Here is a 119,270-nt window from a genome sequence, read left to right on the forward strand (position 1 = left end):
TGGGGTATGAATTTGGCGAAAAGGGAAGCTAGAATAGCTTTTAAAATCATCCATCTGAGCCAACAAGGTGTCATTAAATCAGACATTAATCACTAGAAGTCTGTGCGGAAAGAGAAGAGTCGTGGGATTTGAGGGCGCGCCAGTGCTATTTTATGGTTTTTGCTATGCTGACAACACTGGTCAAGTGATTATAGTACGACACTAAAGGTCATGATACTTGAATCCCTTTTGTTCCGGTTTTTTACCACGGCTTATTAAACGGAGCCTGGTGGTGGTGCCGGCTCGTCAACTCAATCCTCTGATTTAGTGCAGGCACTAGTGTTTTCTTTTTAAAACACACTCTTGTTTTTATGTCTCAGATACTAAAAAGTGACAGTGCGATTGACAAAACTGCTAAAACTAGTTAAGAGAATCTGCCCAATACAACTGTAACTGTGCATACGTAGGTAGGCCTCTAGGCCTTATTGGGATATGTGCGGTTCTCTTATCTCACGATATTTTACTTCGCCGAAAAGTCACTGCTAAATATGAAATATAATTTCGTAACTAACACAACCTAGTAAACGAACTTACAAATAAAGAAATGTTTTATTAGAAAAAGTTTTATTCAGAACCTAGTAAACGAACTTACAAATAAAGAAATATTTTATTAGAAAAAGTTTTATTCTTTGTAATCGAAGTCTGAATTAAAATATCCAATGTCACTTATGTTTGAGCTAGCTTCAGAACAACCAGGGACACTCATAAATCTATCTTCATCTGAACTGGATGTGCTTGAATCCGGCACGTAGATTACGAATTCTTGCATATCACCTACTTAGCGGTTTTTTATTCGAGATACCGTAGGTACTTTTACACAATCCTGAAAATAAATTTACATATAAATATGCACACAATGGCAAGTATCAAGACTAATTGTCAGTTATTTTAAAGATCATGAATGACCTGCATATTTATGAAAATTAATATATTTTGAATGAATATACTTACCGATTATGTACCGGAGACAAGTTACTTAGGGGGCTTATTAAATAGGTAATTATTTAATATTAAATACAACATCAATACCCGTGAATAGCGGAAACACGTTCCGCGACTTTTTGTAAGTCGATAGTCGGCTTTTAGCCGTTTTCTTCCCGCTGACAAAACCGAACAATGTTAAATATAATTTTCCTTGTGGTTTTATGTACGGTTTTATCGTGTTTTGATAATATTGTATACATAAAACTTGCGGTTTTTGTTAATAAAAATATACAATGACAGAAGTTTGTTTACTTTTTACAAGACAGTTGTCAAAGGTTTGATTGCCATATAAAATTTAAAATTTTAGTTCCCGTTTCTGCCACGACTCTTCTCTTTCCGCACAGACTCTATTTCGATTGACAGTGGTAATAAAATAGTTACCTCAACTCACAAAATTAAATATTGGGAAAGATGTAGAAGTGCTACTTAGCCACTACCACTACTATAGGACTCTATCGCGAAGTGGGTACCTATTAGAGTCTGTTCGGAAAGAGAAGAGTCGTGGAATGTATTGGGCAGTAGGCACCCATACATTTCACGACTCTTCGCACAGACTCTACGCAATTTAAGGGGTTTAAGACCACGTGATTGTACTTGTTGACGAGTGGCAACCCTATAGGTATATTGAAGGCACTGTGAAGGTTGGGTACAATACATTACACAAATAAACAATCACCACCAATCCTCTCATAAATCTTCACGCAGCGCATTATAAAGATAAGCGGAATAGGGACGCCGAAATATGAATAGGACGCCACGGCCAGTGTCGTAGGAATAACGACGCACAGAAATAGCGCGGCTCAGCCGCAACACTATCTCGTGCTGTGTCTAGACGATTAACACGTAAAAGAATGCTTTTATCACTGCCATTGCTACGACAGTTGCCAGAGTGAGTGACAAAAAACGTCTTGAGCGACGACCGTGAATGAGGACACACTTAGGTATATAGAAGGCTCACAACAAGGTGAATTGACCATATCGTCTAATAAATGGCAAACTTGCGTAGGTATATGTAATTTTGGTGAAGTGAAAATTTAAACCTGGATGTCTCCAGTCAAGCTTTCAAATCAATCAAAATGGCAGAACGGTGTGTGGACAGCAGGGAACCTAAGCAGTCGCGTAGCTTGACGTGGCCTCGCACTTAGGGACGCCTCGCAAGCCAACCTTTTTATTACGTTGGGAATACACACTGAAAAGGGCCTCGTGATGTGGTTTCGCCCACGGCTAGATTAGTTCACGTTACGCCACTGCCTAAGCTGAAGGCTTTCTAAGTAACGCACACGCACAGTCGTGTAAATCCTGAGGGCGGACATACATATCCAGCCATAGACGTCTTTCAGCTGATATATAAACACCTACGATTCTATTGATTACATATGATTAGCAAAATATGAGACTTGAAATGTATCTATGAAGTAGAGAATGTACACAGTGGCTCGCCATCGCGATCTATCCCGTGCGGCGTGAATTTTATAGTCAAGCGATAGCTTAATAATTGGTTGCCAGACAAGTGTCACTGAGCGCCATAAAGACTGCTTTCCTTCGGGTGCGCTTTCTTGCTTTTCGGATCCTCTTGGACTCGCGTTGAGATGTTATCAATCGTTTGGTGTGAGAAACCTCAAATTCTTTGGTATCTTAAATGATATCTTAAACTTAGCTCTGTATGTCAAAGGCCTCAAATGAAAGCACATTGTCGAGGTATGGGAACTTGAAATCTCGCGCTCCCATGAATCGAGCACAGAAACGGGCACAGGTGACACAGCCGGCAGCTGGAAAGCAGTGTCGAAATAACGCCGCCAACGCTCGCCCGTTGGAATGGTGCCGCTCGGTGAATCGCCGGTATAAATAGCGGCGGGTAGGGTGCGGCCGCTTGATCGCGGAAACTTGCTACACGGCTGTCAGGACCTGAGGCCTACCGCGAACCACGTTGGACGTGTTGCCTCTCTGTCGCACTTATCGTACGTAAGCCCTCAGAAGGCCTACCGCGAAAAACGAAATATCGTTAGTCAGACCAAGGTAACTCGGCAGCGATTTTGATAGCACACTGTGCAAGTGTTATTTTAAACGTCAAACGTCTATGAAATTATGTAGCTTAAAATAACACTCGCACAGTCTGTGCTATCAAAATCGCTGCCGAGTTAGCTTGGTCAGACTCTATCTGCCTCTCAATCGCTTCCGCACAAGCAAGCCATACTGTCTTTTGAAAAGAGTTCATCGCAGTAGAAATCAGCAGTTTCGGAAATCTAATGTTGTTCTGATCTTCTGATTAGAGGGATCAGAAGATCAGAACAGTACGATTTTTTCAAAGACTGGAAGAGCCACAATACCGCGATTTGCCGATGCCGTCCCCTGCTCTACTAACTAGACCGCTGATGGTACAATGTTTCCCGAAGAAACTTGTAAATTGTACCTCTAAGATTTTATCATACTTATTTAAGTATCCCATTATCAACACAAATAAATGCCCTTACCGGGATTCAAACCCAGGACCTCCAGCTTCTTTGACCGGGTCACTAACGATTGGCCTAGGAGTCCGTAAAACCTACTGGTCGCATGTTGACAAAATGCTATTAGATAACATATAAAACCTTTGAAGCCATTCCAAATATGTTGTTTTTAGAGTACATACATACATAATGTTCAAAATAGTATTGTTATTCATCCCACGTTGGCAGCTGGTTCGACCGCTTGCATAAGGACAACACCCGAATACATAACGCATTTTCTTCGCAGCATTAGATATCTAATAAAGAAATAAATAATACTATATATTCTTGAACCCGTAACTACCTGTAAACTCACGCCATACTACGAAATCATCCGTTGTTTTTTTTTCGTTTATGAATAGTTTCTCATATGAGAACAAGTTCTGTGAAAGAACTCGTGATTCAGTAACATAAAATTATTCAAATAACAAAAATGTTTGTTAATAAAAATGGTCCAGTTTCCCTCAGTTACATGGCACAGGCAACCGTATTGTTTAATGTTTCTTTTGGCAACTTAACTTTTCACTATTTACCGCTAGATGGCGGTGTTACATGCGCAAACTAGGTAACGGTAGGCAACATAGGTTTATTTTGGGTACCAACTAAGATTAAATGGCGGTTTTTATGTAATCTTAATGATTACGTCTGATTTTTTGCAAGCTCTTGCCAGAATATTCTGAATTGAAGAGCATAATATGAAAACTGTATGAACTGTAAAAATATAAGTATTTATAAACATTTTTGTCCAGACGGGGATCCGGAAATCCCTTTATTCGATTATTTTTTCGATAGGGTATCAAATGGCTAACCAAAATAACCACATGATATGGTTACCCTATCATTGTGTAAGCCTATGGATATGGAAACACCTATGATGTGGTTTCCGTGTCGAATAGGGTATATTATACGTAGCTTTAAGATTTATCAATTACCCTTTTCTCGTCTCTTTTTCACGCAATAAATATCTTCAGTCTAAAATAAGTTTATTGCATTCTAGAAACGCTTGATAGTTTCCCTATTAAGGGTTGATATGGTGGCTTACCCAAAATTACAGTTCGAGTTCTTTTCTTAGGTAATCAAAAGTATGTTCCTATTCGGCAGACAGACAGCAAAAGCAAGTCTCTCATTAACTCTGCAAGGGCAAGCAAAAAATACAACAATATCCAAGGTTATAAATAAAACAGAAGATATCGTCAGTGACACGTAATTTTATTGTATTCCCGACCACGTTGTCTTCAACGAGGCTTCGGTTCGCAGTATTTACAAAAGCGGCAAGTTACGTTCAAAATCTGAACAACATAATTATATTAGTTCACAACTTTGGACAACTTTAGTATAACCCCAATAACTGCAGTCAATGATTCTTAATAAATTGTACGACAGACTCCAAACACGGTAGCTCTCTTATAACTGTGGCATGTAGAATTTGACATTATTCAAAACTTCAACATCATTTAAAAAACTTACCACGTACTTTTAATATCATCTAAAACCCTTTGAATCCTTTTGATCACTATAAAGAGGTATTTTCGATAAACGATTTTGTGTAAGCCTTCTAAGGGAACATTTAATGAGTAATCGTTATTTCTAAGTAACGCCTGAGGGCCCACCATCAACATCAATAATTGAAAAACTATATCTGCCTCTCTATCGCTCTTACAGATTCGAGTGATAGAGAGGCAGATAAAGATATTTAGAATTTCCCTTTTCCCGGTAGGGCCTCTGTTATCGCGTTAGTAAAAAATATTTTTTTATTTTTAGATTTTACTATATATACAACTCGAGTAAGTACTCCGATTCTGTACAAATTCATTGGTAACAAACAAATGTAAAATTCCGAAGCGAAACGTAAATATGTCAATAGCAATAACAAAATAATAAACAATGTATGGTTATTCGTAAAAGTAAATCAATTCGATCAACGAATTAAAACAGCGAATGCCGCCGCGAGTAAATCATATCGTAATTAATAAAAATTACAAAATATCAATAAAATGTAACTTTGTCATAGACAAAAAGCTCACAGTTATCGTGTAATAATATTTACACAATTAATCGTAAAAAAATGAAACCAAAACACTATACCAACAGTAACTAATAAAATCATTCAACACGAGATATCGTAAATCTGCCGAGTAAAAATAATTAAAGCAAAATCTTAAGCCAACTATGACAATCTCAAAATACTTAAAAAGTTTCAAAAACACGTTACATATTACTTAAGTCTATTACAATCGTTTGCGATTCCGTACACAAAATATGTCATTTGTTAGTTGTATTTCTTTTGAAGATAGTATTATCCTCACCGCGGGGCGCCCTACATATACTTTATTCGTTACAACATCACAGATCCATTTTCAACATCTTAGAGGGGCTGCGGACACTTCCACTTGACAAAACTTGGAAATTTTAAAACTGATTTTAAAGCCTTCACAAAATTGAAGTATAACGGCCCGGCCACGACATGGCGCGACCGGCGACGGCGGCGGTCGGAACGAAAGCGTCCGATCGCTGTCTCGCTCCAACCTATGGTTGCAGCCGCCGCCGTCGCCGGTCGCGCAATGTCGTGGCCGGGCCGAAACATTCGTCTGAGAACACGTTCAACGTTTACTCTCAGTCGAAATTAAATAATTTAAATGCATACTTTTTTCTTTACTTTGCATGCTTTTCTTACTGGTCCAGCGACTCAACTACTTGATAAAAAAATATATTTTTATAAGGTTGTTTCTATATGCTTATGGCCTTAAAACAATGCTTCTAAGAAGTCACAGCGATACGATACCGATTTGTTAATGTCAAAAGTGACGTTTTCGTATCGCTGTAACTTGTTATAAACATTGTTCGATTCAGGCCGGTTAGTCATTATATAGATCGCATCGATTCTAGACTAGAGTATTCATTACATTTGTGTTTTGTTTGAAATAATTTTAGGTATTTAGTGTGCAACCCCTCCAGCAGGCACATTCTATACCTATCCTAACCCGCGCCCCGCGCTACTCCTACGTATAAACATTTTAAAGTATAACTATCATAAATTACTGTGTAACCATAACTACCTTACCTTACAACACTCTAACTTATCTTACCCTATACAAAGCTAATTCCCATTTGGCTTCTTTCAAGTTGAACTATAATTATGTCTTGTGATATTTAAACTTACACGACTAGTGTACTTTATATTTAAGAAAATGCCTTATTTTGGTATCGCTGTTAGTAAATGGGGCATTATCTATGAAAAGGGACCTTATTGTCGATGGCGCTTACGCCGCACCGCGTCGCGCGGCATTGTATTGATATCGGAGCATCGTTAATAATGGCGTAAGCGCCATCGACAATAAGGTCCCTTTTCATAGATAACGTCACAAATTATTATAAACTCGACATGTAACTTCACAGACTCGCTTGAGCAACCAGTTTCCGTCGAATCTTTATACTAATGTCAGAGACGACGAAATAATAAGGAACCTCAACACAACAAAAAGTGTTTCTAAAATAGAGCGTAATAAAATCACGTTTTTTTAACAAGTTTTCACCCGCCACATATTTTATAGTAGCTTTCAGGCCACCATTAACAACGCCATCTAGTGAAACCTTATACGAAAACTTGACGAGTCATTATTATCTACACGTCTCTGCTAATATCTACCTCATATAGGATTTGTGAAAAAATATTATACTGAGATCGCTTAGTGTTCTTTAGTATGTTCCGTCTCAATACTGTAAACGTAAAACCTATGTTAGCGTTTATCCTATACGTAAATAAATACAAGACATAACTGATTAGTTCACCTTTCTTTAGACACGAGCGCTGCACATTCTCTTAAATGTGCAATGTTTGTTTCGCATAGATTTATTAGATTAGATATAAAATAAAATTTTGGAAGACAGGGGTCCTAAAGATTTGTTTTGTAGGAAAGTGAACTTAAATGCTATATGGCATAAGGTTTAAAGCTGCACCGTCACGGTTCACATCACTCGGAGAGCGTCCATCGCGGATATAACGGCCGCACTTTGATCGCTTATTCAGTTCCACTGTTAACACATTCACTGTTACGTTCAGACGTTGGGATTAACTCTTTGACCGCTAAAGGGGCACAGCATCGGGAGCATCGGGGGTCGTGCATGACGCAACGCGCACGACAGGCGTGGCGTTCAAAGGGTTAGGTCACCACGGAGGGATGTCCTAAAAGAAGTCCCGTTTAACAGGTTATCTTAACCGCTGTTCTACCTTTGCACCCGAAAACGTCAAATAAAAGACTTCGTCTTTTTCGCCCTCGTTTTAGAGGGCCCAATAATACAGCGGTTGTTATTGTCCATCGAATCCTGACATTTAAAAATAGTGATAATGACGTTATCCATTTTGCTACCGGACTTTGGAAGCTATCGCAAACATTACTCGTCATCTCTATTTCTATCGCTCAGGGTGGTATTCCACCTGTCCAATTTCTTTGTCCAATATCATTGCGGCTCACATTGCACATTGGACCATAGAAGGTAGGATCCTATAGAAGTGGTATACGCGTGCCACCGTGAGGGACAAAACATACGCAATGCGACACTATGATTGGTCGAATTTATTTGTTGCCCACCATAATCCATACTAAAAAAACGGTGGGGAACAAAAAATATGTGAGACTGTGACAAGGACAAACAATAATAGCGCTTTTGCTGCTACTCCTACTGAAAGATACATAAGACTATCCCGTTCTGTCAGTTACCCCTACCACTCATGCCCAATCCAGTTTAAAACTAGATTCATGCATTGGACAAAGAAATTGGATAGGTAGAATACCACCCTCATTCACTTTTCGCTTGAGACGCGAAATATTATTTCGAATTACGATATTCACTGAATTCCCTCCTTCAGTACCTTCTGAGCAATCTTTGTCACTTGACGAATATGTTATCGACAGCGATAAGCGATAAAAGCGCGTGCGCGATACGCCGGCGCGCGCGTGAAACAAACTTGCACATGTGTGGTGTCGTGAAGGCCTCAAAAGAAGCCGATCAACTCCTACTCGATGTTGTTCCGCGGCCCGTCGATCGGCATCGTGTGGAGCACCTCGTCGAGGAGCTGCAGGGCCCTGGAACACAAGGTTAAGGTTTAAATTCAGTACCGCTGGAGTGACGAAGCCCAAAAAGACATGTCCGCCCTCGGAATACCCAACTGGCGTGAAGTGGCGCAGAATAGGGCAGGATGGCGCTCTCTTGTGTCAGAGGCCAAGATCCTCTTTGGGTCACTGAGCCAGTGATGTATGTATGTATGGATGGACGATGATCGCTGGGTCAGGAAATTTCGAATTACAGAAGTGCATGAAGTTGGGGAAAGGTTCCAAAAAATTGGAAAAATTCTCGGAAATTTCATAGGGAACAAAGGAAACTTTAATTTTGGAAATGGAATATTTCGATGCTTAATACAAAACTAGAAGTTTCTGAATATTGCCCCAAGTGGAAATTTTGGAAACATTCCGACGGCACTTCAGTAGTTCGGTTCGGACGTAGTCAGGCTACCCCCTAGCAAGGTGGACTGATGAGATCATGATCCAGAGGCCAGATGGCCAATATCGTAGGGAGCCGTTTGATTAGAGCAGCGCAGGATAAGGTATTGTGGAATATCTTGAGAAAAGCCATGTACAGCAACATTCTTAAAAGTTTAGGTAAATATTAAATCTTTTTTATGGTATTGTAGTACTTAACACCTGACGATAGGAAAGAACAAGCGAAAAGCTATTTATTTATCTGTTAATGCGCATACCACTACTGCCATCTAGTGTGAAAATATGTAAATATATCTAGCACGTTAGAAACTTATAAAAAACTAGACGGGCCCGCAGCTCCGCTCGCGTAAATGAAATAAAGAGTGTGTCAACCCTGCCAGGGTTCATAACGGTGATAGGGATTTCTTATTTGTACCCGTTATTTGGATAACTTAATACGCAAAATATCTGAAAAAAATTATGTGATTTGATAAAAGGCAAAATTATACTTTTTCATCTACGTAGTTATTTATTTAAAACTCGTTTCAACATAAAAATATTATTTATTTTTATAAGCCTAATTGCAAAAACGTTCATTAGATTAATTTCCGCCTTAAGACGAATATGGCCGACCACCGCCCATAAATCGCCTTTTGGTACAAACGTACATACTCCCCATTTCCCTTTCTGAATACTAACATTACTTACTACGGTTATGTGAATCCTGGCCTCCGAGAAAAGACAAAACAAAACACACCATGTTTCTCGGTCTTGCGATAGCTCTCGCCAGTCCCCATGGCCGAGGATAAGCAGATCTCGAGCAACTACGTCGTTCGAGCGGTAGGTACCTATGACGTCCAATTGGGCGTCTCCCATTTCGTTGTCCCAAGTACGCTCTCGTCACGGCACGATCCTCTCCCATTCTCTCTAAATGTCCGAGCCAATGTAAGCTTAGCCACTTTTGTCTCTCAGTATTCCGCCAGTATATCGGAACACATCCTTATTTCTATGGAAACAGAGTTATATTACGATATTTGGCCGACTGCTGACTGTACGTTTGCTTATTTTCACCAGGTCGTTTCGCTCAAAAATATCTGAACATGCACTTAAATTTTATCTACCTACATTATAACTTGCTATCAACTTTAATTGTATTTTTGGCCCATCTCGGCAGCCCGGTCCCCGGACGAATTTGTTTGCCGAAGCTGTGAAAGTAAATCTGAATAACATAACTCAAAAAGAAATTTAAAACAACAAAATACAAATTACTATTGATATTGATAAGTCATTATCAGTCATTATATGGCATGTCACTCGTATGGGCATAAACTAAGGTAAAAGGTTGAGGTTGACAGCACTTTTTATTTTACTTCGAGTAAAAAAGGCCGAAATCACTGCATACCAACATAACAAACATAATTTTGGTTATTTGAAGTTCGAAACGAAACCAACCGAGAGTTTCCGAAAATAGCCGATAGTCGTAAAATGAAGAATGTTATGAAAATTTCTTTTGCTTATTGTAAATTAAATACGCATCGAAAGCGATAGTTTTTATGCTCTAGTTATATTCTCATACTTAGATAATAGATTAGAACAGTTTTTTCTTATCATACGTGCGTCGTATTCGAGAAACGTCAAAAACTTTTTTAGAAATTTGTAAGGCGCCATCTCGCTTCATCCCTCGTTTTTTATCCCGTTCTGGTTTTTCAATTTTATATACAGGGTGGAAAGGCACGACGATCCTTCCCGGAAGTATAAGGTCGTTTAAGTGATACAGAGACTATTGGTAATGGTAAGAATCGTTAATTGAGTAAAAAATAAAAATTGCAAAAATACTACTTTTTAACTGTGGTGATAACCCTATAGCATGTGCACATGACGGCTAGATTAAGGATCTCCGTCGGGAAAGCTCGGGACTTTACACTTTTTTCCGATCGTTGACAGTATCGCAATGATGTATGAATGACGCATAAATGTCAAATAAATCAAATGCATGCAAAAATATTACAAACAATTTTATTACTTTCTTAGATAATTACTTTTTTCCAATATTTAATACTATCTTCTTTTCACATACGGTGTACAAATGTACCTCCGTGTATTACAACGCCGCCGCAGCCCGTACCCGAGTATGTCGATGCACATGCGGTCATTTATCCTCCGCAGAAAGCACCAATTAGCCTTTGTCTCATTTCGTCCGCAGTTTCACATTCCGTTTGGTTTGGTACACCATATCTTTTACACAGCCCCACAAATTTAAATAGCCACGAGCATCTAACATTTTTATTTGAAGAATATGACATTCAATAAGTATAGTTCAATGAAAATTTAATTTCAAACATCAGACGTCTTGTCTATTTCCTACCACGCAAGAAGGTTTGTTAGTTTGGTATTGAAGAAGTATTTATTCTTGATTTATTCTTAGTATTTAATTTTTGCAAGTTCATTTGATGCAACTAACACAACCTACTTGTTATTTTTAATTATTTTAGATAGTTTCCAATTATTCGAAAATAATTTTGTGAAACGTGTTAAGAAACTAAAACCTTTTTATCAGTCAAGGAAACCAGAGATATTTATAAGACGATTGCGTACTTTTGAGTGGTTGTCAATGTCACCATTTGAACTGTCGTTGTAAACAATGTTGTGGTTAGTATTATTAATATTAAGGAATAACATAACTATTTCATTCAAGTATTGAACAAGTGGAACCACTAAGAAAGCGAAAATCCTGCAATGATTCTTACCGTGCTGTAAGCAGACCTAAAAATGGTTAGATGGCAACAAATTAGCATAATTTCCTGTCGAATACTGATTGTTTACAAGTAAGTTCATTGACCCTGTCACCTGTTAGGGTTAGAACAAAGTAGTTTTTTGCGTGGATGTTTAAAAGGTCATAATTTAGAAACGGTTGCCCATATTAACATAGTTTCTATGGAGAAAATATAGAGCTTAGGTTAAACTATCTCCCATTTCCGGAAAGGATCGTCGTGCCTTTCCACCCTGTATATGATAGATTATAAAATGAGCCTTTTTGCAGCGATACAAATGCCCGCATCGCGACACCGGTAGTAATAAAATGACTGTATACAGTAGGGCGGATCGCTCAATGTATGAAAAAAATTTTTTTCACGGTTTTCGAAAACAATGGGTGCGATTTTGATGCCTCTTGTGGAGGCCATACTAGGAAAAATAATGAAAAAAATATCAAGTATTGGTAAGTGCCTCCACAAAGCGATTGAAAGTAATGAAAAATACATTTAAAAAAGGTGTTTTGGAACCTAACTATTTAGTACTAAATTGGTCATGTATATTATTGTATATTGTTATTAATTACTTTTTACTAGTTTTTCATAAAATTAGACCTATTTTCATTCATAATACCTGTAGAGTCATTATAAATATCGATGAGGGTACATAGCAAAAACAATGCACCAATGCAATGTTATGTGCGACTGTGCATGACTTCAACTCTGGTGAAACTATCTATTATACGCGTTGTTATCATTGCGGGATACGTTTGTTATTACGACTTTTTTTCGTAAATAAAGTATATTCTGCAATTCGCGTGTGTTGTATATAACATAATGTCAATACGAAGGAGCTCAACAGCTTGTCCAATACTAGGAAGCTCGCGTGAGCTACCACATAATGTTTTGCCTACTTATAAGGATGTGATATTACATTTGTTGTGGCTGCAGAGTAATGGTCAATCCTACTCTAAATCATGTCAACTTGTAGCGGCTAGAGTGGAAGAACAGTGAAAAAAAACGGATATACCAATAGTGCAACACTGTAATGTTATGTCACGAATCGGGATAGGGTTGCCAGATGGTCGGGATTTGGCGGGATTTTCCCGATTTTTAGCATGTGTTCCTGATTCCCGACAAAGGCAGTTAATAATAAACTTCAAATAATTAACTTAATTTATTTCAAAGAAGTTAGGATTTCTAAGTTGTATTGTAGGTTTATCATATAGGTAATTTATAAAAAAAAAGTGACTTAAGATTTAGTTTATATTTAATTTTAATGTATTTTTAAGTCTACATAGTTTAAATATTTGTGTTTAGTTTAGTTACTTTAAAACCTATTTTCGTGTTATTCAAACCGATATCAAATAAGGTTTTATTAAAAAAGTTAATCAATTTTAAACAAGAAAAAAACGACTTCAGTGGGGAAAGCCGGTGAAAGCTAATTGTAAATTGGTGCTCTTCTAGATTTCATGCAATACCATCTAATAAATATGTTAATAATTAATATGAAAACACAATCCATAGCGACTCTATTCGTTCCATATTCGTTCGCTATTTCACTTTTGACGTAAGTCATTGGGTATGTTACAATTAAAGTCATTGGAATAAAAAGTTTTAACTGTATCGCAGTTCTTATTGCAATTTTGATACTTAGTGCTTAAAACAGTAAGTCGTTAGTGGTATGAATGTTTTTCTTTGAAATGAGCGTTATTAGCATCAACAGGAACATCATAGAAAAGTATTTTACTGCCATACTTTTTTCTTTGGCTCTAGACGTCCATTTATAAAATGTCATTGATTCTATGTAATGGCGCGGGATGTGTTGATTTGGTTTAATTACTCTTTAACTTATTTTCGTTACTAAGAAGTGTCCGTTGGAATATCATATATGTATGAGATTGTAAGAAATATGATTAAATTTATCGTATATATAGCATCCTTATCGAATCGTAGGCCAAATCCGACATGATCCTTTGATCCACTTCCCGGTTTCCAATTGAGCTGAAATTTTGCATACATACCTATGTCGGGTGACAATGCAATATTATGGTGTCATCGAGCTGATCTAATGATGGAGACCGGAGGTGGCCATAGGAACTATGTGATAAAACAACGAAACCTAATTGTGTTTGGGGTTTTTAGAATTGTCTCGATGAGCATTAGTTCCCTGTGGAAAAAAAAGTAGAGTCAGCGATAAAAGCTTGTACCAAAAATGAAATTTTTGGCAAAAACTTATTATATAAAAACGTCTATGGGCAGAGCAGCTGACGTAGGGCTAATAATATAAAATAGGTATCGTTGTTTTTAATACATTACTATAATTTGAATGTTTTTTTTTCCCGACTTAAGTCCCAAAATCCCGAAAAATTGATATTTTTTCCCGATAATAGCGCCTTTCGATCTGGCAACCCTAAATCAGGAGCTACCACGATAAGTACAAGAATCTTCTAAAACCTTATAAACAACGGAAAAATACACCTACCTATCAAGAAAAAAATCGTATATTTGTAAGAAACAGTGAACGTTTATTTGACATCGCAACGTGTAAATGTGCTATTTTAGAAAACTGTTCCTGTGTTAGAAGTCGGAAAATACCGCCACAAGAACGAGACTTTTTACTTGATCAACGTAATGAACGTAAAATGATATTTGGTAGTGTGGATCAAAAGGCCACACGCAGATATGAAATGCCGATTGAAAGGAAACTACACCAAAGTCATACCTTTAAAACCAAACCACCTAAGTTTGACGACGAAAACCCTCAACCATCCACATCTACTGATACTAAAACTTTTTCAAAACGGAATTCAGAAACGCAAACTGAAAATGAACCGGAGAACAGTACTTTTGCAAATATAGCACTGACGTTAGATAGATATGGAGTATCCGATCGGGCTGGGGCTGCCGTTGTGTCTGCTACTCTAGAAGCCGTGGGTATAATAACGAAAACAGACCAATCCAAAATCATAGACAGGAATAAGATTCGCCGACTTCAAGATAAAGAAAGGTCGAAGTCATCTGAGTTCGTCGGTAATCAGTCTGATATATTCGGTTTGTTCTTCGATGGTCGCAAAGATAAAACGTTGACATTTTCAGACAACAGACAAAAGGTAAAGTCTGAGGAACATGTAAGTTTGATAAAAGAGCCTGGATGTCAATATATAGGACATATTACACCGACTACTGGTAACGCAAAGACCGTTGCAGAGACCATTCCGACTTTCTTAAAACAAGAACGAATTCCCATCGAAAAGCTAGTAGCGATTGGTTGCGACGGGACTGCCGTAAATACTGGATGGAAAGGCGGTATAATTCACCGGTTGGAACTTACCTTAAGTCGTCCAGTTCAGTGGCTAGTTTGCCAATTGCATGGTAATGAACTCTTACTTCGTCATTTGATCGAACATTTGGATGGGAAAACAACAGGGCCTAGAAGTTTTACAGGTTTGATTGGGAAAGCTTTACATAATTGTGAGACACTTCCCATTGTCCGTTTCCCATCGATGAAATGTAATTTACCTGTTATTTCCAATGCAAACGATCTCAGTACAGACCAACAATATCTGTATAATATATGTCAAGCGATCGATAGGGGGTCCTGCGATGAAAAATTATCAAAGAAAAATCCGGGCAAAATTGTTCACTCAAGATGGCTTACTACGGCCAATCGTATACTGAGATTGTATGTTGCAACTGAAAATTCGTCTGAAAATTTACAAACATTGGTGAAGTTTATTTTAATAGTGTATGCTCCCATGTGGTTTACCATAAAAACTAAACCATCTTGTATCTACGGTGCCAACCATTTATTCAAGACCATCCTGATCTCACGCTACTTACCAGATCCTCTTAAATCCATTATTGATCCTGTAATCCAGAGAAATGGATTTTTTGGCCATCCCGAAAATATTATTTTAGCCATACTGGCTGATGATCGCCAACATGTTAAAATATTGGCTCTTAGAAACCTATTAAAGGCACTGTCACAGCCATCTGCTGCAGTAAGAACATTTAAATTGCCCCAATTTAATTTTTCAGACCAAGTTTATATTGATATGGTTCCAATTCAAGATATATCAACCCCGCCGATGCTAAAATTTCTTGATGAGAATGAAATAAACACGTTAATAAATAATCCAGAGATGGTAGAAGAGGTTGTGATATCCAAGATAAATAAAGTCCCATGCCACACTCAAGCCGTCGAAAGATGCGTGAAAATTGTAACCGAAGCGTCGGCCTCAGTATGTAGTCCATTAAGAAGAGACGGGTATATAAGAAATCGCTTGAAAAGTCGAAAAATTATGCCTCTGTTCGAGAGCAAAAAAGACTTTAAATTGTTATAATTTTAGTAATTTTTCGCAATATTTTACTTTTTTTTCCAAAACGAATATAAAAGTTTTCTGAGTTATTATGTGCTATATTTGAACATTAAATCTTATTCTAAAATATAAAAAAATTAAACTGTTATTTTGAGCGTTTAATTTTCATTTTTTAAATCATAGCTTCAGGTACGAAAATTGTTCGTTTTTTTATTTTTCGATAGCGTTGTGGAGGCACTTCCCATTATTTGATATTTTTTTTATTATTTTTTAAGTCATTTGCACCCTATAGAGCACCAAATCCACACCCATCGTTAAAGAATTTCTTAAGTTAAGAAAAATGATCCGCCCTAGTATACAGTAGGCCTAGCACAGGAGGGGCGCGACAGTATCTCGCCCGCGAGATAGACTACCCGTCTTTTTCTAAATGTATTAATTAAACGGGGACGGGTAGTCTATCTCGCGGGCGAGATACTGTCGCGCCAATCATGTGCTAGCCTGGCTGCATCGAGACTGTATCGCGATTGTATAGTTACGAGTCGCAGTGTGTAAAGCCTTAGATCGTCGCCAGAAGAGTACCTGTGGAGATGGACCTCGACCCAGCAGGGGGTCTCCTTGATGGAGGTGCGCGGGTAGTCGGGCCCCCAGCCCTTGACGAAGGACAGGCGCACGATGCACAGCCGCCGCAGGTCGTCCACGCCGATGCCCGCCGCTGCTGTTAGACCTGCAACATTACACCAACTTACAATACCTATCTAGATCTGACATTATTTAAGACATATCAGTACATACTTGTTTCGAATCATATTTAACACATTTTTAAACTAATGAGCTCAACGCGGATGGCGCTGCAATCTTTTAGGTTCCATATTTGTTACCATTGATTGATCGATTGATTGAACCAACATACTCAACATTATCTTTAGAATTGATTGTAATAGAGAGAGAAGTCTAAGAAAAAAATGTGCCCTTTAGTTTGACATCCTTAGCATGACACTGTACTGCGGCGCCATAATATGTTTTCCGGTCACTGAATGTCATACGTCAACTTTTGACAATCGGATTGTATAGAGCTGTACAGCGCCAACAAATTCGAAGCACGAAATTATCTTAGATTTTTTACGCATCTTACTGAGTCAATGTATCTTTGTTGTTACCTAGGAAATATCAAAAGCACGAATGACTAATACGAATAGTTTGATCAAAGACAACTACAGTACAGTTCGAGGAAGAATTCCGTGCAATTTTGAGGTAAGGAACTAGAGGGATGCGCCGTGCGGTGTAGGAGCAAGTAGGGGTACCATTTCTCGGAATAGGGTAATTGACTACTAGTCAAATCAGTTTCTTTTTTCGAATAGTCAAAACGATTTTGCTACTATGGAATTTATATGAAACACTAGCATGTGACGTCACAATCAAATTACCTACTCTTTATAGTTTTATATGGGTTTAAAAATAGAAATTGTGTCTAAAAATAACTGCTGTCCACGTTTTTCTATTAATCTACTGGTGCTTTATTTCATGCATGGTGTTAAATGATTTATTTGAAATACAGTCAAATACCCTATTCTTATACTAATGTAAGGGTCGGTTGCACCAACAAACCGTTTGTGACCTATAAAACTCGCTAAATTTAATTGCATGGAAACTTTCAGTTTTCTCCGTCAAGTGTGGTTGGTGCAACTGACCCTAAATGCTGGAACTACTTTTATCTACCGACGCCACCAGAACTCGCACACAAGGCTACAGTACTAACACTTGTTCATGCCTGGGTGCGCGGGCTGGATGTGTCCGGCGACGGCGGCGGCCTGCGCGGCGGCCGCGGCCTGCGCTGTCGCGGCCTGAGACTGCATCTGCCGGTGGCACTGCCGTAGGTCAAACACCTGTAAAAATTACGAGAATAAATATCAGTTTTATTACGTTTTCAACTAAAATAGTACCTATTTAAGTCAGGGTTCGCTACATAAGCGTAGAAATCCGACGCTGCTTTTATAAACAAAGCATAGTGATTAAGTTGCAGTGTCGCGGCAGGCTGGTCTCTCAATTGCTTCGCTACAAAGTCCTAGCAAATAGCGAGTGTGACAGAATAAATTTTCATGTTAAGGATGGTATTCCACCTATCTAACTTCTTTGTCCAATGTGTATTGCGTATCACATTTTGCTTAATGAGAGAGTGAGACGCAATGAACTTGGACAGGTGGAATACCACCCTAGACTGAAATGTGAGATTCGCATAACGGAAAATCGTAATGCCGTTTCGGACTCTGAAAATTGGAAATTGAGCTGTACCAGTGAGTTATTCTTACAATATTTTCAGTATACACTTTGCCGGCGCGTCTAGATTGTTCGTAGGCAAGCCGTAGCTAAGTTGCCCTTCCTTTTCTTCATAAGTTTAAAGAGAATGGCCCAAGAGCCTGAATATAAGACAAGCCGATGGGAATCGAGTTCTATGGACGCTCCGCCACTATACCGTACCTTGATGCAGGCGGAGAGGTATATCTTGTGCACCGCGTCGCCCGGGGCCCGGTCCGCCTCGCGGTCCAGGTAGTAGGACTGCACGAACACGGAGTGCTCGGACAGCGAGAGTAAGTACCTTGATGCAGGCGGAGGGGTATATCTTGTGCACCGCGTCGCCCGGGGCCCGGCCCGCCTCGCAGTCCAGGTAGTAGGACTGCACGAACACGGAGTGCTCGGACAGCGAGAGTAAGTACCTTGATGCAGGCGGAGGGGTATATCTTGTGCACCGCGTCGCCCGGGGCCCGGCCCGCCTCGCGGTCCAGGTAGTAGGACTGCACGAGCACGGAGTGCTCGGACAGCGAGAGTAAGTACCTTGATGCAGGCGGAGGGGTATATCTTGTGCACCGCGTCACCCGGGGCCCGGCCCGCCTCGCGGTCCAGGTAGTAGGACTGCACGAGCACGGAGTGCTCGGACAGCGAGAGTAAGTACCTTGATGCAGGCGGAGGGGTATATCTTGTGCACCGCGTCACCCGGGGCCCGGCCCGCCTCGCGGTCCAGGTAGAAGGACTGCACGAGCACGGAGTGCTCAGACAGCGAGAGTAAGTACCTTGATGCAGGCGGAGGGGTATATCTTGTGCACCGCGTCACCCGGGGCCCGGCCCGCCTCGCGGTCCAGGTAGTAGGACTGCACGAGCACGGAGTGCTCGGACAGCGAGAGTAAGTACCTTGATGCAGGCGGAGGGGTATATCTTGTGCACCGCGTCACCCGGGGCCCGGCCCGCCTCGCGGTCCAGGTAGTAGGACTGCACGAGCACGGAGTGCTCGGACAGCGAGAGTAAGTACCTTGATGCAGGCGGAGGGGTATATCTTGTGCACCGCGTCACCCGGGGCCCGGCCCGCCTCGCGGTCCAGGTAGTAGGACTGCACGAGCACGGAGTGCTCGGACAGCGAGAGTAAGTACCTTGATGCAGGCGGAGGGGTATATCTTGTGCACCGCGTCACCCGGGGCCCGGCCCGCCTCGCGGTCCAGGTAGTAGGACTGCACGAGCACGGAGTGCTCGGACAGCGAGAGTAAGTACCTTGATGCAGGCGGAGGGGTATATCTTGTGCACCGCGTCGCCCGGGGCCCGGCCCGCCTCGCGGTCCAGGTAGTAGGACTGCACGAGCACGGAGTGCTCGGACAGCGAGAGTATGTACCTTGATGCAGGCGGAGAGGTATATCTTGTGCACCGCGTCACCCGGGGCCCGGCCCGCCTCGCGGTCCAGGTAGTAGGAGTGCACGAGCACGGAGTGCTCGGACAGCGAGAGTAAGTACCTTGATGCAGGCGGAGGGGTATATCTTGTGCACCGCGTCACCCGGGGCCCGGCCCGCCTCGCGGTCCAGGTAGTAGGACTGCACGAGCACGGAGTGCTCGGACAGCGAGAGTAAGTACCTTGATGCATGCGGAGGGGTATATCTTGTGCACCGCGTCACCCGGGGCCCGGCCCGCCTCGCGGTCCAGGTAGTAGGACTGCACGAGCACGGAGTGCTCAGACAGCGAGAGTAAGTACCTTGATGCAGGCGGAGGGGTATATCTTGTGCACCGCGTCACCCGGGGCCCGGCCCGCCTCGCGGTCCAGGTAGTAGGACTGCACGAGCACGGAGTGCTCGGACAGCGAGAGTAAGTACCTTGATGCAGGCGGAGGGGTATATCTTGTGCACCGCGTCACCCGGGGCCCGGCCCGCCTCGCGGTCCAGGTAGTAGGACTGCACGAGCACGGAGTGCTCGGACAGCGAGAGTAAGTACCTTGATGCAGGCGGAGGGGTATATCTTGTGCACCGCGTCACCCGGGGCCCGGCCCGCCTCGCGGTCCAGGTAGTAGGACTGCACGAGCACGGAGTGCTCGGACAGCGAGAGTAAGTACCTTGATGCAGGCGGAGGGGTATATCTTGTGCACCGCGTCACCCGGGGCCCGGCCCGCCTCGCGGTCCAGGTAGTAGGACTGCACGAGCACGGAGTGCTCGGACAGCGAGAGTAAGTACCTTGATGCAGGCGGAGGGGTATATCTTGTGCACCGCGTCGCCCGGGGCCCGGCCCGCCTCGCGGTCCAGGTAGTAGGACTGCACGAGCACGGAGTGCTCGGACAGCGAGAGTATGTACCTTGATGCAGGCGGAGAGGTATATCTTGTGCACCGCGTCACCCGGGGCCCGGCCCGCCTCGCGGTCCAGGTAGTAGGACTGCACGAGCACGAAGTGCTCGGACAGCGAGAGTAAGTACCTTGATGCAGGCGGAGGGGTATATCTTGTGCACCGCGTCGCCCGGGGCCCGGCCCGCCTCGCGGTCCAGGTAGTAGGACTGCACGAGCACGGAGTGCTCGGACAGCGAGAGTAAGTACCTTGATGCAGGCGGAGGGGTATACCTTGTGCACCGCGTCACCCGGGGCCCGGCCCGCCTCGCGGTCCAGGTAGTAGGACTGCACGAGCACGGAGTGCTCGGACAGCGAGAGTAAGTACCTTGATGCAGGCGGAGGGGTATATCTTGTGCACCGCGTCGCCCGGGGCCCGGCCCGCCTCGCGGTCCAGGTAGTAGGACTGCACGAGCACGGAGTGCTCGGACAGCGAGAGTAAGTACCTTGATGCAGGCGGAGGGGTATATCTTGTGCACCGCGTCACCCGGGGCCCGGCCCGCCCGCGGTCCAGGTAGTAGGACTGCACGAGCACGGAGTGCTCGGACAGCGAGAGTAAGTACCTTGATGCAGGCGGAGGGGTATATCTTGTGCACCGCGTCACCCGGGGCCCGGCCCGCCTCGCGGTCCAGGTAGTAGCACTGCACGAGCACGGAGTGCTCGGACAGCGAGAGTAAGTACCTTGATGCAGGCGGAGGGGTATATCTTGTGCACCGCGTCACCCGGGGCCCGGCCCGCCTCGCGGTCCAGGTAGTAGGACTGCACGAGCACGGAGTGCTCGGACAGCGAGAGTAAGTACCTTGATGCAGGCGGAGGGGTATATCTTGTGCACCGCGTCACCCGGGGCCCGGCCCGCCTCGCGGTCCAGGTAGTAGCACTGCACGAGCACGGAGTGCTCGGACAGCGAGAGTAAGTACCTTGATGCAGGCGGAGGGGTATATCTTGTGCACCGCGTCGCCCGGGGCCCGGCCCGCCTCGCGGTCCAGGTAGTAGGACTGCATGAGCACGGAGTGCTCGGACAGCGAGAGTAAGTACCTTGATGCAGGCGGAGGAGTATATCTTGTGCACCGCGTCACCCGGGGCCCGGCCCGCCTCGCGGTCCAGGTAGTAGGACTGCACGAGCACGGAGTGCTCGGACAGCGAGAGTAAGTACCTTGATGCAGGCGGAGGGGTATATCTTGTGCACCGCGTCGCCCGGGGCCCGGCCCGCCTCGCGGTCCAGGTAGTAGGACTGCACGAGCACGGAGTGCTCGGACAGCGAGAGTAAGTACCTTGATGCAGGCGGAGGGGTATATCTTGTGCACCGCGTCGCCCGGGGCCCGGCCCGCCTCGCGGTCCAGGTAGTAGGACTGCACGAGCACGGAGTGCTCGGACAGCGAGAGTAAGTACCTTGATGCAGGCGGAGGGTTATATCTTGTGCACCGCGTCGCCCGGGGCCCGGCCCGCCTCGCGGTCCAGGTAGTAGGACTGCACGAGCACGGAGTGCTCGGACAGCGAGAGTAAGTACCTTGATGCAGGCGGAGGGGTATATCTTGTGCACCGCGTCACCCGGGGCCCGGCCCGCCTCGCGGTCCAGGTAGTAGGACTGCACGAGCACGGAGTGCTCGGACAGCGAGAGTAAGTACCTTGATGCAGGTGGAGGGGTATATCTTGTGCACCGCGTCGCCCGGGGCCCGGCCCGCCTCGCGGTCCAGGTAGTAGGACTGCACGAGCACGGAGTGCTCGGACAGCGAGAGTAAGTACCTTGATGCAGGCGGAGGGGTATATCTTGTGCACCGCGTCACCCGGGGCCTGGCCCGCCTCGCGGTCCAGGTAGTAGGACTGCACGAGCACGGAGTGCTCGGACAGCGAGAGTAAGTACCTTGATGCAGGCGGAGGGGTATATCTTGTGCACCGCGTCGCCCGGGGCCCGGCCCGCCTCGCGGTCCAGGTAGTAGGACTGCACGAGCACGGAGTGCTCGGACAGCGAGAGTAAGTACCTTGATGCAGGCGGAGGGGTATATCTTGTGCACCGCGTCACCCGGGGCCCGGCCCGCCTCGCGGTCCAGGTAGTAGGACTGCACGAGCACGGAGTGCTCGGACAGCGAGAGTAAGTACCTTGATGCAGGCGGAGGGGTATATCTTGTGCACCGCGTCGCCCGGGGCCCGGCCCGCCTCGCGGTCCAGGTAGTAGGACTGCACGAGCACGGAGTGCTCGGACAGCGAGAGTAAGTACCTTGATGCAGGCGGAGGGGTATATCTTGTGCACCGCGTCACCCGGGGCCCGGCCCGCCTCGCGGTCCAGGTAGTAGGACTGCACGAGCACGGAGTGCTCGGACAGCGAGAGTAAGTACCTTGATGCAGGCGGAGGGGTATATCTTGTGCACCGCGTCACCCGGGGCCCGGCCCGCCTCGCGGTCCAGGTAGTAGGACTGCACGAACACGGAGTGCTCGGACAGGCAGCGCAGCCACACGTCGCCCTCGCCGCGCAAGTCGAGCTGCACGCCTTTGCCGATGTGCAGTCTGCAGAGACAGAAGTATGCAATTAAGTATGGTGAATGCTCTACTCGTTGCACCGACAGCGCGCAGATCATGTTATGATAATGCGAATCTACAACCCCTCTACAAACTTACCCCCTTATTCATAAAACGTTACGGGCCTGATTTAGTTAAATTATTTTTTATCCTTTTTTTACAAGTACATAAGTCAAAATGACAGATTATTAGCTAATTGAGGTTTGTAGCGCGTAATATGAGTAAGGGGGTTAGAAACTAGCTAGAGCTACCGCAGTATCAGCGTTACAACCTACAGACGATCAACAACAGATATAAAGTTGCATTAAAAATAACGGCAGGCCCGACAACAAATGCAATATAGTTACAGCTTGCAAACTTAGTAGCTAGAAAAGTTTACTGGTCTAACCTAGACTAAATTGCATAACATATTGTTTATCTCTTGAAATGAATGCTTACCTTGCGCGTTCGCTCTGCTCTGTTCTGTGAACGTTGCTCAAAGCGCCGAGGCAAAATCTGTTGCCTCCTGAAGGGTCTACGTAACCGTCAACCTGAAACAAATACCGAATAAGTATGATCAACGCTCGAACGCATGAGACGGACTTTACGTACAATGTGTGTGTGTACCGTGGTCCGTGGGACTTAGTCAATTTGTGTAAAAATGTCCTATAATATTTATTTTATTTATTTATTTATTTAATGGCACCCGCGTGCGTGCACCCGCGCCAGCTAGCGGACGCCCTAATTTGGAAGAGAGAGACATATATATATAGGCCAGGAATATCCGTCGTAGCAATTTAAGTTTTAAGTTACGGTTTTTACGCTTGTTTACATTTGAGTCTTAAAAAAAACATAACATTTTAAACTTGAAAACTATCTATTAAAAATTATAGCAGCGCAGTCGAAAGTCAAATAGATATCTATGAATATACTCTATAGAGTTTTTGGCGAACCGCAAGTTCTCATTAGTAATGTAAGAAACCGGACAAGTGCGAGTCGGACTCGCCCTCCGAGGGTTCCGTACTTTTTAGTATTTGTTGTTATAGCGGCAACAGCAATACATCATCTGTGAAAATTTCAACTGTCTAGCTATCACGGTTCATGAGATACAGCCTGGTGACAGACAGCCGGACAGTGGAGTCTTAGTAATAGGGTCCCGTTTTTACCCTTTGGGTACGGAACCCTAAAAAAGAACTCACCGTGACGTTGGGCCTGCTCGACGGCACTTTGAACGTCTCTCCGACCTGCGTGTCTAGCTCGAAGTACGCCACCGAGCACCAGTACTCAGGAGCAGGCAGCTGAGACAGCAACGGCTGCCCGCCCGGGTTGCCGTTATCTGTATTCAAAGATAAGCTGTAAACTACGCAACAAAAAGGTATAAAAATACTTACAAGCCTGTCGGCGCGATTCGGGAAATGAATTAGACATTCACTAGATATGAAATAGTAAAGATATGTGACGTCCCGCGGGTAAAGGTACCACATGGCGGTTGGCACGTACGCTATTATTAACGCCGCTCCAATATTATTGCGGCACTATGCGACTAGTAAATGTCTAATTCATTTCCCGAATCGCGTCGTGTCTCTCTCAGGCCTTGAGTTTTTGGTAGCATACTAAAATAAATACTCGCACGTTAAAAAAAGACACACTAAAACGTGACGTAATAAAATGGACAAAGCTGGGACATTTTATTTTTATGGGATCGAAAATACAAAATATTTGGAGTGGGATAAACTCTGAAAATGTACAGATCAGTGAGAACCAGGTTTTCGAAGTTTTAAAATCCCCACAGCGCATTTTTTCCTAAAACACACGCTTTTACAAAAAAAACTAAATCGAAATCGGTTCCTTACGAGCTACGACGGGAAAAACATACAGATGAACACATAAAACTCATAACACTCCTCCGTTTTCGAGGGGGTTAGAAATTATATAGCTAAAGGAGCGTGCGTTCCGAGTTCCGTGGCCTTCAGGTACGGCTATATCTGACTATAAACAAAGCAATGGGTGTGCCTTATGCCATCTGCATAAGGTCTGTTATCGGTTGACGTACAGTAGTGATGGTGTTGTGGCGGCGCGTCTAGCGGCGCTGGCGCGGGCGGCGCGAGGCTCTGCGTGTACGTCAGCGTGTTGTTGCCCGTCCAAGTGCCTACAACAACAACGCACAATTATACAATTACCCGGGTCAATCAACTATTTTTTGTCATTATTCTGTCCCATCAGCTAGGAGACAATAGTAGCATAGTTTCTTAGAAGAGCTACTGTACCATGTTCTACAAACGTGCTTAGTAGATGTCCCATTGTAATATGCCTACTTGAATAATAAACTATCTTTATCTCTTTATCTTTATCTTGAGTCAATCTGATTGAATATTTTGTTTCATTTGATTGACTTAAATGCCGCCTGCCACCCGAGGGGTTAAGCCAAACGTTGAGTTAGATATGACGATGACGATAATGACATGATAAGTCTGAATGCGTTCACGAATACTGTGGGGCACCGCACATGGGCTGGCATATCTTTTAGGTAATGACCGCGAGTTGTTTTATACGGTTCAACAGATAGGTCCGATTTTAGATACGGCGTCTAGAAAAAGTGAAGTTCGCAGGTAATGTGGACGGACAAGAGAGTAGCTACTATGTAGACTTGCTTGAAATAGATAATTAGCCAAACGCGTTATACCAACACACGAGTTGATAACAGTAGCATACCTTCTTCTTTCTTTGACTTAAACCCAATGTTTTAATTTTGAGTGGCAACCGCGAATCTAAGAAGGCAGCAGAAACAGCCCTCATCACTGATGGAAGAGAGCTGGTATGACCGGTCGTTGTTGAGATCCTTGGGCAGCCTATGTCTAGCAGTGGACGTATTTCAGCTGATATGATGATGATCATTTTCGAGTATAACATGTTTTTACCTTGTTGATGCTGCGTGCGCGGCAGTGGACTAGGTTGCGGTGCGGGACTGCCTGCTGAGGCGAAGCCGTTCTGTTGGGAACTCTCGGCCGATCCTGATGACACTGACACAGGGCCTGCTAGATGAAATTATAGAAATTAGTATTTGTGATAAGTGTGGAAAGTTAGCATTTTCAAACCACCCTACATTATTTCTTTTAAAAATATCGAACACACTTTCCCGCATACTAACGTGACTATGCGGATCCACGTAAAGCACTGTTAGAGCATACACAATTGTAAAATATAATTCGATACGTAGAACAGGCGAGGAACCGATTAATCTACTCAGACTTAACCCTAGTTTTAACTTGAGTAAATTCTGTTTAAAAATAATAAAACCCCTAATAATATAAAAATCTTCGAAATCAGAATAGAAACAAAATACAAGGTGTTTTCAGTAAATATGCATCTAACCTGATATAGTCTGTGTCATTTGTGTTTCAGTAGTCGTCTGCTCGGCCGTGAAGAACGTCGTGTTTTGTCCGTCAATGAGGGGCGTCGTACCGCCGGGCGACATACTCACCGGCAGGGCAGCTGCAAACCACAACCATTATGCACCTTATCCGCAGTTACATAAGGCTCAAAATCAAGCAGAAGAATGCACGTTTTACAAGCGTGACAAAAGCAAAATAGGTGCAAAATAAAACAAAGCTTACAATGGTTCATTCTTTTCGGTAACCACATCGCTCTCGCGTCTATAGTGTCCGGGGGTTCCAGCTTCGGCGCTATGGTCCTCTGCTGGCTCATGGCCATCTGTTGCGGACTAGGTATCGACATCCCCTGGCTTATGTTGGGCATTTGCGGAGTCCCCGGAGACATCTGCGTGGGCGCGGGCGCCATGCGCGGTGACGGCATCTGCGGCGTGTTGGCCACCATCTGCGGCGTGCCCGGACCCATCTGAGGAGTCCCGGGGCACATTTGAGGAGTCCCCGGACACATTTGAGGCGTGCTCGGACCCATCTGAGGCGTTCCTGGGCACATTTGAGGCGTTCCCGGCCCCATTTGAGGCGTTCCCGGTCCCATCTGAGGTGTTCCGGGGCCTAGTTGAGGCGGGCCGGGCGTCATCCGTCCGTGGTTTGAGATCATTTGGGGCCCGGGGGAGAGGTGTGGCATCTGCGGCGGCTGCGCCATCTGCGGCGCCCCGGGCGGCCGGAGCGGCCGCGGCCCGTGCGTCGGGGAGAACATGTTCGGAACGCCCTCTGGCGCTAAAATAAAGCAAACGAAAATAATGCAAAATAAAATTCGCAAATAAAATAATCACTTCAACTCATAAAAAGAAGTATCCAACTATCGAACGAAATAAAAGACTGGAAGGAAAAACAAGTTAAACACGGCAATTTGGGTCTCACAACGAAAATGGCTCACAATCAGGATGTGTCTCGTGGGTGCCGACATTGGACCTTGTCAAACACTGGATTTACAAATAAAATAGGTATTACACAAAAAAGTTTTTGAATACACTTGCCCCACACTACAAACTACAACTTTTAACTTCACATTCACAATATCAACATACTCAACTCCATTCAACAGAATTTTTGTAAACGCCCAGTTACCTTGCGTTTGGTTGATAATGATGTTGGTGCCCTGGAACTGCTGGTGGTGGTGTGGCAGCGAGTGATGGTGGCGCGGGCTGGCGGCGGCGTGGTGCTGAATAATTCAACGTTAGTTATTCATCAGAAACCGATTGATTAAATCAGATGTTATTTTGAGCAAGTCCATTTCAATTTGGAAAAAAAAGTTAAAGGATATGATTTAATGGGAATATGGAAATAGTGTAAATATTGTAACCGCAAATTTGATAGCTGAAGGAGTTTGTACGGCGTTTTTTGGTTACTGGATTGTCAAACATACTTAACAAAATAGTTAGTCTGTGCGGAAAGAGAAGAATCGTGGAATGGATGGGCTCCCTTACGTCACGACTCTTCTCTTTCCGCACAGACTCTAGTGCATAATGTATAAAACCATATAGTCCAAACCTATGGCAAAATATATATATTTCTTAAATTCATGTTGTGGGAACGACCGAGAAAACTTACGCCATTTCCAAATTGAATCCTTTTCACACAGCATACTGTCGTGTATCGTGTCGTCCTGTGTCATTATGGTGTGTAGCATCAATTGATAAAATTTACCTGTATTGTGACCAACTCGCCGGTGTCCATGTCCATGCCATTCCCGCTCAAGCCAGCTGTGTACTCGTCCTTAACTAGGCGGCTTGGGCCAGATGTCAATGTCAGCCCGGAGAGATCTGGAATTATAAGGAGATTATTATTTGTTACATAGGTCATTTAATGTTATTATGTGGATCAAAATTCTTTTCATTATCTTGTTTCTGACTACTCTGTCGCGCTTTCCATCTCTATCAAATAAATAAAAAAAGTTGAGTGCTATCGCATGTCATTCTAGCTGTAGATTATATTTTACATGAGATAAATTAAAAACTAAATTACATCTTATACAAAAAGCTACACAAGTCACATTTTTCGGGACAAAAAAATAAGACAATGAAAAGAATTATGACCCATTTCTCATCATGGACAAATTAACCCTTTGACTTGACCAAAGGCATCAACAGACGCGCGCGGCTACAGTCCAATATCAACCCTCGTGCATTCCGACTAGGGCCATAATGACGCACCGCACACGATGGTCGTGGCGTTCAAAGGGTTTAAGGGTTTTTCTTGGCACATGATTATGTTGGATTTAGCACAGAATAAATAATAGTACTACCGTACAGAAAGGACACTTCCTACAAATACAATACAATCCCTTTCTAATGTATGGCACTATCCCTCTCGGCTATTTAGGGTTGTCAAAATTCAAGTGATTATCTTATCTGTGGTTTGTGGCCAACCCTAATAATTGCTCGGAGCAATGCTGAGCCGAAAGGAGCCTAGTTTGTCCGATGTCAGGAGTGTCTCCCTACTGGATTTAGCTCCTTCTATTCAAGTCTACTATAGCCTATGTTGCCATTGCCAGACAAAAAGGTAAAATCCTAATTCAATTCGAATTCTCATTCTGACTGAAAGTTGGAATTTTCTTCAATTTCCTCTTGGCATCATTTAATACACATTCAGTGTTATAATGAAACTGGCTCTGATTATAAGAAGACCAAGATGAAAGGTTGTCTTTCTGGGTTGACTTAAAAACTTACAATGGAACTCATACTCGTGCAGAAAGAGAGGTGTTGTATGGAAACATTAAGCTATGACAGTGATTCCATGCTAAGACACTGTGTGTAACAAATACTAACCAATACCTGGTGATACCACCCGCTCGTAGTGGTAAGGGTTGACGCACACCGAGTCACACTTGAGGTCGAAGGCGAACTGGCAGAACTTGACGTGCTTCAGCTCATTCTTATGCAGGTCTGGCCAGCGCCATATGCGAGCGTATATCACGTGTGGGAAGCCTTTGCGGCCTGCAACCTGAAATATTCAAAAAACGTTTAGAACAAACACACCTCAAAGTATTCTAGACTCCTGTAAGAATAAAATTGATTGAAGGGAATAATTATTTGTATCAGGCATACCTGTAATCTGCCATCTAAAGTCCTCTGTATTGTAACACATTTGCTCGGGTGAGCTCCATTTGTGGTGATGGCTGTGATCAGCGAGTCTAATTCATCCCGTTTCTCTTTGAGCTTCTTGACAAGAGATTCTATGGCACGTTTGGAGAAGCCCTCACTCTCTCCGCCCTGCCGGTGACACATGAGAGAGTGCACAATACTCAGGCAGGCGTCTGCCGATGTGGGAGCTGTGGTGTTCATGGCTGGAAAGTTATTTAACAGTGGTGTATCTAGGTAGAGCTTGAATCAAAATATACACAAATAATTACTAAACAAATAATTAAGAGCGCTCTTACAAGAAAAGTCGAAATAATGCAAAATTGATGATACTAGTCGACGAAATTCAGGACTTTGCGCTCATTATTAGAAACAATGAGTACTTGTTCCAGTAAAAGCGTCTTCTTATCTTTATAAATATCGTTGTAAATATTAGAAAAAGGACTTATTAAATTAGTAATGATTTTTTTTCTGATGGTCGTTTCCGAAAAACCCCGTGAAGCACTGAATGGCGAGCTCTTATTTGGAAATGTTGAGAATTTTACTCTGCTAAACCTGGCTATTTTGTATTACTAATACCCTGTACTTTAGGCATATCAAACTATATTTTTCCTACATACCTTTGAGAAAGAGAAAATCAAAGTAAAACGAACTCGATTTTCTCTCCGAAACAAGTGTCAATTCCTACGAAAATCTACTTAATATCGAAGTCATTTTCATACTCAAGCAATCTGCAACGTTTGCTTATACTGTTGGTATACATTAGTGTTTATGAAATTCTACTATAATTTTTTGGCAATTTTTTGAAAACTACTCTATATTACCGATGACGCGCGCTGCGCCAGCTCAGTGCCGCGGCAGAGCTTGTAGAGGTAGGACGTGTGTCGGTCGGCTCCGCACATTTTCAACGGCGACGACGAGGTTTTTTATCATTGTGTGCGGCGGGCGCCGTGTAAAACGCTATACTGTGTGCGTGTAAACCGCAACGAGAGACTTTGATCCTAGCACTGTTTTTATAGTATTATAATTTATAATGGTACAGTTTAATAAACTACCGGACAGGATTAAAAATATTTGAAACGACCTGACATTCTATATGTATTTATTTGACTCAAGATAGTACTCAGGGTCTGATGATGGAGCCGGAAGGTGGTCACCGGTACCAATCAACCATGCAACTAAACCACTTCGTGTTTAGGCTCGTTTTATTCATCTCAACAAGATCTTTGACACAAGATAGTACTCAGGGTCTGATGATGGAGCCGGAAGGTGGTCACCGGTACCAATCAACCATGCAACTAAACCACTTCGTGTTTGGGCTCGTTTGATTCGGCTCAACAAGATCTTTGGCACAAGATAGTACTCAGGGTCTGATGATGGAGCCGGAAGGTGGTCACCGGTACCAATCAACCATGCAACTAAACCACTTCGTGTTTAGGCTCGTTTGATTCGTCTCAACAAGATCTTTGACACAAGATAGTACTCAGGGTCTGATGATGGAGCCGGCAGGTGGTCACCGGTACCAATCAACCATGCCACTAAACCACTTCGTGTTTAGGCTCGTTTTATTCGTTTCTATAAGATCTTTGACACAAGATAGTACTCAGGGTCTGATGTTGGAGCCGGAAGGTGGTCACCGGTACCAATCAACCATGCAACTAAACCATTTCGTGTTTAGGCTCGTTTGATTCGTCTCAACAAGACCTTGGACACAAGATAGTACTCAGGATCTGATGATGGAGCTGGAAGGTGGCCACGGGTACCAGTCTACCATGTAACTGAACCACTTCGTGTTTGGGCTCGTTTGATTTGTCGCAACAAGATCTTTGACACAAGGTAGTACTGAGGGTCTGATGATGAATCCGGAAGGTGGTGACCGGTACCAATCAACAATGCAACTAAACCACTTCGTGTTTGGCTTCGTTCGATTCGTCGCAACAAGATCTTTGACACAAGTTAGTACTCAGGGTCTGATGATGGAGCTGGACTGTGGCCACGGGTACCAGTCTACCATGTAACTGAACCACTTCGTGTTTGGGCTCGTTTGATTTGTCGCAACAAGATGTTTGACACAAGGTAGTACTGAGGGTCTGATGATGGATCCGGAAGGTGGTCACCGGTACCAATCAACCATGCAACTAAACCACTTCGTGTTTGGCTTCGTTCGATTCGTCGCAACAAGATCTTTGACACAAGTTAGTACTCAGGGTCTGATGATGGAGCTGGACTGTGGCCACGGGTACCAGTCTCCATGTAACTGAACTACTTCGTGTTTGGGCTCGTTTGATTCGTCGCAATAAGATGTTTGACACAAGATACTACTCAGGGTCTGATGATGGAGCTGATGATGATAGACAGGTACCCGTCGCCACCTTCGCGCTCCATCATCAGACCCTGAGTACTACCTTGTGTCAAAGATCTTGTTGAGATGAATAAAACGTGCCTAAACACGAAGTGGTTTAGTTGCATGGTTGATTGGTACCGGTGACCACCTTCCAGCTCCATCATCAGACTCTGAGTATCACCTAGTGTCAAAGATCTTGTTGAGACGAATCAAACGAGCCCAAACACGAAGTTGTTTAATTACATGATAGACTGGTACCCGTGGCCACCTTCCAGCTCCATCATCAGACCCTGTGTATCTTCAGTGTCAAAGATCTTGTTGAGACGAATCAAACGAGCCTAATCATGTTACTACATGGTTGATTGGTATCCGTGACCACCTTAATCATCATCAGATCCTCAGTACTAGTTCGTTTTTAAACCCTCGTTGATACAAACTTTACAACCTATAGGTACCAAATGCAATGACGAAACATGTAAATAAGCGAGACCTATAATTTCTTTCGAGTAATATACCTTCATAAGTACGAGTATGGGGCTATTCATAAATTACGTCGTTTCAAATGGGAGGAGTGGGGGGGGGTCTGGACATCGGATGATGGTAACATGACGTAGGAGGAAACAGATTCATCCGAAGCTTGATTTTTGGATGATTTGAGGGGTGGGGAAGGTCAAAAATCGTCAAAAATAGATGACGTAATTTATGAACAGCCCCTATGTACATTTGCACTGCATTTAGTATTTTCGTACTTACCAAATAACAGTTTTAGAACTTTAAAAGTTAAGTACAGTTAGTGTTGTTATGGTTGATTTCAATATGCTTCGCGAAGGATCAAGAATGTTTAATCCATCATTGTAGTGCGAGTGTGGTAGAAGGGATCGGCATACTGAGCTCGCACGGCCTGCCGCAGCGCGTAAAATACCTAAACTCGCTCAACGCCGAAATGTAATAGCGCTCTTAATGGATTGCATGTATTTAGCAAATGACTTGTTCAGAGAACTAACTGTTAGTAAAGCCAATTTATGATTATGCATATTTATGCCCATTTAGGGTTGTAATATAAAAAAAAAATACAATCTGACATATATTAAGGTTTTAAATGAATACTTTGATCAATGTTGTTTTAAAATCAAAAAATAATAATTTGCGTTTCATTAAGTTTAGAATGCTTAGAACTAAACGCCACATTGCAGGCTAGCATGCACTGGGCCCAAGGCAGAGCGGCTTGGAGAGTGCTGGTGAAAAGTGTCCACATTCGACATGTCCCTCAGCCATGAGGATATGACAAGGAAGAAGAAGAGGACTAAACTGGAGTTAAAGAATATTTTAAGGGAATTCTTGCCTTCAGACAAAATATACAGGAATAAATTTAATATAACAATGAAAATACAGCACAAAATATAACTAGCTATCAATTATACCTATTACTTAATAAGTAATAACTATTAGTTAAAAATTGGTGTGTTTGTATTATCCTAAGCAGACCTTAGATTAGTTTGTGTGCACCTGAATCATTTTTGGTAGTTGCAAATTAATGAGTCATAACACAACTATTCAGTAATTTGTGGTGCAGTTTAGTCTGCCAAAATATTGGAGAATCTAGTGCATGTAATAGTTCCATCACGAATATACATTAAAAACTGTATTTTCAAGTAGCACAAATGAATTATCATTGAAATAATGTATGCTATATTACCAAATTGCTAAAAATAACAACAATTAATAATTGTTCTGCCTAATAGAACCTAACGAAATCAAGCGGCCTTTAATTACGCTTGTTGTAAACATGTTATGACATAATTGCACAATTGTTTAGCGGACACAAGGCTTTTTAATGGTTCAAGTTCATGATTATAATCTACGAAGTGATAAAATAATACAAAATAGACAAAATAGTCGTTAAGCAAAATGCAGTGTTCAGTGATGCAATAACGGACGATATAATAATTTACCTGCGAGCTTTCAATCAATTACACTGGAATTTGGTGTTTGTTTTGCGTTAAGAATTATCACAAAAGTCATCGATAAGTTATGAAAATTGATTTCCTTTATTGTGAGATGATACCAAAACAGAAAGCGACATTATGGCGGCGCATAGACTATTGTCTATTGTAGAACTGTGACGGTATTGCTACACTTAAATGAATTATATTACGGTTTTTGGACATATACTTCACCAACGTGTCGCTATTTTTTATTAAAATATTATAAGGTGTAGTGATAATTCAATGTGTGATTAATTGCATCCCATGAATGTAATTTAAAACCAGATTTATTTTGTTCTCAACAATTTGTTGTATTTGTGATGATAATGAAACGAAACGTCACTGTCGTGTTGGGTGGCTGTCAAGCAAGTCAGCGACAGATTTTGACAACCAAAATCCAGTTTTTAATCGTAAAAAAGAAATCAAAACGAGTAGAAAATATTGAATTTTCCCTCAATATTAACAGTTTATATTATCTACCGTGGAAAAAGTGTAATATTCATATGAGTGTGGTTATTATTTGGTTAAAGTAAAGTGGGTGGATTCTTACTCGTATGTAATTAGGCGGAATTTAGAATTTGTGTCATGCCCGCACAACCGAGGGATTTCACTGATAATGAAAAATGAAGGGGGTCGATAATTCGCCAGCCAATCGCGAAGGAATGACCAATAAACCTATTGTAACATGTAAGTTTATCGAAACCAATTCCTGTGTGAGAGAAGTTTTGCACAGATGCTTCCATATTTACATATTTGATTATTTTTTAGGCGCTGGGGATTGGAACTTGTTTTGCACGTTAGAAGCTCCGCTAGTGGCCGCGATTCCGCAGGATTCGTGTGAGTGGAGGAGATCCTATGGCCGGGTCACAAAGTCTGTTTACTTGGAAGCTTCATTTATTAAATATAATCCAGATAAAGTGCAATCTGAGCTCAACTTATTAAACCGCCCGATCCTGCATATTTATTGGACTGACTGTGTGGTAAGTGAATTATTTTCTCAGTCTGCATACTTCACATAAGTGGATATCATCCCTCTCGTTTGTGTACAAAAAAATTGCTGATAATTGCATAAATGAATTTTCCTAGCAACTCTTTTTTATGATATTGTTTTCTTTATAGGATATAGAATATTACAAGACCACACTCAGAGAAGATATAGAAATATGGCTCAAGCAATTAGAAAAGAAAGGCATCAATGACTGGATGATAATTCTAGTAGAAACTTATGACATTAGGAAAACCAACAAGTTGCTACCTAGGACTACAGTTTTGGATAAAATAAAAGGGGATTTTGCCATAAAACAGACAGAGGATAGGTTTTTGTCTGTAATTAATCCTATTAAGTCTGAAGCGAGGAGTGCGGAGTCATGGAGGGCGCTGGTGGCAAAGATGAGGCATTTTGTACTGGTGGCATACAACAAGGCATTGATAAAGTTCGAAGAGCACATGAGGGAGCAGAGAGAGAAAAGAAATGACCCGGAGTGGGATTTTTGTAAATATTTTATTCTACAGGTAAGATCACTTCAATATTGTGCAAGTAAGTTTAAAATTTTTGATGTTTTATTTCTTGATAACTTTTCATATACTTTTACAGTATTGAAAGTTCAGAACTTTATTATTGTATTTAAAATTCAATTTTACAATTAAAATTAAAAAAAAAAACCAGTGTTTTCCACTAATTCCACTTCTGATACTTAATTTATAAGCCTGGCTTTGTACTTAATTTATTTCAGGCACTCCATAATTAAAATTTTTACAAATCATCAGCAAAGTCGTAAACCTTGTAATTCCTCTGGACGAGTTAAGGGATTTGCAACTTTAGGTATTGTTAGCTAAAGTAGCAAATTCCTAATCCTTGAAATGGAGCTTTGAAGTTAAATTTATTTAATAGTAATTGAAACATTTTTTTTTTGTTTCAGGAACAACTAGCATTTGTATTAGAAATGTTAGGTTTGTATGAAGAAGCATTAGTCCAATATGACGAATTGGATGCATTGTTCTCCCAATTTGTGCTCAATTCCAATGTGACGGAGGGTCCAAAATGGCTTGACACGTTTAAGCAGCCCATCACGTCTTGGCAGGCGGTCAGGCTGACGGCACTGGTGCCGCAGCATCTGAGAGAGCTCATTATTAAGAAAAAAGCTTCCCTCTTAGACTTTAGGAGCTATTTGTTTCAACGTCAAAGTGCCATGTTACTGCTTATGTTTAAACCTTGTGAGGTAAGTCATTAGATAATTATTATCACTATTAAATAAATAACTTGAAGATAAATCTCCCCAGACTCAAGAAAATACTATTATTCTCTTAGTCAAGACAACTTGGTAATCCTAAGGCTATCATAGTTTTTTTTAAATCAAGACCATGACTTTAAGATGTTTATAATTCATACATAGTATAAAAATATTCAAAAAATAATTAATTTAACCCTTAATTTATAAGGCATGAGGGTTTATGCAAAATTGAACCCTATCACTTTGAAATAAAGTTCAAAATCAAGTGGGAAATATATTCCCACTGCCTTAAAGTTGTATTCCCAAAGTTGCACTTAATAATGTCGAGTAATTGCGAAAATATGAATTATTAAATTACCCAAAACGTTTTAAGTATTCTTAAATACTTAAATCCAACTTACAAATTATTTTAACTCAAATACGCTGCTACCAAAATGCTACGAAATTACTGATGATCTAATAAATCATGTCATATAGCACAATCAAACGCACTATTTCTGCCAATAACCTAGACATTGCCGTTCATTCCCGTTGGCCAGCCACCTGTGACGCATCATTACCAGTCAATTATCGTGTGTAATCGCGTTGACATACGCACGACGGCGACGTATACTTTCGATCATCGGAATTGGCAGTAAATCTAGATTGACGGCTACTTGGACGATTTGCGAAAAAATGCAGTAAATATTAAATGGCTGGATTGGAAATATGAGTTATGTTGCTTTGCGTGTGATAGATTGGTTGAGAAATTTTATGATAGGTAAAAATACCTACTATTGAACTGCTGATATATTATCACGCTGCTCCCCCGGGACTTACACACAAAACGGTCCGGGTTTTCCTATACGCCAGCCACGCCAGGGGTTCCCAAACTGTGCGCCGCGGCAGCGCCCTAGGGTGCCTAGGCAATCAACCTCACCATGTTACCTGTCTATTTCTAATAGCTTAGGTAGGTTAGGGCGCCGCCGCCGAAATTTTAAACTTGCAATGCAAGTGCGCCGCGGACTGAAAAAGACTGGGAACCCCTGCTGTAGTCTATTAATCCGCGCGCCCGGACTCTGCCCTGGCAGGCTCAAAACGAGGACAAGTCCGGTCCGAGCAAACCCAAAAGATGGCAACCCTCCCAAATTTTGACTGATATTATAAATAAGGCGGTTTATGAGGTTTTTTTTTCTTCATTATGTTTTCACATTTTTGCGACACATTCCGCGCTGTATCACAGATTAATAAATAGTTACTGCTGTATGACATAAATACATTTTTCTACTGGAAGATAAAACATTTCTAATAAAATTATTGTTTACTTAGCATAAATTATACCTACGTTTTATACATATTTAATGACGCTTAGTGCTTTATTCTTGTTAAAAGTCAGGATTAATAAATAGGCTCAGTACAGTTGTGTCTTAATTATGAAGTCGAGTTATATCGCGTCCGTTTGAAATGAGGGCACCGCAATTAAATTAGAGTTGTTTCTATCCGCCCCAATCTAATTGGAGTTAAATTTGAATTAAAAGGTTATGCATGCAAAATTAGAGGAGTTAAGAGATGCTTGAAATAAAAACCCGTCAGATTTTACAAGCTTTTATTTACTTTTCCCCGTTCCGGTGTTAGTGTGTCTGTAATCTTTAGCCAAATCCTGCAAGTTGATTTTTACTCTTTTCCTGATTTCCCACTTCGATCTGATAGGAATTTTTAGGGTTCCGTACCCAAAGGGTAAAACGGGACCCTATTACTAAGACTTCGCTGTCCGTCCGTCCGTCCGTCCGTCCGTCCGTCCGTCCGTCCGTCCGTCTGTCACCAGGCTGTATCTCACGAACCGTGATAGCTAGACAGTTGTAATTTTCACAGATGATTTATTTCTGTTGCCGCTATAACAACAAATACTAAAAACAGAATAAAATAAAGATTTAAGGCGCGGTGTGTAGTAAAATGCGCTTTTTTGTCACCATATTTACAGACTTTTACAAGGATTTCATGCATTATTTTCTAGTATGTATAACTTCAGGCCTTGAACTACGTTATTGCTTGTCAGAAACACGACGGCTCATAATTTTCTCGATAGAATCTTAAGTTGAAAACATGCCTAACACTGTCTTTATTTCCTTATGTTAGAAGTACTACGACGAAAATGTATATGAAACTTACTTCAGTCGATAGCTTTAAAGTAAATCTTCATTACTGCTTGTCCTTTTATCGAAACGTTAATGTTTTCATTCATCATTTGATGAATTCAACATTTTGCTTACTAAATTACACCCTACGCGGCAATACCTTGCGCCCATTCCTCACGCCAGTACGCCCGTGACCACTGTCGGCGTCGGACCTATGCTAGTTTAGCGGACGTTTCATAAAATGGGTAATCCCAGTATAAATATGCAAATATGTTATACACACAATGTTTTTCAACATGCTTACGAAGAAAAGCAAAATAATTCTTAAATACGGTGACATTTCAGACATTCGTCCGTCATATTGTCATTTTATAACAAGTGCAGCAAAGGCACACACCCATCTAACCAATCCGGAATTCAGTCACGATTGATAAATTGTGTAAACATATTTTAAAAGGCTATAAAATTAATCAAATTGAATAATTTTTAAACATAGATATACAGGATTCAAATATTTTAGACTGGTCATATTTTTCATAATATCGATTTCGACTGGCAAATCGTAATAATCGTATTACTTTTTGGCAACAGGATTTTTTAACCTAATTAGACCCCGCTGAATCTCGCTTGCTTGATCCCGGTTGCTTGATCGAATTCTTGACCGGAAGTGAGATATTTGATAGGTATTAAAGGACCCTTTTTTTAGTTTTTCGTAAATAACTCTTAAACGGTGGCGCATAGCAAAACATATTCTATTACATAAGTAATCTGCATAAAATTGCCTACAAGAAAGATTTAGTACATTTTTTTGCTAGGATCAATATTCAAAGAGATATTAACGCGGGAAATTCAATTATAATCACTTAAGGTCCCTTTTTTTAGTTTTTCGTAAATAACTCGTAAACGGTGGCCAATATCAAAAAATGATGTAAAACGTTAATAATCTACACAAAATTTTGTACAAAAAAGATTCAGTACACTTTTCGCAGGGATCAATATTTAAAAAGATAATAAAGAAGGAAAGTTAATTATAATAAATTCTAAGGTTCCTTGTTTGTATTTTTTCGTTAATAATTTGAAAAGTATGACTCATTGCAAAAAAAATCTTATACATAAATAACAACTTACCCGCTGCTTTGTCTTTTTAGGGTTCCGTACCCAAAGGGTAAAACGGGACCCTATTACTAAGACTTCGCTGTCCGTCCGTCCGTCCGTCCGTCCGTCCGTCTGTCACCAGGCTGTATCTCACGAACCGTGATAGCTAGACAGTTGAAACCCGTTTTTTTTTGCATTATGGTACGGCACCCTTCGTGCGCGAGTCCGACTCGCACTTGCCCGGTTTTTTTTTTAATATTGATCCTAGCGAAAAGTGTCCTACATGTTTCTTGTAGGAAATTTTATGTTTATTATTTATGTATAAGATTTTTTTTGCTATAAGTCATACTTTTCAAATTATTAACGAAAAAATAAAAACAAGGAACCTTAGAATTTAATATAATTAACTTTCTCTCTTTATTATCTTTTTAAATATTGATCCCCGCTAAAAGTGTACTGAATCTTTTTTGTACAAATTTTTGTGTAGATTATTAACGTTTAACAAGATTTTTTTATATTGGCCACCATTTACGAGTTATTTACGAAAAACTAAAAAAAGGGACCTTCACCCCCCCTCCCCCCTACACCCTCAGCACACCCGCTAAGCTCGAGGACATTAAGTATGGTTATCTGGACACCACAAGGTATAACTGTGCCAATTTTCAAAATTATACGAATGATTTCCGCAGATTTTTTTTATTTTCTTGAGCTATTAACTAACTCGAATGTCGAAGTAGAAGTGTTTTTTGTCATTACAATCTTTAAATGCTTGACTTTTACTCGTCAATTCAAAATTAGAAAAATAGTAAGTATTACAGTTAGAGTTATAAATTGTTATAATTCTTTTTTGTGAAGACAGCTAATTTTATGTACTTATTGGAGCTATGCATAACTCAATAGTCCCACAAATTATCTTAGCTTTGCTAGTATTCTTCCTTATTTTCACTACCTACTTGCCCGAAATTGACTGCTAGAGTTAGACCAAGTCTGCAACGATTTTGATAGCATAGGCAGTGCAAGTGTTATTCATAATTTCATAGAAGATTGACGTTTAAAATAACACTTGCACTGCGTGTGCAATCAAAATCGTTGCAGATTTTTCTTGGTCTAGCTCTATTACATTTTTAATGTCTATTAGTAAGTACTATTTTTTGTCTCATAATAATTTGGTATCATTTGATTAGATTCTCAATTTGTCGCGGTATACACTTATATTGTATATAATTAATAATTATTTACACTCACCGTCTTACCTACCATTATTCATTTCATTAAGTACTCACCAAAATTCGAATTTGCTCATAAATCTTATTCAATATTGATTGCCGGAAAAAATCCCGGAACTGACAATTCAGAATACCGATGTCGTCAGAATAAGGACGTAGACGTGCTGCGCGGGCATGGTGCGGTGCGCCGCGCGGGGCGCCCGCCTGCTCGTTCTACCACGCGTCTGCTTCACCCCCTTGAAAACGTAAAACTCGAGTATAAGAGCGCCTTAAATGGGGCTCCCATACAACAAACGTGATTTTTGACCAAAGTTAAGCAACGTCGGGAGTGGTCAGTACTTGGATGGGTGACCGTTTTTTTTTTTGCTTTTTTTTCGTTTTTTTTTTGCATTATGGTACGGAACCCTTCGTGCGCGAGTCCGACTCGCACTTGCCCGGTTTTTTAGTAGACGCAACCCCTAATTTAGGCTGTTAAGATTAATTAACTAACATTTTTGGACTGTTCATACCCCGCTGATTTATAAATTAAAATATAGCATTTAATTTACAAAAAGGCAGTTTAATTACCTACTGCAATTAGTGCAAACGATTTTAGTAGCGTTTGAGTATTCGGTCGCATGGCGTTTATTCGGTTTTATAACTGACACTGATCACTTAACTACTAGATGAAGCTTATACAAAACCATAAAAAATGGCATTTTAGAGACACAACCGAGCTGTCTACGTATAAACATAAAGTGGTGTAGGATGCAACTGGATCGGATAGTATTTTTGAAGCAGAGTATTAGGTAAAAATTTAAAACACGAACAGATTTTGAGTGCGGTTTTAGATAAACTTTATTGTGATACCACCACCTAAATCACTAATAAAGTAAAAGTAATATATTCGATGTCATCGTAAACGCTCCATAAAGGAATCCATATAACGCGACGGTAGACGCACGAAGCCTGCAGTTGAGTTTTGCTCGTTAATAACCCGATGCTTGTCGTGTTGTATGAGTGAACTCGATGATATGAAATAGGTAGGTGCGTCGGCAATATACCTAAAACCAAAGATTTATTAATTATACGAGCACAGCGTCCATATGAGGCAGTCTATGATCCCTGCACACTGCCAATGCCACATGTGCCCGACTGTGACAGTGCGAGTTATCGTTTTCACGCAACGCTAGACGCTCATAGGCCTGCAGTTGCGTTTTGCAGTTTTTGCACTGCGATTTGCTCGTGCAGTGTTAATTAGACGTGCGTGTAGAGTTATTTTGTTTAATGGATTAAATAAATAGTTCGTAACATGAATTTAAAGAAATAAAACATTTATGGAGCGCTTATAAGCAATACATTTTTCATACGATTGAAAGTAGCGTTTACTACTGATTGTGTTAAGAGAACTAGAGCACTCTTGTCTTGATAAAAAAAACTAACTAAGTATATGCCTTTGTTACGAAATTGTGCACAAATTAGACACCGAAAAAAACTTGCAACCGTTATATTGGATAGCACCCTAGGTTGTCCTTAGGCATTATACCTTTTCTATAAGTCTGCCGTTAAATTTTAACACTACGGTTTGGAGCAACTGACCCTTAGTTGCTCCAAACATTGTATGGGAAGTCACATAGTGACGTTGATCAGTTCGCTAATTGTGGTAGCCCTTATTCCAATAAATTATTTTTTAAAGTCATGCTACACCTTTTCATCACTTCCAGATTGCCTCTCGCTGCCTCAGTACCGTCCACAACACATTAGTCGAGCTCTCGCTACTGGGCTGCGCGGGTGTGGACGGCGCGGCGGCCTGCTGGGCGCAGCTCGCCTGCGCAGAGACCCTGCGCGCCTGCGAGCGGCTCTCGCAGGCCAACAGGGAGGAGTGCGCCGCCATGCAGGCGCCGCTGCACAACACTGCTAAAGATAAGGTATACCTCTCATGGTCTTGTGTCAGCACACGTTAGCTCTCGCTACGGCGTGGGTGTGGACGGCGCGGCGGCCTGCTGGGCGCGGCTCGCCTGGGCTGAGACCCTGCGCGCCTGCGAGCGGCTCTCCCAGGTCAACAGGGAGGAGTGCGCCGCCATGCAGGCGCCGCTTCACAATACTGCTAAAGACAAGGTATACCTCTCATAGTCTTGTCTCAGCACACGTTAGCTCTCGCTACTGCCGCGGGTGTGGACGGCGAATTCCCAATGTAACTTCAGACTCCGGTGCCTGTTAAGAATATTTTTACGGTTAGATGTTGATATACGCCACCCTGAGGTGTTTATTAAAGAAAAGGTATGGAATTTCGCAATTCGCACGCATCTAGTAGGCCTCCATAGCTCCGTTGGGAGAACCGGTATTCCAATGGTCGCAAGTTCGAGTACATTTTTCTAACAAACTGTGCTACTTATAACTCCTGGTTATAGGGAGAACAACAGTAAAAAATAGTTATCCATCCATAGCAACGATAAATCTTTCAAAACAACATTAGTCCTTTAAACGTCAAGCTGTCTTCGAATGTTACGTAACATATTTAACTTATTGTTCACAGCTCCACGAACTAGGCAAGCTCTGCGGCCTCCTCCCAGGCTCCCCTGAACCTACCTCCGAGCAGCTCCACCTAGTCGTCATGCTCTCCGCCGGCATGGGAGACAGCGAAGCCAACAACCAGCACCCGACGCCAACGGACCGGCTCAAGGAGGCGTTGTGCAGCAAAACTAGCTTTCAGCAATATTACTTGGAGTTGGCCGAGTTGGCTATGGGGACGTATAAACATATAGGAAGGTTAAGGTTAGTCCTTTTAGAGCTTATATTTATATCCGCGACTATAATTATATCCATTTCAACGCAGCATACAGTTATCTGTATCCAATAACTTTTAAAAGAACTGTTTCTGAAATATCGATTAAATATTTTCAAGGAGCTTAGGTATGTTAACAGTTCGATGACAGAATAATCTTGGAGTTATGCTCGTATTTTTCGGGACATCAAAGAAGAAAAAGTTCCATAACACCTGCTTTAAAACTCTAGCAACTGCTGGGGGCCGTTCATAAATTACGTCATCTATTTTTGACGATTTTTGACCCCCCCCCCCCCCCCCTAAAATCATCCAAAAATCATGCTTCGAATGACCCCGTTTCCTCCTACGTCATGCTACCATCATCCGATGTCCAGACCTCCCCCCCCTATTTGAAATGACGTAATTTATGAATAGCCCCCTGGCCATGTTTTCTTAAACTGGCAAGCTGTATGCCATAACTCATATCTTTCATTTATTTTTGCAGATTCGCGCGCCTCATCGGTCGGGACCTAGCCGCGTTTTACTCAGAACTCGGCGAGACTCAGAAAGCGGTAGTATTCCTGATGGATGCCCTCCGTTCTTACGAGGAGCAGGGATGGCGGGACCTGGCCGCGCAGACCAGACTAGAGCTGGTGGCGGCGGCTAAGAAGATGGACGACATAGATAGGTAGGGAAAAAAGACATACAAAACAACTTGATAAAAATAATAGGGAATTTCACTCAGAATTAGGCGAGACTGTTTTTTTTTGTTATGTTATTTAGAGTCGTCTGTGGAATGTGAAACTATGTTATGCCAGTAGGCTGATAATTGGTATATATACTCTTTATAATGAGTTACAAGTAGTACTATGCTAGAAATTATACTCAATACCCCTATAAATGTTTTCGTGATACACATTTATTTTTCAGATACACAAAGCTCTCTGCAACAATAGCATGCACTGCCGAATTAGAAATCCTAGTCAGAAACTTCTACTTTGAAGAAATGATGAAATCAATCAGAGATCTCTCTCAAAAGCCCGAACCAGTTCTGACTGAGCTCAACGAGTGCTTTAAAATAGTCTCAGTAACGCTACTGCCGTCCGATCGTGGTATCTATATCACTGATAACAAGGTCCAATGTCGCTTGGTGGTAGAAAGCAATATGCCTAAAGATATTACTTGTACGCGCGCAGCGATTAGTATAGAGACGTTTAAAGTGGATAAGCAGACGGAGAAAAGAACGCCGGCGAAAAGTTATAAGACTGAGTTAAGTGCTAATAATAATGTAGGATCGCAGAATAGTTCGCCGAGGAAGAGTGCGCCGGAGGGCGATAACGAATTACCTAATTTAATTACAAGGTAAGTAAAAATTATACTCGTAAGGCTCACGGTAGTCACGGTCCTACGTATAGTACGTATTAAGGCTCCGTCACACAGGCGCGTTTTGCGGACGGCGCGTGAGCGGGGCGCGCCGCTTTTACATATAAAACGCTCACGCCCCGCCCGGAAAACGCGCCTGTGTGACGGAACCTTTAAGTTCGATGAAATTTAAATCATTATCGATAGGAATAGTTGCATATTATTGTTTCGTTATATTTTCCCCCAAACCAAAATCAACTCTTTTTCCTACACTATAGGTTCAAATTTCACTGGCAAATTTTGGATTAGTTTATTGTAAAATATCAACAGCAACACCAACTTATCATTGGTGGACCTTACACCCAAGGCCAAAAGTATGGAAACAAGCTTATACTTTGATAGAAAAGTTTGATTTTATATTATTCATTGACGATTTGAAAATAATATTGGTCCTTACCTATGAAATTGGCGTTTTTGTTCATAGATATAAGTCTGATCCTAGTTTTTTTTTTTTTTTTTCATAAGTACATACACAATTACAATAAAACTACAGTGCACTCAATAAACAACGATTTTACATACAATTAATTGTTATTTTTTATTGTTAAGTGTTCAGAATTAAGCCTTGAAAATAGGTCTTTTCATGTGCTGTCGGTTCGAGTATTAAAATTACTTATATTTTTCTAATGGTACCAATTTTCAAGAAATGGAGATATTGAAAACATACCTTAAAGGTGTCAAAAATTACTGGAAAAATTTTGTTTGGTTTGAATTAGCCATCAAAAAAATATCCGCAAAATTAATTGTATGGAAATTCGTGTTTCGTTGAAATTCTCCGAACAAAACGCCAATTTCATAGGTAATGAATGACCTAATATGATAAAATTAATAATAGAACATTTGAATAGTAAATTACTCAAATGCTGGCTATGATAGAGAGGAGGATTTTTGTATGGTGTCCATAGAGAAATAAGCCCTTTTGAAAAGACTGTCCTCAACTATCATCTTTGTCTTAACTTTTTTTTATCTTTTCGACAATATTTTAGGATATTTTGATATGTAGCGGGAATTTTTAATATTTTGGGGTTGCCCAATGCAAATTTTAGGATACAAATGTACAACAAAGATAGATACATGAGACATTAAAGAAAACAACGTTGTTTCCATACTTTTGGCCTTGGGTGTATGTCTTTGCAACAAAGTTTACAAAGTTTCAATTAAAAGTGTGCATGTACCGTTGGTTTGTGAAGACTTGCGAACTCGACCGTACCACGCAAATACTAGAAATTGTATTAAGACTTCTACAATGTATTTATATAAAATGTTAAAAAAATCTGGCAAATTAGGAATCTGACCAAATTATACGAATGGTATTTTAAAACAAGCAAGCAGGGCTCGGAACCGGTTTTTTTTAAATCCCAAAATAGCCCAATATTTTTAATAATTTTATGCTCTTTCCGTAGGACTGAATCATGTATTTAGGTAACGACTTCGTATTATTAGATTGACTTATCAAAAATGAAATAATAAACCAAAGAACGAAAAAGAACGTAATAATACCGGTATTTTTCTTATGAACAAAAAACCAGTTCCGAGCCTTGCAAGCAAGTATCTCTATAGTCTATTCTAATTATAACAATTTATTTTTTTATTTCTTTCAGTATAAGACTGGACGATTTAAAACCTAAGAATCCTCTGCTAAACCCTTTACACATAACCTCTCAGCTCCACTACAAAGAAGACAAATCCTTACAAAAAGCCACAGTAGAATGCGTCAACCCTAAAGTAACTCTCAAGCGCTCAGACAGCAGCAAATATAGAAAACCGTCCGCCACTTTAAGAAGCAACTACGAACATTCATTTACTTGTGACAATTTCACTTTAAAACCAGGCTCGAATGAGATTACCTTAGAATGTATATCGAAAACACCAGGTACATTTAAACTTGGACAAATATCTTTGCTGGTTGAAGAGAAATTGGAGTTTTTGTCCAATGTGCTGACGAGTTTGAAAGTGGGGTATGACGTGGTGACGCAAGGGGTGAATGTGTACTTGAATAAGGTGGAGCCTAAGAAGGATTTGGTGGCTGGGCTGGAGCATGCCATGGAGCTGGTTGTGACTAGTGGGAGTTCGCATATAGAGGAGGTGAGTTTTTGGAGATCTCTATACCCTATACTAAAGTATTTTTCAAACTGGCAACGCTGAAAGATGTCATCCCCATACAATTGATAACCTTAATATGCCAAATGTCGTAAAATTGTATTGAATTGACATCCATCAGCGTAGGTACCCTTCCAGTTTGAAAAATACTATATCGTCACTACTTTGAAAAAATCTCGTATCTCACATTGCTACTCAAATTTAAAAGGCAGTAACTCTGTATGCATCCCATACATAGACACCACATTTATCTTATGATTGACAGAACAAGATACAAGTTTTTTTCAAAGTAGTGCCGATATAAGTATATACTCCATTCTGATTTTGGAAGATTGTCAAAAATCACGTGATTCGCTCGTTCGACCAAAGATTTATTCATTCCATAGATACAAAATATCGCATTTTATTGGCTGTATGATGCAATCCTAAAAGTAACTCTTCCAATACTCGGATAAAAACAGAAGTCCAAGAGTTACAAAAGTCCTTTCACAATATACGCATTTTTTAAACTATATTTACATCAATTTTTTTTTTTCATCCAGAACGCAACAATACTCCTAAAGACCTCGTTGGGCCTGGTGATCCGTCTCGCTGTTGACGGTGGTGACAGCACGGCCCGGGAGCTCTCCATACCGGTGCCGGCGAGCAAGCCGTTCGAGACCACGCGGGTGCCGCTCAGGCTGTTCGCGAACCTGCAGCCCAGGAAGGAGAAGAGCCTGGAGCATACTGTGAGTTAGAGTCCTGTGAAATACTCCTAAAGACCTCGTTGGGCCTCGTGATCCGCCTCGCTGGTGACGGTGGTAACAGCACGGCCCGGGAGCTCTCCATACCGGTGCCGGCGAGCAAGCCGTTCGAGACCACGCGGGTGCCGCTCAGGCTGTTCGCGAACCTGCAGCCCAGGAAGGAGAAGAGTCTGGAGCATACTGTGAGTTACAGTCCTGTGAAGTCCTTGGGGCCTGGTGATCCTCCTCGCTGGCTCGGTCAATGTGAGGTTTTTAGGGAAAAGTGTGCGTGACAAGCCATATTGACCATACTATCTAGAAATGCAGGAATGGAGTCTTCGCAGGCTTCCCGAAGTTACTTTGGACTCCTCAACCTTTGGCAAAAAAGAAGAGAAGAGAGGAAATTAGAACATGCAGTGAGTAAGGTATCCCTTAACCTTTTGAACGCCAACCTAAAAATGGGGTGTTTTTCAGTAGATTTTCATCAAAAAACGATCGACGTCAATTGCCGTCTTTGGCGTCGTTGTAACGATTTTGCGTTGACGTCAATTGCCGTCTGTGGCGTTCAAAAGGTTAAATGTGAAGATTTCAAGCAAAATATTGCTCTATTGTGTACCAGTATACCAGTGTGCCAGTATACAACGGCCTACACAGCTTTATCATCTATTATGTGGTCTACCTAGCCGAACTCCGTCGAGAAGTGCATAGTTCTTCTGTCTCTACAAGTTTAGCATCTACTAAAGTAATCTAGAATTCTTGTAATTATGACTTTTGATTTGTGCACTATGGTACTATATGGCATATATATATTAGTCTGTAATGTATTTGTAATATGGGCCTTGTTGCCTGATTTAAAATGTTAAATAAATAAATAAAACCAAATTCTCCTCGTAGTTATTACTACCGTGCACTCCGTTATCGATTTGACGTGGTTACATTGGCTCATTCGTCCTATTCCAGGTCTGGCTCAACTGTCCCTGGTGGGAAGCAGCGATGGAAGTGCCCCTCCACTTCTCCCCGCCCATGGTCGCGTCCTGGCGTCTCCTAACATCGAACACGAGGAAATTAGTCCACGTCACCCTCAAGTCCACGGTCGCCCATCTCGTGCAGTTCGAACTGACTGAGCCCAAGTTGGAGTGCGACGGCAATACGACCGTCTCGGATATGAATCCGAAGAATGCCAAAGATATGGTGAGTCATAGTTTATTTTATCATCAGAGATCGGACAAATTGGCGTCATTGCTCGCAATAATGTGGACATGACTCCAAAATTGATTAAATAATTAATCATTTAATTAATTTCTTACCTGAGGTCTAATTTTGATTCCTAATCAATAAATAATACAAAGATTTCTTATAATGTAAATTTATTAAAGAAAATAATCAGTATGTTTTCCAGATTTTCTGTAAGTACTCATTTTTTATATCACAAATATATTTAAGTGCTATTTATTGACTAGGGAACAAAGGTCAATCTCAGGTCAAAAATGAATTAAATGATTAATTATTTAATCAAATTTGAAGTCATGTCCACATTATTGCGAGCAATGACGCCAATTTGTCCGATCTCTGTTTATCATTAACTCTTTGAACGCGGTGTATTGTGCGCGGTGCGCCATAGTAAGCCTTCTCGGAATGCACGAAGGTTCACATTGGGCTGTAGCCGCGCGCGTTTGTTGACGTCTTTGCCGATCAGAAGGTTAAATCACCAGATGTTACACAGAGTGCTCCCTTGATGTTTTAAATGGACTACTCGTCCTTAAAAATCGATCCTTTACTCGTCAAATGGATCACTTATCACTTTTCTCAATCTTTAAGGTTCACGAGCCAAACAAATTTCATCATTAAATAACTCTTAAATTGCTTCAAAATCTGTCATATAAAGCGTCGTGAACGTCAGCTGCGACTCCGGCGGTGGGTTGAGGTTTGCACATAAAAGCCTTTTCTTTACTGAACTAACATAAAATACCTCTACATTTCAGATAGTAGCCTCAGACGGCACAACAGCGTCCTTCATGTGGGAGCTCCTCAAAGACCCCCTAGTGAAGGCCGGCCCCATGAAAGCCCTATTCACCGTGCAATACCGCCCCGTTGACGTCGACGAGCCTTCTAGAATGTTCTCGTGTCCGTTCGATGTTCAGGATTGTACGACGCTGTTCGTTATTAGGACTAAGCTGGAGCCGAGCAAGGGGTCCGACTTCTGTAGGGCGTCGCAGGTGTGCTGCTTGCAGCTTAGTGTGCAAAGGGTAAGATCTATTGGCTGGTGAACAAATTAAAATTTACTAAAAAATATAATTTCAACTTTCTAGGTTTTTACAAGCTTATATGTTAGCGTCAAATCATGCAAGCTAATTAAGACCCACTTGCTACTTCGCATACGAATGTATGTGGAGGAAGGTACGAGGAAAGGAAAACCGGAAAAGGTGGATGGACTGTGTGAGAGATGATATGAAACGAATGATGAGATGACGGACGACAAGGTATGGAAGAAAAAGACATGCTGGCGCCGACCCCAAGTGAATGGGACAAGGCCAAGCGAATGATTATAGTTTCTGCTTTGCGTTGAAATCACGCTTTGGGCGATAGACGGTACATGGTAACATAATTGTGCCATTCATTTCCAGGTCAACGAAACGGAATACACATCTCTAATGTACGAGGTTTTAGCTGACCAAACTATGTGGGCTGTATTAGGAAGAACTGCAGGTACACAGTCAACATTTCTTAAAGTCTTGCTTACACAACAATGTTGTAACTTCTATATTGATAGACACAAGCACTGGTAGCCTAGCGGTTAAAGCGTGCGACTTTCAATCGGGAGGTCGCGGATTTACTTAAACCTCGGCTCGTACCAATGATTTTTTCGGAACTTATAATTTACGATATATCATTTAATATTTGCCAGTCGTTTCGTGTAAGTCCTGGGCAAAAGCTATTTAACCTTTTATAGGGTGTCAGAAATTATGCAAAATTTAACCCTATCACTTTTAAATAAAGTTCCAAATCAGGTGGGAAATATATTCCCTCTGGCTTATAAAGGCTTAAAAATACTAAATATAGTGAGTAAAAAAAAGCGTTAATAAAAGAGTATTTTGGCAGGAGTGATATCATTGGAGTGTAGTGCGGAGGCGAGCGTGACGCTGGACGTGATGCCGCTGGTGGCCGGCTACCTGCCGCTGCCCGCCGTGCGGCTCTCTAAATACATCGCACAAAACACCAAAGGTATTTATAATTGTCAAAACTTACAAATACAGCGTTTTGGTGGCATTGTTGACAAGCAGAAGCTGTAAAAAAAACAACTTAAAGCAACCAAACCTGGGTCAGGTTGGACGTCGAGACTGTTCTGCCATGCCAAGTAAACCGTCTTAGTTTTGTGTACGTATAAGGGCCACTTGCACCATCTCTCTAACATGGGGTTAAGTGGTTAAACTGTTAACCCAGTGTCAAATTGTACTGGTAACAATGATAACTCCAGGTTTAACCGGTTAACCTGGGTTAGTGGAATGGTGCAAGTGGCGCTAAGGGTGGATTCCACCTGTCCAATATTTGACAATATTTGATCAAATGTGCTTTGCGTGTCACTCTCTCATTAACCAGCTGACTCTGAGAAGACAGTGAAAACCCAATGTGTAATACCTATACTTAGCTTAACCAATAGTTTCACCTTAAACTTTTTCAGTCAAATCAACCTAAACTTTAACCCTCTTTTTTTCAACAGATCCCAAGAAGGACATCACGGCGCACCCGCGCCTCGAGCCCTTCAGCCCCGGACAAGTGTACCACGCGGGCAAGGCCAAGCAGGTGCACGTGCTGCCCTCTATGCCTAAAGAACACCTCGAACCGACCGTCTGAACTGTTGCTTCTACACATTCAACTATTTGAAAGAGAAATTAATCTATTTGCAGCGCTGGTGGCCTAGCGGTAAGAGCGTGCGACTTTCAATCCGGAGATCGCGGGTTCAAACCCCGGCTCGTACCAATGAATTTTTCGAAACTTTTGATATTTACCAGTCGATTTTCGGTGAAGGAAAACATCGTGAGGAAACCGGACTAATCCCAATTAGGCCTAGTTTTCCCTCTGGGTTTGAAGGTCAGATGGCAGTCGCTTTCATAAAAAACTAGTGCCTACGTCAAATTCTTGGGATAAGTTGTCAAGCGGACCCCAGGCTCCCATGAACCGTGGCAAAATGCCGGATTAACGCGAGGAAGAAGAAGAAAGAGAATAAAACTTGTCGCTAAGAAATATCTTAACACTGCTAAGCTAGCCTCTGGAGTCTCTGCAGGTTGTCTCACACAATAAGCTGCAGAGATAACTGGACCCCCCGCGCAAACAATGGAGGATGTAGTAATTCTGATGAACGAAAAATGCCTCATAAAAAATAACAGGCCTGATAATAATTAGTTACATCAAAATATATATAAAATATATATAACCTGTGTTCTATAAAGTAACATTTTTAATAAATTACTTGCTTTGTGATTCTGCTGTATATTTGGTTTCTGTGTTTCCACTGCACCTGAATACTGCTGGTGTCATTTAATTTTGGGAAAATGTTCTTTTTATGTACATGTTATAAAAAAGGAAATAAAATTAACACGCAATCTTTATGAAAACATATATACTAGATTTTCAACTAACGTAACATGTATGTATCTGTATTTATTGTTAGAAATAAATGTCATTGAAAAGTAATAATTTAGATATGAGGACATGTAGGAAGGCTTCCTTGCTATTTCCCACGCTTCTTAGGCACTTGTCCCACCAAGAGCGAGTAAGCGATTAACTATCGGCGATTTTCTCGCCCAAGAAACGAACGATTAGGATCCTGTGTTAGTAAAAGAGACACATATATTAATAGTTCGTCGCTGCCTGTTCACACTGCCGGCGAGAACACTCGCTCTACTAGTTTGTCGCCGCGATAAGATAAAACTAGCTCAGCGGTACTCGCTCGGCGATGCTCGCTTCGTAGTTAGAACTCAAGCTGCGAGACCAATCAGTCTGCGTGTTCGGCTACGCTGCACCGCCCGAGCGAGTGACGTGACTAACCCGTCGCACTCGAACACTCGCCTATAGCCGAGCGACAAAACTATTGGAGCTAACACTCTCTTCTCGCCGCTCGACCACTCGTTTCTAGTTTATCGTTCTACTCGCTTATCGCTCATCGTCGGCGGTGGGACAAGTGCCTAAAGTCACTCAAAATGACGAACCGGTGAAATATGTGCATTAAATTATTAGTGTCGTATCTACGGGTCGTATTCCACCTATCAAATATGTGTATTTCATCTCACAATTTGCTTTAATGAGAGAGTGAGACGCACTGATATTGGAAAAAGAAATCGGACAGGTGGAATACCACCCTACGATACAGAATGTGGAGTCTCAAAAACAAATGTAATAAAAGTAGAGTAATAAATGTCTAATATAGAAATTTTCTCAGAATATGTAAGGAATCGGACCATGGAATCGATGTGATAATTCAATATTACATGTAACTATAATGTGTACTTTATACTTTATACACGTATTCAAAAAATTGAACTTTTACAAGGTTCCAAATAAATTATACTTAAATTGTCATATTTGCTTGTAAAACTCAATGGAATGAGTCCTGTGCACGCATCACTTCCATAAATCAAAGAAGTGATTTGGCTTGAATACATACGCATCCCATGTCCTACCAAGTCCCGTGGGCCTTTTAAAAGGACAAATTCCAATCGAATTTTGAACTATAATGGAATACAAGAAGGTCCCGAATTCAAAACTGCAAAAATGACACTGGGACTTGGGAGGAAATCACCCTAATCCTATCTCGTCTTTCAGTGTTATTTATATCATAGCTACTTTATATTTCACAATTCAGAGATATTGTAAATTATATTTAGATCTAATTTCCTTGTGTAAGGTGAAACAAAAAGAAACAACTACACACATACATGAGGTCTTCTGATGTAACGAACGTACTACTCGTACCAACTTATCGTACCGATGATAATGTCGATAAGTTGCTATTCGCAGCTCCCTTGAGAAAGGTAATCAGATTGGGATACCAGGCGGTAGGCGGTGGGAGGCAGGCGGCAGACCTGGTTCTTTAGGTAACCCAGTCATAATTAATCCTGCATCCATATTCTACTATAAATATTATCTGTTTTCTTTTCTCACACGGGATATGGTTGACAGGGTTTTAGTATACGGTTCTCACACCTGCAATTATTTAAAAATTAGCTTTATCGTCGTGCATAAGAGTTGATATTAGAAGTTACATGCTTACATAGTTACGTGCTAGATATTGTGTATTTGGTGTTGTTGGGAGTAGTTGGAATGTTTAGTACATTGACAAAGACACAATAAGGTATACAAATGCTCATATTGAGTCTTTTTTGATGGTACTAAAATGACAATAGCAGTAGTCTACTCTAAGTGAATAATGACAATGCTTAGTCTAAAAAACCTATTTACTTTAAAAAAAACAACGGGCTGCACTCCGGGAGTGCCGGCAGAAGTGAAAACTCAATATTCACTTCAAAAATATTAAGAGCGCTCTTACAAGAAAAGTCGAAATAATGCAAAATTGATGATACTAGTCGACGAAATTCAGGACTTTGCGCTCATTATTAGAAACAATGAGTACTTGTTCCAGTAAAGGCGTCTTCTTATCTTTATAAATATCGTTGTAAATATTAGAAAAAGGACTTATTAAATTAGTAATGATTTTTTTTCTGATGGTCGTTTCCGAAAAACCCCGTGAAGCACTGAATGGCGAGCTCTTATTTGGAAATGTTGAGAATTTTACTCTGCTAAACCTGGCTATTTTGTATTACTAATACCCTGTACTTTAGGCATATCAAACTATATTTTTCCTACATACCTTTGAGAAAGAGAAAATCAAAGTAAAACGAACTCGATTTTCTCTCCGAAACAAGTGTCAATTCCTACGAAAATCTACTTAATATCGAAGTCATTTTCATACTCAAGCAATCTGCAACGTTTGCTTATACTGTTGGTATACATTAGTGTTTATGAAATTCTACTATAATTTTTTGGCAATTTTTTGAAAACTACTCTATATTACCGATGACGCGCGCTGCGCCAGCTCAGTGCCGCGGCAGAGCTTGTAGAGGCAGGACGTGTGTCGGTCGGCTCCGCACATTTTCAACGGCGACGACGAGGTTTTTTATCATTGTGTGCGGCGGGCGCTGTGTAAAACGCTATACTGTGTGCGTGTAAACCGCAACGAGAGACTTTGATCCTAGCACTGTTTTTATAGTATTATAATTTATAATGGTACAGTTTAATAAACTACCGGACAGGATTAAAAATATTTGAAACGACCTGACATTCTATATGTATTTATTTGACTCAAGATAGTACTCAGGGTCTGATGATGGAGCCGGAAGGTGGTCACCGGTACCAATCAACCATGCAACTAAACCACTTCGTGTTTAGGCTCGTTTTATTCATCTCAACAAGATCTTTGACACAAGATAGTACTCAGGGTCTGATGATGGAGCCGGAAGGTGGTCACCGGTACCAATCAACCATGCAACTAAACCACTTCGTGTTTGGGCTCGTTTGATTCGGCTCAACAAGATCTTTGACTTAAGATAGTACTCAGGGTCTGATGATGGAGCCGGAAGGTGGTCACCAGTACCAATCAACAATGCAACTAAACCACTTCGTGTTTAGGCTCGTTTTATTCGTCTCAACAAGATCTTTGACTTAAGATAGTACTCAGGGTCTGATGATGGAGCCGGAAGGTGGTCACCGGTACCAATCAACCATGCAACTAAACCACTTCGTGTTTGGGCTCGTTTGATTCGTCTCAACAAGATCTTTGGCACAAGATAATACTCAGGGTCTGATGATGGAGCCGGAAGGTGGTCACCGGTACCAATCAACCATGCAACTAAACCACTTCGTGTTTAGGCTCGTTTGATTCGTCTCAACAAGATCTTTGACACAAGATAGTACTCAGGGTCTGATGATGGAGCCGGCAGGTGGTCACCGGTACCAATCAACCATGCCACTAAACCACTTCGTGTTTAGGCTCGTTTTATTCGTTTCTATAAGATCTTTGACACAAGATAGTACTCAGGGTCTGATGTTGGAGCCGGAAGGTGGTCACCGGTACCAATCAACCATGCAACTAAACCACTTCGTGTTTAGGCTCGTTTGATTCGTCTCAACAAGACCTTGGACACAAGATAGTACTCAGGATCTGATGATGGAGCTGGAAGGTGGCCACGGGTACCAGTCTACCATGTAACTGAACCACTTCGTGTTTGGGCTCGTTTGATTTGTCGCAACAAGATCTTTGACACAAGGTAGTACTGAGGGTCTGATGATGGATCCGGAAGGTGGTGACCGGTACCAATCAACCATGCAACTAAACCACTTCGTGTTTGGCTTCGTTCGATTTGTCGCAACAAGATGTTTGACACAAGGTAGTACTGAGGGTCTGATGATGGATCCGGAAGGTGGTCACCGGTACCAATCAACCATGCAACTAAACCACTTCGTGTTTGGCTTCATTCGATTCGTCGCAACAAGATCTTTGACACAAGTTAGTACTCAGAGTCTGATGATGGAGCTGGACTGTGGCCACGGGTACCAGTCTACCATGTAACTGAACTACTTCGTGTTTGGGCTCGTTTGATTCGTCGCAATAAGATGTTTGACACAAGATACTACTCAGGGTCTGATGATGGAGCTGATGATGATAGACAGGTACCCGTCGCCACCTTCGCGCTCCATCATCAGACCCTGAGTACTACCTTGTGTCAAAGATCTTGTTGAGATGAATAAAACGTGCCTAAACACGAAGTGGTTTAGTTGCATGGTTGATTGGTACCGGTGACCACCTTCCGGCTCCAACATCAGACCCTGAGTACTATCTTGTGTCAAAGATCTTGTTGAAACGAATAAAACGAGCCTAAACACGAAGTGGTTTAGTTGCATGGTTGATTGGTACCGGTGACCACCTTCCAGCTCCATCATCAGACTCTGAGTATCACCTAGTGTCAAAGATCTTGTTGAGACGAATCAAACGAGCCCAAACACGAAGTTGTTTAGTTACATGATAGACTGGTACCCGTGGCCACCTTCCAGCTCCATCATCAGACCCTGTGTATCTTCAGTGTCAAAGATCTTGTTGAGACGAATCAAACGAGCCTAATCATGTTACTACATGGTTGATTGGTATCCGTGACCACCTTAATCATCATCAGATCCTCAGTACCAGTTCGTTTTTAAACCCTCGTTGATACAAACTTTACAACCTATAGGTACCAAATGCAATGACGAAACATGTAAATAAGCGAGTAGGTACCTATAATTTCTTTCGAGTAATATACCTTCATAAGTACGAGTATGGGGCTATTCATAAATTACGTCGTTTCAAATGGGAGGAGTGGGGGGGGGGGGGGGGTCTGGACATCGGATGATGGTAACATGACGTAGGAGGAAACAGATTCATCCGAAGCTTGATTTTTGGATGATTTGAGGGGTGGGGAAGGTCAAAAATCGTCAAAAATAGATGACGTAATTTATGAACAGCCCCTATGTACATTTGCACTGCATTTAGTATTTTCGTACTTACCAAATAACAGTTTTAGAACTTTAAAAGTTAAGTACAGTTAGTGTTGTAATGGTTGATTTCAATATGCTTCGCGAAGGATCAAGAATGTTTAATCCATCATTGTAGTGCGAGTGTGGTAGAAGGGATCGGCATACTGAGCTCGCACGGCCTGCCGCAGCGCGTAAAATACCTAAACTCGCTCAACGCCGAAATGTAATAGCGCTCTTAATAACAGCGCCATCTAGTGCAAAATGTCTGCAGCACTATGTATAATTGAGGTTAACGCCATCTAGCGTTATTTCGTCGCATTACTTGAAACCCCCAAGCACATCACTGTTAGTACTCGAGTTATATTGGCATTTAAATCAATAAAGAAAAACTCAATGACATTGTAACAGTTTTACAATCAGGTCACGTGTCCGTCTTACGTCTTACGAATCTTACGCTGTCGCGAGTTTAACATTTTTTCCCCATCACAAAAAGTGCACAGCGCCGCTAAAGAAGTTTTCATTTAAAAAAATAATGCGAAAACGGCTTCCAACATTTAAACCCTTTCGTGCGCGGCGCGTCATCGTGCGTGAACCGTGACGGAATGCACGAAGGTTGATATTGGACTGTAACCGCGCGCGTTTGTGACCTCTATGGACGTCAAATGGTTAAAAGTGAATAGTTATTATTATTGAATCATTATAAAACAAGTTACGAGTTCTTCGTCAATGGTTATGGAAATTATTGGGTAAGAGTATTCTCAATACTTATCTTTTTGTAATACAGACCAGTCGACTTCATTATTAATTTAAATGTCGTCTCATTTATTCAACAAGTTGATGGAATCGTTTTAAGTAGGTACATTTCTTAGGGGTCATCCATTAATTGCGTCACACGTTTAGGGGGCGGGAGGGGGTCAAGAAAATGTGACAATTTGTGACATGGGGGTGGGGGGAGACACAAACTTTGTGACGTCACTTTAACTTCATCAGTAACCGAATTTTTTTTTTAAATTATTTTATTCGCTGTACATTTAAATAACAAGTTTTTAAAACGATAATCGTTTTTATTCTTTTAATTTTCTTTCCTAAGCAGTTTTGGGTTATAAAATTACTAATATTTATATCGTCAAAACTATTTTGATAAAATATTAATAATACTTAGGTACTTACTTAATTCGATTTGGCGATTTCGTAGAAAAAATGTGACGTCACACTAGGGGGGAGGAGTTTGCCAAATGTGACCAAATGTGACAAGGGGGGGGAGGGGTCAAAAAACCTAGAAATTCGTGTGACGTAATTAATGGATGACCCCTTAGTGTAATTTTTTCCTGAGTACTTTTATAGTCAATAAATATGTGTTGACTAGGTCCGCCACTATATGTTACGTAAATGTTCATGCCAAGTTTCATGAAATTTAAACATGTCGTTTTAAAATGAGAGTGTTTCTTCGATTGTATGTAAGCGGCTTTTTGGCGGCTGGTTCGTATGAGTCAGAAGTTATTTTCGTAACACCACCTTTTATCTCAACGAAATGCCATTTTATTTGACAACGACTATTATTTTTACCTAGTCCCAGGTTCTCGTCTTTTCTTACTTATAAATTTAAGTTGTACATAGTTAATTTGGTGCTGCTAATTGTATGAATCACCACAACTTCATGGCATGTGTATTAAAAAAAATGTAATTTATGTAGGTAGGTTATTTGATTTTCTTTTATTAATATAACTCTTGCGAATTCGCATTTTGAAAAAGTGTTGTTATAAAAACAACCTTATAATGTACTAATAAGAGCTGTAATCCTGTAATGGAAACTCCTGGATGGTGTTATTCAATATGTACACACCGTGGCGGATTTGCAACCTTGGCCGCCCTACAGGCCCCTTATTAAGTTTCACTTTCTGTATAGACTGCCGCCCATAATATCTAGCCGCCCTAGGCCCGGGCCTACTCCAGCCAGGGCAAATCCGCCACTGTGTACAAAACCTTATTTAATTTCATATTATTATTTTCAGGCAGGTTAATGTTAGGTTTTCGGTTAGGTCGTTTTTGTATATCTTGTTGTGTTTAGTCTATCAGATTTATTTAATTTAGTAAAAAGATTCAAATATACTAGTATTGTACCATTTTAATCTTGAAAAGTGTATTATTTCATACTTATAACAAAACCATGTATAGTGCACTCAAGGTGCACTCGCTTTTATTTATAATTATAGATTCATTGTAACACAAATAACATGTTTAATCGTCGTGGTAATATGAATACTCATTATGTTTAAATTACCCTCCCTATTCAAATAGGAAATATTGAATTTACTAAAGTAAAGCTATCTGCTATAGATGTCAAACATTTTTTTATCTTATTCAGTTGTAATAGGTGTAAGGTAATCCTTATATTGTGTGCTATATTTGGTGGAAATTATTATACAATTGAACCAGTGAATTATTCATATGAATAGGCTAGTCGCCTTAAAACATAGTAACGGAAATTGTTTTTGTGCTATTCTTTCAACTATCCAAAGAATAACTGTTGAAAAAAATGCTGCAAACAACTTGTTAATATAAGAGTCTTGCTGCAAAATCTCTAAGTACCTACGAAATTTTACCTAATATAATCGCTTTTTTACAGAAATGTGTACTGGACGATAGGAATGTATATAGACGTATAATGTATAACTGGAGATGTATTTATGTTTCATACTATGTATAATAACTTAGGAATATCAATATAATGTTTATTGTTAAAAATTTGTTTCAATTTGCCTGGACCCTTACTTTTTTATTATCCTTAACTTTCAGAATATAAAACCTGGTAAATTGTAGTAAAACTCATTTACATAATTATAAGATTCAATTCGAATTGAATCGGGCTCATTTAGACGGCGCGCGAACTCGTATACGATTTTAGTTACATTGCGGACCATTGAGGTTACATCAATTCAGCCGACCGATGAAATGTAATGAAACTCGCATGCGAGTTCTCGCACCGTCTAAATGAGCCCTCCCAGGGATTGTTAATAGAGTTAGACCAAGAAAAGTCTGCAACGATTTTGATAGCATACACAGTGCAAGCGTTAATTTATTATATACGTTTTTTTTGTTCAGCCCTCTCCACACTCGAGTTCGCGGCTTCGCGCCGCGATTCACGCACGAGTATGGAGCGGGTCAACTGCCAGTAAAAAGCGTCTTATTCACTGTCCGTCTTTAGCTATATTGGATCATTTAGTCTTTCCATAAATCCATAGACAATTGACCAACAATCGATTATGTTATATTGTATCGATAGTAATAAGAATTCTTACACTATGCTAAATGAGAACAGAGGGCCTACCGCGAACCACGTTCAACGTGTTGCCTCTTTGTCGCACTTGTAAATTCGTACGTAAGTGTGACAGGGAGGCAACTCATCAAACGTGATTCGCGGTAGGCCCTCAGACTCTTTACGGAGCACCAACGTCATCGAACAAATTTTAGTATCCTATGATTGGTTGTTGTTAACTATATGTTTAATGTTGGCAACATTGGTATCAAAGTATACGTTCGATTGTGTGCGTGAGTAGCTGTCGACGAACCAAATTGATAAGTTTGTTTTGTAAAAAAAATAATACCAATTTATAAATTCAACGGACCTCAAACCATGTGACAAGTGATAAACAGTTCAATAGTTTAAATTAAACACAAATCTACACCACGTTTTGAATAAGTTTCGGTGGTAAAATGAAGTGTATTGTTGGGAGTCTCGGTGGATGTCACACGCGATCTCACTTTGAGGAGGTCTCAGGAATTGAGTAAAATTTCGAGGAGGAATCGTTACATGTACGCAGCGGGAATGACAATAATGGCAGTTTCTGTTGGCGAAATTTGCGAGAACACCAAGCTGGCTCGGGAGATGGCCCTCACGGGTAACTACGAGTCAGCGCTGGTGTACTACGAAGGGACAGTTCAGATGATACATAGACTGCTGGTGACCATCGCAGACCCCACACGCAAGTCCAAGTGGCAGTTGGTGAGTTTGAGCTCCGTTCTACATTTAGATAATCTTTTTTCGACGTAGCCGTTTGTGGTATTGTGGTTTGCCTTGAAGTAGGTGACATTACCTTATACGATAAGTAGTGCTAATTAAACTCGAGGAAGGCGGAAGGCCGACAAGCGGTTATGTTTGTTTGTGTGGTCATTTTTATGGCAACCAAGTATAACAGGTGGCATGCTACGGATCCTTATAGAGGTGCATTTAGTAAAAACAGTTGGTCAGGCATGATTTAGTACTTTTTATCTTATACTGTACCAATGTTTTAAATAAATTTTATTTCATGTTAGTGTTAAATCACAGATTTTTAACATACTATTACAATTTAATGGTTAAAATGGTGAATACAGTAAACAGAGAGATAAAATAGGAAAGCTGATATCAGCAAAATTATGAAATAATGGGACAAGTTTACAGAAAGAAACTGTTCGTCTTGGGGCTAGGTTGATCTGTGTAATTGTCTCCCAAATATATTTTGTTAATAAGTACATTAGTATACATGTAAATAAAGTAATCAGTTACTTAATTAAGTATATTGGATTTTTGATGTATTATCCTCATTGACCATTGACAAAATTATTCATATTCCTATTTACCGTACAATTGAGTATAATATTATCTGAAGTTACTACTTCCTCCCAAGTATTCTATACTTTTGAAATTTGGGATCAATATGAACAGCTATAACTTTAAGTTATAGATCTGATGTTAACTAAAAAATGCATATATATAATTGTTTAGATATTTCGTCTGAACAAATTACGTTTTAAATAGTGAGTCACTATCACAAAGAAAGTAAACTATTCTATACAAATACCATATAAAACTGCAATATATTATAAGGAGGTTGATTGGAAATTGAACACCCTTATTAATTTCATAACACTCAATTATTTTATGTTTTATTATCTTTCTTTGAAAATTTTATAAATGGTGGAGATGTGTCTAGCTCGAGGCAATGTTGCTGAAGCACGTTACACAGACCAAAGCTGCTTTTCGTGTCAATTTTGTCCTGAGGTGGCTTGTTCTGTGTGGACCTGCAGACCCGTTTCATATTCCCAAATTCATATTTGGGCATTTATTAACATGAACAATACTCAGTGGCGGATTTGCAGTCTTTGCCGCCCTAGGCCCCAGGCCCTATAACCGCCCCTTTCGCAGCAACCATCATATTGACTACATTTTAAGTTATTTCTTGTTATCATCAGCGAATTTTTTATCACAATTTGCCGACCCTGATTTTTTGCCACCCTAGGCCCGGGCCTAATGGTAATGGGCCTTAGGGCAAATCCGCCACTGACAATACTATTATTTAGGTAAAAAAAGTTTTAAAAGTAAATCACACATAATTAATGTACCTAAGATGACTAATATGCATTTATGATGTATGCAGTTGAATATTCCTCATGTCTGAACACTCGAGTAAATGTCAATAGCCATTATTTACAAACTGTGTCTTGTTGCATGTTTGATAAACTTCAAAACATGGCTGTGTCACTTGTATGCTGAAAGTAATCTGATTACAACACTGTTTGTCTTACCTGAAATAGGTATGGTTCACTCTAAAAAACTAAAGAAACAACATTTCCGTCTTCACCGCTTAGATGGTAGGATTGCCAACCATCTAAACTGTGCGTTTCTCCGGTAACTTCCTGCCTCACACAATTAAACTGTTTTCAGTAGTTCCAAACCAATACCACATTCAAACCCTTGAGAAAAGAATTTAGTCCTATCTTAAAGGTTGACAACGCACTTATAACCCCGTTGGTGCAGGTGTTTATGGTGATGGTAATTGCTTACCATCAAGTGATTTGTCTGCTTGTTTGCCTCCTATATCATAAAAAAAACTAGATGTGTGAGTTAAGCTCTCTCTGGTCACAACCAAAACTCACTAATTACCACCACAAGTTCATAGCCATAGTCAACCCTACAAGTGCAATTAATAAGGTTGATTTTTGTTCAATTATTTTTTAGTAACTACATAGTGAGTTTTGGTTGTCACCTGATGCTATTAGAGCCATCAACATATTCGTTTGTGAGTTTTACTTACAAACACTACTCTTTTAACACTAGATATGTTAGAAAGCCAATTTCTGGTCTGATAGTATTCATTTTAATAGTAGACAATATTCTCAAAATTGTCTTCCTAACATTCTCAGAAAAATAAAACCAGAAGTATTTATAAATAACACTGCTGGCATGCTCCATTATAACATTTTTAACTTAAAGAATAATGATAAACAATTACATACCTTTTTTCTGTGTTGTATTGTGCATTGTAGGATTTATTCAAACAATTATTTTCTTCTTCTTTCTATGCTATTGACTTCCAGCAGTTGGCAACCATCTTTTCAAATCATAATTTATTAACACACGGCAATCTTTAGATGGAGAGTATTTGTCAGGTGGCAACCAAAAGTCACTAATTATAAATTTTATAGTTACTTAACGCCTTTAGATTCAGCACTGTAATTTATCAAAAACCTCTCAGAAGGTGTTTTGATTTTTGAATATATTTTTTACATGGGTAATATTTCTGTAAGAGGAGAGGTACCTCTTTGTCGACATGATATGGTTTGGGAATTAATTTTAAATAAATAGTATATGTATTTTTTCCTAATTTTATTGAAAGTTTATATGGTATAAGAATACCATAAATCACATGTTTAACTGACAATTTGTGAAATTTATTGTAGAGACTTATGGTCCAGACATGGTGAATTAAAAATTTTGCTGTTAAATAGTACAAAAGTAAATAAAATAGTCTATACAACTACTGTATTCAACAGTGATGTATGAAATAAAAACTGGACAAGTGCGAGTCGGACTCGCCCACCGAGGGTTCCGTACTTTTTAGTATTTGTTGTTATAGCGGCAACCGAAATACATCATCTGTCAAAATTTCAACTGTCTAGCTTATCAGTTATCACGGTCAATGAGATACAGCCTGGTAACAGACAGACGGACAGTGGAGTCTTAGTAATAGGGTTCCGTTTTTACCCTTTGGGTACCAAACCCTAAAAAGCAGCCATCTAGAACTCATATGTGACGTTCCACGGGAAAAGGTACCTTATGAGGGTTTCTAGTTTCGGAGATATGAAATGTTTTGTAAAGAGGTGAAAAAATGCTCAATTTTTTTTTATTGTGTGATCTGAAACCTTAATGCGTAACGTTTGTTTACCTGTTTTTATTTTTGTTATAAGTTAGTTATAAGCCTAGTAATGTCGTCTCAGAGTTTAGTAGAAAAGGTACCTTATGGAAAAAAGATTGAAAATTCCCAAAAAAACTAGTCAATACGGGAAAAGAAGTTTGGTAGAGAACTGTATTAGCATTCTGCAAAACTAATTTGATAATTTCAGTTCTGGTTGGGGCGCCTCGCAAATATTATAACCGTACATCGACCGACATCACAAATCCAAGTAGCCTGCTATTATACCAAAGTTACTCTCGTCAAGTCTTTCTTAACTAGAATAATCTTCATTTGGTTTGGTCGCATGCAGTAAATCAGCCATTGGTTTGCTGAAAATTGCCAATACCCGACGCATTACCTTATGGATTATCTGAGGTCATTGAACCTCAATGCCGCTTATCTTCAATAGCAACCGAAATATATTATTGATAAGAAATAGACGATTTATACCATTACCAAAATATTATTAGTTTATCCTAACTGTTCCATCATCATCATCATCATGCCTCATCATGTAACTTAATCACAAGGTACCTTTTCATTACATACAAATTATTGGTCTTTTTTAAGATTATTATGACGAAGAACTAATTAAATTTGGGGCAGTTTAATGTAAATTAATATTTTCTATTCATAAAAGATAAACTGTAATATGATTGATATTTTGTAGTGATGTATTATTAGATTTATTTCCATAAGGTACCTTTTCGTAAATGTATGGAGCCAATACTGTTATTGTTATGTAAGTTTAAAGTGGCATAAGGGGTTAAATATAGTATTTAGTTGGGGTTTTAGGATTTATTTCATTTGAATGACAGAATTTCTTTCATATGTGCTCAGAAAAATTGATTGTGTGTCACATTAAAAGTAAAAATATTCAATTTTGTGATTTTATATGAAAAAGTCAGAAAATACCTTTTTACCTCTAAATCGGTATTGTTTTTTGCTTAAACTGTCTGTCAGTGTCGTTTTCTAATAGATAAAATTTAAATCTTGAGAGCTCATTGCAATCAATCGTGAAAATGAAATAAAACTTAATTTTCAAGAGATTGGTTAGTATCAAGTTAGTATACACATAAATCAGTCGATATCAAAAGTTTCTATTTGCATTACAGAACAAGTCGCAATATTTTTTTAATCTCAGATATATAAGGTATTATTATTTGTAGTCAACTATGTAACTTACTTCAGGAACATAGTTTTTTAGGCGGCTAAACTTAAAACTTCTCTATCGTAAAGTTGCTCATTTCACAACATTATTTTCAAAAAATCATATCTCTGTAACTACGCAACCTAGAAGGTTGATCTTTTGTGTTATCGATAGCTTATTTATTGTAGATTACTGGGGTATGCATAACTCCATACCCGCCATAAGGTACCTTTGACCGTGGGACGTCACATATTATTTAAGGCAGTTGTAACTTAATACTTTGCAATGGAAGTAATGAGCGGCAGTTGCCTGAGGTCAATGCTACTATTGAATCACTCATCTCTGTCTGCCCACACATGACATTCCCGGTAGGTACGTGGCGACATTGACTACAACTACAACCACGACTCATTTTAATCTTTAGGTTAAATTACAAGATATTTTAATTAAATACCGTCAACCGGGGTGAATAGGAATGGCTGGGGTGAATAGGAACAAAACTTTAAATGTGATTTACCTATTTCTTAAAAAATACGTACAAAAATTGTATAATTCCATTGAAAACAATAGTAGATTTTGTTGGATACAATTTTTGTGGGTAGTCATTAAGGAATTGTCAGGTACATGATTTAGATTTAGATTTATTTATTTCATAATATGAAATTACAATATAAATTATTTTACACTAATCTATACGAATTTATATTATGATCGTCAAGTAGGAAAATAAGAATTGATTATAATTATACAAATGTCAAGCAATAAGTACACAATTTAAAAACCATTATAACTATTATAAGCAATCAATTAATTAACTAAATTTTTTAACAATGTCAAATAATATAAAATGTAAAAACAATGTCAATACAGTAAGCATGGATATGTCATAATGATCGTCAAATAAAAATAAAAATGAAATATAGGTCAAAGAAAAATTAATTACATTCAGTTTATTGTGTTACATGTCATTTCCATATATTCATTTACAGAATATAATGGATTATCCAATAAAAAGAGTCTCAATTGGCGTTCAAATGTTTCGTCAGATGGTTCAGTTCGCAATTTTGCAGGTAGACGTTCATAGTATGTTGGTCCAATCACCCTCGGATTTTTGACTGAAAGTGCCATGCGACGCGGCACTGTGCGTAGTCTACCCGTGGATCGGAGCTGTTTGCCCGCAACCTCGACACGTTTGAACATGAAATGAAGTTTTGTCCCTATTCACCCCAGCCATCCCTATCTACCCCGGTTGACGGTACCCATTTTCCTTTGCAAACATGTTGAACAAGTATTAACTTTTTGAACGCCTCGCGTATGGGGGTCATCCATTTTCATCTCTTATTTTCATCAATCGGGTAAAAAAGTCATTTTTATTTAGGTAATGGTAAAACTAGATATTTATAAATAACAATTTAATCTGGCTCCATTCTTTCACTTTAATGAGTCACAGACTAACGGATCAAGATTGTGTGACTAAGATTTCAATACAAAGATTAGGTATGAGAACTTAGTCAAATGTACTCAGTCTCAATACCTACTTAAACACTGACTTAACAGCTCACACGCTCACAGTGTATTTATAATACCGGCTTATTATTAAAAATAAAGTTGTGCATAAGTCAGAAAGGGGTGGGAAAAATCATTCGAGAAGTCTTAGCAGTACTAAGTAGCCGATAAGCATAGGCTTAGAGACAGCATGCTTCGTGAGAAGGTTCTACATCTACATGGCCGGTGGTCGATAAGGGTGATTTCCTTTTACACGTTTATGCCAATCATATTTACACGTAGGTACGTATTATTATACATAGTTAACATATATAAAGAGATCAGGTGCCGCTTAAACCTCTAGACCACACCAAATGTGTACATTGCAAACGCCATTAGGTCTCCTAAATTCGGCTCCACGTGATGGCAATCCAAAAATAACCAAATCCATTAAATCCGACCCTCGCTACAGAAACGGAGACCTGGACATGGCTCTCGGGTCTGTGTTTAGGAACCCCTGCTATATATGCTTTTTTTTTGGCTAATAGCCAACATTTTATATGTGTATAGACAACATTTTATTTATCGTACTGCGACATATATATTTAAGCAATTCGTCGATGCTTAATAAAATTAGTCAGAGCCCTTGACTCATAGGCTCGTTTCCGTGCTAGTCAACTGATAAGTGGTGCAAACTGGTTACAGAGGGGCTACCGCGAAAACCGAAATTCGCAAATTGCGGGGATCTTACTCTTTTACTCCAATGAAGGCGTAATTAGAGTGACAGAGAAAAATGCCCGCAATTGACGATTTTCGGTATTGGCGGTAGCCCTACTGTATAGTCTGCAATGCAGAGCGTTGACTCGCTCAAACTTCGAAGTTCGAAGCGACATGCGAATCGGACGCAGTAGGCCAGGCCCCTTACGTTACGGCCGAAACCGAAACAGAGGGCCTACCGCGAACCACGTTCGAAGTGTTGCCTCCCTGTCACACTTACGTACAAATTTACAAGTGCGATGGAGAGGCAACACGTCGAACTCACTACCGAAAATACAGTTTCGTTGCGGCCGAAAGGTTCGGCTGTTTTATGGCCGAAACCGAATGGTTTATTAATCAATTGTCAGATACCTGTGTGGACGATGGTATTAGCGTAGGAGTCTACTTTTCTCCTATCGAAATTAAAGTGTGAAGACAATAGAATATATGAACAATCTTGGTTTCACACCCCACTTAATGTAAACAAAGCCAGTCAACATATTGTCTAATCTTAATCTCGAAAAAGCTATCTATCTTTTTCAGATCTTAAAAATAAATGAGTTCCATACCTACAATTTTTACTTTACTGCGTTGCCTGTAGACCCTGTAGTACTGACGTATAATAATTTATCTATCGTGATTTACACGTGTCATGTTTAATGTAATCATAATAATTTTCATAAATAGGCTAAGTACTAAAGTATAAATTAAGTATTTTAAAATTCAGTTACGTACCTTCTACAGTTGATTCAATCATTAATACGGTGGATAGAAAATCGAAGTTTCCAAAGTTCATTCAAGGTTAATCATACGATAGCCATACCTAAAATTGTGCTCCGTAATCTGATGCCAATGTCAGATATTAATTTACAAAATGTAACATATAACATACTTCATCTCTTCACATGTATGCGTCATTGTGTTGACAAGACGTACGTAAATTTTTAATTGATATGGAAAATTTGAACTTTTTTGGACGTATTTCGACTCCACTTCGTTTATGTTTAAAAAATAATAATTTCGTAGCAAACCAATCCCATCTAACCATGCTGATCGTTCCGGCCCTTATCATAAGAGTCATATCGTAGTACTTATCATATCGTAGGAGTCTAATGGTTTTACCAATTATATTTCCCCTGAAAAGCACTACCGCGTATCCTCTCCATATGACTGCGACCAAGCCCAAGCTGCATCCAAGGTCTTAAGAAAAAGCAGCAACGGGGTAGGTAACAAGACTATTACACAGTTAACTGACAATTCTTAAACGTTATTGCAAAGACATGAGACACACCGATGGTCAGGTAAAATTGTTAAGAGGATAGTGGACGACCGCTACTCCATACAAACGTAGTCACCATTTTCCTATCTGGATATTGACAATATGGAAAATATTTTTACACAATTTGATGTGGGCATAGCTGTGGTTAATATACAGGGTTGGGCAGATTAAATGTCCTAGTTTTGTACTGCCATTTTACTGAAATATAGCGCAACTTTTTTTAACTATTTTATTTTTTATTAATCGAGAATTTATGCGTCTTTATGATTTCTAGACATCAGCTTGATATCTATTGTTTTTATATTGTTATCAACCAGTGTTGGGCATTCAAGAATAAAATCATTATTTGAATAAGAATTCGTAGGAATAAAATCATCTCGATTTTATTCCCGTCAAAAATATTCAAATAATTTTGGTCGGGAATAATTCGTATGAGAAAAAATTGAATGAGAATAACTTATTCTTAATCAAATAAATATAATCATGATTTTTAATCGAAATAATATTCCACGAATAAAAATGTAGTCCGGGTACCGTATAGTAGTAGTTAGTCTCTTGTCTAATTTATACCTATTTTATGGAATAAAATCTTACAAATTGACTGTCGCATTACGCATAGTTTCAGTAACCGTATTATTTTTAATTTACTAACCAAATCATTAGGTTCAATTTAGCTGGTCTAAGCGCTTTGTCTCTATCACTCTTACATATTAGTGCGATAGAGAGACGGAGGTAGCGTTCCGTTGACGTAGCGCAAACGATTGGCATATTGGCTACGAACCCAAGGTGCCTAGCCAAGATGACAATTTTTGTTTTTATTTTAATAACCAAATCATTAGGTAAATTTAGTTGTTCTGGAGGCCTAGCCAATATGCCAATCGCTTGCGCTCCAACAACGAAGCGCTTTCTGTCTCTATCACTCTTACATATTAGTGCGATAGAGAGACAAAGATAGCGTTTCGTTGTCGTAGCGCAAACGTTTGGCATGTTGGCTACGCTCCCAATGTGCCTAGCCAAGATGCAATTTTTTATTTTATTTTAATAACCGAATCATTAGGTAAATTTAGCTGTTCTGGGGGCCTAGCCAACATGCCAATCGCTAGCGCTCCAACAACGAAGCGCTTTCTGTCTCTATCACTCTTACATATTAGTGCGATAGAGAGACAAAGATAGCGTTTCGTTGTCGTAGCGCAAACGTTTGGCGTGTTGGCTACGCTCCCAATGTGCCTAGCCAAGATGCCAATTTTTGTTTTTATTTTTATAACCAAATCATTAGGTAAATTAAGCTGTTCTGGGGGCCTAGCCAACATGCCAATCGCTTGGGCTCCAACAACGAAGCGCTTTCTTTCTCTATCACTCTTACATATTAGTGCGATAGAGAGACAAAGATAGCGTTTCGTTGTCGTAGCGCGAACGTTTAGCATGTTGGCTACGCTCCCAATGTGCCTAGCCAAGATGCCAATTTTTGTTTTTATTTTAATAACCGAATCATTAGGTAAATTTAGCTGTTCTGGGGGCCTAGCCAACATGCCAATCGCTTGCGCTCCAACAACGAAGCGCTTTCTGTCTCTATCACTCTTTCATATTAGTGCGATAAAGAGACAGAAATAGCGTTTCGTTGTCGTAGCGCAAACGTTTGGCGTGTTGGCTACGCTCCCAATGTGCCTAGCCAAGATGCCAATTTTTGTTTTTATTTTTATAACCAAATCATTAGGTAAATTAAGCTGTTCTGGGGGCCTAGCCAACATGCCAATCGCTTGGGCTCCAACAACGAAGCGCTTTCTTTCTCTATCACTCTTACATATTAGTGCGATAGAGAGACAAAGATAGCGTTTCGTTGTCGTAGCGCGAACGTTTGGCATGTTGGCTACGCTCCCAATGTGCCTAGCCAAGATGCCAATTTTTGTTTTTATTTTAATAACCGAATCATTAGGTAAATTTAGCTGTTCTGGGGGCCTAGCCAACATGCCAATCGCTTGCGCTCCAACAACGAAGCGCTTTCTGTCTCTATCACTCTTTCATATTAGTGCGATAAAGAGACAGAAATAGCGTTTCGTTGTCGTAGCGCAAACGTTTGGCGTGTTGGCTACGCTGCCAATGTGCCTAGCCAAGACGCCAATTTTTGTTTTTATTTTTATAACCAAATCATTAGGTAAATTTAGCTGTTCTGGGGGCCTAGCCAACATGCCAATCGCTTGGGCTCCAACAACGAAGCGCTTTCTTTCTCTATCACTCTTACATATTAGTGCGATTGAGAGACAAAGATAGCGTTTCATTGTCGTAGCGCGAACGTTTGGCATGTTGGCTACGCTCCCAATGTGCCTAGCCAAGATGCCAATTTTTGTTTTTATTTTAATAACCAAATCATTAGGTAAATTTGAGGGGGGGTCGAAAATCGTCAAAAATCGATGATGTAATTTATGGACAGCCCCTAATATGTAAGAGTGATAGAGACAGAAAGTGCTTCGTTGTTGAAGCGCAAGCGATTGGCATATTGGCTAGGCCCCCTGAACAGCTAAATTGTACCCAAAGATTTGGTTATCAAATTAAAAACAAAAATTGACATCTTGGCTAGGCACCTTGGGTGCGTAGCCAATATGCCAATCGTTTGCGCTACGAGAACGAAACGGTATCTCTGTCTCTCTATCGCACTAATATGTAAGAGTGATAGAGACAGAAAGTGCTGCGTTGTCGGAGCACAAGCGATTGGCATCTTGGCTAGGCCCCCAGAACAGCTAAATTTACCTAATGATTCGGTTATTAAAATAAAAACAAAAATTGTCATCTAGGCTAGGCACCTTGGGTGCGTAGCCAATATGCCAATCGTTTGCGCTACGACAACGAAACGCTATCTCTGTCTCTCTATCGCACTAATATGTAAGAGTGATAGAGACAGAAAGTGCTGCGTTGTCGGAGCACAAGCGATTGGCATCTTGGCTAGGCCCCCTGAACAGCTAAATTTACCTAATGATTCGGTTATTAAAATAAAAACAAAAATTGTCATCTAGGCTAGGCACCTTGGGTGCGTAGCCAATATGCCAATCGTTTGCGCTACGACAACGAAACGCTATCTCTGTCTCTCTATCGCACTAATATGTAAGAGTGATAGAGACAGAAAGCGCTAAAAACAGCTAAATTGTCCTAATGATTTGGTTATTAAATTAAAAACAAAAATTGGCATCTTGGCTAGGCACATTGGGAGCGTAGCCAACATGCCAAACGTTCGCGCTACGACAACGAAACGCTATCTTTGTCTCTCTATCGCACTAATATGTAAGAGTGATAGAGAAAGAAAGCGCTAAAAACAGCTAAATTGTTCTAATGATTTGGTTATTAAATTAAAAACAAAAATTGGCATCTTGGCTAGGCACATTGGGAGCGTAGCCAACATGCCAAACGTTCGCGCTACGACAACGAAACGCTATCTTTGTCTCTCTATCGCACTAATATGTAAGAGTGATAGAGACAGAAAGCGCTTCGTTGTTGGAGCGCATGCGATTGGCATGTTGGCTAGGCTCCCAGAACAGCTAAATTTACCTAATGATTCGGTTATTAAAATAAAAACAAAAATTGGCATCTTGGCTAGGCACATTGGGAGCGTAGCCAACATGCCAAACGTTTGCGCTACGACAACGAAACGCTATCTGTCTCTCTATCGCACTAATATGTAAGAGTGATAGAGAGAGACTATGCGCAACTCTACGTAGGGTCAACGTTTGGTATGTTGGCTAAGCACCCTGATCGGATGATAGAACTAGATAGTGTATAGCGGAACTCTTCAATGTGCACTATACCTAAACTATAGTAACAAATATCAAATCAATCCGACTTTTAAATAGAAGGGTGAAAATCAACTTACAAAATATAACCGATTGTACTACAAAAATTAACTTAATTCTAAATAACATTTTAATTGAATAAAACCTTAGTTAGAATAGGCCCACTTCTAGAATAATTATTCTGTTTTTTATTCCGCATTTAAAATAAGAGTCACATGATTTATTCACCTTAATTTTATTCTAAAATAACTAGTGCAAGAATAATTCTAATTCAAATCGATTTGAATAAGAATAAAATTTCTGTTTTTATTCTTATTCTTATTCAAGTTAATTTTTGCCCAACTCTGTTATCAACATGGACGCGGAACGCCAGCTCGTTGTAAATTTATACAAGCGAAAATTCCAAACGTGCAAGATATTATTTTTTCCGACGAAAAGATGTTTCAATTGCAAGATAGCCACAATTAAGGGATATTCCAGAAGACAAATTAGCCGTACAGCGGTTTCAAAGCGTTCGTCGGCTGTCATGGTATGGGGTGCCATATCACCTAGGGGCAAACTAAAAAAAATAAATAAAAATTATCTTAAATAAGTAAAAATTATCTACGACTATTATATTCAGAACGTGTTGCAGGGTCATATGCTAGAAAATATCCGAAAGTTCTTTGGGGATGACTATTATGGCTTTCAACAAGACAGTGCCCCGTCTCACAAAGCTAAACGTACACAAGATTGGTGTCGAACAAATTTGACAGATTTTATACCGTGGCAAGAATGGCTTGCATCTTCACCAGACTTGAATCCGTTGGACTTTTCTATATGGGGATACATGCTCAGCAGGATTGGCAGCACACAGGGAATGAATTTAAATTCATTCAATCATCGGTTGGTCAAGATATGTGACGTTATACCAGATGAGGTAGTGCGTGCCGCGTGCAACTCATTCTATGGTAAAACGCGTAAAGTTATACAGGTTAAAGGAGAGCGATTTGAGCTAATGAATTAATTTTGTAAATATAGAGTATGCTTAAAATAAAAACAAGTTTAATATTCAAATTTGAAGCTTTGTTTTAATTTTATGGTTATTTAAGACTAGGACACTTAATCTGCCCAACCCTGTACATGCATCCAATTGTGTAAAAAAATTGTCTATCCTCCTAAGACCCAGAGTCATTTTTGCAGGTTGGAATTAGGAACCTTCTTTTATTCCACTATAGTACAAAATTCGATTTTAATTTGATCTTTTTAAAGGAACTCGGGACTTAGGAGGCTATAATGTTAATATCTAAAGAGGAAAATGGGGACTACGTAAGGTCACTGTGGGTAAGTCCGTCTACAAGGCAAGTCCGTCAAAACGTTATAACTTTTGAATTTGAAGGCGTATGCGACTTTGGAGTCCAGTCGATTAACCAGTTTTTCGCGCTAGTTCCGTCTCTGTAAAACAGATGGCGCTGTGACAACCAACTTCAGAGCAATCCGCCTCAATGAGTCATTTCGTGTTTTGAACTCGAAGTCATAGTGCGACAGCCGTTCGAAAAAAAATTGTTAAAAATAGTTTTTGAAAAGATTGTGCATTAGAAAGTTACTACATAGGTAGCATAAGAACCAGCTGTCTTTATTCTATTTTTAAAATATTAGAAATTAGCTTAGTTTTGTAATTATACGTTCCACAATTTATCATATTAAAATTTGACTAAGTTGGAAAGTCCGTCTTTTATGTTCAAGGCAAGTCCGTCATATGCCGGAATTTCGTTAAATCAGAGATTACCAACTGTTTTTGCGATTTTAATATTATAACGATTTAATAAGGTATCAAAAAATCCTCCAGACTGTGCGCATGATGTTACTTTATTAAATTTTGATCTCAGTATATTAAAAGAAACGATAAAACTTCATTTTAAAATTACTATTGATCTTTTATTTCGGAAATCAAAAAAATTATTATGTTTAATTATTTGCAAAAAAGGTTTACCACCCCATTTCGGTAGTATAAGCCGGACTTGCCTTTGTTTTAGAAAAATGGTGTTTATTTCGAATCTGAACCGTATATTAACAAGTTTAAAATACACTTTTCATTGTCTTGATCCGTTCTTTTTAGGAATTTGACTACGAACATATACGCACCCATATATTGGCTGATATCATAACTAGACGGACTTCCCTTAAACTGCACGGGAAGTCCGTCTACTCGCCGAATTTTAAAAAATGCCATTGTTTTTGCTTAATTTGTGCTTGAAATGATCTGTCACTAAGGCTACACTATTAATTATTAAATTCTTCATCGTATGCGATTACAAGCAGTGACATAGGTGAATAATTAACGGAACTAAATCACTCCAAAGTCAAAAAAAAATAAAGTATGCCGGACTTCGCCAGATTGACCTTACAGTCAGCAGCAGAAGTTGCTAAGCGGGCGAGGTGTTCAAAATTACCTTGACACGCTCTTATTCTCTTAACAACAAAGTCGCGTCAAGATCGCGATTTTGAACACCAGGCCCGCTTATCAACTTCTGCTGCTGACTGTACGTATGGAAAGGCGGTTTCACGCAGTCGTACACTCTTTACTGACCATTGGTACTTTAATAAACTAGCTATTTCAGGGAGTACTAGATCGTAAAACCCATATAAAGCGTTGGTTTAGCGTACGATGACCGGTCGCGGCACAAATTCTTATAAACACTCGCGTCGTCCTTGCGATTGGCTCATTAAAGTATTTAATAAAGCCGTTTTCGTTAACGTGAAACCCGACAACAGTTTCACACTCGATCGGGTGTAACGTCTAATCTACGGAGTTGTGAAACCTTTCCGGGATTCTCGCGATTTTATGAAGGTTTCCTATTAGGGGATTACAATAGTATTACAGCTAGCTGGCGTAAGGTATTAGTTGGACTGTTGTTTCTGTATGTTGCCGGTAGTACCTATAAAAGCGCTAGAGAAACGCTCATAAAACAAATTCTAGAAAATATGATTCAAAGCCATCCCATGGGGATGGCTTACCGAATAAAGTTGGTTACGTAAAGCAACAGATCAGAAAAGCAGTCAACATTTCTAGAGAAACAGGCTTCGTCCTAGGATAATCCGTAGCTACAATCACTCTGTGAACAAGTTGATGTGGAGAAAGCAAACTTGATGTTTGTTGTGCTCTGAGATCTACGTTAAAATTAAGGTCTTGAAGGTTGAAATGGAGTAGGATATCGATAGTACTAACTCTATCGGGTGTTTTACTCAGCATCTACCACCTACCATATTACCTATTCAAATCATTTGTACTTTAGCTAATTAATTGCCGACGTATTTTTCTAAATTGTAATAGTTTTCCACATAGAGAAATCTTGGAAACTTCTTACAGTTTCCCGAAAGGAATGATTTTTCCAAAACTTACCTCAATTTGCGCGTCTGTAGTTTTAGCTATTATTATGATTATGTGAGATCGGTATTTCTGTGCGTTGTTCAGCGCTATCAAGTTACCATTTTGTTTTTCAAGCGTTACTATCATATTTTCCTAATCGCCAAATTCCTAGCTAATCCATACGGATTAACTTGTGTCTAGGAACGCGAATAGCAGAAATATCTACGTTTCATTACAGAACATATAGTCAGTATTACCTCTAGTCATTATAGGTGGCTAGCGGATTTACGAGAAACTTTTTCTGGGAAGATAACGGGATTTATGTAGCAGTCGGGTCGGTTCTTATAACTGGATGACATCTGTACTTGACGGACGAAGGGAGTAAGCGCAGACCTTTTTCTACCTATAACGGACCTTGTACAAAAACAGTCGCATAAAAAAGCTACTTATCTACGAGAAATGTACGATGTAGCTAACTACAATTCATATGTGATTTACTAAGGCTTTAATTGAAATGGAAGCATCACTCCAATAAAACCAGGTTTCGTTAAAATCGTTACCATGTTATGCTTGTATAAGCTAAGAAAATAGCGATTCTTAAATCCTATGTATATTCTACTTCCTCAATCCCTACCATGTAACTCAGATGGTTGGTGAGGTTGTTAATGGTTACCATTTACTAGAAAACCACCTCGAAAAGATTTCGGCAATTTTCGGGAAAAAATCTAGTTAAAGTACCTACCTATTTGAGTTTTACGTAAGAATTATATGGAACACAAAAAACCTTCAACTATACCGCAGTCGACAATTAAAACTTCTTACTAAACGCTTCTGTCGAGCGGTCTCACCTATATTGAACGCATTTTAGTATCGTACTCTGCTTACATATCTGGTTGAAAAGCCTAACCGCTATACTTAAACGATTTACAATAACCACAACGTATTTAAATAAGTGATCCACTTGTTTACTCGTCTTGCGAACGTAGCAGCTGTGACATTAAAGCCTTCGCGAAAGCAGACCGTAATAGTGACATAATTAAACGAGTGGGAGGTCACCGGTTTGTGCCGCAATCTCATTGAGGTGAGGACTCGTACGGTTACGAACTTCCCAAAGAGGAAACCGAAGACAAAAGAGGACCGTGTTAAATCATGCTTGTCCAAGATTTTTGTAACGCGATTTCTTAGAATGCTGCTAATTTTATTTTTCCCGTGCCTTTTTGAAAATACGCTACCACTAAACAAGTGTGAGCAACTCACTATCAGCTCATCTTTTGTCCAATACTTAGAGATAACTTGGTATTGGTACCTGGCATTGGTATTGGTACCTTATAAATCGATAGGTATTGAATAGACTCTTTGGGTAATTAACAGCGTATGACCTCCTCAAAGTCATCGTTACTCACCATCTGATCAGATGGGCAACGTGAGTGCAATTGTGGTCTATCTCATTCAGATGGTCGCTTAATATACAAAGATCTACTTTAACAGATAAACGAATTACCCAATCACATTTTCCACCTTATCTCCTCAACTAGATTTAATTAACGAGATAGCGTACGTCATAATGAAAAAGGTAATTTATCTCTTTGTTCATAAGTCATCATCAACATAAAGCCTAGATTGTATTGGCGGCTTGTCTCTTACCGTAATGACTTCCATAAACCGACTTGTAAACTTGCTATCTTTATGGCGATGTCTAACGATGGCTATTATAATAACCTGCTACATACAGTCGCCATCAGATATATCGGAGCGGCCGAGGTGCTCAAAAATATCTGAACACGCACTCTAACGCCTTGACAATAGAGGCGTGTTCAGATATTTGTGGGCACCTCGGCCGCTCCGATGTATCTGATGGCGAGTGTACAAGAAAGCTTATATAGTAGACTTTCACATGACTGGACTGGAAAAGTAAGATAAAGCAAGAATTTTCTTATGCTTAAATTCATAAAAATCATAAAAAATCATGTATAGATCTTAATAATTTCAAACACCAGTTAATTTTAATTCGAAAACATTAATCCACGACAGCGCCAATTGCATGTTGATAATTAGCTCTAACGATTGTACCTAGAAATATTTGACCTAAATACGTCTATTATGCCATATTTTAGTTTTTCAACAACCCCACGTAACTAGTCTGCACTAGTGTGCCATATTTCTCCACAAATTGTCAAGAAAAACATGCAACGGTTTTTATTAAAATGAATGCTATGTGGAATATTTTTCCAATAAAAAAAAGAAATATTACCTGAAATATATGTCATATTATTTAAGAAAGAAAAAGTGATTAAAACTTCCAGTACCCATGCAGATAACTTTAAAACTACATATAACGTTGACCGCAGAGAAATTACAGGGCTGCTCTCAAAACACCGGTTACTTTTCCGTTTCCGCTAAACCTTCGTCTTGATATTTACTGGAGTATAATTTTGTTTCCGCTTATAGTATTAGGGTACTGAACTTCTGATGCCGCGTCATTATTCATATATTCATATCTCATCTCAGTTAAATAAAAGGCAAGCGTAGTATTGTTAGATAAGGTTTTCAGTTCAATTTCTTACATAGAGAAGTATGAATCCGATTACTTACTAATGACATCTTACTTCTAACTACGTACTTAAATTAAATTGAAGAACAGCTGAATTTCCAGCAAGACCTGCCTACATTTCAGAAATACCATGACGTTTTAAATAATGATGCTACTTAGATTAAATTTCAAGCAAGTTAAGCTGGCTCTTGATTAATTCCTTCACATTTCCAGGAACAGAAACTAAACTAAGTTTTCACGAGCCGCTATCAAGCCATCGTGAAATCTCCATCATCCATGCCCGCCATAATGACGCGGCCCGCGACTAAACCCCAGAAACGTGTAATTAAATCGTTACACTTTTACTTGCCGGCGTTTTTAAACGTTACACGAGTTCTTCACCATTTGCATATTATCATAATCATGATCACGCGCAGCCGTTTTAATCATCCAGTTTCATCACTGGCTAATCATGTGGAACACGGAACAATTAGATGGTAGAAGGAATGTCTGTAAAAACGTGGCCAATTACGCGGCCATGGGTGTTCCATTTAAGAGCGCTATTACATTTCGGCGTTGAGCGAGTTTAGGTATTTTACGCGCTGCGGCAGGCCGTGCGAGCTCAGTATGCCGATCCCTTCTACCACACTCGCACTACAATGATGGATTAAACATTCTTGATCCTTCGCGAAGCATATTGAAATCAACCATAACAACACTAACTGTGCTTAACTTTTAAAGTCCTAAAACTGTTATTTGGTAAGTACGAAAATACTAAATGCAGTGCAAATGTAAGTGTGTGCAGTGTTCATAAATTAATTTTTCATCTATTTTTGACGATTTTTGACCCCCCCACCCCTCAAATCATCCAAAAATCATGCTTCGGATGACTCTGTTTCCTCCTACGTCATACTACCATCATCCGATGTCCAGACCCCCCCCCCCTCCCTCCATTTGAAACGACGTAATTTATGAATAGCCCCATACTCGTACTTATGAAGGTATAAGTATTACTCGAAATAAATTATAGGTACTCGCTTATTTACATGTTTCGTCATAGCATTTGGTACCTATAGGTTGTAAAGTTTGTATCAACGAGGGTTTAAAAACGAACTAGTATTGAGGATCTGATGATAATGATGATGATTAAGGTGGTCACGGATACCAATCAACCATGTAGTAACATGATTAGGCTCGTTTGATTCGTCTCAACAAGATCTTTGACACTGAAGATACACAGGGTCTGATGATGGAGCTGGAAGGTGGCCACGGGTACCAGTCTATCATGTAACTAAACCACTTCGTGTTTGGGCTCGTTTGATTCGTCTCAACAAGATCTTTGACACTGAAGATACACAGGGTCTGATGATGGAGCTGGAAGGTGGCCACGGGTACCAGTCTATCGTGTAACTAAACAACTTCGTGTTTGGGCTCGTTTGATTCGTCTCAACAAGATCTTTGACACAAGACAGTACTCAGGGTCTGATGATGGAGCTGGAAGGTGGTCACCATTACCAATCAACCATGCAACTAAACCACATCGTGTTTAGGCTCGTTTGATTCGTCTCAACAAGATCTTTGACACTAGGTGATACACCAAACACGAAGCCCAAACACGATGCCCAAACACAAAGCCCAAACACGTAGCCCAAACACGAAGTGGTTCAGTTACGTGATAGACTGGTACCCGTCGCCACCTTCGAGCTCCATCATCAGACCCTGAGTAGTATCTTGTGTCAAAGATCTTGTTGCGACGAATCAAACGAGCCCAAACACGAAGTGGTTCAGTTACATGGTAGACTGGTACCCGTGGCCACAGTCCAGCTGCATCATCAGACTCTGAGTACTAACTTTTGTCAAAGATCTTGTTGCGACGAATCGAACGAGCCCAAGCACGAAGTGGTTTAGTTGCATGGTTGATTGGTACCGGTGACCACTTTCCGGCTCCATCATCAGACCCTGAGTACTATCTTGTGTCAAAGATCTTGTTGAGACGAATCAAACGAGCCCAAACACGAAGTGGTTTAGTTGCATGGTTGATTGGTACCGGTGACCACATTCCGGCTCCATCATTAGACCTTGAGTACTATCTTGTGTCAAAGATCTTGTTGAGACGAATCAAACGAGCCCAAACACGAAGTGGTTTAGTTGCATGGTTGATTGGTACCGGTGACCACCTTCCGGCTCCATCATCAGACCCTGAGTACTATCTTGTGTCAAAGATCTTGTTGAGATGAATAAAACGAGCCTAAACACGAAGTAGTTTAGTTGCATGGTTGATTGGTACCGGTGACCACCTTCCGGCTCCATCATCAGACGCTGAGTACTATCTTGTGTCAAAGATCTTATTGAGACGAATCAAACGAGCCCAAACACGAAGTGGTTTAGTTGCATGGTTGATTGGTACCGGTGACCACCTTCCGGCTCCATCATCAGACCATGAGTACTATCTTGTGTCAAAGATCTTGTTGAGATGAATAAAACGAGCCTAAACACGAAGTGGTTTAGTTGCATGGTTGATTGGTACCGGTGACCACCTTCCGGCTCCATCATCAGACCCTGAGTACTATCTTGAGTCAAAATTAATACATATAGAATGTCAGGTCGTTTCAAATATTTTTAATCCTGTCCGGTAGTTTATTAAACTGTACCATTATAAATTATAATACTATAAAAACAGTGCTAGGATCAAAGTCTCTCGTTGCGGTTTACACGCACACAGTATAGCGTTTTACACGGCGCCCGCCGCACACAATGATAAAAAATCTCGTTGTCGCCGTTGAAAATGTGCGGAGCCGACCGACACACGTCCTGCCTCTACAAGCTCTGCCGCGGCACTGAGCTGGCGCAGCGCACGTCATCGGTAATATAGAGTAGTTTTCAAAAAATTGCCAAAAAATTATAGTAGAATTTCATAAACACTAATGTATACCAACAGTATAAGCAAACGTTGCAGATTGCTTGAGTATGAAAATGACTTCGATATTAAGTAGATTTTCGTAGGAATTGACACTTGTTTCGGAGAGAAAATTGAGTTCGTTTTACTTTGATTTTCTCTTTCTCAAAGGTGTGTAGGAAAAATATCGTTTGATATGCCTAAAGTACAGGGTATTAGTAATACAAAATAGCCAGGTTTAGCAGAGTAAACTTCTCAACATTTCCAAATAAGAGCTTGCCATTCAGTGCTTCACGGGGTTTTTCGGAAACGACCATCAGAAAAAAAATCATTACTAATTTAATAAGTCCTTTTTCTAATATTTACAACGATATTTAAAAAGATAAGAAGACGCTTTTACTGGAACAAGTACTCATTGTTTCTAATAATGAGCACAAAGTCCTGAATTTCGTCGACTAGTATCATCAATTTTGCGTTATTTCGACTTTTCTTGTAAGAGCGCTCTTAATGTGATTCCATTTGAAGATAGAAGGGGAGTGGTGATCTATGATTTAACTGGCTTTCAGCGATTTGGGTCATGGGTGGTTGGTTAAGCAGACTGATTTGTAAGTCAATTTGCAATGTTGTTGATTCTTTTTAACGCGATGGAGGTAAGGCATGCCTTCTGATGGATTAAGCAAAATATAGGCAAACAAATCTAAAAATGCTGCAAAGTTCTTACGAGATGTTAAATTTGTGCGACTTATTTCTTTTTCTCCACATGCTTCTCACCGTGTACTATCCGGAAATCAACGTTTAAGTTCATTCAACGTAAATGTCAAACATGCAGTAAATAACGATTTCAAGCGGAGACCGGATGGAATTTGGTTGCAAGTTGCAATGGGCATCGGAAATCGTATAAATTCTCTTGCGGGTTCTCGATCTTGCCAAGCGTCTTTGTATCACTCGAGACGTTGTGGAACAACTTGTCATAAGTATGAAGCAGTATTAGATTGGCAAACCAAGTGACATTGACCTTGACAGACAATTCTTCACAGATTATAAAGACAGGGTATCCTAAACCTGGTGAGCAATGTTACAAATTACCTTTTCCAAAAGACCTGAAACATAGAAAATGTACCTTCATAGTTTTAAAGTATCGCAGATGTCACATGTAAACATGTAAATTTGAGCTAACTGGCCCTTAGAATTCTCTGCCATAAAAATCATCAAATCTGCCATAGCAGTTTTAGCTGTATTTTTAATCGTGACATGATAATTAATTTGTTATACTACGAGTATTAATACCCATTGTTTAATATTAGTTTGCACGCGCGAGAACACCATAACAACATTTGCATGCAATTTCGCGGCAATTTTCAGAATTCCAATGCGGTGGCTAGACTGTAACAACGCGATAACTCAGTATTTGCGCAAAATAGTATCTATGGGAATGGGATTTCAGAAAATTATCCCGCATTGGCTTGGACAGTATTATAGAAATTCGCAATAATGCAAAAACTACAATGGAAAAAGTATCCGTAGGTAATGTAGATAAATTGTAAATATGTTGTTTAGGTATCTCAGATATGAAATCGTAGATATGTATATGTCTCATCCAAAATCATATCCGCTCATCAGTTGACAAGCTCAGGGGATTGCTCATTAGTCAGCTAATTAGCATTTAGCCGGCGAGTCGGTGAGACACGTCCCGCTCGCGGCTTGTCCGTGCGATATTACCACTAAATTACACACATTTATATGACACGCACCATAAAATCCTTTACTTATGCTGCTAAATTGGCCTCACTTCAGCCTTAATTCGCATGTCGCAGTTGATTATGCGGCGGTAGGCTTTGAGTCGGTTTAGGTCACCTAGTCTAATTCAGTGGCTGGATGGTCGCCAAGCATTTGTTCTTTTGTCGTGCGTCCGTCACAGTCGTTTTGTATTGTCATGCGTGTTACCGTTCGGTTCCCAAGTGTTGATGTCGCGGTCGTTGAACTGTCGATAAATTTTATCGTCACTGTGACGCATTTGGGGTGGCTGCTTCGGTTTTTAAAGTTGGAGTTGGGGAGAAATCATAGCTCGCTAAGGATTAAGTGAAAAGTTACGAGTTAGATTTTAGATCCTACTTCGATATTCATATTACACAACGGATGTAAGATTCGTGTGGGAACATTTTTATTGTTCGCCTTCGAGATCATTGTGTGCTAATAGTTGTGGGAGATCGAATTTCACTTTTGTGGGTGCTCTGCTTGGTGAAGGAAGAAATTGACGAACCTATTCAACGTCTGGTAATCGAAAAGTTTCTTTGCTTTGTGCATTGCTAAATATTAATGACGGGAGACCGTTTCTTAGTTAAATATAGTTAAGTTTTATTACCTATTGTACTAACGCGGAATTGTTTCTTGCCTCGCGAGTAAAGTAGGTTAGTTATGAATGAAAACGCGGCTGTCGCACGCTTATTAAATTATGTACGCACCGTGGTCGTGAAATGATTTACAGTTCACTCCGAATTTTGTCACATTGTTGTTAGTAACTGTAGTTTTACTGAACCTGATATTTTAAGTAAATCTTCTGAACCTTTGCTATCGACTTTCGATTAGATTTCACTTTTAGTTTGCCTAACAAGGACGTTTGCGAGCTCGGGGAAACTTTCTCCGAATAGCCTTATATACCACCTGGAATGGACACATACAGACTGTATTGTACAGTCACCTGCAATATTACTCTTCAAAGGCCGCAAAAATATGTGACACGCTCTTATGGCTCTACAAATAAGATCGTGTCAGATATTTTTGCGGCCTTCGTTGTGTAACATATTATTGCCGGTGACTGTACAGCAATAGGGGATTTTACTGCAATGTTCTGCCGCCAGAGTGCAGCACTACCGACTCAGTAGTAGTAGCGGTTGACCAAAATCAGCTGCAAATGGTGTTAAAGGTATGAAAATCGGCACGATTAATCTTTAGGCCATTTGAATCAATTTTACCCGTAGCACAAAAAAAAAAACAAACAGAAAGGAGTTATGCCGTCATCTTTTTTTGTATGGAAAATAAAAAAAAATTGTTCAGAAACCTATCGTGTGTGGTATTAAATGAAAGGGCATTTGGAGCCAGTTCTAAAAATATATCACATTATTATATTTCCGTCACTTGCAATCAATTAAAATTTAAATAATTTTCTTAACATACCAAGTTTGGGCTCCTCCAGGTACGAAACCGTTGAATTATTTTATATAAAATATACCTCAAGTAATACCCAATATCCTCATATCTAACCCCAAGAAATTAATTTCGAATATATTTAGTTCTAGTATTTGTTTTAAATTTTTTATTATTACAAATTGTGATCTATCAATCTATCAATGAAACGGCCTGCTAGCCTAGTCGATAGTGACCCTGCCTATGAAGCAGGAGGTCGCAGGTTCAAATCCTGGTAAGGGCATTTATTTGTGTGTTCATCATCATCATCAGACAAATAAATGCCGATATACACATATATACAAGCCCTGGTAAGGGCATTTATTTGTGTGATGATGATGATGAACACACAAATAAATGCCCTTACCAGGATTCGAACCTGGGACCTCCTGCTTCATAGGCACTTCATAGGGTCACTATCGACTAGGCTAGGAGGCCGTTTCATTGATATCACCATTTGTAATAATAATTTTTTTTTTTTTAAATACTAAGACTAAATATTTTTAAAATTAATTTCTTGGGGTTAGATATGAGGATATTGGGTATTACTTGAGGTATATTTTACAAAAAATAATTCAACGGTTTCGTATCTGGAGGAGCCCAAACTTGGTATGTTTTGAAAATTATTTTTATTTTAATTGAATGCAAGTGACCGAAATATAATAATGAGATATATTTTTAGAACCGGCTCTAAATGCCCTTTCATTTAATACCACACACGATAGGTTTCTGAACAAAAGTTTGTTTTTTTCCATAGAAAAAAAAGATGTCGTTATAACTCCTTTCCGTTTGTTTTTATTTTTTGGTGCTACGGGTCAAATTGATTCAAATGGCCTAAAGATTAATCGTGCCGATTTTCATACCTTTAACACCATTTGCAGCTGATTCCCGAATTTCAGGGTGTACCGCTATCACTACAGTAAATTCATAGACTAACTTATGTGCTGTGCCTTTAACTGTTTTTGACAAGTTTTCACAGACAATAAAATATGACATTGATGCATCAAGGCGGTTTGTTAACAAGGGTCTACCGGTAAACGCGAAAATCGAAATTTAGTTATCTGCCTCTTTATCGCCCGAATATGCAAGAGTGATAGAGAGATTAGATAACGAAATTTCGATTTTCTTGTTTCGCGGTAGGCCATGTGTCAATGTGGTTTGTTTACTGTATGTGCCACAAAGGTGCCATCTACGCAGAGCTTCCTAATATTCCCTATTGTACAAATGTCAATTAACTATAGCAGTTTTAGTTAGTTTAGTTATCGGAACAACATAGCCTGGAAATGTTTATTACAATCTCGTTTTAGTTTGTAATAAAACATGCACTTAACACTGTATTAGTACAAAATGTGATCACTAATGTATTTTCACCACACCAGCTCGGAAAGGCTTACACTGAGAGAAAAATCATCACCAGGAATTAATAAACAGTTCTGTACTGGGGGAAAAAATGAAGTTTTAGTAGTAATCATGGAAGTTTCACTATTTCTGTAAAATTTATTTATTTCTACAAACAGCTCAGTAATACTAAATCTAATTTCAGCAAACAGACTTTAGTAAATGGAGCATTAAACAAAGTTCAGTATTTATTACAATCCATTTTTATTACTACTAAAATTCTCCGATTTTTACTAGTAAAGTTTGTGATTTTTGGAAAAAAGCATCTGTGATTTCAAGTTATGATTTTAGTAAATGTCTCACTTACATAGTTTTGTAATATCTAAAAAACGAGTTCGCGGGAATAACATTACCCCATTTAAAATAACAATTCAGTTGTTACTATAGCGACATTACAAAGTTTACTGGTATTTAGTAGATAGACTTGTTGTGTTTATGTTCATTGTTGTACCAATCACTAAACGAGTTTTGTAATACCAACACAGCGAAACGAATGTTAGTGATTTTAGTAAAATTTACTACTTGCTACGTTCATTTGGTTAGAGTTAGTATTGTGTCGGATGTCGGGCGGGCGTGTCTCGTGTCTTCTTTGTTTAAAACATACTTAAGTTAAATAATAAATTTAGGATATATTGTGGGCCATGGACATATTAACCCGCGACCTACTGTGTAGTTGGGGTCTACAGGAATATATTGTTCTGCAACTTCGAGCTAGCTGTTGTTATTCTAGTGATAATGACATCAAAGGTAAATCTAAACTGTTTGCAATTCCAACCTCCCTAGCACAGGTGCGCCGCGAGAGCATGTTGCGCGCGTAATAACTACTAGTCTCTTTCTGACTGTATGAATAAGAAAGGAATGGGTAGAATATCTCGACAGGCTTTTATAGTGCCTCTTTAGTACAGAGATATACTACCAAATGCTTTTTTATTCATACAGACAGAAATAGAGACGGGTAGCTACCACGCGCGCGACATGCTCTCGCGGCGCCCGTTTGCTAGGGGCGGAGGAATTGCAAACAGTTTAGTTTTTGCCTGTGACGTCATTATCTCTAGAATAACAACAGCTAGCTTGGAATCGCAGTACAGTTTAGTAAAACCTATGACGTCATCGTCTCCGATATTGCTAAAGCACGCTTAGAATTACAAAACGGTTAGTTTTCACCCATGACGTCATCACCGCCGATATTGCTAAAGCACCTCTCGGAATAACAAAACCAAATTTCTGAAATTACTCTAGCATACTTCAAATTACAAATATAGAAGTTGTATTTCCTACTAAATGGAAATTGCAAAAGTCAATTTGTTCCTATTAGTTGACTCTCCTTGTCCCCGGATTAAGTTTTATTTTTGTAATTCTAAGTGTGTTTTTGTTAGTTTTTTGTCTCAGTGTACGTTGCACTTCAAAAACAGATAGCAAAGTTGCATTTTATTCACATGTGAGGCAAAGTAATCAAATGCAAATTTTGAGTTGTTTTCTTATGTTTGCTGGTAGAATATTGTTTTAAATATTCTACCAGAAAATAAATATTTAATAACATTCATTAGGATTTTATTTTGTTTGATTTTATTTGATAATTTACATAGTGAATAGAATCAGGCGTTACTTTGCGGAAATCCATATTAATTAAAACCAAAATATTACTTTGCTAATCCGCGTAAAAAGATAACGTGCTAGTCAATCAGTGCTAACCCGTTATACTTACTTGCGTATTATTTGCACGTTTTTTAGCACGTTATCTTTTTACGCGGATTAGCAAAGTAATATTTTGGTTTTAATTGATAATTTACATTTAATATTTGCTTCGGGTTGGTATGGTGAAAAATTTTGTGTTTCACTCGGGGGCAAAATTTGTTTAACCCTTGTGGTTTAAAACCCTCGCAACGCTCGCTTTTTCGAACCACTCGCTACGCTCGTGGTTCAATACTGGAATCTTTCGCTTGCTCGGGCATCAATATTAGCACGAGCGGTTAAATAAATAAATAAATAAATAAATATTAGGGGACATCTTACACAGATCAAACCTAGCCCCAAACTAAGCAAAGCTTGTACTATGGGTACTAGGCGACGATATACATACTTGTATAGATAAATACATACTTATATACATAGAAAACAACCATGACTCAGGAACAAATATTAGTGTTCATCACACAAATAAATGCCCTTACTGGGATTCGAACCCAGGACCATCGGCTTAGCAGACAGCAACAACTAAACAACAACTTTGCCCCTTGTAAAACAAATGACTATTGTTAGGTATTGACTGTGCCGATGTATCCAATACATGTTTGATTAGATCAGTGTTAAACAAACAATTGATGTCTGACCGCGAACTCGTTGTTTATACAGCGTTCAAAGAGACGTAAAAACTATAGATGGTCAAGCAAATCTTGTCAGTTGAAAAAGGCGAGAAATTCAAATTTTCTATGAGACGATATCCCTACGTGCCTACATTTTTCATATTTGCCGCCTTTTTCTACTGACAAGATCTGCTTGACCAACTATATCATAATTGACGTTTACCTACTCCTAACTTAACCGAAATAAATTAACCAGCCCACCGTACGCAGCAACTTTATATTTGAAACAGATTTTTTTTAACACCCTATTTATGTCATATTAATGCTGGGCAAAGGTCTCCCTTTTCTTCCACTATTCGTCACGATTCGCTGCATCTACCTATGTGAAATTGTTTATTATTATTATTTTCTCTATTCGTACACTTCGTTTGCCTGTTTCGTACACGAATTGCCTGCTGTTGAAATATCTTTTGGGTTATTTATTAAATTATTATGTTTCTGTTGTCCAGGTACAAAAACAGATGGCGCGCGAATACGAACAGCTAAAGGCGACGGTAGCCACGCTGCAGATGTTCCAGCATGAGGGGGAGAAGGCCATCACGCCTATGACTGGCAGTAAGTCCACTCTTAATTTAAATTATAGCGAACATTTACTGGTACAAACGTGGTGGTGGTTTTATGGGATTTAGAGTGTTTAGACCACACTAATGAACAAACCTACTCTAATGATATTGTAGAAAAGGTACACTGAGAGAAAAAACTAACAAAAACACACTTAGAATTACAAAAATAAAACTTAATCCGGGGACAAGGAGAGTCAACTAATAGGAACAAATTGACTTTTGCAATTTCCATTTAGTAGGAAATACAACTTCTATATTTGTAATTTGAAGTATGGGGTCATCCATTAATTACGTCACACAAATATCTAGATTTTTTTACCCCCCCCCCCCCCCCCCCCCCTTGTCACATTTGATCACATTTGGCAAACCCCTCCCCCCTAGTGTGACGTCACATTTTTTCTACGAAATCGCCAAATCGAATTAAGTAAGTACCTAAGTATTATTAATATTTTATCAAAATATTTTTGACGATATAAATATTAGTAATTTTATAACCCAAAACTGCTTAGGAAAGAAAATTAAAAGAATAAAAACGATTATCGTTTTAAAAAGTTGTTATTTAAATGTACAGCGAATAAAATAATTAAAAAAAAAAATCTGTTACTGATGAAGTTAAAGTGACGTCACAAAGCTTGTGTCTCCCCCCTCCCCCATGTCACAATATGTCACATTTTCTCGACCCCCTCCCTCCCCCTAAACGTGTGACGCAATTAATGGATGACCCCTATGCTAGAGTAATTTCAGAAATTTGGTTTTGTTATTCCGAGAGGTGCTTTAGCAATATCGGAGGTGATGACGTCATGGGTGAAAACTAACCGTTTTGTAATTCTAAGCGTGCTTTAGCAATATCGGAGACGATGACGTCATAGGTTTTACTAAACTGTACTGCGATTCCAAGCTAGCTGTTGTTATTCTAGAGATATGACGAGACACGCCCGCCCGACATCCGACACAATACTAACTCTAACCAAATGAACGTAGCAAGTAGCTGTGTTGGTATTACAAAACTCGTTTAGTGATTGGTACAACATAGCTAGTTTGTTAGTGCACGACACCTTGCACTTTGTGACTATGCGCTGAAACTTGGCACAGTTGATTCTTAGCTGGTCATGAGCAGATACAGACCGGGAGACCTCGAGAGCCACGTCTCATTTAGTGGGGGGGAGGGGGGGAAGTTCGACGCCGCCGCGCTTCACTTGGAGCAACATTTCTCTAAAACTGTACCTATTAGGGCATGTGATATATCATTTTCGGTTAAATTAAGGATGAGGAATTTTTTTTCGGAACCAAAACAATGCACTTTCTAACAGAAAAAAAACATAAAGTAGAAAAGACAAAAAAACGTATCTTGGATTTTTTCATAATTACCAATTTTTTTTTAAAGTGTAGTAGGAATCTGAAAACAAAAAATATAGTTGTAAAGCTACACTTATTACGTTTAAGAAAATATATAGTTTATTATACAAAACTGTTGATAAATGGGAGATAAAAAATAATATTAAGCGTGGGCCAGAGTGATCTCAATACAAAATATTATTAATGTGGGAAAGTTACTTATAATTTGTTCTACAATCGTTTATTTTTTTAGTTTTTCGTAAATAACTCGTAAACGGTAGCCCACAGCAAAAAAATATCTTTTACGTAAATAATCTGTTTCAGATTTCTTATAAAATAAGTGCTCCTTTTTTTCGCTAAGATCAATATTAAAAAAAATATTGAAGGGAGAAAATAAATACTAAGGTCCTCTTTCTCTTTGACTAAATCATTCGTAAATAACTCGTAAAGGATGTCCAATAGCAAAAAATATTTTAACACAAGAATAATTAGCATAAAATTTCCTACAAAAAAGGTTATTCAAACTTTTTCGCTAGGATCAATATTTAAAAAGGGGACCTTAGAATTTATTTTCTCTCTTTAATATCGTTTTTAATATTGATCCTAGCGAAAAAGTTCGAATGACCTTTTTTGTAGGAAATTTTATGTAAATTATTCATGTACTAAAAATTTTTTTGCTATTGGCCTTCGTTTACGAGTTATTTACGAATGACTAAAAAAGGGGACCTAAGTATTTATTTTCTCCCTTCAATATTTTTTTTAATATTGATGGTAGCGAAAAACAGTAGTACTTATTTTATAAGAAATCTGAAACAGATTATTTACGTAAAAGATATTTTTTGGCTGTGGGCTACCGTTTACGAGTTATTTACGAAAAACAAGAAAAATAAACGATTGTAGAACAAATTATAAGTAACTTTCCCACATTCATAATATTTTGTATTGAGATCACTCTGACCCACGCTTAATATTATTTTTTATCTCCCATTTATCAACAGTTTTGTATATTAAACTATATATTTTCTTAAACGTAATAAGTGTAGCTTTACGACTGTATTTTTTGTTTTCAGATTCCTGCTACACTTTAAAAAAAAATTGGTAATTATGAAAAAATCAAAAATACGTTTTTTAGTCTTTTCTACTTTATGCTTTTTTTTTGTTAGTAAGTGCATTGTTTTTGTTCCAAAACTAGATTTCTCATCCTTAATTTATCCGAAAATGATATATTACATTCCCTAATACGTATAGTTTTAGAGAAATGTTGCTCCAAGTGAAGCGCGGCAGCGTCGAACTTTCCCCCTCCCCCCCCACTAAATGAGAGGTGGCTCTCGACGGCTCCCGGTCTGTATCTGCTCAAGACCAGCTAAGAATCAACTGTGCCAAGTTTCAGCGCATAGTCTCAAAGTGCAAGGTCCCCATACAACGGTGTGCAGTAACAAAGCAGCTAACAATGAACATAAACACAACAAGTCTATCTACTAAATACCAGTAAACTTTGTAATGTCGCTATAGTAACAACTGAATTGTTATTTTAAATGGGGTAATGTTATTCCCGCGAACTCGTTTTTTTAGATATTACAAAACTATGTAAGTGAGACATTTACTAAAATCATAACTTGAAATCACAGATGCTTTTTTCCAAAAATCACAAACTTTACTAGTAAAAATCGGAGAATTTTAGTAGTAATAAAAATGGATTGTAACAAATACTGAACTTTGTTTAATGCTCCATTTACTAAAGTCTGTTTGCTGAAATTAGATTTAGTATTACTGAGCTGTTTGTAGAAATAAATAAATTTTACAGAAATAGTGAAACTTCCATGATTACTACTAAAACTTCATTTTTTCCCCCAGTACAGAACTGTTTATTAATTCCTGGTGGTGATTTTTCTCTCAGTGTAGAGAGGGATCAATAGAGAGTACTCTCTCCAGGCGGGTGCTATGCCTGGGGACCGAAGTCCACTGAGAGGTAGTCAGTAGGAGTATATATGTATAGTAAGTGACATTAGAAACTCCGTTAGCGCGATGTAGGTTTCTACCTAATGGCGTTTTAGCTTCCTAGCGCCATCTGTTAGAACATTGTGGCATGACGTCGACAGTGACAGAGGAGACGCCACAGTATTAGACTTAATAACAGATATGCACGGGTTACTAACAGCAACACTCTTTACTGGCCATCGTTGAAGCTTGTGTCATTGCAATATGATTTAGGAATTGTCCCTTAACAATGTCGACGTACACGTTCTATGTTTCGTCGTCCATCCGTTGACTTTATTCTGTGCTCTTACGCCGTTTTCATTTTATTAAGTATACACAAGAAACAAGATTGCTTCACTTAGAACGCTCGTGCTCTATCCTTTTTTTGGTTTGAATGAACCCGCCTAGGAGTGTACAAATATGGGTTCAATGTACCTTCACTTCAAATATAACAAGATCAATTTTATCTTATCTTGTTAAAGGGAGCCCGTTTTGGGTGCACTTCGAACCACTAGAATCTTTTGTGCGCCCGGTACAAAAACTACCAGAATGAAGTCACGTTTTAAGTGCTCCCATATAACTGTTCTGTAACCACAATTATGGAGGTGATGTTGTATTCACTGCATCTCTCCGCTGTTTGGTCGCCGCTTCTCGGTGTCTTGTTTCCATCCACACAAATGAAGCGTGCAATTAGGTGTCGTGTCGCTTGTATCCCGATGCGCTTCAAACAGGTATTTGTTTACTTCTGCTAATGACAGGACACCCGATAGTTTAGGTTCGAGCATTGTAGACATTATTTGCCATTAACCTTTTATTTGTGCTTGATGAAGATCCTGTAGCGCTAAGATGGTCGCCTTTTTATCATATGTCACTATGCCTGTCACGTTCTAACAAATATGAAAGTGCGAAAGTGACGCATGACATGACAGATGATAAAAATGTGTCCATGATATCCGTGCTGACCACATTTTTCAGTCACCTTTTACATTTTTTTAGAACGATTTATTTGCTAAATACGTCACGATCACGAATTCACGACTGAGATTTGAACCCATAAACAGACGAAAAGTTACAAGTTATAGGCAATTAGGCACCCAGTAACCCTTGCATATCGATGGAACTAGGAACCAACTTACCTCATCAGGCGGCCAGTGAACCTCTTTACTTAGTCCGAGTAATAAAACAATAACTTACTTATACAGAATTGGAATCATATTAAAATGCAAGAGAGTAATGTAATGATCTAGCACAGAACAAACGCAACCTTATCTGTCTATGTTTGGTCCGTTTTGTAATCCATTTGCGCAATTTGATTTAATCTCGTAACACAATCCGTATTGTAAACCACATCTTGGTGGCAAACATGCGAATCACTGGGCAAGGGCATGACGGTGGGAAATAAAGAAACGCCGTAAACTTTAATTAAAATAAACTGCAATAACAGTTTGCGGTACTGAAATATGTATTTCAATAATACGAGAATGAGAGAAGAACCCAGCGTCATATGCCGTGTCAGACGTGTCCGTGTAAAGTAATTTATTAGTAACCTGAGTTGCAAGAAAATAAACATAAACCTGCCTGCAATTCAGGATAGTTGCCTTGACATTGTACCCAACTGTCTAAGCCATTTTAAGGCATCTTGGAGGTCTTGGAGCCATTTTAGTTGTCATTAGCTTACAAAGGTTTCATTTAGTATGAAACTGAAATATTCAAAGCATGAACACAATAAAAGAAGCTATTTTTCAGCCGACGGTACCGGACGTGACGTGCAAAAGTCACTCCACTTATGCAAATGTAGTTCCACTCATTACGAATATTTGCCACCTGAACACTCATGTATTATATATATATATATATTATAATGAACGTGCATGTATTTGTCCCAAATAGTTTCGAACTGGAACACGCGGTTTTGCTGCTCCAATATTCCATAATCCCTCCCCTGCTACGTTCGCCCTAGTTTATAAGGAAATACGTCATTGAGTTTGCGTAGGTGGAATTATGGGCTTCACGTCTCTAACATTTATAAGAAACTTTGTTTTAAGTATGTTTTCAATGCTAATATCTAGCGCATCAGGATAGTAAATTAAAAAGTGAATCTTTGATAAAATCAAAATCATTTCTGCCGCTCTACCTTTAGTATTTGATTTATTATTCTTATTGTTGTTAACAAAATCCAGGATGTATAAGAAACAAAACATTCTCAATCAAAAGCCACTAAACAAAAATACAAATCTAAATCGGTTCTTCCGTTTGTATTAGAAGATACACGGACACTTATGTTAAATGTATTAAACCGCTTCTTGCGTCCGGTGTTAAAAATAAAATATAAGATTTATTTCTTCCAAATTCATGTTATTAGTAAAGAAAAACTAACAACTATATTTAAAAATAATATTATGAAACCAGACTGATATAGGCAATGCTAAGATGAATCTGACGACACTTTTGGTTTCGTGCAAAATGTAGTACTTAGGTACTCGCATAAAATTGTCGAGGAACGGAAAGAAACGTATTGTCTAAAAAGAGTTCTTGTTTATGCGGATATTTTCGAGCATTCTAATAAGGTAGACGTTCCAGTGCTCGACATACTAACGCCCAATAGATGACATCCTGTCGTCACCTTTATTGCTAATGACATAAATCGAAAAAATAAATGACATGTATAGTTGATTTTTTTTAAGCTGACCGTTTAGAACTATGAGCTCTCATTAGTCTTAAACGGTCAGCTTAAAACATTTCAACTAATATACATGATGGGGCAGTGGCGAGCACTCGGACGCCGAACTTACCACACGTACCTACTTATATACACGAATCTTTCTCCGTCTACTGTTTAAAAACATGACAAAGCAGTTCTGCAGTCACAAACGCAACTAAAATATCCAAGTAATCCCATGAAATTCCTGGCATCCGCGTGACTGAAAACCTCAATAAAAATAAATTTCCGGCTTTTGCCATTCACCGCCCGCTCGGCTGGCTGCGGTTCTTATGGAAATTGAATCAACCATAGCTAATTATCCATGCACGATTCCGACAGGCTAATAGTTCCGTTTGCATTCAGTGCATAAGGACTTGTAACGCTATGGTAATAGTGTCTTATTTATGCATTGGAATTATAATCGCCTGCATAAGTTCTGGCACAGGTTACGAATGCAAGCAAGTAACAGATGCGAGCAATAAGAGTGGATTTTTTTTTTATATTTGTATCCGAAAACCTACATAATGTGTAGTCAGTCTACTTACTGCTACTTAACTCTGAGTATGGTCTGATTTATGAATGAAATGAATGAAAATATCCATATGCAACATTTAGCCATTTACCCTTGCCTTCAAGAACTGTCCTAGTTTTTTTTAAATATAAAAAATGTCAAAATGTCGGTCAATAAGGTGATACTATATAGGTATTCATTCTTTTAAGATATGTGCACTGAAACTGCCAGTTGTTTTAAAATTGTGAAGCCAATTGAAATGTGGTTCTATAAACGGCTAATGCTGATGTGCTCACTGCTCACCTTACTACAACAACAAAATGTGAAGCTGTTTTACGTACCTTGGTAACCTAGGCAAGTCTCATTCGTTATCCGCTCATAATTAAGTTCGTCCCACGCCTAACTTAGAGCAAGATTACGACATTAGTTATGTAGCGTCCAAAACTGCGCCGTTTGATGTGTTTAGCGCACGTTGGCCTCACGATCACTTTACTGTCGCTAAATCAATCCGTTCGTGATAGGAATGGGAATAGGCTGCCTAGGCTAAAGTCTTGTCACATAGCACACCTAATTATTGAACGTACGAGAGCATAAATACGTATGGTAAATAATTACCTCTAATTAGTCCTATCGACCTAAGGATAATGTTTTCAAGACTGACCAGTTTTGACTGGACAAAAAGGTGGATTACCTTGTGCAAAGGGAACTGATGAGAGTTTTTTGTTCACAATCACACAGGGCGCATCACAATCACATCAGGAAGCGCTGGTGGCCTAGCGGTAAGAGCGTGCGACTTGTAATTCGGAGGTCGCGCGTTCAAACCCCGGCTCGTACCAATGAGTTTTTCGGAACTTATGTACGAAATATCATTTGATATTTACCAGTCGCTTTTCGGTGAAGGAAAACATCGTGAGGAAACCGGACTAATCCCAATAAGGCCTAGTTTCCCCTCTGGGTTGGAAGGTCAGATGGCAATCGCTTTCGTAAAAACTAGTGCCTACGTCAATTCTTGGGATTAGTTGTCAAGCGGACCCCAGGCTCCTATGAGCCGTGTCAAAATGCCGGGATAACGCGAGGAAGAAGAGGAATCACACAGAGTCAGGCTGGGCTCTGAGCTGTCAACGCTGTTTATCACCATCAAATATATCAGAGCGGCCAAGGTCTTCACAAATATCTGAACAAAGCCTCTATTATCAAGAGACGTTAAAGTGTATGGTCACGGTCAGATATTTTTGAGCACCTTGGCTGCACCGATATATCTGATGGCGAATGTAGCGACTTAGTTACTATCTACTACGTGAAGGCCTTATTTAAATTGCACTAACGTAGTTCCTTGGATGTGCACCCTTCAAGGGCAAAGCTAGCTGTCAGCTTGCCCTGCCGAACTGTACGAGTATAATCAAACTTCTTAATACTTCATTCCATTTAGTATCGCAACTTGCTTGCAATCGTCGGAACTAGGTACATTCTGGTTTTAGAGTTGGACAATTAAGAAAAGTTCGGTTGCTATTTGGTATTCGGCCAGGTTTTCAGATTCACTTTTCGGCCTTATCCAAAAGAACCGAGAGGGTAACCGAATACTCAGTATTAGGCGAAATCGCCATCCGTGGTGGACTTCAAGTTAAGTTAAGTTTTTTAATAACAAAACTTCCGTGAGACACAGACATATTAAATATATTAAAAACGGGTCACTCACGTATTTTATGTCGAAAGCGTTTTTCGACTTAAAATACGCGAGTGACCCGTTTTTAATATATTTAATAAGTTAAGTTTCAACACACCAAAAGCACATCGTCAGAATAAGTCCCATCTGTAATGCGAAGGTACTTAACGGCGACGGAAACTTATCGACACGATATCGTGCAACGTGACATGATGTATTTAAAACTAAATGCTGATCGTGCTTCGATCGCGCTCGTGAGCTGACTGAAATGCATATGGATTGTGCGCGACCACCGCAGTTGACATGTGCATCATGGGCAGTTTGAAGTAATACCTTAGTGCTTAGAATAATAAAGCAAAGAGGCCCACTACCATTGACTATACAGTCAACCATTCGTAAACTTTATATCTGCTTATTTTTTCAGTTGTCATTGATAAAACTTACCTTCAATCTAAAACTACTACCAAGTATTCAAGCTCTACAAATCTAGGAGATTCATAATAGCCGCGTAATTTGTACTGAACTGTCAAAATTAGCTTACCTATAATTTATCCGCGTTAGCTTTCGTGAATCAACTCATATCAATGCTTGCATAAAACTCCCAATAGACGGAACAGTCAACTCCGAAGAATAACACACCACAAATTTTAAAATAACTATAAATTATTGGAAAATCCTTGAATTGTGCACGCAATTGAATGGTCGTAGCGACTTTGACTTACCATATTGTTATAGAAGAGGACTCTTAATGACAACATTAACAACATTAACAACATTGTAAGATGATATCCTTTTTATTATTTCATGTTAAAAGAAACTTTAAAACTTAAATTACATAAGGTTCATATTATTTTTCAAAATACTGCCAAGTGTCGTTTTTCCACTAAAGCTCTGAAATCCGATTGAAGCTATCGAATGGAACGAATATAGACAAAACCAATTAAGTCTTCGCCTTTAAAGATCGTACGCACGTCATTCAGGTGGGCCATTCTATCGTTTAAACAACACGGCATTGTTCTTTGGAATTGGACAAAAAACAAGCTCATTCTGTCATTCCGAACCCGAACCGAACCGCCCGAACTGACCGGTAGCTAAAACTATAGGGCCATATGAAAATATGGTAGATAAAAGTAGGAGTAGGTAAAAATTTAGAACAGACAGCACATTGTATCCTTTCCCCCTACAGGAGGCTTGGATACCTCCTTATGTACTCAAAGTAATCCAAGGAAACTAGCCAATCGGAATCTTCTGTTCTGTACCACAGAAGAAAGTTATCACCGCTCTGGGAGCAAAGAGGGATGGGATGGGAGGAGAAAGAAGTGTAATTTTTTTTTATATGTTATTAGTATGTATTTTTTTTCCTTTTCTTTTGTTGTTGTTCAGTATTTATAAATTTTAGTGTCTCTCTCTCTCTTTTTTATGTCTGTTTTTTTGTGTGTCGCTGGCGTATGTGTTGTCGTCTCATAGTTTTAAGTCAGGTCCCCACTGAAAACCAGCGCCACGGATTGCCGCGGCATTATGATGAGTGGGGTCCTATTTTAGCGTCCAATGTTTTTTTATGTCTGTATGTCTTTGTTTTCTAGATGTAATATGTTGTGGCATTAAATAAATGTGTTTTCTTTCTTTCTTCTTCTTTCTAATCTTCAACCTTTTGGTTTGCTTTGTAAGTTAGGATTGCCATGATTTGTCTCGGCTTGTTATGTCTTTCAATAAACACCCTCGTTAGCGACGATTGAAGGGTTAAATGTGCTGTCAAAAAAAAAATTCAAAATTCAAAATTATTTATTTGGTATCTAGGTGGATTTATACAATAATTTGTGGTGGATACCTCCTGTTAAGTATAGCAATACTTGTGTTAGGAGGTACCGCTCCTTCCAAACGGAGTGATTCAGGTTTAATACCAGATACATATTATAATTGGTACATAGTTGTTATTTTTACAATAACTATAACTATACCTATAGCTAATTCATATAAGTTTTTTTATTTTTTTTTATTATATTTTTACAATTCAATATTCAGAGATTTATAATAAATTATACATATCTAATATGATACTCCCAACAGTGTTCATCATCGTCTTCTCATCAACAAGAACACAATAGCGTCGAAGATTGGCCCCGGCCCTAGGTTGAAATGTTAATCGACTTTGACCTTCGATTGGGCGCGCGTACGCGTAATGGGCGCATTATGTCAACCGCGGTAACAATGGACGGACAGGAAGGGAAAGGTTTGTCGTCTGCCTATTTAAGGTGAGCAGGGCTGCCTTGCCAGTGTACAAAGATCCCTAGTTCCAGGGTATACTACAAAACAATCGTTTTCTAGGCGAGAGTTCAGCAATCATCATTTGGAGTATCAAATTCCGCTTCGGCTATTATAGTTTGTAAATTTTCCACTTAGCCCATATAATAAAGTATTCGATTATGTATTTACTAGCTTTTGCCCGCGGCTTCGCACGCGCAGGAGAGTTTTTTTAATAATCTATGTACTTTAATGGTTTTAGGTATTTTGAATGTAAACAAACCGTTTAAGATGATAATTATTTTAAAAACGATGTTTGTGTACTGTTCAATTATTAGAAGGTATTTGTAATCTTATAATTTTGTAGCTCAAAAAATTTACTTTAAGGGATTGAATTCTCAAAAGTCTGGATCACGTGTGGCTGTAAATCCGCGTGTATGTTACAACCGTCTATGCTATCTTCATAATTAGCATTCCCCACCAGGGGCCATAGTTCACGTCGGCTACGTTATATTTTAATTTTGGTCCCATTTTTTTATTTTTGTAATTAGCGTCCCACAAAACCATGGAAATGATACCCATATTGATATTTTGAAATTTCAACCCCATTGCACCCCCACCAGGGGGATGATTGTTCACTTCGGCTATTATTGATATTTTGAGATATCAACCCTATTGGGGACTTTTCCCCCTCTTAGGAGTTCAATTTTCAAAAAACCTGAAACACGTGTTTACTCATTTATCTTTAGGAATACTCCTGTGAAATTTGGAATAAAATAGTCTAACTTATCTTGTTTCCCCATACAAACTTTGGACCCCCATTTCACTCCTTTAGGGGATGAATTTTGAAAAATCCTTTCTTAGTGCACCCCTAGACCTTATGAGGAATCTAGTTGCCAAATTTGGACTTTCTAGTCCCAGCGGTTTGGGCTGTGCGTTGATTTAAGTCAGTCAGTCAGCCAGGTCTTTCACGTTTATATATTTAGATTTCCAAGGCCGTCTTAGATCTGTTTCACTTAATAATGATTATTTAACACTAATTACCTATATGTATACTAAGAAGGAGGGTGGAGTGAGGCCGATAGCTGTAGGGTGCACCCTTCGTCGCCTGGTGGCGAAACTTGGGTGCCGTGCAGTTAGAGGAGAGATGGCTTCCTACCTTCAGCCACATCAGGTAGGGTTCGGAACTCGATTGGGGTGTGAGGCGGCAATACATGCCGTTCGAGCTTTTGCATTGGACCCAGCAAATTCAGGCTGCGTGATTGTCAAACTGGATGTGAAAAACGCGTTCAACTCCCTGGAGCGAGACGTTTTGCTAAATGAGGTCAGTAAAAATATTCCAACGCTCTTCCCTTTCCTTCACCAGGTGTATCAACTTCCTTCCAATCTCTTTCATGGTTCTGACCGTATCCTTTCTCAGGTAGGTGCCCAACAGGGGGATCCTCTCGGTCCGCTTACCTTCAGCCTGGCAATTCACAAAGTCATCACCGAGCTCAAATCTCCCCTTAATATCTGGTACCTGGACGACGGCACAATTGGAGGAAAACCGGATGAGGTGGAGCAAGACTTACTTATCCTTTTGCCGCGTCTAAGGGATTTGGGGCTGGAGGTGAATACCTCTAAATGTGAGTTCTTCCCCTGTGGGCCAGAGTCTTCTTGTCTTTTCCCTCGTTTCTCTTCTTTACTTCCTGGCCTCAGGCAGCTAGACACCAACTCTTTTTATTTATTGGGGGCTCCGATATTTCCGTCCGCAGTTCCTGAAGCGCTACGGGTGAGCAGAGATCTTCTTCAGCTCGCTAGCGAGCGTCTCAAAGAAATAAGTCCGCATATAGCTTTGGTCCTAATGCAAAAGTGCTTTGCCGTCCCGAAAATGACGTACCTGCTACGTACATCCCCAGTTTGGCAGTTCCCGGACGAAATAACTTCCTTCGACGACACCATTAAAGCCACGTTCGAGGCGGTTGTCAACGTCTCTCTCAGCGATGACCAATGGAGGCAGGCGGCTTTGCCGGTCCGGCATGGGGGCATAGGTGTGCGACGTATCCAGGACGTTAGTCTGCCGGCCTTCTTAGCGTCGGCCCATGGGGTGGCGGACCTTGTTGCTGATATTTTATCCTTGAACGGCGACAGGGCGAGCATACCTTTCGTGGCCGACGCGCTGAGGGAGTGGTTGGCTCTCAATCCTGGAGCAAACGTGCCGGAAAACCCGAAGGTTCAGCGGGCGTGGGATGACGTGGGGTGTAAGGACACGCTGAACGGACTTATTGAGAATGCTGTGGGCACGGATCACGCAAGACTTCTGGCTGTATCGCAGTCAGAATCCGGGGCATGGTTGCATGCGCTGCCTTCTCCACAATTAGGCACCCTGCTGGATAGTGACTCATTGCGGGTGTCCGTTGCTCTCCGCCTGGGCTGCAAGGTATGTGAACCACATATATGCATTTGCGGTACCATGGTGGGGGCCGACGGCCACCACGCTCTGAGTTGCCGGCGTTGTGCTGGCAGGCACCCGCGTCACCATGCCCTCAACGATATAGTTCAGAGGGCTCTCAGGTCGGCGGGCATTCCGTCGGTACTCGAGCCTCCAGGCCTTAGTCGCACGGATGGCAAAAGGCCTGATGGGCTAACGCTCGTACCGTGGGAGAGAGGGCGGTGCTTGGTGTGGGACGCTACGTGTGTCAGCACCTTCGCCGCCTCGCATATCAGTCGCACGGTGCGCGCGGCTGGAGCGGCGGCCGAGTCTCAGGCTGCAGTGAAGCGGCAGAAGTATATGCCCCCCTGGGAGCAGGTTACATTTTTGTCCCTTTCGCGGTAGAAACGGCGGGCTGCTGGGGGGCGGACGCGAAAAACATGGTGCGCGACATAGGCCGTCGACTTAGGCAGAAGGGGGAGGACCCCCGCTCCGAGTCGTTTCTGGTGCAAAGGCTATCCATAGCCATTCAGCGCGGCAATGCCGCGAGTATTATGGGCACTTTTGCACCGGAAGCGTCTAGGAGCGGCAGCAATGTTTAGTTAGTAACCTGTGTGTGTTTAGTTTGTAAGTATGACTAACTGTATGTATGTTTTGATAGTTACCAATAAATATTTTTGTATACTATGTATTAAACTGTTCGGTCATATAGCAATCAACAAAAATGACTACTAATGCTATGACAATTCTTTAGATAGGCGATCTGTCCAATCAATCTGTTTTCCATTATCCATTAGTAACGGCTATTATTCGATTGGAATTTGAATACGTACAAATCACACCCCTGCCCTACCTGTTCTACTATATAAATACAATGAAACAAAAGCGATACCGTACAAAAGGGCTTTGTGAAGAATCCTTGAATTTTGGGAACTTGTCGATAGTTTGTTGACTCGCCCTGTTATCTTACCCGTACACGTTTTTACTCCGTTTTTTTGTACCTCACAAACCTCGCAACGGACCTTTGTATTCCTTAGTATCATTTCGGAACACGAACTGGGTTGTTTAGGGAATTCTGAGAATGTTTTATGATTAGTTGGCCTTACATTTTCCGTAAACGGTTTACTAGAAGCCGGATAGTGAAACCTGGTTAAGTGGGACCTGGATAAGTGAGAAACCTCTATAGCTGGGACTCATGGTGCGGTCCCGACACTTTAGCACTGAATTACCTCTGTTAGTGAGATAAAACGAACCTCTATAACTGGGATTAGTTGTTCTGATTTTATAGTCACATTTACCTCTATAATTGAGACAGAGAGTGTATTTTACCTCTTTTACTGAGACTATATTTATAAGATTAATTTTCCTAATTGTTTTTTTAGAATTTTATACGAATTACCTCTGTATCTGATATAACGTCAATTTATGACCTCTCTAACTTGGACTTTATTGGTCTATTTCCGTATTCTTACTAACTCTTAGTCTATCCACAAATTCCGCATTTGCTTAATTGTGTCTAAACGACTACAAGTTTCATTTAGTTACTTTATGTAGTTAAAACTATCGAAACGAAAGCTGAAATCTTGATAAGTAACAAGAATAAACAAATTTTCATTTAATAAATTTCTAAGACGCAATGAAGTCCGTATCAAATTTAATTGAAAAATCTATCCTTTGGAAAATCATTCAAAATAAATTCAAAGAAATATTTAAACAGACTTAAAAAATATTTAGGGACAAGTATTATTTTACCTAAACATTTAAAGTTAATTACAAAATACCTTATTAACCACCTCTATAACTGAGATATATCCTCTATTCTCACCTCTATTAATGGGACCCTCTGTAAATGAGACAGAAATTTATTTGTACTTGGTTAACTGAGAGCCTGGGTAAGTGGAATACCTCTTTAAGTGAGACAAATCTGCTCGTCCCTTGAAGTCTCACTTATCCAGGTTTCACTGTAGTTATTCCAAGCTTCTTAAAGGTGGAGGTTCGCGCCGCGACAGAGACAAGCGACCGAGACAGAAGACCGCGACCATCACTTGACCATAGGCAACATACCTTAATATGCATCGATCAGTTGGGTTCATGTTCAGATAAATATAGGCTTAGAACTTATTTTTCCGATACTTCGCTCGCCGTAAAGCTTTTTACTAAACATTCGGAAGTAATATTTTACTTTAAAGTGTTTGCTGCAAACGTACAGTCAACGGTAAAAATATGGGTGTACAAATCATCTCAAAAATATGTCCCATAACTCTTATGTCAGTGAATTAAGAACTATGGGACATATTTTTGAGTAAGTTGTCTACATCCATATTTTTACCGTTGACTGTACATGCTTTACATGTCTCAGTCACTAATCACTATAACTTTAAAAAGTTAATGGACGCATTTAATAATTTTGAACAAGTAGACGTTAAATTGATTGCGATGCAAGGCCAATGCCGCGCCGGTACTGTCGCGGTAAAAAACTTAATGGTCTCTATATTTATTCATTTGTAGCTTCTTGCACCACTAAAAAACAAATACTATAAAAAGTTGTTTAATTTGTCCAATTACTGTTTTAGAAGCAGGTATACTATATGACAGAAGCTAAGAAACCTTGAGCTATTTTTACAAGCTTTTATTGACCGTTGTCTGTGTGTAATAAAATCTTACAAGTTAAATTTGATCCAGTTCCCGGTTTCCGATTGAGCTGAAATTTTGTATACATACGTAAGTCGGGTGACAATGCAATATTATGGTGTCATCGAGCTGATCTGATGATGGAGACCGGAGGTGGCCATAGGAACTCTGTGATAAAACAACGAAACCTAATTGTGTTTGGGGTTTTTAGAATTGTCTCGATGAGTATTAGTTGCCTGTGGAAAGAAAAGTACAGTCGGCGATAAAAGCTTGTACCAAAAATGAAATTTTTGCCAAAAACTTATTAAATATCAGCGTATGATTTAAATTTAAGTATCTGCAAAGTTCCAAGCACCATCTTCACGGCTAAAGTGTCATTCAATAGAACTTGCTAACTATGTAAACAAACCGCCATACTGGAATTGTCTCTAAATGTCAATATACTAGTGACTTTTGTTTACATAGTTAGCAAGTTCTATTGAATGACACTTTACCACGAGTTGACGTTTGACATTTACGGTAGCGTCTGCGTAAACTTGATAGTGTCCCCTCTCTATCGCACCAATACACCAGTGCGAGCGACAGACTGCGATCGAGTTTACGCAGTCGCTAACGTAGACGTCAAGTGTCAACTCGGGGTACGGTTACTGAAACAAGAACTGTGTCATTTTATGCTACTATTCAAATTAGACGTCGAAGTTAAATAAGCTTAAAGACGGATTAAGATAAAAATCGAGGTAAAGGGACCAAGACTGACAACGCTTACGAAGCCCAAAACCTGATGTTGATAAAAACAGTTATGCAATATGGTTTTATGTCACTTTCAATTTTGTTGGCACAGGCTCTCAAACGAGGCGGGGTAATCGGCCGTGACGGACAGATGAAATCGACTTTCCCATTTGCATTATAATCGTTATTAAATGATCCATGTTGTACGTTCAATACTGGTATTGGAACGATTGCGGCTCTTCGCTTGACCACGTTCTCATTTTGAAGCTTTACTAGGAATTTAGTGTACTATACTATTCAACAAAAGAGCGTAGTTACAGAAAGTACAGGTTTTAAGCTAATCTGCCACGAGATTTTGTACTTAGCTGTCGATATTTTTAGGTATATAAATTCTGTGCTAACTCTTGCTAAATGTAAACAGCGCCATGACGTTTAAAAAATGCATATGCCATATGTATGGATAACCAACTTTTGGCCTTAGCCTGCATTCAGAATTTCAATTTCAACATAAACAAAACATTTCCTTTAATGGAAGCACAATTGCTTCGCCGCAACCCGAACAATGCAATACGCTCGGTGTTACATATCTTGCGCCCGGGCTTGCTCTCCGCAAACTCACAATCATCTCTTTCTACATCGCTTAACAACAGCAGAGCGAAAGGGACAGAATTTAGAATGTAGCAACCCTTCTCCAGTCGAACTGCATTATCAGAACAATCGGATCAGTTATTAAAGGCATATTTGTCACAGCTTTTAGCCAGACTGCCTTTCACTAGCCTAGATACGAAAACTCGGGAAACGTACCGGCCCACGTTATTTTGATGAATGGTTTGTGTAGTTACGTGTTTCGGAGAAGGTTAACTACACGTTTTCACACTTGAGTGTACACGTGTGTGCCGCAAACACACGCAAGAGCTAGGAAAACGTGTACCTACACTTTTTACTGAGATTCAACACATAAACTCGGTCTAGATGGAAATTATGAAATTATATACAAACCAAATATTTCGAAGCGTTTGTAGTATCGATAAGCACAACAATTAAGAAATTACAGACTGTTCAATATAAAAGATTACAATAGATATAATAACCGTATACAATATATATAATAAGCGGCAGGCCTAGACGGAGATGGCGGGACGACCTTTCTCAGTAACTGGCGCTATGTCGGGAGTCGTGGAAGACAAGGGGAGAGGCCTTTGCCCAGCAGTGGGACACCTTAATAGGCTAGCAAAAAAAAAGATATAATAACACAAGTGCCAACTGACTAAAGTAAGAAGATAGCAGGATGACAAGTCAAATGGCAAGAGGTCAGCGAACGATATACACAAAGTACTGTGTAATTTTTTCTAAACAACAAAAAACACGCTGCATTAATATCGTCCATACAAATCATACAATTTTCGCGGTCCTTTTGTCATAGTGTGAGAAAATGTTTAAGCAAATAAATGATTCGGAATTGGAGCTGTCTCACGCTTGTCTGCGTAACGGTTATTAGCTTCGATGCTTGTGCGTGAGTGGCGGGAGGAAATGTCAGGTCGGCGTCATTACGGGGAAATTACATTTACTTGATTTGGAACACGGTCAAGAAAGTGTTTTGACAATAAAGACATCTAAATTGGACGGGCCGACGGACTGGCGGGTTGATGTTCTAAACCTCAACTGGAGACATGCGACCTTTACAGTAACAAGGGAAGTTTGGTCAGGTGGTTGACGGATTTGAGTTTTTATTAACCTTATAATATCATCCAACCCGTAGATTATCTAGATGCCCTGTAGACAACCGTACATGGGTATGGGTAATTACCTTGTCGGATAATAAGAAAATTATCTGATGATCTAGGTGTCTGATGAAAGTTACATGTATGACATTGAAAGAAATGATATTTCGTTCTTGATAGAAATGTTAAAAATAAAAAGACGCATTCAACATGAAATTAACCGCTAAGTTAAAATTTCTGTATCTTCGATAATCTGCGTGACTCACAAGATTCTGAGAAACCCTTGTAACTCTCACTTCACAACAAGCGGTAATTCCCACTTCCAAAATTAAAGCATAATATTTTAATTAATTAACTACATACTTAATCTCGGGCTACCTGCAACATGACTTGACAAAAGCTACAACAATGAATTCTAATTAAACGTAACATCCAAAAAATCTACAAGTCATCCGTGAAACATTAAAAGTTGGAAAGCTCCATTGAAATCTAAGCGGCCGGTAATACCCCACAAGGTCGTGTATCCGAAATCGTGCACAGTTATATCGAGATGAACTGTATCGGTATAAGTTCTTTTGTTTTGGCTATTAGTGGTTACCGTAAGTCCGACGCAAAACGAATCGGTCCGCGGGGGGCCGCTTAACTGTACTTGTGCCAGGATCGATCTGGTTCTAACGGATTGGAAAAAACAATTTACTGTGTTGATTTAGAATAATGGTCCCTGTCCTTCCAGTGTTTCGCCTCTGTCTATAGTGCTTAACTTAGCAAAGCTTGCAATGAATGCCGAGGTGAACATCAGATGACAAAATTCAATAAACATGAAGATTTATCTGTTCCAAACAGTTTGAAGGAAAATATGCACACAGACAGTTTATTACATACCTAGATTAAGTAGAGTTCAAAAGCGCATTTTGTTTCCAACTCAAAGTTGCGTGTCATTTTCTGTGTAAGTTCATTACTCCTGCCCGTATCAATATCAACATGTAATTCAATACTGTTGCTAGCTCATCTATACGGACGTAAAATATCTCAAATTACGATAAGATAATGATGAAACAGATATAATGATTGTTCTAGCACAAACTACGATGCTCACATGATATCACAGGACCCTTGTTGTAGTGCGTCGATAAATGATAACTTAATTACTGATAACGACGTGCGTACGCCCACACAGAGCACCTGATTACAGCATAACAGAAGCTGTGTTATGAAATAATAATAATACATAAACACTTGTGGATAATGGACTTTACATGGACATAATAATAAATGCTAGAGGAGTACGAACCATGTCATTAAAATGCGTTGCCACGTACGTGTCTTATTTCTAGTAGTTCTGTGTTGTTGTTTGGTACCTCAATATGCGTATTTAATTTTTGGAAAAAGTAGAACTATTGCATGGCTTATTGTAGGTACAATCTGCATGAAGTGAAAATTAACATGTATTGTTTTGAAGTAAAAACAGAAATCGTCGGTTGTCCTGTGGAACATCCAGAATCGTTACAAATAAGAGGCGCTTAGAAATGTAACAAAGGCGTTTTGAAAGCTATTTTATACTGGTTGTCAAGGCGTTTCTACAGGCGATAAGTCTCCACTTATAAGTTACCCAGACCCTCACGTTTGCCATTGTTGCAGATTACGATGACTTCCCAACGCGAGACCAGATGTGGGGCCCGGCGCCGCACGAGCTCGACCCTGATATATGGCCGCCGCCGCCGGACCGGGACCCCAATGCTTGGCCCTCGCCCACCAGCGTCGAACACAAGTTAGTATACTTCAACTACATAGGTACCTGTATCGCAAAATCGAGAGAAACGATGAAAACCTTTCTGCTTTCCCCTCAACATCAATTATTCCAACTTGATTTTCCAAAGAGTTCGCCGTGATCTGAAAATTATGCTACAAAGTTTCTATTTAAAAAACGCTCATGTAAAGAATTAAGTTACTAAAATAAACATAGCATTTATTCGTCTTTTGAATGTACTTCCACATAATAGAATCTTTCGTATAATTGGGCATCTAATTGCATTTTCATTTTACAACCAATGCCTTCTCCCACAACATCCAAAAACTGCATTACTTTATTGTCAAAAAATCTTTCTTTTCTTAGAGCTTTGAAGGAATCAAAGGTATCAAAGCTCTAAACTTTTCATCATCTCTGCGTCTCTGTTGTCTTCTTAACCATACATTGTATAAATATTGACTGAAACTATTGTGTTGAGTGAACAGTAACTTCAAATCAAAACCCACATTTGTTCCAGAGGTCCTCCACCCCTGCGCTCTGCGCGCAACAACCCCCGCAACGCTCCTACCAAGAAACCAACCGGCAAGCAAGCAACCACGTCGCAACGCAAAACTTCAGATGTGCGGAACCCTAAGCTCGCGGGCAACAAGAACCACAGTCACAGTGGTACGTCATGCTGATGTACCTTTAATCTCTTTATACAAGAAAATAAACCATTGGTTGGTGGCCACCACGTCGCCACGCAAGATCTGTCGTGCGGAACCCTCTTCCACAGCACATAGATTCGTCTCAATTTGCGTGAATGCTGAGTTGGTCACCGTTAGAAGCCGGCGTCTAGCTAGAACTGCAGTCTAAGATCACTATAAACTGCTACTTTGTTTCAACATGGTCCATCTAAAAAACCATACAAATATTGATACGATGAACCACTGCTGATTCCTCTTCGGACCAGAAGATAAATCATTGATTCCAGCAGCATTGTCAATTTTTAAAGCTCAGACAAATGGCAGAAACTTTACTTATACACACGGTTGCCCATTACTGCATCGCGATGACGTAGATAATCCATAATTTTAAACTAAGTATTCAAACTTTCATAAAAACTACAGTTGACTTACTTGACTTAAAGTCCTATGTCCCCTAGGTGGGGCAGAGGGCGTCCACAGTCCGCCGCCATCTCGTTCTGTCTTGGGCTGCGTGCTTCGCCTCGGGCCATGATAGCCCGATTGCCGTCAAAAAAATAATGATACAAAATATCTTCTATTCACAGCAAGATCAAAAGAGGCGAACAGCAAAGAACCCGCGGGCGGCAAAGACAAGCAGGACCGCGACAACAACAACGGCGACACAGACGACGAGAAACACAAGGAGGACGAGCGGCGGTTCGAACCGGCCGCGGCCTGCGACGGGGACCTCGTGGACATGCTCGGTGAGTCTCCAACACACACACACACACACACTAGCAGGACCGCGACAACAACAACGGCGACACAGACGACGAGAAACACAACAAGGAGGATGAGCGGCGGTTCGAGCCGGCCGCGGCCTGCGACGGGGACCTCGTGGACATGCTCGGTGAGTCTCCAAGACACACACACACTAGCAGGACCGCGACAACAACAACGGCGACACAGACGACGAGAAACACAACAAGGAGGACGAGCGGCGGTTCGAGCCGGTCACGGCCTGCGACGGGGACCTCGTGGACATGCTCGGTGAGTCTCCAACACACACACACACACACACACACACTAGCAGGACCACGACAACAACAACGGCGACACAGACGACGAGAAACACAACAAGGAGGATGAGCGGCGGTTCGAGCCGGCCGCGGCCTGCGACGGGGACCTCGTGGACATGCTCGGTGAGTCTCCAAGACACACACACACTAGCAGGACCGCGACAACAACAACGGCGACACAGACGACGAGAAACACAACAAGGAGGACGAGCGGCGGTTCGAGCCGGTCGCGGCCTGCGACGGAGACCTCGTGGACATGCTCGGTGAGCAGAACCTCTTAATTGGCCAATCGTAAACCTTATTACGACGAGATAAGAATCACCAATGGTCGGTTAAATTAATGTTCGTGTATATCATTTTGCAAGAGTTAATAGAACACTGCGGTACTTTGCTGAAACAAGAGGCCGTCAGTCTTCAAGAGTAAATGTCAAGCCCATTTATTCTCAACAAAATTTTTGCCTTTACATCGTCAGCTAACTAAACTGAACAGATTTCATATCAACACTTCCTTTCCTTAAAAGTTAAATTTCTGGCTAAAGTCTATTTTCCTGACACTAATCAAATGGAAAATATCAATAACGGATTAAAAATACAGCGAAGAATACGGCGTTCTACCCCTACTACTCATTTATTTATTACGATAATTTTCAATCAAAAATGTACTTACATTGGCATTTGTTAGACATTATTTCGTAGCAATACAGTCTACGAACGAACATTGTGTTGACGATAATACACTGGTTTTTGCTCGGATACAAATAACGCAGACCTTAATCCTCCATACGAACTTAATCCCTCTTGAATAACGTACATTCAAGTGCGCTGGTTCAAGTGGGCTTAAACTAAGCCTTTGAGCCCTCTGACGATTGCATCTGGAATAGCTTAAAGCAGTTAACATTGGACCACACAAGATAGTTCCAGGAACAGAGGCCTTTCAGATGTTTTTTTGTGTATTAAAATGCGTGACTGAATACTGAGTTTAACATTTCAAGATATTCTTCAAGACCTACGCTACTAAGACGCTTACCGCGGCTCGCGAGTCGCATGTTGCTCTTTGGAGGTAGGATTGCGACTCTTCAAGCGACCAAAACAGTCACATTATGAGTTCTTAGACCACTTAAAACATGACTTTCGTCTCTTAGAGATTCCTAAAACTGATGATTTCTACTGCGATTGGATCTTCTTTTCAAAAGTTTGCCGACCTCTGCACTATACCATTGGCTTTTGTCGCTTTGTCAGTGCCATTGCCATTTCTGGGTTATTCCCACTAGTTACCACCAAGTTGTTACCAGTGGTATGGTAACTACTGGGAAAAATAATTCCCAGTAGTTACCACCAACTCGGTTTGGTGGTAACTACTGGGATTTTTCTTTCATAGCGTAAAACCAAATTAGGTTGAACCCTAAGAGTCTTAACAATTATAGACTGTTACCATACAAAGCTTTTTTTGTCTTCTTGTTGTCTAACATAGTCGTTGTAATTTCCAGAGCGGGATATAGTACAAAAGAACCCCAACATCCGGTGGGACGACATCGCGGATTTATCAGAAGCCAAGCGGCTGCTAGAGGAGGCCGTAGTCTTGCCAATGTGGATGCCTGACTTCTTCAAGGTACGTTTAAAAGTGTCGCCTGAAATAATGTATTATGTGTTTATCAAATATTTCTTATCAAGTTCTTCTCAGACTATATTCAGTCGTAGTGCTTCAGGGAGTCTTTTTATGGAGTCTCATACTCGTCGGAGGCTATAATAACTCGTAAAATGCTTCAAAGAGTTCTTTTAGGAGTCTCAAAATCGTCAGCTGTGCCTCCGTTGGTGGATTGAAGAATAGCACCATTGTTTCTACGTTACTGCTCCTTATAAAATTCGACAATGGTACCGGCATCTGACGATCATGGGGCTTCGACATGCCATGGTATAATAATATACTCCGCCTGGTACTCTATTCCGAGATTCGCGTATGACCTAACTGACACGGGCCTACGTCATCATGCTGTTTACAGGTTCTCAAACTTTAAAATGTGGGAGAATTTTAACCAACGGTGAAAATTATTTTAACTGCATTAATTTTAAGTTATTCATGTAGAAACATATCAAAATAAAACAAATCTAATGTATTAAATTAAACTTTATTTATCTATACAAGACGAACGTTTGAAAAACTAATTCACAGTTACACATTAATTACCAAGCTTACGGCGTGAAAAGTTTGGAAAACACTGCGACTGCTGACACTGAGCGAGAAGGAAATAACAATTAACACGCGTTCGACAAGGATGACGGTCAGGGCATGAAGTTATCTAGATCCGAATTGTCAAATGTGACAGCGCTATCCTGTGTTGTCAGTAGTGTAAACAGAATTACCCCGAACGTCTGAAATTTCTGTCGTGAATCGGAAGATATTGCTAACGAATAATTAAAAATGACGTGTTATTGTAAAATTTAAGATAAAATACATTATAAATGAAAATTATAAAATTATAAAGAAATATTTTAACTTATTAACCATAGGTATAATGTACCCATGTAACATGTTATGTTGAAATAAAGTGGCAATGTTATTGTGACGTAGGCCCGTGTCACTCTGGGAATAGAAGACCATGTTTTATTAGACCATGCGACATGCTACTTTTATTGAACTGGCCCGGGATTAATTTACGCATCAAACAAAGTAAAAAATGTCATCCTCTCTTTAGCTCCTAGTTCTGCTGACTTTTACCGGTTTCTTCTAGTATGTTTGTTACTAAAAGCGCCTTAAAAACTTGTACCTAAACGGGTTTTAGGGATCAACAGTTTCGGAATCCCTTTCGAAAACTCGCAAAGATTAATGTGTTTCCAGGGCATCAGACGGCCGTGGAAAGGCGTGCTGATGGTGGGTCCGCCGGGCACGGGCAAGACCATGCTGGCCAAGGCCGTCGCCACCGAGTGCGGGACTACCTTCTTCAACGTGTCCTCATCCACCCTCACCTCCAAGTACCGCGGCGAGTCCGAGAAGCTCGTGCGGCTGCTCTTTGAAATGGTAAATACTTGTAATAGTAAGGGACACGCTTAAGAGACAAGACCATGCTGACCAAGATGGCCGCTGAGTGCGGGACCACCTTCTTCAACGTGTCCTCATCTACTCTCAAGTATACGCAACACTTCACTCTTGGTGTTAACGATTACGAAATTTTTGTCTTTTGATATCATTTCTGTCTCCGTCATGGACTACTTATATTATTAAACCATTATGAAAATCGCTTAATAATTTTGAATGTAACCAATTTTACAAACTAATTTATAATGTTTTGTAGGCGCGGTTCTACGCGCCGAGCACAATCTTCATCGACGAGATCGACTCCCTCTGCTCGCGGCGCGGCTCCGACAGCGAACACGAAGCGTCGCGTCGCGTCAAGTCGGAGCTGCTGGTGCAGATGGACGGACTCGGCTCCGCCACGGATGAACCCCACAAGGTAAACTAACAGTCACAAGAATTGGACTCGATATGCTCGCGGCGAGATTGAAGCATCGCGTCGCGTCGCGTCAAGTCTGAGTTGTTTGTTCAGATACCTAGACTGACTCGGTTCGGCTACGGATGAAATCTACAAGGTAGACCAACGAGCAGACCACAAAGCCTACATTAGAATGGTGCAGTCTTAAAAGATAAGTTTGCGGATCGGACTTGCGGATTTACATAGACGAATGACTCCCAAAAGGTAAACCAGGGTCTGAACATCAATATCAGAACGGTGGAAATGGTAGAGTTAAATCGAGATCTAAGGTTTGAGGGTCTCGGTTTTAAGTCGAGTTTAACTTCATATCACGTGTATGGGGCACACCGCAACATTTTGATAGAACATGGCACTATACAAAACTCACGAAGTTAATCGGAGACTAAGGTCAACTCGAGCCATAACATTCAATATGTTTACTGATTATTCCAGGTGGTGATGGTCCTGGCGGCCACGAACTTCCCGTGGGACATCGACGAGGCGCTGCGGCGGCGGCTGGAGAAGCGCATCTACATCCCGCTGCCCACGCAGGACGGCCGCGAGGCGCTGCTCGCCATCAACCTCAAGGAGGTCAAGCTCGACCCCGAGGTCGACCTCGCCGCCATCGCCAGGAAACTGGAGGGCTACTCCGGGGCGGACATCACTAATGTGTGCAGGTTTGTTGCTTGCTAGCACTAAGGGTTCCCCCACATCGGATTTTGCCGAAAAAATTTTTTTTACATATGTCGCCGCGGAATCGGCAAAATCCGATAGGAATGAGCTTTATGTCCGCGCAATATGAGCGCAAAAGTCGTGTTGCCGCGTCGACGGCTTTTTCGCTCTTATTGCGCGGACGTAAAGCTATTTCCTATCGGATTTTGCCGAATGCGTGTCGATATATCTGGGGAGAACCTAACATTGCTTGTAGAACAAGTTTTATGGTTACATACTGCACATAAATTAGATTGATTCAGAAAATTAAACGACAATTTCGTGCATATTGCGGAAATTTGTTGTAGTTTGGGAATGAAATTACACCCTGTAATGACGACAATGGGACGAACTGTGAAGTCCCCTTTAAAAAAATAGTCTATTACTCTTTGACGAAATGGATAGAGCAGTCAGAAGAATTGATTTCTTGCCTCCCACATACAGTCAGCAGCAGAAGTTGCTAAACGGGCGAGGGCTTCAAAATTATCTTAACATGTCCTTATTTTCTTAATAATAAAGTCGCGTCAAGATCATTTTGAACACCTCGTCCGCTTAGCAACTTCTGCTGCTGACTGTATGTAGGATACAAGATATGAATTTTTCGCCAAAAACTTATTCGTTAAAAATAATAACATAACACTTTAAACTCTCGCGTTTTGTACACATATTTAATTACACAAACGGGTCTACCGCGATATAATTTCATTGTTTTTACCTTAAATTCCGACGTTTCAGCTGTGGTCACGGAAAGACTGACAATGAAACAATGAAATTATATCGCGGTAGGCCCGTTTGTGTAAATAAATAAAAATAATAACGTTAACTGTGTGTGTTTTATTACAGAGACGCGTCCATGATGTCGATGCGGCGCAAGATCGCCGGCCTGAAGCCGGAGCAGATCAAGCAGCTGGCCAAGGAGGAGCTTGACCTGCCCGTCACCAAGGCCGACTTCCTCGACGCGCTGCACAAGTGCAACAAGTCCGTCTCCAAGGGGGACATACAGAAGTACTTGTCGTGGATGGCAGAGTTCGGCTCCTCTTGATTGTTGGTCTGAACGAAAACGGACGTTATGTGGACGGTTGTTGTTGCGATACTGATCAAAAATATGCAAAAAGTTTTTAAGTCTCAAAAAGTTCCACAGCTGCAGGCTTATTATGACCATTCCATTCGTGCCAGCTTTCGTTAATCGACCTGTAATCAAACGATACGACCATCGTATCCATACTAATGTAGCAGTACGGCGCCATACAATATGCAGTAACTTAAGTTACCAATACCTGGGAGACCGAGTATTGCTCGGAAAACATATAAAAACTCAAAAATGCGCGTTTTCCCAGAGATAAGACCTAGCTAGATCGATTTTTCGCCCCCGAAAATCCCCATATAGCAAATTTCATCGAAATCGTTAGAGCCGTTTCCGAGATCCCCGAAATACAAGAATTGTTCGCATAAGACAAAACATACGGCGCCGTACACTGCCATCTAATTTACCTGTCAAACTCAAGGTTTATAGGCTGAACTGATGTCCTGATTTTTAACCAGGCGGCTTAGCACGGTCGCGTTTTTATCCCTTGTCACCATGCCTGTCACGTTCTAACAAGTATGTAAGTGCGAAAGGGACGCGCATAGTGATAGTCGATAAAAATGGAACCGTGCTGAGCCCGCAGGGAACATCACGAAAAATGGAAAATTCAATTTAGGACAGGATACATGAAAAATCTAAAATTACATTTATCACGATTATTTTTTCTTTGTGCGTAATTTTTGTATCAGTGTCGCAAACACAACTAGTTTGAATCATAGGGACACCATGCGTCGACAGTTTCATTTGTAGTCAGTTCTGAGTGTTCTAATCACAAATTCTTATTGTACACGTTTTAGTGCAAGATATTACTGTTATGGTCGCGTGTGCATGTCATACGTGAATAGTGCATATTTCAATCAAAACTTGCAACCAATTAGTAAATTCTAGTACTGAAACGGATTTGACTAAAACAGAAATATGTAAAATCAAGCGACAAAATGTGTGGTAATTTTGATATATGGAAAATTATAATGAAATTATCCATTACTGTTATCAAGTTAGGACCCTCAGAACCCCACAGAAATCTAATATCATTCGTGTATAACACACTAGAGAAATATACCGTTACTGTTTTAAATCGTGATTCAATTGCAAATATAAATGAAGAGTGAATCACTCTATGCCTTATTAATTCATAGACGTGTAAGCTATCGGAGCAACATTAGGACTGTTTCAGTATTAATAAAACAAGTATATAACATTTTATAGTGGCATATCGAAATTGTTTAATAATAAGTGTCAGTGAAGTGTAGGAATCAATTATCAAGAGGAAAACATTCCGATTTGAAATTAATATAATTTATAGGCTCTAACCTAAACAAGTGTATAATAAATTTGGCATTTTAACATTTAAAAAGATACACTATTTTTTCAAGATAAATCCATAGTTTTACATAGCACAAACTGTAATGAAATAGGAGTGTACAATAATTTTAAAAACGAGTTCGCTATATTATATCCCTACAGTAGATCTGCAGGTTTTATACATCCAGTGACCACCTAGCCATAGCGAGCGCCTTGCCTCCACCTTTGTAAATTTAACGTTACATTTAGACTTTTATATACAGAATGAACTTCAATCAATTGAAGAACAACCGATGCGTGCTTTCTTATTACTATTAATTTGAAGCAGATATATTTGCGAGTACGCATCAGTTCCTTTCAAAAACTACATTCTTGTGACAAATCTGTTACTTTGTTATTGTTTTAGAGCAGTGATCTTTGTACTTATTAGGTTAAATTCGAGATTTGTTTATTGTTAAGAAATAATTATAATGCCATAACTAATTTATGTGTACTTTTTATAGATTTATATTGAAAACAAAAATCGTAACTTTATTTTGATAAGTATGAATTATATATTTGGCATTTATTCATAATTTAGCTCAACTAAAATCTAGAATTGTGTTTGGAGTTTTTTTTATAAGAGATTGTGAATACCTTTATAGCCTATATGACCAAAATAATGTTTTTTTGTACATAAACAAAACACAACAGGAACTTCCCGCGACCACCGCATGCATGTGCCTAATGCTTTTAATATCTATGACATGTTTTTTTATGGAAATAAATTTCAATTCTTTAATAATACGCGATAGGAAAACTAAATCTTAACAATAACGGCGATTACTATCATTTATAATTTCCTACTAAAAAACAATATCGAAAATAAATAATGTATGGTTTGTTTGTAATTTGTATTCAACCTCAGGTTGCTAGTTTAAGAATATGATTGTTATTACCTCTAAGATCTCTTACATAATATAATAGTAATAATATTCTTGAGCTTGTAAAACCTAAACTATAATTAGTGGTCCTCTAACTATAAAATGTGTGACACATAATAATTATGTGTAACTCGTACAGTAAATCGTTCATGGCATTGATGTTACCCCAGTACAATACACAAACTTATAACTAGTATAATGGGAGGGATATGGGATGTATGTATCAATATAATGCTAATAATAATAAGGTGGTGGTACCTACTAGTGCTCGACATGCTAATGCCCAATAGATGACACCCTGCTGTCACCTCTATTGACAATGACTTAAGTTTCAAGATGACATGTACTGGGACCACGTCGAGCTTCAGTACCACCACATAAAAAAGAAAAAAATAATTTACACATTTCACTCTCACCATGTTGATACACATGCTTATATTATAGGACACCAATCAGAATACTAATAATATTTTGTCAAATTCACCAACATGATTTTATTGTTATAAATATGGAGTTCAACGAGGATTCTTAACATTTTAAGTCCTCCAAATGTAATGCATGTTGCCAGAATATGATAAATGAAAATTTTACAATCTCATTTTACAAGTTAGAGGGCCCAAGATCTATTTTTGCAATCTTGTTAACAAATCTTGCGTTAAAAATAGATGAAATAAAACCATTTTAATAATGAATTTATTTTGTTTTATTTTAGATTCTGTAACTGGAGTATCAGGCCCCCGTCTAGCCTAATAAATATACTTACTATACTCTTTGGGGTATAGCCGGCGACTGAAAATGTACTTAAGGTGTTAAATAAAGGGCTCATTTAGACAATGTGAGAACTCGCATGCGAGTTTCATTACATTGCGGGTTTTGGTCAGTCGGTTGAATTACTTGAATTGGACGTAACCAACAGTCCGCAATGTAACTAAAATCGCATGCGAGTTCGCGCGCCGTCTAAGGGCTCATTTAGACGGTACGAGAACTAGCATGCGAGTTTCATTACATTGTGGTTTTTGATCGATCGGTTGAATTGGACGCAACCAACAGTCTGCAATGTAACTAAAAGCGCATGCGAGTTCGCGCGCTGTCTAAATCAGCCCTGAATTGAATTTAGTTGTCATTTCGGACGCAATATCTCGACTGGGGCTCAAATCAAAAGGCGTGATAAGGCTGG

General features: G+C 39.9%; 3 protein-coding genes across 3 annotated transcripts; 2 read left to right on the forward strand and 1 right to left on the reverse strand.

Moving 5' to 3' along the window:
* Positions 1-7,076: 7,076 nt before the first annotated feature.
* On the reverse strand, positions 7,077-34,178 carry LOC134789736 (mothers against decapentaplegic homolog 4). Its single transcript, XM_063760372.1, has 15 exons — positions 33,999-34,178; positions 29,670-29,908; positions 29,391-29,565; positions 28,270-28,385; positions 27,691-27,784; positions 26,791-27,339; positions 26,549-26,668; positions 26,095-26,211; positions 25,230-25,325; positions 24,376-24,512; positions 23,636-23,727; positions 23,017-23,185; positions 17,815-17,941; positions 16,638-16,782; positions 7,077-8,593 (listed from the first exon to the last, which is right to left on the reverse strand). Exons 2-15 carry the CDS (start codon positions 29,904-29,906, stop codon positions 8,524-8,526), a joined length of 2,244 nt encoding a protein of 747 aa, XP_063616442.1. The 5' UTR covers positions 29,907-29,908; positions 33,999-34,178; the 3' UTR covers positions 7,077-8,523.
* Positions 34,179-34,379: 201 nt separating this feature from the next.
* On the forward strand, positions 34,380-52,025 carry LOC134789963 (trafficking protein particle complex subunit 10). The gene is made up of 15 exons (XM_063760693.1): positions 34,380-34,718; positions 34,800-35,011; positions 35,151-35,543; positions 35,951-36,250; positions 42,401-42,604; positions 43,213-43,451; positions 43,946-44,128; positions 44,371-44,802; positions 46,464-46,947; positions 47,505-47,690; positions 48,645-48,875; positions 49,667-49,930; positions 50,309-50,390; positions 50,784-50,906; positions 51,403-52,025. Exons 1-15 carry the CDS (start codon positions 34,655-34,657, stop codon positions 51,534-51,536), a joined length of 3,531 nt encoding a protein of 1,176 aa, XP_063616763.1. The 5' UTR covers positions 34,380-34,654; the 3' UTR covers positions 51,537-52,025.
* Positions 52,026-60,749: 8,724 nt separating this feature from the next.
* Positions 60,750-118,785, forward strand: LOC134789987 (katanin p60 ATPase-containing subunit A-like 1). Its single transcript, XM_063760729.1, has 11 exons — positions 60,750-61,251; positions 89,080-89,185; positions 108,751-108,880; positions 109,377-109,525; positions 110,130-110,187; positions 110,623-110,726; positions 112,091-112,212; positions 113,440-113,619; positions 113,894-114,052; positions 114,524-114,747; positions 115,625-118,785. The coding sequence occupies exons 1-11, from the start codon at positions 61,060-61,062 to the stop codon at positions 115,821-115,823; spliced, it is 1,623 nt and encodes a 540-aa protein (XP_063616799.1). The 5' UTR covers positions 60,750-61,059; the 3' UTR covers positions 115,824-118,785.
* Positions 118,786-119,270: the final 485 nt, after the last annotated feature.

The sequence above is a fragment of the Cydia splendana genome, chromosome 1, assembly GCF_910591565.1.
Source record: "Cydia splendana chromosome 1, ilCydSple1.2, whole genome shotgun sequence".
Taxonomy (NCBI): domain Eukaryota; kingdom Metazoa; phylum Arthropoda; class Insecta; order Lepidoptera; family Tortricidae; genus Cydia; species Cydia splendana.

Coding starts and splice junctions, on each gene's coding strand:
- LOC134789736 (XM_063760372.1), bottom strand. CDS start 29,906: ATGAACACCACAGCTCCCACATCGGCAGACGCCTGCCTGAGTATTGTG. Junction 29,566..29,669: donor CTTTAGATGGCAGATTACAG/GTATGCCTGATA, acceptor TGAATATTTCAG/GTTGCAGGCCGCAAAGGCTT. Junction 27,785..28,269: donor GCGAGTTGGTCACAATACAG/GTAAATTTTATC, acceptor TGAATTATTCAG/CACCACGCCGCCGCCAGCCC.
- LOC134789963 (XM_063760693.1), top strand. CDS start 34,655: ATGAAGGGGGTCGATAATTCGCCAGCCAATCGCGAAGGAATGACCAAT. Junction 35,544..35,950: donor GTAAATATTTTATTCTACAG/GTAAGATCACTT, acceptor TTTTTGTTTCAG/GAACAACTAGCATTTGTATT. Junction 47,691..48,644: donor AGAAGAGCCTGGAGCATACT/GTGAGTTAGAGT, acceptor GTCCTATTCCAG/GTCTGGCTCAACTGTCCCTG.
- LOC134789987 (XM_063760729.1), top strand. CDS start 61,060: ATGTACGCAGCGGGAATGACAATAATGGCAGTTTCTGTTGGCGAAATT. Junction 108,881..109,376: donor CCCACCAGCGTCGAACACAA/GTTAGTATACTT, acceptor CATTTGTTCCAG/AGGTCCTCCACCCCTGCGCT. Junction 114,748..115,624: donor GACATCACTAATGTGTGCAG/GTTTGTTGCTTG, acceptor GTTTTATTACAG/AGACGCGTCCATGATGTCGA.